The sequence below is a fragment of the Antechinus flavipes genome, chromosome 6 (genome assembly GCF_016432865.1).
Source record: "Antechinus flavipes isolate AdamAnt ecotype Samford, QLD, Australia chromosome 6, AdamAnt_v2, whole genome shotgun sequence".
Lineage (NCBI taxonomy): Eukaryota > Metazoa > Chordata > Mammalia > Dasyuromorphia > Dasyuridae > Antechinus > Antechinus flavipes.
In genome coordinates, this window is record NC_067403.1 from 52,212,986 (window position 1) to 52,322,961 (window position 109,976).

Sequence of the window (109,976 nt, forward strand, 5' to 3'; positions counted from 1 at the left end):
GATGCTATCTGACAAAAGTAAGTTTTGAGTGCATCATGTACCTACATGGAGATTCTGAATAGCTCTTTTAAAATATATTAAAAGTATCTAAAACATACTTGTTTTGAGTATTATGACATATGAATTGAAAAACAAATAAGATATACTTGTAAAACATATTTGAGACTCAGATTTTTTTTCTTTTTCAGAGGCAAAAATGTGATCATTGTCTTTTTAGGATTTAAGAAAGATAAGCTGTTCTTTCACAAGCTTATTTAAACAATCTGATTAGTTATGAGTCACCTGCATTCTTATATCACATAGTAAAGATCGAGAAAAATTGGTTTCATTCCACATATGGTTATGATGTGCTTTTTTAGTGCATTAAAGTTTATTCAATAAAGATTATATAGTACAATATAATGTAATGTAGGTTATTATAAGGATGATTAGGAATAACTAAAAGAAATTAAAAGAGAAAACATAGTATTAGGTAAATGTATTAAAATTATTGTTGAAAACTTTTGAGAAACTCAAATTTTTAATTCTGATCTGATTTAATCATAAGCTATTTAGATCAAGCTATTGTTTTGGTTATGGGGAGATATCAGAACAAGTATATTTGTTCAGACATTCAGAAGGAGTGGGTAGGAATGTTTTACTTCATTGGAGACAGAAATAAGCGGAGTAGGGGTTATTGTTTGTTTTTTGTTCCCAAAGAGGACCACGATATTAGGGAAGTCATGCTGTATCATACACATGAATAATGTTTAATTGAAGGAGGGCTATGCAAAGTCACCAGCCTCACTTTTTCCTGTGGAACCATCTGAATTCAATGGCAAGATAAAAATCAAGATGACTTGAGATGGCCCTGATTGCAGTGGGAGATATGGCCCTGTTAAGCGAAGATCTTTAACAGGTCACAGTTTGCCTGAGCAATGCCCATTCAGCAATTAAACTAGGAAAGAACTGAAGCAAAGAATGGCCTTTTACTTACTCAAAAAACCAGCAGAAATGAATTTGTTCAAAACTACATATGAAAGAATGAGTAGGAATATTTTGCTTTATTGGTATCAGAAATAGGCAGAATAGGGAACTGACACAGCAAAGGAAGAAAAGATATTGCTAAGGGGTAGAAGTTAGAAAAGGGAAATCAAGAAGCTTCATGTATAATCTATAAGACCTGATCACAGTAATTTCCTTTCCACAACTGTTAAGTCTGGCTAACTCCCTGGAGGCCTCAGGATCAGCCAGAGTCAGGATAAGTAAAAGTCCTTGATCTTTAGGGGGAGAAGCAGGCAAACTGTCAGTTTTGCGAAAGATCTCTTCTTGATTCTGGAGTCTATAATCTCCATCTTTCTCCTCCTCGTCCTGCCACTAAGTCACTCTGGCCTCTGTACCCTACCCTCTAATCCTTGCCTACGATTATCTTAACCCCAAACATTGAGCCAGCATCAAACAGTGAGAAGGGCCATTTTTCCAAACATATACTAATAGAGTCATTGGTGAATAGGTAATTAGCCCTTAAGTGCTTGGTTGTCTGATTCAAGTACACCTTTTTCATAGTTTCAGCCCTTTACACACAACACAACATACTTCGGAAATATTTTCTTTCTTATTAAACCAATATGCTTATGTTCTAGATAGCATCCAAATTGAATTTGAAGTTTTTTTTATTAGTCTAAAAATCATTAAAATAATTGTTTTTATTTTTAGTTTTTTGTAGTATAGTCTTATGCCTATTAAATATACCCACTCAGCTTCTTTCCATTTATTTTTTCAGCTGTGCATAATTTGTTCCTTTGTGTATATGATCTTTAATAAAAGAAGAGTTATCATAAATACACTGAAGTATAATAATTAAGGCAATACTCAGCAGACTATCAATTAAGAACTTAACTTCTTTACAAATCATAATGTCTCCTTTGACCTTTATAACCTACCCAGAGTATATTATTTCTGTCTCCTTGAAAATTTGTTTTGGAGTATCAAACCATCTTTTTGTCTTATAATTACTCTTTCTATTATAATGAGTTCTTTTAGATATTGGTGTGTAAATAATTGGCCATTGTGTTTCATAAATAGGTTTCTTTTTAATTTTATGAAGATGGTGAAGTTAAAACCACTAATCTTGGAAAGATATGGTTTAAGCAATGCATAAAATAAAAGCATCATATAAATGAGCTACTATTATTTGATCTTATTAATTATTATTGATAGCTCTAATGGATTATACAATCCAAGAAATGTTTATTTTTTACTTCTGATAAGTTCACAGCTCTTTAAGATGATTTTGTTATTCAATAACATATCATTGATGGAAATTAAGAGAACCTTTCATAGCTTTATTAAGCTGGGAAAGCATGGATATAAAGCAGTTTATTTTTTTGCCTAAAGATATATCTTGCACTCAAAGAGAAAAAATATAGATTTGTGATATTTATTGACATCATGTGGTATCTATTGATAAGTTTGATTTCACCAATAAAATTAGGGCATCTTAAAATTAGGATTAGGGTGTGAATGGATCCTTTTGATTCTATTACTGGCAAGATATTATCATCTTCCAGAAGGAGATAATACAGCCAAAAAATGATAATTCTTTGTCTCATTGTAATTAGAGAAACAAAATATTTCATGGAGGATCAAATGGGATAATATTTGTAAAATGCTCTTAAGGCACAGTGCCTGACACATGGTAGATTATATATATATGCTTATTTTTTTTCTCTTCCCTTCCTTCTTCTAACAGATCATTTCTACAGGTCTTCTAACAGGTATCCTAATTTTTTATTATAGCTTTTTATTGACAAAACACATGCATGGGTAATTTTTCAGTATTGACCCTTGCAAAAACTTCTGTTCCAACTTTTCCCCTCCTTCCCTCCACCCCCTTCCCTAGATGGCAGGGAGTCCCATACATGCTAAAATATGTTAAAGTATGTGTTAAATACAATAAATATATGCATATTTATACAGTTATCTTGCACAAGAAAAATCAGATTTAGAAAGAAGATAAAAATAACCTGAGAAGAAAAACAAAAATCGCACAGGTAATCTAACAGGATTTGCATTTCTGTGATATCCTATTGCCATTTATTTCTGCTGAAAATAGCTGGAAATAGTCATTCATTTTTCTTAAATGCAGCATTAAATATCAGAACTGAATCTTAGAAATTTGGCTATTTTTGTGGAACGACCATCCCATTTGGACTATGATGTTGCTGCTAAACTTTCAAAAAGATAAATCATTGGGAGAAGCTAAAAGAAACAAACCACACATAATTATTTGTTTATAACTCTCTAAAGTTTCATTTTACTTAAGCCTAAAATCAATTTTTGAACTGTTTCATAGACACATAACTAAGGTAGAAGACAAAACTTTAATGAGTTTTCCCTCTAGTATCTGTAAACCTATATTAGAAGAGAAAGAACATCAAACTAAAATATGTAGAACTGAGTATTTTTTCTAATTGGAATTTTGACAAAGCCTTCTAGAAAAAAAGGGAAAGATGGTTTGCAAAGGCCACTGTTAATATATGAACAGCTATATTCCTAAAATTTTTATTCTTATTTATCATGACTAATTGGTTCTCTTTTTTCTATATCTTCTTATGTAGATAAACAAAGTTAGAGAGAAAAATATCCATATATAAGTGGATCAAAGCATGGATTTAATAAACCAAAGAGAAAAAAGAAGTGACTTACTGGATCAGACACCCTGTTCAACATTTCTGAATCAAACCAATACCAGATTCCCAGAACATAATAAGGAGTCCAGCAGACGGTGAATAAAGTAGCAAAAGTTACAGTCATCTTTAGTGTCCTCAAACGTGCTCGTGGGATATTGTTCTTTGATCGATTCAGTTGCAGTTCTATTTTAAAAAGAGGGGGGAGGAGAAATGCATATTTCATTTTCGTTGATATTAAAAAAACTCAAAAAAGAAGTAAGATACAATCTAAAACAACACAGCTAATCCCCCCAAAAAACTCATCTTTCCCATTAGCTACCAGTCTATTTTAAATAATAACAATAACACTCCTTTTTTGGAAAGTATCTTTTTGTTTCAGTTTTCTTAATGTCATATAAAATGTAGAAAAGATTAAATTTCATAGCTCTTAAAATTTGTGATCCTGTCCAAATTTATTTTGTATTTGATTACACTGATTGGTCTCTTTACACTGAACACTTTCTATTTATCAGTAACATACCTTTTAAAGTCAGGATAACCTTAAATATTTAGTGTTTTTAAAAAGTCAGGCTAGTTAATTAAATTTAGGGCTTAATTTTTAAGGAATCAAACTATAGTTTTGAAATGCTCTTGAATTTCAGTTTTAAAGGACACATTTTCATTTTAGACATAATTTTATAATTTAAAAAATAACACTAGACTAAAAACTTCATAGCTTGAGTCTCTCAAGGAAAATCATTCCTGGACTCAAGAAAATACCTTTTTCACAATTTCTTATTCAATATTCTTAGTGAAAAGAAACCATAGGCAGAAAAGAATATATTTTTAATGACTCAGCATTTGATTCTTGTAAAACTAATTTCAAAATAGATCTATTAAGATGGGTCATTTTTTTTGTCAAGTATTAATCAGTTAACTAATTAATAATAAATTAATAATAAAAAGCACAATAACGCTTTCTGTCTGACTGGTCTAAGAAATAACATATGAAAAAAATACTTTCCCTCTCATTCTTTTCCTACTATTTGAGAGACAATTGGGGACTTCATCTTATTTCTAATTATCAGGATCTTTTAGGGATATTCTAACAGCCTTGAGTCCAGAAGTCATGGAAAAATCCCCACATGGCACTTTAAAGGAGAAGATATATTGTTTTTCACTTTATGGATGCTCCATATACACTTTTTGAAGAGATGAATGATAGCTGTGAGATAGCCTTTTTTTGTCTTGAGTTTACAATGTTATGAACTATAAACAAAACTATTTCTTTTTCCTGCAAGAAATAGAAAGATTTGTACAATATAAAGGACAAAAAGGGAAAAAGCATCTGTTTCAGCCCAGGGATCTAACTTGAGAACCAAAACACCAGATGAGGAAATTCAGGATCTATCTTGTTAATAGTTGTTTCATGTCCTGTATCCCTCTACTGACTTTTAACTTTCTCTGTAATGGTCCATCTTTTCATTTTCAATTCCTTTGTTCAACCAGGAAATAAACATTAGTTATTTCATTTCTTTATTTTTTAGCCTCTATGGTATAGAAACGATTCAAGGAAGAACTCTATTCTTATGAGGGAGTTATGATATGGTAAAAATGATTCTAGCATTGCAGACAAGTATAATGAAAAAGTAGGATAAAGTAGAGGGAAGAAGGCTTGATTAAAAACTGTTTTCACACTCACTGGCTGGAAAGATAAAAATTACATTTATATAGGGTGGGAGCAGAAAATATCTCATGACAGCAGCTTCAAATTACTGAAACAAAATACTTTCTAAAAATATTTTCTCTTAAGATTTGCACATGTTTAACCTATATGGGATTACTTGCTATTTATGGGAGGGAGAAGAAAAATTTGGAACACAAGATTTTACAAGGGTGAATGTTGAAAACTATCTTTGCATGTATTTTGAAAAATAAAAAAAACTATTATAAAAATGTTTTCTACTGAGAGTGAGTAGTCCAGCCCCTCTAGCTTATTTGTAATAAAATCTTCTGTTAAAGTATTACCAAAGATAATTATTATTTCATTGTTCAACAAAATGTCTTCTTGGTGTCATATAGTTATTCATAAATTAACAAATATTTTAACATTAGTTTTCAGAAGAATAATTATCATTGTGGTGTTTTTAGGGATAGCAAGCAAATTATATATTCAATAATATTTTCCTTTCATATAAAGGTCTACAAAACTTATATTGTTGAGTTATAGAATTTTGAATGTGAAGCAGAAGTTTTCCTTAAGTGATTTTATTATCTATAAGGCCATAGGCAATATTTTGATTATTTCCAGAAACATGTCTAATTTGTAAATTTTTACCAGAATGGAGACTTAACAGTCAAAGTAGAATACAAATCATCAGAAAGTAATTTTTAAGTAACTGAGTGCCTGGTGTTACATCTCAGTCTGAAAGAACAGCACTTTAAGCCAGGAAATGGGAGTTCTGAAGGAGTAAGTAATCATGGTTGGAAAGAAAAATCCTGGAAGAGCTGCCACACAGAGGTAAGGCAGGCTTTGTTCTTGTCTGTGATGGAGCTGGATGGGATTTAATTGGCCAATTCAACACTGATTGCACCTGTTCAACAACTGTGTGTTTAAGATATAGAAAAACTGTAAAGAGAACATACCCTGGGGATCCTGATGAAGAACCTGCGTCAAAGTGAAGATGATTTTCGTATTGCACACCAGCATGATGAGAAGAGGAATGATGAACAGGCAGCTAAAGGTCAAGAGGTTATAGAAAGCCTCCTGCCACCACTCTGGAAAACTGCAGTGTGTCACACATTGAGAAAAAAGTCCTGTCTGTCCGGAGTTATCCTTTACATAGATCATCCTGAAAATGTACAACTGTAGAAAAGAATTAAAAACAAAAGGTGGTCTGGCTTTCCCAGATTATATTTTCTTCCTGAAAGCTTTCTTTTAATGTCTTGTACCTCACCTTTAAAATGCACTTGCTAAAATTAACTCCACAGATGATTAGTTTTTATTTAAAACGATCACCTGTTGTCATTTTCAAAGAAGTTAAAGACTAATTGTGAATGAGAAGGAGCAGGTATTTATTGCGATTTGGAAGCAGAGACTGACTCAGATAATAATAATCAGGAAGGGTATTTAAAAATGAATTTTTTTTTTTTTTGCTCAGGCAAAATTCCTTGTGATTATGGAGAATAAGAGAAAAGATGCCTCAGGCTTGGTTGCAACTAGATCATATAGTATATATGCTTACACCAATGATTTGGTGCTATAAAGGAAATCCTGGGTCTGAAACCTCAAAGACCTGAGTATTGTTCTTGATATCGACAACTATTAACTTTATCACTATTTCAAAATGTGATCATTAGAAATTATAACACCTCTCTAGGGTTTACTTTTCTCATCTATAAAATGTAGACCACAATAGCAGCTATCTTATAGGATTCTTCCTTCAAATGAGATTATATCTATATCTATATCTTTATAAACTTTAATGTACTATCTAAATATCATTAAGGTATTATCTAAATACCCTTAATTAATTTTTGCAAAGGAAAACCCAATAAGTTGGAGAAATGTATGAACAAGTATAGCCAAGGTTATTTTCTAATTTGTCATTTTAAAAGATTTTGGAATGAATCAGCATAAGTTCGTTCAGTTTGCAAACAGTTTGAAAATATTAGGTGTATTAAATTTTATTTGTTCTCAATTTCTTCTGACCCCATTTACAGAGATGTCTGATCTTCCTACTCATATCCATAGCTGTTACTGTTGTTGTTTTTAATTCCAAATGCTCCATGTTATTAGACAGTAAGAATACGAGCATCCACGTGAAATCAAAATTCTCAGAGTACTCATTCTTATCATTTATTCTTTCCAACACCCAGATGCCTAGTAAATCCAAACAAAAAAAGGGAAGGAAAGTGGAATAAGTATTTACATAGACCCTACTATGTGCCAGGCATTGTGTTAAGTGTTTTAAAAAATACAAATATTGTCATTTGATCCTTACAACAACCTACAAAGTAGGTATTATTCATGTTTATATTTTACAATTGAGGAAACTGAGACAAACAGATTAAATGAATCAATCACCGAGGATCACACAGGTTATTGTGTGACACAGTCATTTATTTCCTGCGCTACCAGCTGCTTCTACTAAAATAAATTAACCTTTATTAAACAACTTATATGCCCGGCATTGTAATTAATGCTAGGAATACAAAAAGAGGCCAAAGAAAGACAAGGAGCTCACAATCTAATGGGGGACAACAATAAGCAAAGATATATATATATATATGCAGAATAAATAGAAAATAATCAATAGAAGGAAGGCACTGGAATTAAGAGTGGTTGAAAAAGGCTTTCTTTAGAAGGAGTAATTTTTATTTGAAACTTTGTTAGGAAGCCAGGGGGGGTTACTGTTTGGAGCAAAGGAAGGAAAATATTTTAAGCCTCGAAGATAGAGAAAATGCCCAGAGAAGAGAGAGGGGTTCATGGAACAGCCTCCTGGCCAGTTTCACTGGATCAAAGAGTATGTGTCAGAAAGTAAGGTATAAGAATATTGGAAAAATAAGAAGTGGGTAGGTTATATCTTTGAATGCCAAAGAATGCACTCTTTTTGTTCCATGGGGCAATAGGAAGCTACTGGAGTTTATTAAGTAGAAGGGATGACATGGTTGGACCAGTGCTTTAGGAAAATCACTTTGGTGGCTGAATGGAGGATAGATTAGCATGAGTTTAGACTTTGTAGGCAGAAGTGCAAAGGCTCACCAGAAATAGGAGGAGGAATATAAGAGGCAAGATATGTTAACTGATTTTATATAAGTACGTAGTGATTTTTTTTAAGCCTCTATATGTGTGGGAGTAGTAATTTAAAATTTTTTTGTGTGAATTTTGGATTTTTTTTCCCTCTTCTTTAAACATTTCTGTTTACATTACAATATATGTTAACATCTAATGGATAGAGAGCTGACCTCAAAGTTAAAGAGAGATCAAGTTTCAAGTCCCACTTCTGACCTACTGGCTGTGTGACCCTAGGCAAGCAAATTAACTTTTAAGTGATTTAGAGAACTTTTTAAAGCATTGGCTTTAGTAGAGGGAATTTCTTCACATGGAAATCCTTACATTAAGTGTGTAACAATTCCTGAACTTTTTTCTTTTTTCTTTATTTTGGTCAGTGCTTCTGTTTTGGTAAATATGGCAAGTAAATATATATTCGCATTTACCTTTCAACTCTTTTTAAGCTAACACCTAGTACCAATTTTTAAATGAATGCCAAAGTTTTGCATGTTTTAAGAATCAAAGACTTCTCAGCTGGAAGAGACCTTAGAGATCTGATCTTTTTATTTTATAGATGAGGAAGCAGGCCCTGAATTGGAAGAAGAATACAATTTTTTTTCCTGTCATTTAAGTTCTGATTTATGATGTTAAAATAAAAAACACAAGAGTTAAGAGGTATTTTTAACTAAAAACAAAACAAATCAATTACTAATATAACCCACTAGAGGGAGACCAGTGATCACAATATTAGTGTTAACATCAAGAATGAAAATGATACTTCATTTAGTTCACTTCCTTTCATCTTCCTTCCTTTCCTTCCTTATATTCTCCTTTCCTTCCTTTCTTTCTTTCCTCTTTTTCGTTCTTCCTCTTTCTTTCTCTTCCTTCCTTCCTTTTTTTTTTTTTTTGGTGTAGAGAAAGCTAACTGGATTTCCCTATAAATTGGAAGAGAAATTTTCATTTACATATATACATATATGTGCGTATATATATATATATATATATTCATTCATTCATTTATTTTTCTTCTCTTACAACATAGCTCAAAATTTTAGCTTCACTTTGACACCATTGGTGGTATAAATGGGTTATTACTTTGAAAAATAGAAAACATTTTTTTTTTGTCCATTTCCATTAGTTCTCAGATGTAAGTATGTTTACATACTCTAAAAGAGATTAACTTAATATCTTTGAACTGGAATTTTAAAAAATCATCTTGAACAACATTGAACTCTATTTTATAGCTACCAAAATCATAATGAAAATATACTAGAAGACAGTGACTTTGAAGAACAGTACCAATTTTGTAGCTCATTTATGAATTTTGATTACTTTTATTTAAGTTCTTAATTATTTATATACTAATATATTTTGAATCTAATACATTTTGTCTTTCAGGGAAACATTTACTTATTTGACAATTCAAGGTATCCCATGTTTTATTTTGTTAGGTGGCATTTTTAATTTTTTAAATTATTTTGAAATTTAGTCCTCTAGAATATTAACCATGAAGGCAAGGAGAAATAAGGAGATTATCTTACTATTACAGAATGGTAAGATAAAATAAGAGTTTTCTAAAGTTGGAGGTGACGTAGTAGAGTGCATATTTATAGACATAAGGGAAAGGGTCATTAATTCTCTGAGAGTTTGAAGGTAAGAAAGAGTGGGGATGATCATGTGGGCAATCTGCTAGAAAAGATGGGAGATGAATACTTGTAGAGAGGTTGACTTTGGCACAGAGAAAGACCACTTCTTCATCCAAGGCTGAAGTGAAGGAGGGAGTGGGGAAGATGTCTGAGTGAAACAAGGATGATAGGAGAAGAGGAAATGCTTATCATATGGTATCAATTTTTTATATATAAGAGGTCCTCAATGAGACCATATAGAAAGGGTGTGCTGTAGGTAGTTTGAAAGGAGGTAAGAAGGCTTTGATTTGCTATGTAACTATAGATATGTGGATGGACAGATAAATAAGCATTTTTCTTTATGATAAAACTTATCATATTACTGATAATAAGATTATTGGATTAATGGGTCTGATTTATTTTGTGATTCTTTTTGCCTCTTTCCAAAGATGTTACCAATTTTACCAACAAGGAGAGTGTAGTTGTTTCTCCATAATCCCACTGTCATTGAAATTTGTTATTTTTTAGTTATTTTTCTAATCTGATGGATGGGATGGGATCTCAAGGTTATTCTAATGTGCACTTCTCTTAATATTAGTGACATTGTACATTTTTTTAAATAACAATTTACGTTTCTTTTTTTTGGAGGGTGATGGTAAATGTTCTATTTATATTTGTTGACTAGTAGTGATTGCCCTTGAATATATGTGTTAGCATATTTTACATTTTAAATAAAATTTTATCTGATATGTTAATTACAAATATTTTCCTCAAGTGTTACTCCTCTAATCTAATTTACTATCACTGCTTTTGTGCAGAACTTTTTTCAGATTTTTATGTAATCAAGTCCTGTTTCTCTTGCTCTATTTGGATGGGAGGAATTGTGTAAAGCGGTGATAGTTATGGTCAGATACTGGAGGCCCATTTTCTATTGCTAGAGCTGTTACTTCCCATAGGGATGGGGATAGGAATTGGATTTCTGATTTTATTGGCATAAAAAACTACCTTACTCATGTAGTTTGGAATAATCTCTGAAATTTATAGTGTCTGCCAAGAACATGGAGAGTTTAAGAGACTTGCCCAGCGACATCTAGGGAGCATGTGTCAGAGATGAGACTTGAATGCAGGTCTTTTTGCCTCACTAGTCACTGTGCCAGATTACTCTCATTGCTATTCTATAGATTATTATTTTAGGGATCTTCATCCTTTGTGCTGTTTTAGAGATTCAGTCTTATTCCCCTTTCTTTTTATTCTCTGCCTTAATTTTTCTATGTGGAAGTAGTTATGTTTCCTACTCGTATTCCTCTTGCTATTTTTTCCAAGGGGGCAGGAAAACAAGAGAAAGAAAATGGTGGTGAGAAAAAGAATGAGGTGATCCAATAGTTAGCCTGGTGGCTTGCATAACTTGCATTGTCTTAAAGACAATGTTGCTGTGAAGTAGAGATGAAGAGAGAGTGCATTATAAAAATGGAGAATGGTGAAGGAGAACTGGATTAAGGGATAGACAGTCTAATTTCTCTAGAATATAAAGTTTTTGAAAAGTTGTATAAAATAAGGCTGAAATGGTAGGCTTCTCTTCACCATAATCTTGGAAGAGCATGTGTCATTAGCTTGACAAGTTCCATCTTGTTTCTGTTCAATTCAATAGTCATTTATTGAACACCTATGCTGTGCTAGCTATTTTACCTTCAAGGACATTTAATGGGGGGGGGGGGAGAAGGGCATGGAAGATAATGATATAAATGTATAAATATATATGTTGTAAATAACTTACATGAGGAAGGAGAGAGAGTACTTACAAATAGGAAGATCAGTGAGGAGGCATCTGAATTGAGCCTTGAAAGAAACTAAGGATTTTGAGAAGATGGTGTGAGGAAGGATAAAGGAGTCTGGGCAAAAGCACTGAGACAGGAGAAGAAAACTTTGAGTTTAGAAACTAACAGATATATCGGTTTATATCATGGGGCCAGAGATTTAGAACTGGAAGGAATTTTTGGTAGCTTATTAAAATTTTTTTTTCTTCTGTGTGTATGTGTGTGTATGTGTGGGGGAGGGATAAACCTTAAGTTTATAGGACTTATAGAGTCTGAAAGAGTAATTGGAGTTGTCTGGTCCAGTTCCCCCATTTAACAAATGAGAGAACTGAGATCCAGAGAATTTGGGTTATGCTTAAGATCACATAAGTAGTATATAGTTGAACTGTTATTTAACCCCTGGTCTTTTGACTTCAAATCTAATGTTCTTTTGTGAAAATTTCTATAGATTTTGTTAAGGGAAGTTAGGGAGTTAGTTTAGCTTGTGACTACTCTGGTATAGTAGCTTATTTTCTTTTTAAATTTCACTTATTTTTTTCATGTTTCTACTACCTTTATTCCCTGGGCCAACTCTATCAGAGTTGGTCCCTTTCTGTCATCCTTCCATGATTTAGAAATCTGTACTTTCATCTTTTTTACTTAGAAAAAAAGGAGCTGTATCTATGCATTTTCCCTCAACATATCATCTCTGAAAATTATACTTTTCAGAATCACAGTATGTCAGAGCTGTCAGGGCCTCAGAGAGGCTTTAGTGTAATCCATACCGACACAAGTTTCATCTATAAAATTCCCCCAAAGAGGTCATTCAGACTCCACTTGAGTCTAGTCTCAGTGTGGCCTTTTCTTCTGAACAGTTCTAATCATAAAGGAAAACTTTCCTTCTATATAGCCCCAATTTGCTTCTTTAAAACTTCCATCCATCATTCTTACTTCTTTTTTTGGGAGGGAGGAGGAGTAGAGCAAGTCAGATCCATCTTCCACATAATAACCTTTCATATACTTGAGAACAGATATCATGTAACATCACCAACCCCATCCTTTGCTTCTTCAAAATAGTTCTATTTAATTTAGCAATTTAACAAATTTTTATTTGTTGTCAATGTAAGGTGCTGTGAAATATGCTGGGGGAGTACAAAGACAAAAAGGAAATGATCTCTAGAGGCCCTCAAGGAGATCATATTCTATTGGGTAGGAAATGTGTGTTGGAATCTGTTTCAACATATGTGAAAATAAATACAATACAGAGGAAATTGAAAAGGTGGAAGACCCTAATGAAGATGGAGAAGGGGATAGGAGAAGGTGTGTGCTTAGGGAAGGCTTAAAAGTGGAAGTGGTACCAGAGCTGAGTCTTAAAGATAATGTTGCTGTGAAGTAGAGATGAGGAGAGAGTGCATTATAAAAATGGAGAATGGTGAAGGAGAATTGGATTAAGAGATAGATGGAGAGTCTAATTTCTCTATAATATAAACTTTTTGAAAAGTTGTATAAAATAAGGCTGAAATGGTAGGTGGGAATGAAAACCTATTATAGAGGGCCTAAAACGCCAGCTTAAGGAGTTTGTATTTGTGCGTGCTGAGGTGCCACCAAATTAAAAAAAAAATGATGCCTTTAAAAGTATCATTGCTATCCAATAATACCTATCGCATGAAAATTACTCTCCTTTGTCACAAAGCAAAACAGTCAAGCAAAACTGATTGCCAGCCATTGCATTTAGAGCAGGGTCATTCCATACTGATAGTCTCCCACCTCCCTTAAGAAAGGAGGAGAGTGTGTTTCATCACCTGGTCCGAATTCAACATCCTTTTAGTTTTATTTTCATTTGCATGGTAATTGTGTATTGTGTATATCGTTCTCATGATGCTCTGTTCACCTTCCCATGTTTCTACAAATTTCTTATTTAACAGTTCTTATGGTAAAGTAATATTCCATTGAATTCATATACCCCACTGGAGGATTAGTTTTTGTTTATTAGTTTTGTTTTATTTTTTTGAGGAAGTTGATATGTCAGAGTGTTGTAAAGAATATACAGTAGAGTTGAAGAGACAGACCAAGAGCAGGGAGACTGTTTAGGAAGTTTTTACAGGTTAGATATGATGACCTGAATTAGAAGAATATCTAGATAAGTAGAGAGGAACCAGATATAAGAGATGTTCTTTCAATTAATTCTTGTGTAATATTTTTAGTGTTCTTCTAACTGCTACCCTGATGTACTAAATTATAACCATGTAAACTCCATGAAAACATATTTTCACATATTTTTAGCTTAAATACTAATAGATGACTCACAAATTTTGCCTGTAGGCCCACATTACTCTGGATATTTAAAGCTGTCACTAGATAATACTTCACATCAACATAGATAAAGTAATGTCATTTTTTCCAAATAAAATTGTTTTTCTTATATCTCTTGTGGTTTTAAAATGCCTAAGTTTAAAGGATCTAATTTTGAATTAGATATGGACACACCTAGTTCAGAAAGTACTTCATTCTTCATCAGCCTAGTGACAGATTGTTTTAGATCAGATCCACACATAATTACATTCTCAAGAATTCAGTTGTTATCTTCATTTGTCCTAGTAAATATAGCTTTTCAGAGTGAATGAAACAGAGGCTACTTAGACAGGAAGTAAACTGTACTGGACTGGCCAAACTTCCTTGTCATTGATTATGAAGATCTTAGGAATTTTGAGATATATAACACTTATATTGATTTGATTTTTGGTCTCAGCTATTTATTCTCATACTCAATTCTGTTTGCCTTGGTTTCCTAAACCTACCAGCTACTGAGACTTCTGAATCCATCAGACCATTCAAAGTCACCACCAATATAAAGATGGGTTTTGGGAGTTATGGGTGGAAGAATCCAGACAAAATGGAAGGCAGGTGTCAGTTTTGTATTCCTGCGATTGTAATTTAGTAAAAGGGCAGCTAGATGGTGCAATGCCCAAGGTTCTGGATTTGGAGTCAGGAAGATAAGTCGTGTATTAAAATCTGGCATCAGATACTTACTAGCTGTGTGACCCTCACCAAGACACCTAGCCTTTGCCTCAATTTCCTCATCTGTAAAGTAAATTGGAAAAAAATGGCAAATCACCCCAGTATCTTTGCCAAGAAAACCCCAAATGGTGTCACAAAATGTCAAACACAACTGAAAATGGCTGAACAACAAGAAGTTTGGTGAAACCAAGACAAAAACAAAATGTAAACTCTTAATTCTTCGTCTGGTATGGCTAAAAATAAATAGTACACAAGGAATAGATAAAAAACCCAACATTAAAAGGGAAAAGTTTTAGTAGTTAAACCAGTTACAAATATATAAGAATGGATCATTCTCAGATAGTATAGTTATAGAATGTGGTGAGACATGAGGTATATTGGTAATATATCAAAGTTTATATATGATCTTTCTTAACTTCTGCCTCCTAAATTGAATCATTGAAAACTCTTCAGTAAAGGCAGATTTATCTTTTAATCAGAATATTTTTCTAATGCAATCAAGGATTATAATCCTTTAAAAATTCACATAGATTACCTAGGAAAGATTCTACGTGTTACTAAATTTTAAAAATCAGTTTATTTATTTCTTTTTTGCCATTCAGATTTATGAATATGTGTGTAATCTTTTCGACATGTAAAGATTTTGTGATTCATTTAAATTAATATTTGATATATATGCCCTTGGGAAAAAATCTTTAGAAAATAGAATGATGGTATTTTCTTTGTATTCAGTACCCAGCTCTGATCTTTTCCCTTCACACTGACCTTAGGCTAAAGCAATGATCATAAGATATGATAGTATATATTTTATAGTATATAGTTTACTATTAAAAAAAAAGAAAAATTAGAAGGGGGGTAATCATATAGACTGACAAACCCTCCAGATCTTTGTGTAGATATCTCAGTAGGTACACAGGTAATCACACAGGATCTCTTGAAAGAATCCCAAGATAGTGAGGATGTGGACAGATTGTTATCTATGCTGATGAATGGAGAATCTATCTTGATAAGAGCTTGGACACTGTATCATGTGTGATATTAAATTTTACCACATGTCTACAAAAGGATCATTTTTCCTATTTTCTCTATACAAACCTGATTGCCCTGATTACAGTTTCCTTCCTGTTAATCTATGTATTCATATATATATATATATATATATATATATATATATATATATATATGTATATACATATACAGAGAAAAAAGAGAAATTGGCCCTGTTGTGGATACAAGGCAAATCTTAGTAACACCTCATATAGCAATTGTATACTTTTATTCAGATTTGGAATTTCATTTGTACACTTAACTTGTACTTCCAACTGCCTACAGGATGTCTGTTCTTGAATGTTTAGCAGTCACAGCAAGATCAGTGTGTTTTCAAACAAACTCATCAATCTTTCTTTCTTAACCTTCAAATTAGCTTCTCAGTTCAACTTCCCCATTTCATGCAGAGATGTCATCATTTCCCCAGTTCTCTATTTTATTAACCTTGGAGTCATTTTTAATTTCCTTGTTTTTTACAAGTCAAGACATTTTACTGTTAAGACATCTTATTGTTCCTTTTTTCAGAATTTATATTTCTCTATAATTTCTATTCCAACTGTCATTAGTCAGACGCTTCATGATTTATAAAATTATTACATTTCCCTAAACAGTCTCTCTGATGTTCTCCCTCTCCATTTAATCCTGTATCTCAGTAGAATTTAAACTCATTGAGAAAAAGGATTGTTCTTTATCTTTGTCCTTGAATCCCTAAAGCAATGCTTTATATATTTATTGTTCAGTTATGTCTGACTCTTTTTGACCCCATTTGGGGTTTTCTTGGCAGAGATAGTGCAGTGATTTGCCATTTTTTTCCTCTAGCTCACTTTACAGATGAGGAAACTGAGGCAATCATATTTAAATGACTTGCTCAGGCTAATAAGGCTATGAGTCCAGATTTGAACTTAGAAAGATGATTCTTCTTGACTCCAGGCTCGGTGCTCTATCCATTGTGCCACCTAGCTGCTATTACTTTGTACATGGTGGGTATTTAAAAAATTCTTGCTTATTGATTATATTGCTGCTATCCTAATTTTTCTAAAGCATCACTCCATAAAATTAGAATAGCAGCAATATACTCAATTATCCTCTAATAACTCTATAGTGTGTGAGTTCTAGTTCCTCAATTGAATTGTAAACTTGAAGAACGGGATCTTTCCCTTAGTACTTAGCAGACTGTTGGGAATATGGGAACACAGACTTGGAGCAAGAAGGATACCATTAAGCTGGTGTCCAATAAATATTTCATTTTTTTTTTTTTTGCCTCAAGACCAAACAATTAACAAGTTACAAAAGCAAAGACTTAGAAATTTTCATGAACTGGTTTCAAATTAAAACTTTGAACTTTTCCATTGAATGAATGGAATTCATTCATATTCATGTATTTTATAAGACAATTTTACTTTTCCAAGGAAAAATAATTTTATTCTTTTTTATTTCATCATACTTACAATTGACCCCATGAAATATCTTATCCTTGCTCTCTTAGGGTGAAATTTAGAGACATAGTCATTAAATTTGACTAAGAGATTAAGTTCAAGAAATGATATGGAAACCTGGATTTCTACTTTACTGAGATATTTAAAGATCAAATTACCCCCCTCGTTTTTGTTTTTGCTGAGGCAATTGGGGTTAAGTGACTTGCTCAGGGTCATACAGCTAGGAAGTATAAAGTGTCTGAGACCAGATTTGAACTCGGGTCCTGCTGACTTCAGGGCTGGTACTCTATCCATTGTGTCATCTAGCTGCCCCTTGCATCCCTCTTTCTTAAGGAAAATTTTTTTTTCCATAGCCAAGGAAGTTCAAGATTTTCAGTGGGAGTGGGAGTATGTATAGAAAACATCCTGGTTAGCTCATTTGTGATCCATACCTTGAGTTCATTAGTGTACATAAGGGAGCAGACATAACTTGCCTGTGGTTAAGAATCTTTACTATTTGTGAGAATTTTTTTTCTACTTTCCAGAAGAAATCAGACTATTTGGCTTTGACTGCCTTCATTGAAAATCTTGTGTTAAAAATCAAATTCTTCAAGTTAATTAAATAGTTAGATACTCAGAACTTAACCTTAGTTCTCTGCAACAAGATCAGGCTATGCAAGTCATATATTATTGCTGTAGAACCTTTGCCTAGTGTCAATAAATCCCAAATTAAGAATGTGGTAAAAATGAAAAATTTCACAACTTGCCATTTTTATTTTTCCTTTTTAAGTTAACTCCTTTCCCTACCCCAACCCCAAAATATATAAGAATATACTTAAAGTACTCCATGTAATAAATTATATCATCTTCCTCTCTGTGAATCATAAATTTCCTATAGTATAGTATCCATTTTATCTATGTATCAACATATTTATCCAAGTAGCAATGTTTTGCTTCAAATACTATGTGTCATTTAACCTCACTTAGCCTTTCCTTATTCACGGATTGAGGATAACGATAGGACCAATCTCATAGAATTATTGTAAATATCAAGTGAAACATTAGAAGTAAAAGCAGTTTGTAAACTTTAAGGTGCTACCTGAATGATAACTATTATTATCAATTAATTGATTGGTCAATTGGTCTATTGATTAACACTTTAAGGGAATTTGAAGCTAACCCTAAAGATTGTAAAGGGCTTTCCTGAATGTTAGGTAAGAAATTTGTAATATATATTCTAATAAGTCCCATTACTCCAACAAGAAGAGATGTTTACCTGTGGCCCAGCAAAGACAATACTGAGAAACCAAGCTATGCCAATCATAGATTGTCCAAACTTTGTGTTGCTCTTCACAGTCAGGGGTCTGGTGATAGCCAAGAATCTGTCCAAGCTGATCACTACCATCATGAAGGCAGGGGCATACATGGAGAAAAGCTTTAGATAGCTGAGAGCTTTGCACAAGAACTCCCCAGCATACCACTGCACAGTCATATTCCATATTCCATCCAATGGCATAACTATCATGGTTTCCAGCAGGTTGGCTAGTGTCAAATGCTTAAGAAGTACCTTCATTCGTGGGAGCTTCTTCATTTCTTCTTTCTTCTGGGTCTGCCTCTGCAGCTTCATTAGAAAGGAGGCATTGAAAACTGTAGAGATCAGGAAAAGGAAGAAGGTGACCATTACCCGGATTTTGCCAGACAAAGTCAGGGTGGGGAGATCCCTGTGTGTCATTGGGAAGCTACTGTTAATGACTGAGCACTGAGTTTGCTCCTGTTCAGGGTAGGCTCTGTTTGCCATAGCTGTATATTCTCTTCTGCTTATGATTTGAGTTTTATTCTGCCTTACCTAAAGGGAAATGCCCTTGGAATAGATCTGTGTCAAATTATGTTCCCTAGAGACTTTGGACTTGATGTGAAAGATCAAGGTGAACTTGTTTAGTGAGCATATAATCTAAACAAGTGCCAAAGCAGATAATGCTGAACACTTTCTGAGGGTCACCTGTAACTGTAGTATTAGAACAGATGGCTTTGATAATCCCTTTTAAAGTCAGATTTACCTTTGTTTTTCTCTCTAGTAGGATAGGACATACTCAAGCTTTATTTTGACTTTAAAAGTTTACTGATTTCATCATATTAGTCTTTAAAATTGTTGAATATTAGTTGCATAAAGAATACATGAAGAATTAAATGGAAATGCTGAAAAAAAGTATATTTAAAACATGACAGTCCAATAGAGAAAAAGTTATACAAGGACACTCTCAAGGTCTCTCTTAAGAACTCTGGAATTGATTGTATGACATGGGAAACACTGGCACAGAATTGCCCAGCATGGCATACCCTGTCAGAGAAGGTTCTGTGCTCTATGAGCAAAGCAGAATTGAACTGGCCCAAATGTGAGATGCGCAAAATTGAGAAGCTACCCCAAATGTTCATAGGGATTAATTGTGTTTGACTTATGGCAGAGCATTCTGAGCTCATATTGATATGATCAGCCACAGTCAGACACACTGTGACTCGACTCTTACAAGTGATATTATTTTGCTTCTCTTCGAGTACGAAGGACAGCAACCAATCAATCAACCAATATATGCAAACTATTCAAATTACCTTTCCAAAAGTAAATGGCATAAACATAGGATGAGGAGAAATCCATTTCAGCAGCCATCATCTTAAAGATAGCTATAGTATTTAGTTGATCAGAAATTCAATGCAAGCTAATGAAGGTAATGGAGTGTATGGGTGTTCAGGATGAGCGTTTTTTGAATTCTTTTTAGGGCTGTTTATATACTTTTAAAGTTCACCTGATTCACCCAATTCTTACTTATGTCTCCAAAAAGCTATAGCATGTTCAGTAGCCATATCCTATTAAACTATATTAGTAGATGCGCTAAACCAGATTGAAGGTAACTGACAGGCCTCGGACTGTTGGTGAGTTAGGGGAATGTTTACCCAAAGTATATGAAAACTTTCTCTGGCGAAAGAGCTAGATGAGAACAATTAGTTCCAATGACTGTGAAGGTGACTGAAGCAGGTGCTGTGCAGTGCTTAAGAGCTTGGTCAGGTATCAAAACAGTAAGGTTATCCACTACATCCTGGGTCATAGCCAGTCATCTCGACTTTGGTCCTTCTCCTGGGCTTTGATGATTCAGGAAGAGAGAGCGACACTGATGACCTTGTGAAATTCTGTCTTTAATCCAATTCACTCACAAGTCAAGACTTCACTGGGATTTCATTGGTCCTCTTCAGAGATGAAGGAAAACAACAACACAAGCTAATGAAATGATGTGGGTACAAAAAACAAACAAAAACAAAAGATGGATGTAGTCCTAATAGCAGGGTAGCATCAAGAATGAGCAAACTGAAAATACAAACATGCTCTATAGTTGTGAGATCATATCTCTATTCTGGGTACCACACTTTAAGAGACATTAACAAATTACTATTTGTCAGAGGAGTGTGACCGGATGGTAAATAGTATGGAAACCAAATCATTCAAAGAACAATATAAGAAAGTGGCTAGATTTGTTTAGTCTGGAGAAGAAAAGTCTAAGAGAAGAAATCACTGTCTTTAGATATTTTAAAGGTTACCATGTGGAAAAAAGAATTAATTTATTTCTGTGGGCAAAAAAAGTAGAATTAAGATTAATGGTTGGGAATTATATAGAGAAAGCTTAGCACAGGGGAGAACTTTCTAAGAATTAAGCATCTCCCCCAAGTGGATTAGGCTGTCATGATAGAGGGAACTCCCCATATATATGCAAGAGCCCAAATAGAACCTCTATAACTCAGGACGTGGTAAATAGATTCCTGCATGGCATAGACTTTTAGACTAATGTAGTTCAAAGTTTCTTCCAACTCCAAAATTCTGTATTTTCTTGATTCTTAATCAATAGAAAATAATTTTGTTTTGGTACATGATTTGTTTAACTTAACCTTATGAGGAAATCTAATTGATCTAAGATTTAGGGAACATGGAAAGGAGAAGGGTTGTGGTCAGGGGTGGCTGTAGTATAAAGCCCAATCTGAATTAATTGTCTGAAGTTTAGAATACCTTTAGAGAAATAAAGTTTATTATCTTCCAAGCATAGTATGTGATATGAACAAATATACATATGTTAATAAATAAAATGAGGTGAAAGAGAGATTTCATAATAAGTTTTACAACATAAAATTGTTAAAATTTTAAATCTTTTAAAATTTAATAAGTTATGTTCAATCCCAAATTCAAAGTGTATTGAATCTTTTTTGAGAGCTGTACAAAATCATGGTTGGTTCTCAGGGTTGGTTTAGTCTTCCAACCCTTGATAGCCCAATCCTGTCTTTAAAAATTATTTTTTAAACTTTCTAGCTGTGTGACTCTGGGCAAGTCATTTAACCCCAATTGTCTCAGAAAGAAAAAGCTAAAATTATTTTTTAAACTAGAAAATTATCAACAAACATGAATATATGGATATGAAGAAATGGAGTTTATATGAAATCATGAGTCTACTACATACAACTTTTAATATGAAATAGAGATTGATTTATGATTTCATTTGGATAGGAAATTCCCCAAAAGGAAATTTTCTCTATCAGTATAGGCTGGCTTTTTTTCTGGAATTTATAATTTTAGTTGCTCAGGACACCAAGTTGGGTCATATAGCTAGTAGTGTGCCCAGGGTCAAATAGCTGGAATGTGTCACTATATATTAAATTTAATGTAGTAGAAACAATTTTGTCCTATTTATCTGTATTGTGCTCTGAACTCTTTTCCCTATCCTCACTCTGTCTCATTTATTTTAAAAATATTTCATTGTCATTTCTTTTTTTCATTCCCCATTTTTGTATCATTATTGTTAATTTCCCATTCCTGTCCTCAATTCTTTCTCCAAAATAAAAACCTATTCTTTTAATAAAAATGTATTTTATTGCAAAGGTAGTATTCGTAAATATATTTCTCACTCTGCTTTTACACTCCATCTCATCTATACCCAGAAGTAGGAAGCATGCGCTATCATTGGTGTTGTAGAGTTGAAATTTGTCATATCATTGATCAGAGATGAGAAAACTGAGGAAAAAAGTGATTTAAGGACTCACAGATAGTAAGTGACAGATTTGGGATCTGGGCCCAGGTTGGTTTAGTCTTTAACTATAAATACATTCTTTTTCAATTGCACTATGCTGTCTCCCAGAGCTATGTAGAATTTTAAAAAATCAGTCTAGAGAGGAAAATTATCTAAGCTACATAATGCTTATAAATCTTAATATGGTGGGAATCAAAGTAGAAAATTCACATGCCATTTTTTAAGTTATCATGCATTATTTGGAAAACATACTGTGAGGCTTTGTGAAAATACTTTTTCAAGAATTGATTTGTAAAAAGGACGATAACAAGCAAAGTAAAAGATAGGAAATTATAAATGAAAAGATACATATTTTAGCCTAACAGATGGAAAAATAGCATATAATAAAGATGGAGAAATAGCATAATAAGAGGATTATTTATTATTCAAAGTCATATCACATATATAAGGGAAAATATTTTGAATTATTTTAATTAAAATTAATTATTATATTAAAATCATAAGGAATATGAATACATAGGAATTGTTTTAAGGTAACAAAAGAAATCTAACAAAAATCCATTATACTTTATCGTTTCTAAAAACATTTTCCATTAAATTTGTGATAATATATCTTTCTTTTGGTTAAGTTTATTTAGGCTGCTGGTCCTGAAACAGTAAAAATTTTATTTCAGCTATCTGCTGATCATTGCCTAATATATTCAAGTACCATTATTTTTTAATTTATACATATATATTATATGTGAATAATGCTGAAATTAACAGTAAAACACAAAAGGAGAAGTTTGTTTTTGCTCTGTGCAATTCAACTCTGAAGTGTGGCAGATCTCAAGCTCCCCTGCTTCTAGATTAAATATCAGAGAAGGGTAGGCTACTCATACTTGTATTGAGTATAGATTTGTATGTTAATGTAGAGTAGTTCTTATTTTAAAAATAAAATTCAGAAAATTGTAATGGGCTGAGGCTCGAGTTGATGCACTGAGGTCCCAAGCACATGAGGCTAAATAGTAATTGGACCATACTCTTTTAATATATAAGCTTGGAGAAAGAAAGGCCCCCGCCTACTCTTTGTGCAAGTCCTGATGTGTTGTATAGGAAATGACGATTCTGGTGGGTGGAGGCAGGGGAGTGATATGTAATGGGCTGAGGCTTGAGTTACCCTTCCTTTTACAGAAAATTATTTATTGGTCTCATCAATTTAAATTGTCAGTAGGTCTGAATGGTTTAAATTTGTGTAATAACCACATCTGACTGCCTCAAATACTAACCTAATTCTTGTAAGCTATATTACCCCTTATTTCATTTTTGTTTCTTCTTTCTTGTTACTCTAATATAATGCAGTGATTCTTTTAAATGAATCATTCCACATGTGTATATTAAACTTTCTTTTTTCAACATACCAATCTAGGAACTGATTACTTTTTGAATATATGAAACTGAAATATGAAAATGAGAATAAATGAGCTCACCACGGTGATTTTCATAGTAATTAGCATTATAGGCAAAATCCCTTTAGTAATAGACTCCAAAAGGCATCTAACTTTATTTGTTGTAGCATAACAACTTTTAAAATAACTGTTAAATTGTTAAAATTACATTTGTAATCTCTTAGATTCAGAGATGTAATGGAGATGATAGACAGTTTGTAAATGCTTTAAACTCCATAGAAAATGTATGTGTGTGGGGGAGGGGCAGGGCAGAATAATTTACATAGGAAGGAAAATGTGTAAATATTCCTTTTCCCTCTGCCCACTTTCCTTTTTCTATTTTTGTTCTTTGTGTTGGTAGGTGAGTTGAGAAATTAGGTGGATTTTGCCTAGGAAATTTTTTTTTTAATTGGGAGTTGAAGAATAAACAGTTTAGCTATAGGTTAATTCTTACCCAGTCTACAATCTGAAAAAAACTATGACCTTCTTTGTTATAGAGCGTAACATAGGGAAAAGAGTCTGAAAAAATCTACAATAACATTTTTCCTATAGAATTTATTCTTATCATAGCACCCAAGAATTATTATTTTAGGCAATTAGAAACTTCAACCAGACTTTTTTATTTTTGTATTTACTTTTAGTAGAAAATAACAAATGATGAGAAAACAAAGTGATAGTAAGGTTTAGTAAAAATCACATGATTTTGTTCAAAATATATTCCGAGTCCAGAAAAGATTCAGCCCAATCTCTTACATCCTTTGCATCTTTATTAGAGGAATGCACAATGAAATTTCAAGTTTAGGCACTGCAAAGGATTCTGAGTCATCAAAGAAATAATGAGTTACATTCACTATGCTGTATTGAATAAAGTTGATCATTTTAGAAGAATTTCAACAAGGATTTCAATAAGCTGTCAGCTAAACAGAAGATTCAGTTAAAAACATTCTTGAGGTCTTCCAATATAAGGTTTTGCTCTATTTGCAACCATCATGACAGTATTTTGCCTGCATTGTTTTTATACAATATATGTAGTTCATTTTTTTAAAACCTAAAACAACCACTTCAACTATGATTTTTTTTTGAAATATGCATCCTCCCAAACTATCCAATAGTTTTTTTTTCCTGGCTGGATGAAAACCAAAACATAATAGTTTATGATTATATAGTTTTAAGTGAAATTGAGCTGACTTTATGATGAGAAAGGCCAACTACTTTGTTTCATAAAATGAATTCAATTTTGCAAATTATCATTGAAGGTAGTCTATTTAAATCATTTGTCAGGATATGGAATATATTCCAAGTGGACTACTCAATATTTAAGCAAAGTGTTAGAAGTAACATAACATAATAAAAAGAACACAAAATCTATAGCCAAAGGACCCACATTTGAAACTCAGATTTGCTTTTTACTACTTGGAAAATCACTTTATCTTTCTAGGCTTTATTTTATTCCTCTATAAAAATGAGGGGCAATTGGTATTAAAGCACTGGTAAAGTCCTTTCAAGTTCTAAATCCTGTGAGTTTCAAAATTATTTCAAAATTATTTTTAGATTTAGTTCTTTTATATGCAGCAAAAGTAGTCTATTTATTCAACAGATGAGAAAATCAATGTATAGAGAAGTAGAGGGACATATTAAAGTAATATATTAGGAATGTCAGAAATATGTCTCCAAAGTGTCTTAGTTAATTATGCTGCTTATTTCCATGTATTACAACATGAACAACTTGAATTTCTTTGTGAATAATATTGTTTTATAAACATACAGTAATGTAATATTGCTCTTAGTTCTATGGTTGTGCTTTTATATATTATTTGATTTTATCTGTTATTACATCTCAAAGTAGTCTATTAATAAATTGTTATATTGAATTTTTTATTTGTCTATCCGTTAGCCAAAGAAGTAAATAAGTAGAAATTTTAAAAATATTATATTTAAAATACAATTTTAACATTTAAATGTTCATTAAGTTCATGCTGTAAACTTATCCTAAGATATGGTTTATGAAAAAGATTATATTTTAAAATGACATTTTTGTCTCTTAAGAAACCCAAAGACATGTTGTTGGCATGGGTAAACAAGTTCAAGTCTTGAATTATATATGCTTAAATCTGTGTTTTTACCATGCACAAGGAACTTTATCTTTCATTAAATGTGGTTTAGCAGTTTAAAAGATTTTATATAACCTGTGTTAATCTATCGGTAATTGTTGACCTAGATTCCAGTTTTTGATGTAATCCAGTTTCGATAGTAAGTGACTCGAGTATAGACTCCAGGTTTATTTGGAAGAGCACATTCATCTCCCCAGCTCACGATTCCCACAAGGAACCAGATGCCTCTAGAATCTGAACTAACCAATGGTCCACCAGAGTCACCCTAGAAAGAAAAGTAACACACAAGTATTATCATTCATCATATTAGTTTTATTCCTTTTACTAAGACAATAGGAAATAGAATCATAAGAGTGAGGAAAATCAGATATATCCATAGCATGATGAATTCCTAAATTATGTGTTTTTCTATATCTTTGTAGAATTTTTTCAAAACAACTTCAAATTTAGTGGTTCCAAAATGTGTCTTAGAATAAAATAACAGAACTTAACATTTGAAGGGAACTTGGCTGCCATGGAGTGCAATTCATATACAAAAGCAACTCTTTTCCTCTTTCTCCCAGTATATCATTTAATAAAGCTAATATGTCATGTGAGTGTCCATGAAGCCAGCAAAGAATGTATGTGCAGGATTTCAACCTGCTAGAAATCTGCTAATTTGATTGTTAGATCTCAAAAGGCATAAGGTTTATTAACAAGAACTTATAATATCCCAAGTTAACATAATCATTTAAACAGTAGAGTCTAATGAGTCTTTAAAAAAAAAAGTTACACTAAGCTTCTGATATGGCCAGAGAAAATGATTGGTTTCCTTTAGCCTGTGGGTCCTGTAAGTTATCAGGAGCTGTACCTGAAAAACAATTTCATGGCTGCTCCATTGGAAATGCTTCTAATAATTCTGTTGTTGTCAAGTAATTATAAGACAAGCATTCTTAACCTTTTGAGGAAAAGAGACTCTGGATACTTTTGGCAGCTTGGCCTATGGATCTTTCTTAGCATAATTTTTAAGTGCATAAAAGAAATGTATAAAATTACAGAGAAATCAATTCTATTGAAATATAATTAACAAAGGTTTTTAAAAGTTTGTGGACCTCAGATTCAGAACCTCAGCTCTAGGAGTACCACTTTGAAATCAATTTACAGAAAGGCCACAAGAGTTTTCATTAGGCATGGTGTAATAATAATGAGTGGAAATGCATTAGAACTGCTCTTTGGGAGAGGAACTGCCTTGCTCTAGTTTGAAGCCATACTTATTCAATAGTTAAGTCTCCTTTTATCCTGATCAGATTCCCCATTCCATTTGAGTACACACAGGTGACACAGGCCAAGAGTTCATTTACTTCCTCAAAGGGATCTTTATTCTCCCAGAAATTATAAAGCATGATTTCTGGGATGTGGACCAGAAGAAGCAGATTCCAAAGGAATCAGGTTTATGCCATGAGACTGGTATTCTATCTGTGGCAAACCACAATGTTTGAGTCCTTAACCTACTTGTTCTGCTAAAGCAGGGATGAGTGGCCAGACCTGATTATCACTGTGAGGACTGCCCACACTGGTTTTTATAGAGGTGGGCAATAATAATGATTGACATTTATCCTAACTTTAAAGTTGCAGAATACTTAATACATGTGATCTTATTTAAAACTTGCAAAAACCATAGGTATTGCATAGATATTATCATACTCTTTTTTAACAGAAGAAGAAACAGTAGCTCAGAAAAGTTGTTGCTTGTAAGTGGTTGAGGAAGGATTGAAACTTTAATTTTTCTGATTCCACTCTATTTACTATGCCATGTTACTTCTCTTATTCTTATTCCATCTCATACCTGTAAATTTTACTATCTTAATGGGATTACTAGCCCTTTTTATTATATTTTTACTAAGTTCATTTGTTGCTTTTATTGCCAAATACCCATTCATCTGTCTCAGAGAATATGTATCATTAATAAAGATGCCAGGGATCTATCCATTTGTACTTAAGATCTTATATGAAGTTGACTTTTTGACTTGGGTAATACTATAGGAATTCATCTTAACTTGACTCCTTAGTTTTCAGCAAAGACTTTTTCCTTTTCCTTTCTTCCTTTCACTTTATATTTTCCTTTCTTTTTTCTTCTCCACCTTTCTTTTCTTCTCTACTTTTTACCTTTTCTGTTTCCTTTCATTGCTTTCTCTTCCCTTCCCTATTAATTTAAGTAAAAATAACAAAAATCAGCATCCAGATCAAACTTTTCATCTAAAAATTGATGAAGATAATTAATGAAAGTTTTAAGAAGACGCTTTAGTAATTCTTTAGAGTAAACATTTGTTTAGACACTCAATAATGTCAATTCAGATTATGTTCCATCCACAAATTAGCTAAATTAAACCAAAATAAGTGCCATCAACTATCTGAAATGATAGTGTGCAGCAATCAATGTTTTGTAAACGGCTGCCATTGGATTATGATTGTTATGGTACAGATATGAGGCAGCAAGAGCTTTGACTCATTTTGGGATGGAATCTACTACATTCAAGATATTTTTTCCTGGACTGAACCCCAAACCCAATTTGGAACCTTGACCAAGACCTAGACAATAATCATCTAAAATTATGTAACTGGCATCTTATGATAAGTAGCTTAGAAAATGTTATATGTTTATATAATTAAAATTACTTTATAAGTCATTTCAGGCTACAATATGTATTTTAAAGATTATTTTAATGTAAGCAGTTCTGTACGTGTCTAATGTAGTGTGGCCAGTATAATATAATGACCACCTCCTGAAATAACAAATGATTTTTTCATAGAGTGCATATTTTATGCATGTGATAATTCATGTTGAAGACTTGCCAATAAATCAACAGGCATTTATAAAGTTCCTGGTATTTGTACCATTTACATGATACAAATAAAACAGTCTCTGAACTTGAGAAATATTCTCTTCACTTGGGGAAGATAAATTTGACAGAAATCAAAGAATGGATTAGAACTTATGAAAAGATTGCATTCCTCATGGCCCTCTATTAGTATCCATTAACTGAAAAAAGACTTCATAGACCATCTAGTCCAACCCCTTTATTCTACAGATAAGAAACTGAGGGAAAAGGAGGTTAAGAATCTTTATAAGATCACACAAGTAAGTGGCAGAGGTTGGATTTTATCTCAGGTCCTTAACCTCTTTCCACTTTTTCCACTATACCATAATACTTCCCATAGTCATTTCAAAACACAAACTAAGCAGTATCCCTCACGCACTAGAAAGGGGGTATTGGTGAGAGAAGACCTTTATACTAAAACTTTCAGTAGTTGACAAATATAAACAGGGATTTGGTTGGTTCAGGGCAATACCTTCCATGTTCTTCTAGGCTTATAGACAAAAATATGTTGTCATGAACAGAGTACAAAAGATTTCATATTTTTATGCCCTGCATTTTTTATTTATAAATTTGCTATATCCTTATTCAGAAAAATGAACCCTATGAGAAGATTAAGATCAAAGATAAAAAGCATGATGGTATAAATGGACTTCTTGAAGCCCATCCCAGAAAAGATTTTTTTGTCAGAGTATGCAAAGTTCTTTTCTGTTGACATTCTTAATAACTAGAAAGCACTTTCCTCAATGTCATCTGTTACTTATGTGACCAAACATAGCTCTAAAACCAGGAGGTAGTGTATGTTAATTGGTAGCTTAGAGTCAATGAAATGCATTAACCCAAACTGAGAAGTTAGCTTGACATTCTGAAAAGCATCCTCATGCTGATGAATTCAGAGCTATGGAATGTGTTTCCTCCTCCTACCCTGTGCTGAAATGCCAACATAGTTATGGGTGGGCCCTACTATGACTACTCCTGAGAGAGCTGTGCCCATCAGGTTATGGACTTAAAACCTTTTCCTATCCCAGAATTCCTTCTGCGCTTCAACCTTATGGCACAATGGGATGATATCAAGACAATGTCTCTGCTGATTCCGGGATGTGGTGTAGTGAGTGCTGGATTTCATGTCCTTTTCTTGGGAACATATCCTTATAGGTCCAATAAATATTGGAGGTGCCTTCTTTGCCTCCTGAGTTAGAGATGTCCTGCACAAAATCTCCCCTGTCCATCTAGAATGAGAGCTGTCCATCTAGTCCAATCCCTTTATTCTAGAGATAAGGAAAGTGAGGGACAAGGAAGTTCAGTATCTTTATAAGGTCACACAAGTAACTGGCAGAGGTTGGATTTTATTTCTTAGTTTCTTTCCACTCTTTTGACTATACCATAGTACTTCCCATAGCCATTTCAAAACACAGGCTAAGCAGTATCCCTCATACACTACAAAGAGGGTGGTGGTGAGAGAAGTCCTTTATACTAATACTTTCAGCAGAGCTGACAACTATAAACTGAGATTTACTAAGATGCAGATGCTTTAGGTTACTTATTATTCCTAAAAAAAACCACTTAATCTGCCTACTCCAACCATTTTCTCTAAATGTCCCTCATGCATGGAATGCTCTCCTTCCTCATTTTTGCCTCTTGACTTCCATCAAATCTCATTTAAAATCCCAACTTCTACAGGAAGCCTTTCTCAACCCTTCTTAATTTTAGAGACTTCCTTATGTTCACCGTTTCCATTTTATTTTTGCACAAGGTTTTTTGTTTGCTTGTTTGTTTGATGTTCTGTCCTCTACTATATGGGGAGCTCCTTGTAGGTAGGCACAATCTTTTGCCCTTCTTTGTATCTGCAGTGCTTAGCACAATTCCTGGCACATAGAAGTTTTTTTTTATGATAACTTTATATTGACAGAATCCATGCCAGGGTAATTTTTTTTACAACATTATCCCTTGCACTCGCTTCTGTTCCGATTTTTCCCCTCCCTCCCTCCATCCCCTCCCCTAGATGGCAAACAGTCCTATATAGAACATAGAAGTTTTAAGAATGGTTATTGACTGGTTGACTATCAGTTGGGGTTGAATATAACAAAAACTTGTGGGACACAGGAAAGGTGTGATTCCAGCTGGTAAGCTATAGGACTGAATATCTGTGTAGGGCATCTGTGCCAATTTTAGGGAAGATCCTTTGGTGTGAATGTCAGGACAAAAGGTCCAGCCTTAATGTACTATAGTCAAATGTTCCTGACAATATGATGTTCATTGGCTTTCTATTTTTGCTACTGTAGATACTTATTGGGCAGATATATATATCACTCTAGGTAGCATTTAACTTTCCAAGATAGTCAGCAACCCTGCTATATCTCTTTCATCATTTGTTAAGCCAGGATAGTAGTCAGTTAAATTCAAATAGCATAGTTTATTCAGTCATTCCCAAATGGTTGCCTACCCCTTTAATTGAGTTGAAGACTACCATTTTTCACACAAAGAGGTAACCTGCTAGTTATATTCTGTTTGTTTGCAATACTCTCTATTTTTCTTCTGTCCCTTATGCATTTGGTTTTAGGGATATGGAACAGGAAGCAGACACTATTCAATTAAAGCAATGTTAAACTGGCTCTGAGTAAGACTCTCTATGAACTGATTGTCCTCATCCCCTTTGTTTGGAATTCTTTCCCTTCTCACCTCTGCTTCCTTACTCCCCTGGCTTTCTTCAAGTCTCAACTTCTGTAAGAAGCTTTTTCTGATCATCCTTAGAAGTAGTGCCTTTCCCCTATTGATTATCATTCTGTATTTATCTTATTTGTACATGTTGATTGCAGGGTGTCTTTTTCATTAGAATGTGAGATCCTTTAGAGTAGGGATTTTTTTGCCCTTTTTTGTGTATCTGCAGCCATTAGTTCAATGCCTCGAACATAGTAGGCACTTAATAAATGCTTGTTGACATGATTTGACTCAACACAGCTTTATTTACTTATTTCCCCATCCTAGTAATGCTATGTGGGGGTTCTACAGCAATCAACCCATGGCCACAAACTTAGACAGACACATTCATGAGCACCTCCTACATACCACTGTGACAGAGGAATGAAAATTGCCTCTAAAACCGCTATGATGCATCTGTCATTGGAGTCATGTGCCTTCCAGGGTCCACCAGTCCCCCCTCCACAAGCATTCCTCATTTACCACAACTTCCTTGCCACTTTATCTTGCTACTATTATTTTATTCTCCTTATATCAATCTCTTTTACAACCAAATAATAACTAGTTTCTGTCTCTGTTGCAATTTGCCTATCTGCCTTCTTTCTACTTTTTTTTTAGGACCTATTAATTCCTCATCAGCTTATGGGAAACAGAAGTCCAGAGAAGTTAAATGACTTACCTAATCACTCAGGTCTTAAATAGCAGAATCAATATTTGAATTCAACTTTATAGTTTAATAACCTAGAGCAAAGCTTCTTAACCTGTGGGTTGTGACCCCATAAACGAATATGGGCATTACAAAATTATAATTTATTATCAGTAAATGTTTTATCTGTATACCTTTATACAAGAGGTCATGTAAAAACTTCTTGAGCAAAAAGGGGTAGTGTGTAGAAAAACTTTAAGAAGTCCTAACCTAGAGGAAGGCCTCCAATAAAATAATTAGTTCCCTAAATAGAACTTCTTGGATAAGATGAATAGAAATGACATAGGATGAGTAAACTTGTCTGGGTTGTGGTCTGCACTGTTGTTTTTGTCAGTGAGATTAAGGATCCATTGAATTATTAAAGTATATTAAGGTGAGTAGGGATATTATGGCATAAATAGAGGAAGACTGAAGATAGAAGACCTGAATTTCCTCCTTTGAAATATAGAAGTTGAACTACTTCCACATTTAAATCTATGATTCTATGATCCTCATATATTAATACCCAAGACTAACCTAGTTTAAGGAAACTTAAATTTGGAAAATATATTTTGTCATCTATAAAATGATGTTGGGTGAAAGGATCTTTAAGGATCTTTCTAACACTATAAATCTGTGTTTCCATGGATCCTAGAAAAAAGAATATTCATGAAATATTGGAAAATTCTAGGGGCATCAGAAATTCTAAACTTGATGAAATAGACAGTAGCTTAATTAATCAGCATTGGCAAAGTGGGATCACTTGGGACCTTGCTAAAACCTTCCTCTTAAGAAGAAAAGTGAGTTGATTATATCCCATGGTATGGATGATACTAAAGCTTTCATTGATATAATTTAAACTTATTTTCTCTCAGAGCATATGGCATGTTTCTGCTTTTCAATTGAGTTGGTACAAAGTCAGGTCAAGAGAGAATGGCTTTCATTTCTCATTTTAATCTTAATTTAATTTTAATCGGAGAACACCCTACTAGGAGAGGCAGACCCATGTAACGGATATCCTGTAAGATCTGAGTCAGGAAGACAGGGATTCCCAACGTGCCCTAAACACTTACTAGCTGTGTGACCCAGTGCAAAGTCAACTAACTTTTCCGAACTTCAGTTTTCTCATCTGTAAAATGACCTCTAAGAGGTCTTCCAACTCTAAATCTATGATCCAATATTTCTAGTAAATTTATTGTTTTCAGAAAACACCACAATAAAATTTCTGATGTCAGATTATTCTGACAGTAGGACTCTCCAAGACACTGATTCCTACTGATATGAACCATTCCTTTCAGAAGACTTTATGCCACCCTTTCTTTGAGATGATAAGTAGGAATTTTTTTGTAAGTAGTATTCAGCAGTATTAAACAGGGCATCTCTGTTATATCGATGAAAAGTGACTTCAGAAGCTTTGGCAATAACTCTTGTGAGACAATATTAAAGTAAAATGTTTTATTGATACGACAACAGGAATTGGCTTTGACTGGGAAGATTTTTGGATGTGAATTCAACAGAAAACTATCTATGTAGGATACTATGTATCCTACCTCTGATGGTTACGAGCTATATGACCGTGATCATGGAGAAAGTGCTTGGCAATCCCTAAAATATTATATGTGCCAGTTATTGTTGATATCACAGTGTAGCATAGTGGATAGGAAGTTGATCCCCAAGCTAGGAAGACCTACCTAGTTTCAAGTCTTGCCCCTGATACATAATGGCTTTAAAAGAGTTGCTTAATGCTCAGTGCTCAATGAAACTATCTTAAGATTCCAAGTTTCAGAGAAGTTGCTCTCTTGCATTGTTAAGGGAGTTTTTTTAATTGGGAATTTCCTGTATGAATGAAGTCAAGTTCTAGTCCTTGTCTACCCTATTATTTTAACATAACATGTATGAATACTGTTTTAAATATTTACATTTCCTAAATATTTCCCATTATGATTGGATTCAAAGACTTTCTTGTATGTGATCCAAATGATATGGATTGTTGACATTTCCTGATCCCTTTTTAAGTGCAATTCCTTGTCTTGCCTATTGCTTATCTATGTTTGATAAACTGAGTTTAATTGAAAAAATTTTTTGAATAATATGTTCTTCTTGCGTGGCCCTTCTTTCAGAATATGAACTTCTCATCCGTCAAGGTATGAGCAGAACACTAGTGTAACTCTCTATAGCCTGAGTCGGGGTTGATATATTTGAACTCATATATAAGTTTTAAAATGTGTTTTCTTAGTTTCATTTCTTTCTTTCTCTTTCTTTCTTTCTTTCTTTCTTTCTTTCTTTCTTTCTTTCTTTCTTTCTTTCTTTCTTTCTTTCTATCTATCCATCTATCTATCTTTTTCTGTGTTTCACTGACTCTGTTGGCAAGAGTTTTCTCTGTCTCTGAGTATTGACATCCTTTACATTAGCAGTTACTTTTTCCACCTCCAAAAGCACCCAATTCATCCCATAGTTCTCCATATCATAGGGAGAAACAAATGTAGAGCTGGTAAGAATTATAGAGATCATTTAGGAAACAGCAATATTGGGATTGAACCCATGCCCTCTTATTCTAAGTCAGTACTCTGTACTATCTCAGTACTCGCCTTACTAACATGTAGCTTGGTATGAGTCTTAGTAAGTTATGTAACTTCTGCTAGTTTCAGCAACCTGCTAAAATAACACAGACAGACAAATAGTTTCCTTCAGACTCCACATTGAATCAGATCAATAATATGAGACTTTCCCAAAGATGCAGAAGAGGCAGAACTGTTGAAAAGCCAGGGTGGAACCCCATAACTCATTCAAAAGGACATATATCAAGGAGATGCAAATGGACATGTGACAGCAATAAGGAAGATGCCCAGAGATGTATGAATTCACAGGACATCATTCTGACAGGAATCTGTAGATTTAGTGCATAGTTACCAGAAGAATCCAGTAAGGCAAGAGTCAGACACTTCAAGTACAATAACTAATGCTGAGGAAGCCCTCAAATTTTTACTTATAGAACAGTTACTAAGTAATAGTTAATTATTTAATCGATATAACTGAATTATGGTGTTCTCTGAACATTTGCCATCTAAAGCTATTTTCGCTATACCAGTATTTCAGATATTGATAATTTCTGTCATTTTCTAATGTTTATTTATTTTAGAACATTTAAGTATTATATCTATGGTTAACATTTGGTTTAGTTAAGAAGTGGCCCTAGAGAGGTTACATCTTGAAATTTACATAGTAGGAAATTCTATATTCAAAACAGAATTTATTTCCGCAAAAACTTTTGCCTAATCTACCCTCTCTATTACCATAGAGAACAGTATTTATAGATGGCCCAATATGTCTTGGAAGGGAGTAACTAAACTTCACTATTAGACTTTCTTTTATACACTCTCACTCTTGCTCTCATTCTTGCTCTCTCTTTCTACTCTCTCCCTCCCTTCCTCCCCTTTTACCTCCTTCCCTCTTTCCTTCCTTCCCTTTTTCTCTCTCTTCCTCCCTTCCTCATTTCCTCCCTCCCTTCCTTCCTCCTTTCTTCCTTTTCTTCCTTCCTCCCTTCCTCCCTTCCTCTCTCCCTTCTTTCTTTCCTTCTTCACTCCCTCCCCATCCCTCTCTTCTTTCTTTCTTCAATATCACTTGAAGGAATAGAAAAACTTTCCTTGACCACTTTCACTTTTTTTCTATAAGAGACACCCAGTTATACTTTGTGAATATGTCTGTATGTTAATGCAGGCAAATTCTTATTGATGTGGCAACCATGTGCATACATAATTATTCTTATTTGTCACTAGAATATATACAAACATGATGCACTATCTGCAGGCCATTGAGAAATCCTCTGACCTATTAGGAGGCATCACTAGAAATTCCAGTAATTAAGTAAAGAACTCAAAACATTCCTGTGCAAATAGCATGGAAAGTACCTTCAAATATTTTTGAATATAAATTAAATCGGGGCTAGGCAATAACTGGGACTTTGGGCCATAAGACCTTTTTGTAGGATATCTATTCGAAATACTACCTCTTAGGAGGGGACAAAGATTGTGATATGTTTAGCTGCCACCAAGAGAAGGAGCAGGGTTAAGGTAAAGAAGAACTCATGTGAGCTGTGATTCTCACATACCACCAGTCTACTTCAGACCCTAATCCACTGTAGCCTGGACTATAACAATAGATGCTAACTTGACTTCTTTGCCTCCTATCTTTGCTTTCTCTGATAATTTCTTTACATAGTTGCCAAAAGGAGTTTTCTGAAGTGTAGGTCTGATCATGTTATTTTCCTGCTCAATAAACTTTAATCTCTTTTTTATTTTTAGGATCAAATGGAAACTTCTCTTTTTTTGGCTTTTATAGCCCTTGACAACTTAGCCTCAATTTATTTTTTTCAGTCTTATTACAAGTTATTCCTTTTTACACATTTTACAATCCACTTAAATAGGCCTTCTTGTTATTTTTTCACGCAAGACTGACTTTTCATCGGCCGTGCCTCCTAACCTCCCACACTCCCCTTCCTGTAATGTACTTTTCCCTTACCTCTACTACTTTCAGTCCCTCTTTTCTTTAAAGATTTAGCTCAAGCACTACTTTCTCTTAGAAATAATTTTGTACTTATTTTGTATGTACATAAGCATATGCATGTGTGTATATATTCACATATATGTTATCTGCCTAGATTGAATGTAAATTCCTTGAGTGGATTATTTTTCTTTTGTCTTTCTATCTCCAATGCCTTTCACAGTTCTGAGCATATAGTAGATGCTTAATGAATGCCTATTGAGTAATTGATGATTGCAACATATTTTATACACCCTTCTTTAGAATCTTTTCTTTCATTTCCTTTCACTTACAAGTTGTCTTTCTACTTGTGAATCTCATAAAGTTAGTTTGTCATAAAATTTGATTATACCCTTGACTAAAGCTATAACTTATTTTGCTAGGAAGGTGAGCTCAAATAATAAAGATTTTTTCCAGCTAAGTATAAATTTTAAAAAACATTGCATATGGGATTGATAAGAGTCTCATATTTATTTTTTAAAGACTAATCTATCAAAGTTGGGAGAAGCTTATCTCTGGACAGTTGGCAACTAGTAGATACTTTTTATTTTATTTTATTTTTTGGTCACAACTCACAAAGATCATATATCAAAGTCAAGAGTGGTTATTATTTTTGACAGTTGAATGAGTACCAATACTGGTGAAATCTTGCATCTTTGAAATATGAAATAGTTTTACTTCAATTTGAATGGGATCCAAGATGGAATCCAAATTCAATTAAGGGTAATTCATGGCAAATGAATTAATATTATATTATGTCCAGATTCATGGATTCTTTTTTTGCTGTCATTGTTAAGAATTAATGGGATCCCATTTAATAGCCAGAAAGTGTATTTTGTGGGTATCAGTAAAATAAGAACAGTATAATTAGATTTTTTTAGTACAGCAGCAAACCTTACTTTGGAAATCACTGTGCCATAAAGCTCCAGAAAGCACAAAAGAGCAAAACTCAAAGAGCAACTTATAAAGAACTTATTCACTAATATAATATGATGGAATTCTTTGGCAGATATTGAAAGTATCCTTTTTCTTTGAATTTTCTATACGAGGTCATCATGACTGGAAAATTTCAGTTGTAACTGCTTAAGTAAGCAGAGTTTGAAGGAAAAACTGGTGTGTACATAACCCCATGAGCTGTTAACAGATAATGATTTGGAAGAAATTTTCAAGTCCCATCAAGAGGAAAGAAGCAGAGAAATTCTGACTTATAGGGATTTAGAGAGAGATCCTAAAAGAGAAGGACTAGTACATCTCCTGGTACTGTAAGTCATGTGTTCTGTGCAGAGAAGGCAGGATCTGAAGGAAGGACTGTTATGCAGGGACCTCAACTCCAGGGTTGCACTGTAAGTCAAGTGATTGCACAGATCCTGCTGGAGGGCATCCTACTGGTTTGTAATCTCAAGTATGTGGATTAAAAAACCTGTTATATATGATGTATTATTACCCTAAGGGCTTATGAAGTGGTGAATGTTGGGGCAGTAAAGACAAAGGCATTATCCAGGTTTGATGTTATCCTCATACACACAATTTTACTATGTCTCTCTAGGCTTGCATATGGCTTGATGCATTTACTCATCTCCAAGACATACTTCTAAAAAGCCCCTCTACACTTTACCTCTCTGAGCCTTGGTCTTATGAGAGCCTTACCTGAATGCTGCAAACAAAAACTCTGAAACAAAAATCAGTGTTCCTGGAGGGTTACTTGTTATAAATTTTGCAGACCTCTCTTAACTTTTGTACTGCTAGTACAGGTACTCTAGATTAAAAATAAAATGAAGCATCTTGCATAAATCTAAAAATATGATGTGTATAAATTTCATCCTGCCCTATAATATTATGGTTCATATGTTGATATCAGCATATAACAATTACTATGATTACGGTTGATTGTTTTTTGATTAATTTGATGTTAAATATTACTCAAGATGTATTTTATCATAAGCAAAATATTAATTTTCTTACTATCTAATTTTACTAATACATTTACCTACCTGACAGGCATCTATTTTTCCTTTTAAGAATCCAGCACACAGCATCCCATTTGTTATGGCTCCATCATATACCTCCTTTTCATTACATGTGGCATTATCTATAATTTTCATTATTCCTTTTTGGAGAATATTAGGACTTGATCCTAAAGGAAGAAAATGATACATGTTTTGTTCAAATCAATGCCAACCTCTGGTGTTTCAATATACTTATGTACATATTCACAATTTATGGACTCTTTAATTTTATTATTATATTTATATTATATATTATATTATATTTTAATACTTTTTTGTTCCACTTTTTAGTGATGAAGAAAGACTTACTTCTGAACAAATTGAGGCAGTGCCGAGAAATAATCAGTGTCTAAAGTATTATGTTATTTTCATTTCTTAAAATTTTGGTACTTTTTTCCTTACTGTATTTTTATTTATGTCTTAGCAATTCTTATCCAATATGTTAATCATCCTTGATTTCAACTCACATTTCTATTCCCAGGATTTAAGACAGGTTCTAGCATTGTGATAAGCGTTTCAATGATCATTTGATGACCTTTTAATTTTTGTATGGATTCCTAGTTCTCTGAGAAGGTCCTGTAGTGTCCAACCAGCACAATATTGCTTTCAAACAAATATCTGGTTGATTTTGCCATCTGTGGGCAATACCTTTTTTTACTTGGGACTTTGCACAGTCATCCTTTTATTATCAAGGTAAATGCCTGTCTCCTTTTATTTGGTACTAATTGATACTCAAGAGAAATGCTAAACAATGTTATTTTTGTGTTTGTGTCTATCAAATCATTTTATATTCGTAATGTATGAGATTAGTCTTGCTGATAGACAGTTTTTAAGAATATTTATTCTATTGAGTCTAATTCTTTATTTGGGATATTTAACATGGTAAGATTTGGTGTCTTTCACAGCTCTCAATTGTACAATGACAATGTAATGTATTAGAAAATTATATATATTTATTTACATGCTACTATTATAGACTTATATATGCTAGATTTAATAGATGAAACAAATGGACATATTTGGTTTTCAATTCAATAGATAAATAAATATTTTAAAGTACATAATATGGCTAAGGCACTATACTAGCTGTTGAGAATACAGAGATGAGCTATTGATCAGAGAAATGCAAATTAAGACAACTCTGAGATATCACTACACACCTGTCAGATTGGCTAAGATGACAGGAAAAAATAATGATGAATGTTGGAGGGGATGCGGGAAAATGGGGACACTGATGCATTGTTGGTGGAGTTGTGAACGAATCCAGCCATTCTGGAGAGCAATCTGGAATTATGCCCAAAAAGTTATCAAACTGTGCATACCCTTTGATCTAGCAGTGTTTCTATTGGGCTTATACCCCAAAGAGATACTAAAAAAGGGAAAGGGACCTGTATGTGCCAAAATGTTTGTAGCAGCCCTGTTTGTAGTGGCTAGAAACTGGAAAATGAATGGATGCCCATCAATTGGAGAATGGCTGGGTAAATTGTGGTATATGAATGTTATGGAATATTATTGCTCTGTAAGGAATGACCAGCAGGATGAATACAGAGAGGCTTGGAGAGACCTACATGGACTGATGCTAAGTGAGATGAGCAGAACCAGGAGATCATTATACACTTCGACAACGATATTGTATGAGGATGTATTCTGATGGAAGTGGATTTCTATGACAAAGAGACTTAACTGAGTTTCAATGGATAAATTATGGACAGAAACAGCTACACCCAAAGAAGGAATACTGGGAAATGAATGTGAACTATTTGCATTTTTGATTTTCTTCCCGAGTTATTTTTACCTTCTGAATCCAATTCTACCTGTGCAGCGGGAGAACTGTTCGGTTCTGCAAATATGTATTGTATCTAGGATATACTGCAACATATTTAACATATATAGGACTGCTTGCCATCTTGGAGGGGGGGTGGAGGGAGGGAGGGGAAAAAATGAAACATAAGCGATTGCAAGGGATAATGTTGTATAAAAATTATCCTGGCATGGATTCTGTCAATACAAAGTTATTATTAAATAAAATAAAATTTAAAAAAAAAAAGAGAATACAGAGATGAAGAGGAGAACAGTATCTTCTCCCAAGAGGCTTATAATCAATTAGCTTTTCCCTCAAAGGTCACTAATAATCTCTTTTAAAATATTTTCACTATTTTTATTGATATCTTTTGTTTTTATATAATCTTTTCTCAATATACCTATTTCACTACCCTATTCATCCAGAGATTCCTCATGACAATGACTAATGAACTCTTGATTTTTAAGTTTGGTGACCTGTCAGTCCTTTTTATTTTTTTGACCTGTTCAGCATTTACTACTTCTGACTATCTCCTCTTCCTGTATTATTATATTTTATTTTAGCTTCTGTGATGCAACTATCTCATAATTCTCTAATGCTTACTGCTGTTTCTCAATCCCTATTAATGATTTATCATTGTCTTTCTGTCCCACACATATAGGTCCTCCAAGGCTCCATCTTTGGTCTTCTCTATATAGTTTTTTCTTAGTGATTTCAAAGGTTTAGCCAATATTTTTGATACATCCTGTCTGTGTCTGTGTCTGTGTCTGTGTCTGTCTCTCTGGGTCTGTCTCTGGGTCTTTTTCTCTCTGTCTCTGTCTCTCTCTAGCTCTCTCCTTCCTTCCTTCCCTCCTCCCCCTTCCCTCCATTCTCCCCTTCTCTTTCTCTCTCTTTCTCCCCTCCTTCCCTCCTCCCCCTTCCCTCCATTCCCCCCTTCTCTCCTTCTCTCTCTCTCTCTCTCTCTCTCTCTCTCTCTCTCTCTCTCTCTCTCTCTTTCTCTCTCTCTCTTCCCCCCTCCCCCCTTCCTCCTTCCCTCCGCTCCCTCTCTCTTTTATAGGTAAGTCACAAACTAGTAAATGTTTCAGGCTGGATTTGAACTCAGTTATCTTTGTCTCTGTCTCTCTTTTTTCCATTTTCTCTTAGCTCAAATCCCTACTTCCAATTGCTTGCTGGACATCTCTATCTTGGTGTCCTACTAGAATGCCAAATTCACCTTAAGACTAAAGTCATCATCTTCTTAAATTTAGTGCCCCAAAACTTTTTTTAAAATTTTATTTAATAATTACTTTATATTGACAGAATCCATGCCAGGGTAATCTTTTTACAACATTATCCCTTGCATTCGTTTCTGTTCCGATTTTTCCCCTCCCTCCCTCCACCCCCTCCCCTAGATGGCAAGTAGTTTTATATATCTTGGATATGTTGCAGTATATCCTAGATACAATATATGTTTGCAGAACCGAACAGTTCTCTTGTTGCACAGGGAGAATTGGATTCAGAAGGTAAAATAACCTGGGAAGAAAAACAAAAATGCAGATAGTTCACATTCGTTTCCCAGTGTTCTTTCTTTGGGTGTAGCTGCTTCTGTCCATCATTTATCAATTGAAACTCAGTTAGGTCTCTTTGTCAAAGAAATCCACTTCCATCAAAATATGTCCTCATACAATATCGTTGTCGAAGTGTATAATGATCTCCTGGTTCTGCTCATTTCACTCAGCATCAGTTCATGTAAGTCTTGCCAGTCCTCTCTGTATTCATCCTGCTGGTCATTCCTTACAGAGCAATAATATTCCATAACATTCATATACCACAGTTTACCCAGCCATTCTCCAATTGATGGGCATCCATTCATTTTCCAGTTTCTAGCCACTACAAACAGGGCTGCTATAAACATTTTTAGTGCCCCAAAACTTACCACACTCCCTAAATTCATCATTTCTGTTGATGTCACCATTACCTTCAGAATCTCAGTCAGCTTTGACTTCTCTTTTTTAGATCCCTATTCAATCAATTGTCAAGCCTATGTTGATTCTACCCTTATCATTTCTTTAATATTTGTCCCCTATTTTCCATTCCTAGTTTCATAAAGCTAGATAATTTCCTCTGCCTTGGACTATTGTAATCATCTTCTAAAGGGTCTTCTCTCTAATCTATCCTTCATAAAGCTGTCTTTCCTAAGGCACAAGTTTGTTCATATTTAGTGATTCTCAGTTGTCCTGGCATTTAAACTTTTCATGATGGAGCTCCACACTTCTTTTCAGCAGTATTTAAATTTACTATCTTTCATATTTTTAGGTTTTAGCTAAATCAAATGATTAATTATTCCTTACTCTTTATTTTCTATTTCCTATCGACATAGATTAGACAACAAAACAAAACAAGATGGTTCATTGATGCCTTTTGTTTTGATATTAGTCATTTCTGGATTAAAAACAAAAAAACAAAAGAGAAAAAAAAAACTCTCCCCCCACAACATTGGCCCTTCCCTTTGGAGAAAGACAAATAAGCAAACAAAAGTAGGCTGTCCCTTGTGTATTTGTTTGTGTATTTGTTTTGTATTTAATTATCTGTGTAATTGGTTTTTTAATTTAGTAGAATATATGCTCCTTAAAGTCATATAGTGTTTTAATTTTGCTTTTGCATTCTTGGAACCTAGTGTAGTACTTGACACATCCTATATATGTCCAACATTTATTTGTTGAATGAATAATTTTTAAGTGTCAACTATGTGCTATGTAGCAAACTAGTTGCTGAAGATACAAAGACAAAAATTAAACATCATTCCTTAAGGTGCTCATATTTTATCTGGAGAAAAAACACATGCACACATGTGACTCTAAAGTATACATATATATTAAATACAAAGGAATTTTACTGGGGGAGGGACTAGTCTTAGGGACTTTAACACAAGTTTCCAGAAGGAAGAGATGGTCCTTAACAGGTTTTCCTGACTCCAAGTTCTAGTGCCTAAATCTTAGAAAATCGATCAGGGTACGGAACAATTAAGTGACTCGCCTAGACCATGTCCAAAGCAAGATTTGAACTATAATTTTCCTGACTCCAAGTCCAATGCTTATACTTAAAGACAATCGTAGGGTACCGAGTAGTTAAGTGGTTTGCCACTGAGTAGTTAAGTGGTTCAGGATCATCCTTCCTCCAAATCATTGAATCAAATAATTATGTGCATGTGCATGTGTGTGTGCATGTGTGCATGTATGTGTCTATTGCTGTTTGATATTCCTTATGTCCAGCATATTACAATTATCTTCTTCAAGAAAGTATTCATAAAATATAAGTGTTAGATTTCTAAACAACCTAAAATCTTTGGTTTCTTTTATTTCTTAATCCTGAATCATATTTTTAAACATATTTTTGAGAGACCACTCTTTGACTTCTTTCACATTAAAGTGATAAAGTTTCAATGTATGTGCTCTTTTGAGGATTTTGTCAAGCCCTGTCTTCATAGACTTTCTCTAATTTATCATTTACAACACATTTGGGGACATATAATTTGACTGTCTTCATATATTCTGTTTGGAATATGAGTCAGTATCCAACAAATTATTTTTGCTTGTTGCTTTTTGGGTCATTTGTTTCATGATCACCAAATTTAGCCCCCTTTGGCCAACCTTCTGGTTATGAGTCTTTTTGTCTTTATTCTCTCAAACAAATTGGTCAGCAGCACCATACTCAAAGGCTTTTTAGTTTAAACTTGCCCGAATCTATGCTGTGCTGGAGTAGCCTTTGAAAATCTATTGTCATCCACACATGCTTCAATGAAACCTCGGAGTAGAAATTTGTGAAGATTTATGCATAATTAAATGAATTATGGCAGTAATATGATTGAATATATGGCAATATTATGGATTATAAGGTTGAGAGTATGGAAAGACTTGCTAGGAATCTGATAATAGGTCAGGTACCCAGGAATAAGGATATACACACTAGGGTGCTTGTGCTAAGAGGAGAGAAAAGAGGATAGATGCCAGAAATTTTCCAGTGGTATGAGTCACAAGGACTTAGTAAATGATCAAATACAAATGAGAGGGAAGACTTTCATTTAACACCAAGTCCGAAAATGGAATACTGGAAGAACAGTAGAACCACTGGCAGAAATATTTCTGTAGCCAAGTCTAGATTTCAAGTGTCTTGACTCCTCATACAGGGCCCTTTCTACTATACATGGAATCTTTTTTTCTGTTAGTTCCTTGTCTTAGAGCTTTTGAGTAAAGATAGAACATTTAAAGGCTAGCTTCACATGTAGGTAATTCAAGTATCCTGTAATTTGAGAAAAACTATTTAGAGGGAACTTTGCCAAAAAATAGTTTTCCTACTAGTCAAGATGCCTGATGTTCCAATCCTTACACTCATTCTTTCAGGTGAGACATGATCCAGGGAGGGGTAATGCTCTAAAACACTATTTTTTATCAAGAATTATTATTATTATTAATATATATTATATATGTTATTATTAGCAACAAGATTATCAGATTTTATTTTAAGTTATGAAAAAAGGAAGTATAGTATGGATAAGTATTTTCTCCTACATAGTACTTGCTCTAGAATAGGTTGGAATAGTAGCTGTTCCAAAAGTAGCCCCAAGGTGGCCCTTGGAAGAAAGAAAAAGAAATTCAGGGAAAGGGCAGTAGATTAAAACACTAACTTTCCCAATTCAAAGCATTTTTCTTAGGAAAAGCAGCTATAGAAACAGTTTCTTTGTTATAGAGATCTAGTTAAAATGTAAGGTCAGCTATACTCTTTATGCAATCTTTAAAATCTGTGAAAATCTGACTTACTGGACTCTTAGCTTTTTGGAAACTTTTTTTTTTTTCAAGCACAGAAGCCTGGAAATAGAAGTAAAGCATAAAGAGAAAAGTGGACAAAATGCAGGGAAAGGTCAGAGGTAGAAATTCCACAGGTTCAATCAGAACTCAGCAGATACCTGGCAGCAAAGGCACATTCAAATTTTTTTTTGGCTTTGTCTGAGGCATGGACAAAATTTATAGAGGGTATAAAATGTGGATATGTTGTAATCATCTTCAGTTTAGGCAACACCCATGTTGATGGAATCACATTAAATCTATTCAGGGGATGTGTAAGGTGGTATCATTTGGCTCAAGGTGCTGTGAACTCATAAACATCATTTAAAAATCTTGTTTATAGCTACTATGAAATAGAAGGAGCACTAAAGAACTTACCATCAGTTTTTAATGATCCCCATCCTGTGACTACCACATCAGAATTTGGAGGAAAATTGTAATTTTCTTCTGGAAGACAAATTTTTCGAATATTGGTTGCATACAGTACTGGTTGGGATAGATTTATAATGGCGATGTCATAGTCGTGACCTGGATAGTGATAATTTTCATGAACTATAATGTTTTTCACACTTCGCTTCTGTTTTGGCTCACTTAAAAGGAATCCAAAGGTCACACTCCATTCTTGAGGATCTTTGGCACTAAAACAACAATAAAAATGCCAAAAAGATGGACTACTTTTAAAAGTTATAAACTCAGAAGTATAAACTATATTGAACAGTAAGTAGTTTTTTATAAATTCAAAGGCCGTAGTTACTGGGGTAAGAACTCACAAGGTGGCATAGTGAACAGAATGCCAAGCCTGGAGTCAGGAGGACTCATCTTTCTGAGTTCAATTCTGACTTCAGATAGATATTAGCTGTGTGAGCTTGGGCCTTTCTTGTCTCAGTACCCCATATGTAAGATGAGCAGGAGAAGGAAATGGCAAGTCATTCCAGTATCTTTGTCATGAAAATCCCAAATGGGGCCATAAAGAGTTGGACACCACTGAAATGATGAATAACAACAACAAAACTAAAAATATTTTGTACAAACTAAACCAGTGTAGCTAAGTTAAGAAGGGAAACAAATAACTGGGAAAAGTCTTGTTTTTCTCAGATAAGAGTGCCATTTCCAAGGTTTATGAGCAATTGATTCAAATTTATAAAACTAGTCATTCTCCAAACTGATAAATGGTCAAAGGATATGAAGAGGCAGTATTCTAAAGAAGTAATCCAAACTATCAATAGCTACACAATAAATTACACAAATCAAAAATAATTAGAAAAATACAAATTAAATAAATTCTGAGGTACCATCTCATACTCTTCGGATTGGCAAGTTTACAAAAAACGAAAATGACAAATGTTGGAAACTGACAAATTATATGGGGAAAATAGGCATGTTAATGTATTTGATTGATAGATTGGTGAATTGGTCCAGTAATTCTGGAAAGCAATTTGGAACTATGCCCAGCACAGCCATACTTCTGTCTCTGAACTTCACTGTCATTTTGCCAAGAGGGCATATTTTCCCCTTCTTCTGTTAGCTCTCTTTCATGTGTCTTCCATCATCAGAATGTAAGCTTCTTGATGGATATAACTTTTTAAAAATTTATTTGTTTCCCCAGTATAGTGTCTGGTACAAGGTAAGTATTTAATATATGATTATTGACTTGAATCTGATTTGGTAATGTCACTCCTGGTTCTATACTCTGAAAAGATCAAAAAAAGAAGGCAAGCAGCCCTTTTGCATTGGCAAAGAACTGAAAACTAAGGGGATGCTCAATAATTGGAGATTAAGTAAATTGTCTGAATAAATGAAATACTATTATGCTATAAAAATGATGAAAGGAAAGATTCAGTGAAACCTGAGAATTCTTGTATAGACTGATTTAGAATGAAGTGAGCAAAACCAGGAGAACAATTTACAAAAACATTGTCAAGACAAAGAATTTCAAAAGCTTAAAAACTCTGTTCAATAAAATAACCAACCATGATTCCAGAGGAACAATGATATAACACACTATATAATTCTTGACAGATGATGGACTTAATTGAAAATTAATAGTTTTGGATGCAGCCAGAATTGAAATTGGTTTTCTTGACTATACATATTTCTTACAAGGTTTTTGTTTTTATTTGTATTTTTTTTCAATGAGGGAAAGTGAGGTGTGAAGGAGATAATGCTCTATATTGATCAATGTTAAGTGAAAAACTGATAAATTTATAATTTGCCTTAAAAATAATCTACAGTTAAAATTCTTAAATTTCTCTAGTGATCACAGGGAATAGAAAAGAACAATTATGCATAAAATTTAGTAAGAAAGGGCTAAATGTGTGATATAATTGAGAGAACACTAGATTTGACCTCATATCTTAGTTCTCTTACTAGAAAAGTGACTTTGGCAAGTCACTTAATCTCTTTGATTCCTCATCTAAAAAAATTATGTGGTTGGACTAAAGATCTGTTCTACTCTACCATTTTATAATTCTATTTTCTAAGGAGATTTTTTATTTAACTTATGAATGAAAGCTCAAAGCTATAAAAATCATCATAGAACAATTAAATGCAAAACTTAAAAAAATAAAAATTGTTGTAAAAGTTTAAAAAGCAACACTACAGCATAACTTCTTACCCTATTTAAAAAATAGTTACTCAACTCTTGAGCAAATAAGCTCAGTATACAGAATTTAGTGTGGAGTTGTGGAAAGAAATACTCAGTTTCAAGTTGGAGTTAGGAGAAGGAATACCTGTCCTTGACATCTGAAAACCTGGATTTGAATCCAGGTTTGGCCACTTATTACTTGAGTGATCTTACTTAAATCATTACTTCTCTAAGCCCTAGTTTTCTCAAGTGTAAAATGAAGGACCTAGGGTAGATGACTTTTGAGCTTTCTTTCAGCTCTAAATTCTTTTTTTTAAGACCACATAAGCTACAAAAAGGCAAAAGTATTCTAAGGTGTGTGTGTGTATGTATGTCTCTATGTGTGTGTATATATGTATATAAACACACATACATATTTATGTATATATAATACAGCTTGGTCTTTTTCATATCTCCTTCAGAAGTGAGTCAGGCTTTTCCCCATTTTCCTTTAGAAGTATGTGCTGATCTTCCGATGCTACTTTAGATAAGTTGCTAGACCTGCTTCACCTGTTCCTCTCTAGTTCCACATCATTAATCGCCTATTGTCCAACTGAATGTCTTGTAGTCATCTCAGATTCAACATATCCAAGAGAGAACATTATTATCTTCCCAAATCACTCCCTCTTCCTAATTTTCTTTTTTCTGTGGAGGGCACTACCATCTTTTCAGTCTCCAAGGTTAATCATCTTAACTTACCTTTGGCTCTTCCTTTCTGCTCATTTGTATCTATCTAACCAGTTGCTAAATCTTCTTAATTCTCACTCCTCACTACTTTTCAAATCCATTTCTTTTTCTCTACTCATAATCACTACCCTAGGTCAGGCCCTTATTCCTCTTTTTTGGATTGTTGTAATAACCTCCTGATTTTTTTACCTTATGAGTTTTTCCCTTCCAAATGATCCTCTTTACAGACATCTTTTTATGTCAATCCCCTGACCAACAAGTTCTAGTATCTCTTAATTATATCAATAATAATATAAAAATTCCTCTGTTGGCATCTACCTTTCAGAGCTTCCAAACTTCTTTTCCTTCAGTTACTCTGTTTCAGCTAAACTGTCTACTTGCTATTCTCCATTCTTGCCATCCCATTTTCTGTCTCTGTGTCTGAATACAGGCTATTTATTCTCTGCCTAGAAAGGAATCCCTGCTCATGTCTGCCCTAAGAATCCCTAGCTTTCTTCAAAGTTCTGCTTCAGTGCTGCTTCTAACATGGACCCTATTCTGATCTCCTCCCCATCCCCAGGAGTTAATACTCTCCCTTCTGGAAATCACAGCTCTTAGTACTTAATAGTTACTGAGTAAGTGCTTGTGAGATGAATGAATAGACCCATGGAGACTAGACCTATCTGTAGTATAATACTATACTTGAACTTATGTACCATCATGGCTTGTGTACCTTGAATGGTTTTAGAGTCTTTATAGCAGCTCATACTTACTTTACAAAGCAGTGTGCAGCAGTGAGAAGCCAGTTGTTACTAATTAGAGTGGCCCCACATCTGTGAATATTATTCTGTTGCAGGCTGGCTTGCCAGGGCCATTCCCCTTCCACACTATCCAAGCCTCCAGCTACTTTGTTGCCGGAAGACTTCATTTTTCGTCTTCCACAACCTGTTCAAATGAGGTTAATAATCTTGTTTACATTTGAAGACAGAAGCAAATTTCTCCCAATAGATATAATGTATTGGTATACGCTTGTGTTATTATATTAAACCATTTACAATGAAATCTGTTCCTTAAATGGCTGATGAAACATCAAAATCTTACAGAGGTGGGATTTTCCAATAATTCAAGTTCATTAATTTTTATTTAAAAAAAAACAATATTTGTTTCTATTTTGGGAATGTAGCTTCACAGAAAATCAGGGTTAAGGGGTGGATAAGATATGGGATGATATAATCAGAAGTAATTTCACATAAATGAAGTTTTACTTCTATGGATTCCTTTTACTTATATGAGTCATAAAACATCTGACTCTTTTTGACTGGTCAGCAATAGGTCTAAGTCAAGCCCCAACTTGGTCATTGAGTCCTGATTGACTCAGAGTGAATGTAAATAGCAATCATTTCTCTTTTGGTCAGGAATACTCCCCAGATTTATTATTATTATTTTTTGGATTAGATGAAAGAAGCCATTTTTTGCCTCAGTTCCTACCTAGCCTTAATCACTGAAAAGGTTCTGTCTTAGTTAACCTGAAACCATAGCTTAAAAAGGCTCAGGTCTCCTGCTGCATCCAGGGTCCACTCCAGTTGTCCTGATTGGATCCAGCTGGTTTTAGTGGAGAATGTGAGGCTGGTGCCCTTGCCCAGCCCTCCCTCACTTAAATCCACTTTCCTCGTGTGTTATGGCATCCCTCCCCTGATGTCCTTGAACTCTTTGAAAATGAAGTGCGAACAACATAAGAAAAAACGATTAAGAGGGCAGCAATGTTTAGTTGCTTAGATACTCACTTTACAATACAGAATTTAAGAAAATTTAAATCAGCTTTAAAAGATATAACTATGAAAATGCTTTCAGAAACCCCATTTTCAAAATTGAATTTATATTTGCATCAAGGTTGGGCTTGATTGGCTTAATTCAGTCCCAAGAAGTATGATTTCAAGTTTGACAGCATTAAGCTCCTTCTGCAGTAATGGGAAAGACAAAATAGTTCTCCTTTTCTTTTAATCTATTTAATTACCTCCTCTATATAACCTAATCTTTTTTGGATACTATTAAGCTATCATTTATTGGTGATAGTCATCAGTAACATGAGGTAACCAGGTAGCCAAGGAATGACTAGATAGAGTAGTGGAGTAGTGCAATGCTAGATTTAGATACAAGAAGATCTGAATTTGAATTCTGAATCAGATAATTATTAGTTGTGTGAACCTGGGCAAGTCATTTATCTTCCTTTAGTCTCAGTTTCTTTATCTGTAAAGTGGGGATAATGAGAAAACAGCCTCAAAGGGTGGTCATGATGATAAAATAAAATTTATTTAATGATATTTAATTTATCATATAAATTTAATTTATTTAAGATATTTAATGTGCTCTATAAATACTAGCTATTATTAATAATTGAATTTATAGTACAATGTAAAAGCCATCTCTAGTTAAAAGAGTCTGGGATTACTGGTTTCAATCTATGTAAGGAAGGTAAATCAGATCTAAAATAAAAATGTAGGAAATGGCATTTATGTCTCTAGGGATGTGTTTTTGGGCTAACCTTGAGGTGATGGCTTCTTTTGGGGGCAATATTTTCTGAATACTTTTATAATGCATCCACAGGTATGCTTCTTTAGGTTGGACTGGGCAAGAGTAATATGCTACAGAATATAACATATTTCTTCAAGGTTTTCATCCAGAACTCTTGTTTTACTTTACTATAATTAGATTTCTATCTTTCTCCTTTTGATTACATTATAGTATAACCTACATCTGAGGTTTGGAAGATGTCTTGTATGTTGGAATTCTATAAGTGAAGCCTAGTTTAGTTGCTCATTTTGAGGGACAAGATTTTCTCCTTTGACTCAATGATTAGAATTCCTTTCTCCCCCTCTTCCACTCCTTTATCACTGATGCTTACAAAACCTAATACCAAGCTCCATGGTTTAATGATGGTTCCTCCCTATCTCCTCCCTTCTTTGTTTGGACAATCCCTACAGGAAGTTGGCTTTTGCTCAACTTTTTGTAGGGAGACCATAAAAATAAAGCTACTTCTCTGCTAAGAGGAACAACCTTAGGCAACCCCACTTCCTGGTTTCTCCCTTGCTCAAGAGTTCTGTGGTGATTAATTTCCTTGGATCAGCCTTGAACTGCATTCTTTCTTTACTCATCTCTGTTCTGTCTATTAATTTTTTTGTTATTGTCAATGCATTTCTTCTGAATCTTCTTTTATTACATTTATTTCTTAAGGTGAATTGCTATCAGGAACTGAGTAGAGATGGCACCTGTAATTGCCTTTAGCATATTTTCTAAGTCTCCCCTGATTTAGATGCTTTAGAGGCATGTTTACTTGTCACGACATTATTTTTTGAAAGGACATATATGAGGGGAAGATGGTGGATTACAGGCAACTTTCTCAATATTCTCCAAGCAACTTTAAAATAATGCTTCAAATAAAATTTTTGAATGGCAGAGCCAGCAAAAGGTCAGCATGAGGAATTTTGCTAGCTTTAAGGAGACTTAGGAGGTTGGCAGGAAAAGTTTGAGACACTGGGGTGGAAACCTATCTGAATCTCGCACATGTGAATGTGCAGGTAGAAATAGAAAGGAAGTCAGACAACTGATCAGAATGAGATTATAAGGAACCCTTTGTTGGCACTGGATGGCAACTCTATTGCCCATATGCAGTTGGGCGCATATATATATATATATATATATATATATATATATATATATACATATATATATATATATATATATATATATATATATATATATATTTTTTTTTTTTAGGAGAAGAGTGTTAAAGGCTAATCACAAGAGAACAGAGGTTTGTTCACAGTTCTAAGGCACAGAGAGTGCTAGAGCTGCTAGCTGTAAGGAATCCTTTCTGATTAAAGACCAGAATGAAGGCCAAGAGGGCAGTGACTATATCTCTGCCAGAATCACACCACCTTAGGAGCACCAAAAACTTGCAGACCCCCAGAACTAGCTCTGAAAACAGTAGCACAAAAAAAAAAAAAAAACCCCAACAAAAAAAAAGAACTTGAGCTTGGGATATTGCCTTCCCAATTCCAGGTGAACAGAGCCCAAATTTAACACAAAGTTCAAAATCAAAACATAGGTTGAAAAAGTGAGTAATCCATAACAACAAAACATAATATGACTATAATTTGACAGTGGCAGAGAAGACAAAGACATATACTCACAAGATAACTATGTGAAAACAACTATAAGCAAAGCCTGAAAGAGAAATTCTAATTGGACACAAGCCCAACAAGAATTCCTAGAAGAATTAAAGAATGATATGAGTGCTAGAAGAAATATTAGGGAAAAATGAGACAGATGCAAGAAAGTTATGAAAAAGAGAATTAATAGTTTGATAAAAGAGGCACAAAAATCCTGAAGAAAATAATACCTTAAAAACATTGACTTAATGGTAAAAGAGGCACAAAAATTCATTGAAAAAAAAAATTCCTTAAGAAACAAAATTGGCCAAATGGAAAAAGAGGTACAAAATCTCATATTGAAATAATTATTTAAAAGATAGACGTAGACATATTGGGAGGAAATGACTTCATAAGACATCAATAAAGGATTAAAAAAAAACCAAAAGAATGAAAAATATAGAAGAGAATGTGACATCCCATCAGAAAATCAGATTATCTGAAAAATAGATTAAGGATAGATAGTTTAAGAATTATTGGACTACCTGAGAGCCATGAAAGCATATATCTTAATTATCTCAAGAAATTATCAAGGAAAAGTGATGTGACATACTCTCTTTCTCTGTCAGGAATAAACCCAAATGGCTATTATTAAATATAACAAATTCCCAGCTTATCCTGTTTGAGGATGGGAAGTTAGAGTCCATTATTAATTCATCCATCCTATCTTCAATCTAGTTAGCATCTTTAAAGACAATCACAACAACCTTTGAGACAGCCTTGATGGTAACTTAGCTTTCCCAGAGTGTCTTATTACCATAAGTTAAGACAATCATAATGTAAACTCTATCAACCGCATTGCATACAAAAAAGTTAGCTTTCTTAGACTATCTTGATTGACATATTTTTAGACAAGTCTGGGACCTGGGTTGCCAGGTGCATTCCATCTAGCTCTTTGACCCTCTTGAGTTCAAGCCTTTATGCCTGGGAAACCCCCAAGGATATATTTCCCCTATAAAAGATCTGGTTATGATGAAAATCTTTGCTAAGTTCTTTTCAGGATTATCCCCACTATGAGGTTACTTTCTCTCCCTTCTCAGTGCCTTCTTTCTCTCTAATGGAGTCTTTCTCCTCACTATAAGCTAACTCTGTTTAATCCATGTCTCCCAAATCTAGTTCATATTTGCCATTCCTGGTGTCTCTTATATCCCTTCATTTTATCTGTAACCTATTCCCCTAAATAAATTTACCTTTTGCCAAAGAGATTGGCTATTGTGAATTTGTCACTTATTTAATTTGAACTAGGAATTGCTACCCTGACCCCATTAAAAGTACCTTGATTTATTGAGGTCAGAAGATAAAAATCAAAAGAATATACCATTTCCATCTTGAAAGAGCTCTCCAAATGAAAACTCCCAAGAATATTATAATCAAATTTCAGAGTTTCCATGACAAAGAGAAAAATACTTCAAGCAGTCTTAAAGAAGCAATTCAAATATTGTGGAGCCACCATTAGGATCACACAGGATTCAGTTACTTCCACATTAAAGGCATGGAGTACTTGAAATATGATATTCCAGAAGGCAAATGAGCTATGATTACAATAAAGAATCACCTTCAACAAAAATGAATATAATTCTTCAGGAAAAAATGGATATTTAATGATATAGAGGCTTTCAGCATTCCTGATGAAAAGATAAAACTGAATAGAAAAATTTGACATTCAAATAGCAAATTTAAGAGAAGAATTAAAAGATAAACTGCAAAAGGTAAAATAAAAGAGTAATCTTAAAAATCTCAATAAAGTTAAACTATTTACATTCAATTATGGGGAAATGATAGTTTCCAAATATTATCATTATTAGGACAGTTAAAGAAGTTTATATATATAGAGAGAGCTTGGGGATAAGTTGATTATGTTAAAATGATCTCCTCTCCACTCCCCAAAAGAAAAATGAAATGGTATTAAAGGAGGATTGACTGGGAGATGGGGGAAGGAAGAGGTAGAATGGAGATTTTTTTTTTGTATAAAAAAGAGGCAAACAAGAAATAGTGTCTACATTGGAGATGGAAAAATATGGTGGTGGTGGTAAATTCCTCTCAATAGAATTGGTTCAAAGAGGGAAGATCATGTCTAAATGCTTAATTGTTTATTGAAATACTATTTATTTAATAAGGGAATAGGAGGGGAATGGGATAAGAGAGAAGGAGAGGATAATAAAAGGAAAGGATAGATTAAAGGAAGCAATGGTCAGAAGCAAAACAGATTTTTGAGGGACAGGATAAAAAGAAAGAGAGAAGGATAAACAGAGGTAAATGGGATGATTGGAAATACACAATTATTATCATAATTGTGAATGTAAATGGAATGAACTGACCCACAAAACAGAAGCAGATAGAAGAATAGATTAAAAAACAGAATCCAACAATATGTTGTTGTAAGAGATACACTTGGAAGAGAAAGACATATACATGGAGTTAAAATAATTGGAGCAGCATCTATATACTTCAGCTGAACTAAAAAAAAATCATAGGAGTGGTAATCATGATCTCAGACAAAACAAAAGTGAAAATAGACTTAATTAAAAAAGATAACCAGGGAAACAGCATTTTGCTAAAAGGTACTATAGACAATGAAGTAATAGCAAAAAAATTTACAGCAAGATTCTCTGATAAAAACCTCATTCTCAAATATGTACTGAATGTAGAACTGAGTTTAAAAAATAAGAGCCATTTGCCAATTCATAAATGGTCTTAGGACATAGTCTTCAGAAAAAAAATCAAAGCTATTTATAGTCTTATAAAATCATCAATAACTCTGAGGTGCCATTTTATATCTATCAAAAATGACAAATGTTGGGGAACATTAGGGAAAAATAAATACACTAATGAGTTGGTGGTGGTGTAAACTGGTCCAACCATTGTAGAAACCAGAACTAGGGCCAGAGACTATGAAACTATGAATATCCTTTCTCAGTGATACTACCAGTGTGTCTGTATCTGAAAGATATCGAAGAAATTAAAAAGGGACCTATATGTACAAAATATTTATAGCAATTATTTTTGTGATAGCAAAGGATTGGTCATCGAGGGGATGCTCATCAATTGGGAAATGGCTGAACTCAAGATGTCATGTAAAATTGTGATAGAATACTATTGTGTTGTGAGAAATGATTAGGTAGGTAGTTTCAGAAAAACATGCTAAAACCTATATGAACTGATTTAGCAAAGTGAAGTGAGAAAAACTAGGATATTACTGGGCACAATAATAACAATGTTGTAATGATGATCAGCAGTGAAAGACTTGATTACTCTGATAAATAAAACGATCCAATTCCAAAGCATTCATGATGAAAAAATGCTATATTATATACCTTTAGAGAGAGAAAACTGATGAACTCAGTGTAAATTAAAGTATATTTTTCTCACTTGATCATTTTTTCTTACTTTTAAAAATATGGCTAATATGGAAATGTGTTTTGCATGATTTCACATGTATAATTGCCTTCTCATTGGGCGGAGAAAGATATGGGAGGGAGGAAGAGAATTTGAAGTTCAAAATGTTAGATTATAACAATAAATTTTAAAAAACAAGTGAAGATGTAGTTCAGGAGGTGAAATAAATCCTAAGTGCATTATATAATTACTGTATATTTTTGCAGGAATAATAAAAATTACAGGTACTTCAATTTTTAAAAAGGTCACATATATATGTATATACACATACATGTAATATCCATATACATGTATAGTATATATGTATATATGTGCATGTGTGTATATATGTCTATAAATTTATCTATGATGGATCACTTTCCTACCAGGATATAGTGTACAAAATATGTTTTTGAGGAAGTTTTGAGCTGCTCTCTTTTTTTTCTTGATCTCTCTGTATAGATGTTGAGATAGATATGACAGATATATTTTCCTTTTCTCATTTAGTCTTTTTTTGATTTTCTGATTAATTTAGTCATATCCTATTCATAATTTACTTTATTTTAAAATTAAAGCATTATATACTTGATAGAGATCTGAACATGTAACCAGGAAGACCTGTGTCAAATCTGTCCACAGACACCTATTGATTGCTCTGGTAAACATTTTATTTCTCTATGCTTTAGTTCTTTATCTATTAAATGAGGGGCTTCAACTTAATGATCATTAAGGTTCATTCTAAGCAAGAATCTATGGTTCTTTGGAGTTTGTCCTATCATGCCTAAATTTACTTCTTTATGGTTTCTACACTTTGCTTCTGCTTCTGTTCTTGTGGATCAATCAGAACAAAACTGATTTTCCAGATAGCTCTTTGAGTCCTTATACCCAGATATTGTATCCTGATTCTCTTACTGACTTCACTTTACTCTTCTGTAAGCTAAATATCCCCTGTTCCTTCTGCTGATCCATTTCTGATTTTAACTCAAGGCATTAATATTCTTATTGTCCTCATCTGGCTGATTTTAACTTAAGGCACATTACTATTCTTATTGCCCTCAACTGGAATCTCTCAAGTTTATAGATATTAATAGCCTGCTTAAATGATAAGGCTCAGAACTGAGTATAATTATTTAGATACTGTCTGAGTATCTGAGTACTGCCAGAGCACAATATTTTTCTTGTTACCCTCTAAGGTCAGAATTGCTTTTTTTTTGGTTGCTATATAACAATTTCGACTCATACTGAATATGCAGTTGCCTAAAACCTTCGGATCTTTTTCAGAAAAAAAGAACCCTATTGTTTTTAATCATGCCTTTCCCATCTTATATTTGTGAAGTTAATTTTTTGGACTCAGGTGTGAAACTTTACATTTATTCCTATTAAATTAAATTTACTACATACAACTCTGATTTCTGACCTGCCAAGGTATTTTTGCTTCCTGACTATGTTAACCAGTGTATTAACTACCTACCTCACCTTTGTCATCTGCAAATCTGATGAGCATGTCATTTATGCCATTATCCAAATCAGTGATAAAATATTAAAAGCCCAGGACCAAACATAGATTTCTAGGGTACTCCATTGGAGACTTGCTACAAAGTTGGTCCTAGATAACCCTGATTCTTCTGATCTTCCTTAGTAATTCTGTCAAAAAAACAGAAATAAGGTTGTTCTGCTATGAATTGTTCTTGCAAAAGCGATGCTAACTCAAATTACTGCTTCTTTTTCTAAATGTTTGTTAACTATCTTTTTAGTGTCTCGGAATCTTGTTAGGCATTGAAACCAAGCTCCCCAATCTGCAGTTAACTCCATTCTCTTCCCTTTTTAATAAATTATGTTTTTAGTCTTGGAATACTTCTGCCTTTCAGATTTGCCTGACAGGGATTCAGTAACCCATACTATGCACTAGTTCTTCCAAAGACTAAAGAAATACAAAGCTAGTATCTTCTCTGGCTCTGAATTGGATGTTTTAGTGGTGGTAGCTGCATTTATTTTAAAGTCTAAGCTTTTGGGTCTATGTCTCCTGGCTTTGAGGGTTGACTATCCTCAACAAGTAGCATTGTCTAGTCAGTTTTCTAAGGATTGAAGATTTTTTTCCTCTTGGTGGCTTACTCCTCCCAAAGTGGGAACTCTGTGGAAAAGATTTCCCAAGAAAAGATCACTGGTGGAAGAATAAGGATGATATTTTAGCTACTTTCCTAAATGCCTGCCTGTGTGTGTGTTTGTGTGTGTGTATGTGTGTGTGTGTGTGTGTGTGTGTGTGTGTGTTTATGTTTGTTTCTCCACTTTTTAAATATTTAGGACTCGAATATTATCAGGAGAAGTAGTAGTGATGTATTGATACCTTCCTATAATCTTACCCTCCAAATTATTGCACCTAGTTTTGCCTTCTTAAATGCCAATTTCTCATCTTAAAATTATCCAAATGCAAAAATACTCTGCCTTTAGATAGTTTTACACTAAAGATAGGATAAAATTCCACTTCCTGTACTGACTTAAAAACAAATCTATCAATATAACACCTGTGGGATATAGCACTTAAGTCTCAGATTATAGATCCTTTGGTCTCCAGGAAATTAAGTTTTATATTACATTATCCATTTATTATCAAACTTACACATATTGAGAAGATTTTCTGCTGGCTCCATATCAAGATCTAAAAAAAAAAAAAAAAGAAAAAATATTAGTAAAGTATGACAAAATTTAGTTGCATGGGTTTCTCTCATATATAGGAAATACTATGTCAAAATATTCATTATCCTATCTAATCTCCCCAAATTCCCAAATTTCTTCTTTTATCCCTGAAAGACTGCCATTCCAAGACATTCTTTTTGTGCTACTGGTGGGATGCTCACTTGCTGCAAATTGTTGCTTGCTACTACGATTATTGAAGTCTGAGCTAAGATATCTCTTCCAGACCCTGTTTGCTCAGTGTTACTAACCTTGATGGGAAAAAAGATTTTAAAATCATCATTTAAAAGTTTTCAGGTCATTTACAAACATTAATTTTTTTCTCTAAATATAAGATCCTAGCCAAAGTGACTAAAGAGATAATGTTACTCCTTTGGAATCTAGTCCTCCACATAATTACTCCTGCTTTTTTTCCCAGTATTTATTATTTAATACTTTCCTTCACATGCTCTTTATTTCATATTCAGGTATAGCATCCTTCTTGTTATTCCCCATATGCAACATTAAATATCATTTTTGTAACTCTTTAAAAATAAGATATCCCTTGAGTTTTCTTCCAGACTTAGTAATACCTCTTATTGTATGGCTGCTGTGATGTGAATGGATATGAAATAGAACAGATTAGTCAACATTTTAATGTAATTTGCTTTCATCACGATTGATGGTGGCAAAATCAAAGGGAAGAGAACTTGGGAGTCAGGGAAACTTGATTTCAAATACCACCTCAAATGCTTACTGCTTATGTGACCTTGGACATGTCATTTAAAATCTCAGTACTACCTCAGTTTCATTATCTGAAAAAAGAGGGGTTAATAATTTTGAAAGTTCCTTCCATTTCTAAATCTAGGATTCTATTGTCCTGGGATATTCTAGCTCTATTATTTCAATCTCTGCTATGTTTTATGAGGAAAGTGGAACTAGTACTTAAGAAAAGTTGGGAAAAACATCTTTAACATAGAAAAGAAATCTGTTCTTGAAGAAATACAAATTTAATTGTAATTAACACTGGATTTACAAGAGATACAAATTTAATTATAATTAACAGTGGAATTAATTTTAAGCTATCTCAAAAAATCCTAAAATTCCAAAAGAATAGAAAAGGGCACAGGCGTAATTACAAATAAATGGTGGCTAAGAAGACATCATTATTTATTTGCCCTTTGTGTTCTATAAAATATTGAGATGGTTTAGGCATGTATTGATGCCATCTCTAAAGCAGAGAACAGCAGGCAGGCTTTGCAAACAGTTCTCTACTGTAGATCACATTTTCACAATCTCACAATTATCTGAAAAGTGTTGTAAATTCAATATCTTGATGTGTTTATACTTTGTATTTTTTTTAAAAGGCTCTTCTCAAAAAAGATGTCTCCTATGCATTAGTCAAAATCGCTCACATAGGAATCCTTTACAGATTAAATTGCAGAGATATTTTCATATGTATATATGTATGTATATAGATCTGTATCTAAAAAAACCTATAATTAGCTTCCTTCCTTCCTTCCTTCCTTCTTCCTTCCTTTCTTTCTTTCTTCTTTCTTTCTTTCTTCCCTTCTTTCCTTCCTTTCTTCTTTCTTTCTTCCTTCCTTCTTCCTTCCTTTCTTCTTTCTTTCTTTCCATCTTTCCTTCCTTCCTTTCTTTCTTTCCATCTTTCCTTCTTCCTTCCTTCCTTCCTTCCTTCCTTCCTTCCTTCCTTCCTTCCTTCCTTCCTTCCTTCCTTCCTTCCTTCCTTCCTTCCTTCTTCTTTCTTTCTTTCCATCTTTCCTTCCTTCCTTTCTTTCTTTCCATCTTTCCTTCTTCCTTCCTTCCTTCCTTCCTTCCTTCCTTCCTTCCTTCCTTCCTTCCTTCCTTCCTTCCTCCTTCCTTCCTTCCTTCCTTCCTTCCTTTCTTCTTTCTTTCTTCTTCCTTCCTTCCTTCCTTCCTTCCTTCCTTCCTTCCTTCCTTCCTTCCTTCCTTCCTTCCTTCCTTCCTTCCTTCCTTCCTTTTGGAAAACCAAGAGATTAAAAAGCAACTTGGTCAGGGAAGTAGAAACAAAATACAATATGTAACAGGAGAAATGTGAGTGATAATGAAAGACATCATAGCTTTGAACCACAATATCATCTATTTAGAAATGGATGAAAACTTAAGGATCATCATAGTTCAATCCCCTCCATGAATGGATGAAGAAACTGACATCTGCAAAAGGGAAGTTATTTGTCTGTGTTTTAATGATGAGATTATTGGACAACTTCCTTTAGAAGTCATTTATGTTGTAATATTCAAGAGTAGGCACTATTTTCATTATTGCTATCATGTACCTAGATCTGACTATAATAACTAGCATATAGGAGTTGCCTAAAAAATCAACTTGGTCTGGACATAATTGCACATGCCTGTAATCTTAACCACTAGGGTGGCTAAGACAAGGAAATATCTTGAGTTTTAAAGTTCTGAACTACAGAAGGATGTGTCAACTAAGTATCTCTGCTAAAGTGAATTAATATGATAATCCTTGTGAGAGTGAGGAGCTACTAGGTTGCCTAAGAAAAGGGGTAACTGCTCTAGGTCAAAAATAGAGCCTGAGTGAGGTAAGAGGACTAATCTTTAAAAAAATACTATCTTGTCCAGATTATGACTATAATTTGGTTGGGTAGCCCATTGAATTACTTTGTTAATATGTATATTTGGGACAATTATGATAGATGAACAACAAACAGTTTCCAAAACTTAATAGGAAGAGAAATGAATGGATCACATTTTGCACATTACATGGTATTTTTAATAGTCCCAGTCTCCTCCTTTAAGCAAGAACACATCATTTTAATATTAATATTCTCCCTGTGATTCTGTATGCAGCAAATCAGAGAATACCACAGTCTCTTCAGAGTTAAATTAGAGAGTGCAATAGAGCTGTAAGTAGGCTATAGTTTCTTATTAGTAATGTACATTTAAAATAATAAAAATAATTTAAAAAATCAATCATATTTAAATGGAGATGTTGAGAGAAAGAAATACCAAACTAACAATCTATATGTTGCATTGGTACACCTGAAAAAATACGGTACCTTCCAGAAATGCCAGTTCATTAGATATATCTCTACATACTACTTAAAAAAAGATGTGAGAAAGTATCACAGATGATGAAAGAGGATGAATGACTGGTGTCAGAAGTACTGATCTCTGCTAATGAGATCTTAAATCTATATTCATTCTTCAGAATCTAATAACATCTCAAGCATGTGATAGTGGGCTTTTAAGAACATTGTATATGTTGAAGTATATTCTAGTAAGTTCTTTTTTTAATTGATATAAATTTTGTAATTTTATTGCAAAGATAGACAATAAAGAAGATGACAAGATATGTTTGTTTAATTTTGTTCAAAAATGAGAAAGGAAAAAATCTAAAGATTTTATAGATCATAAAAGTTTCATGACTATATGTTACAAGGTTTTCTTTGAGAAGAGCATTGGGAGGTATAGAACATTTTAAGCTATGAATAAAATTACAAAAAAATAGATTAAAAAACATGTGATTTTGCAGTAATACTTTTCCTGAATCAAATATCTATGTAGAGTCAGATTATCTGGTTGTTAGAGCAAAGCTCAAAATCAATAGACAACATTACACTCTGTCTATTGAACATGTCTGGATGAATATCCAGCACACTTCACATACTCTCTCAAAACAGAATGAGCTCCATTTCCCTTCAAATTTACCACTTTTTCAAACTTTTCAAAATCTATTAAAAGCATAATCATTGAATCAAAGTTAAAAACCTTATTGTTGTCCTTAACTGTTTTTACTCTCACTCATCCCACATATCTAATTAATTGCCTAATATTGTTGTTTCATCTAAAAAGTTCTAAACATTATCTAGTTTATACACACACATATATAACTATAATTAATACTTTATTAATCAACAATCCAAAAAATGAGGACATTCAAAGAAATTAATTTTTTCAATACCAAAGGAGAATGATATGTTTCATAATAATTAAAACATATAATAGGTGGTAGCTTTAGTATTTTAAGATCATTTGAATGTTTCTAATTTTATTAACATCTTGGTAGTAGTCCTTATGTTACCTTTCTCTAAGATAAGTCTTTAAAGTAAATTAGACTGAACAAGTTCTTCATCTTTAAAATAAGAGGGATGTGCTACATAATCTTTAAGATATATTCCATGATTCCATAAAAACTGATAACCTGTAAATGGTGTATTAATCTTCAGTTAATCAAAATATTTGATTAACTCAACTAGCACTTATTAAAAATAACTGATATGTGAAAGGAACTGTGCAAAATGCTAAGGATGCAAAACCAAATGAAGCAAATCTTGTTTTCAGGGAACTTTCTTGTTAATAAGGGAATTCAATTATCAAAACATTCAGGATTAATGGAAATTTATTGAGATACAATCAGAAGACCTGAGTTCAAGACTTGGCTCTACCATAAATACTAACTACAGACAAGTTATGTGTCATCTATGATTTTCATTTCCCTCATCTGCATAATGGGCTAATAAGATCTATCCTATCTGCTTCAGCGAATTAGTATATCAAATGTGATAATTATTTTCAATGCTTTGTAGCCATAAAAGTAAATAAATTATTGCTATTATTGTTACTATTACTAGTACTACTACTAAAGAATGTGTTTAGTAACAATAATAATAATAATAACATACTCAGACAATCAAATTTGCAAAATATTTTATATATAATGTCTGGTCTGACATTGTCTAGGAATTCCTAGAGAGAGAAGTCATTCCAGGGAATATCACCAAGTGAAATTACAGTTATTTGACATGACTGCTTTAGGGTGATAGTCTTAGAGTTGCTCTATATAAATGGAAAGAGTGTGAGTAGATGAGCAAATGAATCATCCTTATTGTCTCTAGCTGAGATTTAGAAATTCATAACTCCAATAGCATTGTACTTAATAGATGTTCTACAACAAAGGAATCACAAGTTGCCCTATAAATTAAACACTGTAAAAGTCATTGTGGGTTCATTTTTTATTGTTATCCTTGGTATAATAAAATCAGATGAAATAAATCTTGGAGGGAGTAACCAGTTCTACATGCTAATTACAGTATAAAGATTTTAATCAATTACTCACTCCTACATTAGATTGCAAAACTAAACAAGAAGACAAAAGAACTCTCCACCAAAAAACTCTACAGCCTGTCCGAACAGAGAGGCAAAAACAACTCAGGCAGCTGAGTTGACATGACTCAGATATACAGCAAGCTAGTATATTTCCATGTTTGATCTTTCATAGTTGCCTTCCAGAAGATTTTTTTTTGTTATACATGGCATTTTGCATTTTGTTTTGGTATTAGCAGGAAAGGTATACTAAATTATTTTAAGATGATGCTGAAACAAATCATCTTTCTGTTATATTTTGGTGAAAAGTTAATAATGCTCCACCTTAACCACTACTCCTACAGAAATATCACTCCATCAATCTAATTTCACTTTGCTATATAATGGTATGATATGATATATAGTAAGGTCAAGAGAAGAAACGTTTTTATTTGGCATTTAAATTGACTTTATACTATTTCTGCTTAGCTCAAGACTTTGTCAGACAGCCTTTACAACGTTGAAGACAATTAAGTAAAAGGAGAAAAAAAATGAGGGAAGGGTTTCAATATTACTGTTTGTCTTGGCTCAATAGCCTGTCTCTGCCTTCTAATCCAGGTGTAGATGCAAAAGCTTGGACCTTTATGAATTTCCCTCCAAATTGGTTTGCTGTATTTTACTGAGCACCTTATGTGTGTAGAATCTTCTAAACAGAAAGCTAAAATGAAATAGCATTTATACTATGTTTTAGAGTTTGCAAACCACTTTATGTATTTGATCAGGATCAAATATGGGTGTTTTTATTATTCCCCTCTTGCAGATGAGGAAACTGAGGCTGAGAGAGGTTAAGTGACTTACCCAGAATAATATAGCTAGTAAGTGATTGAGATAGGATTCAAATTCAGGTCTTGCTGACTTCAAGCTTAATTTTCTCTCTACATCACTTAAGTCCATTCATCTTGTCTCCAAGGAGATTATATCAAAGGATAAGAGAAAAAAATAATTTTGAACCTTTCCTTCTTTTTTACTGACTTGTGAATTTATTAGAGAGTCCATAAGCATTTATTAAGAAAATACTATATCACAATCTCTGTCCTAAGTATTATGGATACAAAGGAAAACAAATCTCTGTTCTCAAGTACCTTGAATTCTGGTGAGGAAGATAAATGTATCTGAGCAAAGTACAGTTTAAAGTCACTAAAGCTAAACTACACTAATAGTTTTGGGATACCTTGTACCTTGTTATTTTGTACTGAAATAGAATTTTTCAGATATATATGTCATATATTAATGTTTATTATATGCACAATTATACATACGATATATATACACACACACATATATATATATATATATATACACACACACACACACACATACAGTATATGTATATATATACATATGGAAGAGAGAAAGAGAAGACTAGGTCATTCCATGGAATATCCAGGGGATATATATTCATATATATATATATATGAATATATACACATATATGTATATATGTGTGTGTATCTTCCAATTATATTTCTTTTTGAAATCATTTTGTTTTTTGTCATTTTGTATGGAAAAAATATGATTTTAAAAAGAAATGATTGGGAGGTAAATGAGATGAAATGCTTAACCACAGCAATTATTATAATCCTAATTAGTAACAGGGGAAGAGCTTTTATTGAGGTTTAACATAATCAAATGACTAATAAGAGACCACAATGACTTAAGGATAGGGGCTTAACTCAACCACAATCCTATTCCACCCAAATGTAATTTTGCTCTCAAAAATAGTTTCTAGTTATTAAAGACTAGGGGACTAAGGATTTTTCGAATGAATAAGTAAAACTATTCCATCTGGCAAATCCTGATTCAAATCTTGAATCTGTCATTCAATAGTTGTCACTATGGATAGGGGATAAACTCTGTAGGCTTCAGTTTTCTTATATGTAAAATGAGAAGATAAAAGGTTACCTCTAAACAATAACAGGAACCGTGTGTGATGATCAGCTATGACAGACTTACCTCTTCTCAGCAACACAATACAGATTCATGGTACATCTAAATTGTTTTCTAACCAAACATCTTTCAGAGTTTCATTGCTAGTGATTTCTAGTTCTGTTTTGATAAGATGTACTTAAGAGGTAGTCTGAAGTAGCCAGCTTCTGATTCAGAAAGGCCTGGATTCAAAGCCTGCCTCGTCACATGCTGGCTATTTCCTTCTGGACAATTCACTTTTTTCAAATTGTTCTCAGGTAATTCTTATCAGAATTGCAGTAGATTTGCATTAATAATGGGAATTTTTTTTACAAGAAGCTTCCTATATATATATATCTATCTCTATATATAACATAAATAAATATAAAATAACATAAATAAAATACATATAATATAAAAGTATAAAATACTTTTAACAAAGTATTTTAAGTACTGTGTATGATGCTCAATCCTTACTTAGTTTTTTTTTGGAAGTTGCATACAATTAAAAACACATAAATAATGAAGGAAGAATAAAATATTGAAACTATATTTAACAGACTAGATTAAAACAGTATCAGAATATAGACCTATTCTCTTCTTTCTAAATAAATACGATTTTGTTACTAACTTTTTTTTTGGTATGACACAATTTTGTTATCATTAATCACTAATGCCTATTAATGCGGGGAAAGAAATACTAGCAGTTGGAGAAAAGATTTGATGGTGAAAGACCGTATTAGTCTGATGCTGTCAAATGACTAGTCATGAGTATGAAGGGATAAAGTAATAAATCAGTACAAATGTATCTCTGTTACTGGAAAAAATTAAAACTTTGACACTGATTCAATCAAGTTCTTATATATTTTATCCATTTAATAAACATTCAGTACTAACTATATTCAGCACAAAGTACTAGTTGTTGAGGGGAAAGAAAAAATTAAGATGTGGGCTCTTTTCTCATAAAACTCACCAGCTCTTAAGGGAATATAACAAATAGAAAGAAAGCTATGATATAAAATAATATGTGATAAACACACAAAAGATTCAAATGCAATACTCTATGAGATTCAAGAGGAAAGTTCATTTCCAAATGGGAATGAGGGTAAATTTCATGGAGGAAATTATATTTATACTAGTCTCCAAAGGATGCTTAGGACTTCAACAGACAAAGAGATAAGAGTGATAGTTGGATAGAGGGAAAAGTTTATTAGGCATTAGAGATGAGCAGAGCATGGGGTAAGTAAAGTAAGTAAAGAGTAAGGAGATAATGAGTAGGACATTAGGATTTTAATGTAGACTTCCTAGAGGGGAAGAATATGAGAATGCTGAAAAGACAGTGTAGCAAAAAATTCTTGGGGTCTTCAAATACTATACAAACAAGTTGAAATTTTTCAGTTGGCACTTGAGAGCCAGATTTTGACCAGAGAAATAACATAAATAGTAATATAAACGGATATATGAATCAATTAGACTAATTTGACAAGGATGTGAAGGGTGGAATGAATTGGAATGAGGAAAAACTAGTTAGGAGGCTTTTGCAATTGTTCTAATGTTGGTAATAAGGGCCTGTGACAGGGTGGAGGCAAGAGACTAGAAAGGAGAAAAGTGAAATCAAGGATGTCTTAATGCTTGATTGGATGTAGGAATTGGGAGAGAAAGAGAAAGAGGGAAGAGATGAAGATACATCAAAATTTTTTATTATTGGCAGAAGTTAGGAAGACAGAAGATTGAGCCAGATTTTGTTTCTGGGTGTTTTTTTTTTTTGTGAGAAGTAATAAACCTGGTTTTGGACATAGGAGATGTGGTATATTTATATTTGAAACATAGCATTAGTATTAACTATAACATCTCCTTTATAATGTAAATATTGAGCTTAACCCAGAGAAGGTTAGGTGAAGTAACCTTTTTAAAGTTACATATTATTCAAACTGCTTTCTACATACTTTCAAGTCCTTGGTATATCTTTTCTACATAGAAAGTGATCCTTAAAGGAATAACTGCATTAATTATTGACATTTTTCTAGATGATATGGCAAATATAACACAATAATCATCATTATCATCACTAAGACTTTTATAGCAAAGTGAAGTTGGTATCTTCATCTTTGGAGCAGTTTTGTGAGATGGAGATGTATTACAGATATCATCTCTTTAATATATGAGGAACTATTTCATAGTTTTAATGACCTGGTTAATTTTTTCCAGTTCAGCTACATTTTATTTTTATTGTGTTTATAGTTAATTTTATTTTTTAAATTATTATTTTATTTTCCCCCAGTTACATGTAAAAACATTTTTTGAACATTTCTTTTTAAAACTTTGAGTTCCAGATTCTTTCCCTTCCTTTCTCTCCAATCTTGCCTTACTGAGAATGCAAACAATTCTATAGAGGTTATACATATGTAGTCAGGCAAACCATTTCTATAATAGTCATATTGTGAAAGAAAACAGGCAAAAAAAAAAAACCCAAACAAACCAAAAAACCCTCAAGAAAAATGAAGAAAGCAAAAAAAAAAAAAAAGATGCTTCAACCTGCATTCAGATTATCGTCAGTTCTTTCTCTGGGTACATTTTTCAATGTAAATCCTTCAGAGTTGTTTTGGATCATTGTATTTCTGAGAATAGTTATGTTGACCATTCACAGCTGACCATTTTACAATGTTGTTGTTACGCTGTACATAGTGCATTTCACTTTGCATTAGCTTATGGAAATGCTTCCAGGTTTTTCTCAGAGCATCCTGCTCTTTATTTCTTATTTATATGATGAAATACAATATACATATTACATATAACATTTGATTCAGCCATTATCCAATTGATGGGCATCCCTTCAATTTCTAAAAGAGTTTCTATAAATACTTTTTGTACATATAGATCCTTTTTCTTTCTTTCTGTTTTTTTAAAAATCTCTTCTGAGGCATAGAACTAGTAATGGTATTGCTGGATTAAAGGGTATGCGAGGTTTTATAGCCCTTGGACGTACTGATTTGCTTTACAGATTGGCTGAATCAGTTCACAGCTCCATCAACAGTGTGCTAATATCTCATTTTTCCCATATCTCCTTCAAATTTGTCATTTCTTTTACTGTTCTATTAGCCAATCCAATAATTATGTGATAATATTTCAGGATTGTTTTAATTTGCATTTTCTTAATAGTGTTTGAAGATTTTTCTCATATGGCTATAGATGGCTATGATTATTTCATCTGAAAACTGTTCTTATCTTTTGATAGCTTATAAGTTGGGGAATGGCTCTTGTTTTCATTCATTTGACACAGTTCTCTTTTTTATGTTTGAGAAATGAAGCTTTTATCAGAGAAACTTGCTTCAATTTTTTCACAATTACTTTTGCTAACTGTATTTCCCCCTGCTTTTTCTATTATGTCTTTTCTTTCATTCTGTCCCTTCTCAAAAGTGTTTTTGCTTCTGACTACCCTCCTCTACTCTGCCTTTTCTTCTATCATAACCCTTCCTTTCTTCCTTTCTTTTTTTTTTTTAGACAGAATTGTCATTTTTATTATATTATCTTGGCCTAACCATATTTTTCCAATTGTTTTTTTTAATAACTTTTTATTGACAGAACCCATGCCAGGGTAATTTTTTACAGCATTATCCCTTGCACTCACTTCTGTTCCGATTTTTCCTCTCCCTCCTTCCACCCCCTCCCCCAGATGGCAAGCAGTCCTTTACATGTTAAATAGGTTACAATATATCCTAGATACAATATATGTGTGTGTGCAGAACCGAACAGTTTTCTTGTTGCACAGGGAGAATTGGATTCAGAAGGTATAAATAACCCAGGAAGAAAAACAAAAATGCAAGCAGTTTATATTCATTTCCCAGTGTTCTTTCTTTGATAATCCTTCCTTTCATCCCTTCCTCTTCCCTTTTTTCTGTAGAGTAAAATAGATTTCTATACCCAATTGAGTGTGTATGGTATTCCCTTTTAAAGTCAATTTACATGAGAGCAAAGTTCACTCATTCCCCTTTACCTCTTCCCCTCCACTGAAAAAGCTTTTTCTTCACTCTTTTATGAATAATAATTTACCCCATTCTACCTCTCCCTTTCCCTTTTTCCCAGTACACTTCTCTCTCACCTCTTAATTTTATTTTTTAGCTATCATTCTTTTACATTCAACTAGCACCTGTGCCTATATATATTCCTTCTAATTGCCCTAATGTATAAATTCTTATGAGTTTCAAGTATCTTCTTTCCATGTAGGAATGCCAATAGTTAAAACTCACTTAAATTCCTTATGATTTTCCTTTCCTTTTTCCCTTTTTATGCTTTTCTAGAGTCTTATATTTGAAAGCCAAATTTTCTATCACTCTGGTCTTTTCATCAAGAATGCCTGAAAATCCTTTATTTCATTGAATGTTCGTTTGCCCTGAAGGATTATACTCAGTTTTGCTGGTGAGGTAATTTTTGATTGCAATCCTAGCTTCTTTGCCCTCTGGAATATCCTATTCCAAGCCCCTCGATTCTATTAATATAAAAGCTACGAAATCTTGCATTATCCAGACTGTGGTTCTAGAATACTTGAATTGCCTCTTTTTGGCTGCTTACAATATTTTCTCCTTGGCCTTGGGGCTCTGAAATTTGATTATAACATTCCTGGAAGTTTTTATTGGGATCTTTTTTGAGAGGTTATTGGTGGATTCTTTCAATTTCTACTTTATCCTCTGCTTCCAGAATATCAGGACAATTTTCTTTGACAATTTTTTGAGAGATGATGTCTAGATCTTTTTGTTTGTAGGTCATGACTTTCAGGTAAATGATAATTTTAAAAATTATCTCTTCTGGATCTATTTTCCAGATCCATTTTTTCCCAGTGAGATATTTCACATTGTCTTCTATGTTTCATTCTTTTGTTTTTGTTTTATTGTTTCTTGATTTTTCATGTCATTAATTTCATTTGCTTAATTCTAATTTTTAAGGGATTATTTTCTTCATTGAGCTTTTGTACCTCTTTTCCATTTGGAGTTGTTTTCTTCAGATACATTTTTTTTCTTATTTGGCCAACTGTGCTTTTTAAGGTATTATTCTTCTCATTTTTTTTTTTTTTTGGTACTTCTTGACCACTTGGCCTAAACTGTTTTTTAAGGTGTGCTCTGGTCTGTGAGTAATTGCAAACATTTTTTTCTGCTCTGGAACTGTTAGATGGATACCCACTCCACTGTGGCTACAACATCTAATTTTCTGGTGCTCTTCCTTGTCCTGAGACTGCTACCCTGGACTGTGACCCAGATCAGAATATGGCAAAGTGTCAATGTCCTGCCTCCTTGCTAGCTATATAAGGACCCTTATAATTTCCTTTTATGGGCTGAGAGTTCTGGAAGTCATGCTGCTGCTGCCGATTCAGTATCTCCCAGTGACTTTTCCTGGTTTGCTGTGGCTGGGTAATGCTTGCCCAGATTCTGGACAATGGGCGAGGCTCTTGAACTTTCCAGTCACCAGTTGAGTGAAACAAGGCTGCGTGTTTGCACCTATACTTTGTAGCATGATTGTCAAACGTCTTCAAGAGGACAAACATGGAATAAAAAGTGAGCTACAGCTCTGATGGTAAATTCTTTAATTTGAAAAGGCTACAAGTTTGCAGATAATTGTGCATGCAATGCAGCCTCTGAAACTGAGATGCAACAAAGTATGATACACTGAGATCTTTTCTCTAACTAAACTTCCAAGCGTTCCAATCTTACTGCAGAGAGCACAGCTCTGATGAATTGGCCACATTGTTTGAATGCCAAATGTATGCTTGCCAAAAGAATTATTTATGGAGGACTCATACACAAGTGCTCACAGGATGGTCAGTAAAAGCAATATAGGGACACTATCAAGGTCTCTCTTAAGAACTTTAGACTAGATTGGATGACATGGGAGAAACTGGCACCACTCAGCATGGCGTGCCCTCATCAGATGAGCAAAGCAGAATTGAATTAGACCAAAAGAAACACAAGATGCCCAAAATTAAAGAAGCACCTGAAATGTTCATATGGTTCACAAGATGCATATAATCTACCCTTGGGTATCAATTTTTATGCTTTTCCTAAAAGTATCACCAGAGAAAATATTCTGCACATTAAGAACTAAGCATATTCTAACTAAATTTAAGCTTCTTATTGGTTATTAAGAAAAAACTAAAAGTTATTCTATGACTACTAATTCTACCTATATTAATTAGACAAACTTTCATTTACTCTTTAATCATTTCTCCTGGTTGACTTCCATATAATAAAAATGGTCCTACATGAGCATGCTTTATTTAACATTCCAGGTTTGAAATTTTGCATTACTTTAACTCAGGATTTTTTAAAAACAAATTTCTTTCTGCTTGTAATTTCTAGAGCACATGGCTGATCATGTCAGTCCCTTGCTCAAAAATTATCATTTGCTTTTCTTTTGCCTCTAGGATAGAATTCAAAGTTTTTTAACTTATGTTTTACAATCTGACCTAAGATGTTTTAAAAAAAAAAAAAACTCATTTTCTATTACTCTTCTGAGCATTCAAATAGTTCCATTGCCTTTACTTGATCTCAGAATTGTTTCTGGACTTCAGGTTTCTGTATAGATTGCCCCCATTCCTACAACAAAGTCTTTGTTTGCTTCCAATTCTTATACTCCTTAGCTTCCTCTGAAGTTCAGATCAATTACAACCTTTTATGCAAAGTCTTTCTTGATCTCCCGATTTTCTAAAATTGTTCTCTCCCTATGTGACTTATCCTGCCTTTTGTTATTCAGTCGTTTCAATGATGTCCATCTTCTTGTGACCCCATTTGTGGTTTTCTTGGCGAAAATATTGAAGTGGTTTGACATTGTCTTTTTTTTTTATCATTTTACAGATGAGGAAACTGAGGCAAACATGGTTAATGCCTCACCTAGGGTGATATAACTAATAAGTGTCTGAAGCTGAGTCTTTCTAATTTCAGATCCAGCACTCTGTCCATTGTATCAGCTAGCTTCCCATATCCTGACTTTCTGTATCTCTTTCCATGTTATAGCTCCATATAGGATGTAAATTCCTCAAGGGCAAGAACTTTTCCTTTTGTGTCTTCATATATGCACTGTGCCTTGCATATAGTGGACTCTTAATAAATGCTTATTAAACTGAATTTGGAATGTGAGACTTATAAGACTATATAGGAAAGTCTATTTGATTCCTTCATGGAATCTTCTCCACTAGGCAGGATTAGATACAGTAGATATATAAAACAGGTGCATGTTTACTTACTCTTTTAATTTGCTGTTATATTCAATGGAAAAGGCAGTATGGCAGAATGGATAGACCAGAACAAATTTGGCCAGGAAGACCAATTCCCAAATCATTCATTGCTCAGAGCTCTAGACAATTCTCAACAGATTCTAAGTTGCAGGAAAAATGCTAGTCTTCATTGATAGAAGTTATTTCCTCACGTGCAAGCTTCCTTTAACAATGAAGTTACAGGTACATTTTCTATTCCAACTTTTAGTTGAATTTAGCATGGAGAATTTAAGAGGTCTCCTGATAGAGTGAATAGTGGATGGAGAGTTGTCCTGAGAGCCAGAAAGACATGGATTCAAGTCGTGTGTTTGATAGTCTCTTACCCGCTCAGTACCCTGCAATTTTTACGTTAGCTGTGTTGGCAGAAGGAGTTTCCTACAGCAAAGAAATCATGAGTCTGGTAAAAAGAATTGTAGGTTGTAAATTTTTCTAGCATGGAAACCTTTTTTTTTTTTTTCCTCTTTGTTTTATAACCCATACTCCTTCTTGTCCTGAACATAACATTTGTCCTATAGTTACGACTATTGAGTGCTGATGGTATCTTGGACAGCTATTGCCCAGGCTTGCAAACACTCCCGGGGATATAATAAAACTTTTTTGTCACTTAATTTCCTATCTCTAGTTCCATGTCTAGTTGTGACAATCACTTTTTTTTAATGTTCATTTGCATGCTAAAACAATAATAATAATCAGTAACTAAAACCATAATTGCTTCTTGTGTTTAAACCACACCTTAATAGTGGGTTAGGCACCCACTTATGCATCAAGAGAATCAGGTTTTGTTAATGTTCTGTATATTCTCTGACTTCCAGTGCTAAAGATAAGGAGAAAACAGTCTGGAATCAATTCAAATTTTAAATGAGTGTCAATAATATCTCTTGATACACATAAATTGTAAAGGCAAAAAGAATTATAGTGGTAAGGGAGAATCTATATCAGATTGGTGAGGTGTGTATTTAAATGGCATTTAAAATATTTCTGGGGACAGCTAGGTGTCTCAGTGGGTAGAGCATCAGCCCTGAAGTCAGGAGGACCTGAGTTCAAATGTGACCTCAGACACTTAATTCTTCCTAGCTGTGTGATCCTAGGCAAGTCATTCAACTCCAATTGCCTCAGGGGGAAATATGTGTGTATGTGTGTGTGTGTGTGTGTGTGTGTGTGTGTATGTGTGTGTGTGTGTGTGTTTCTGAGTATTGGTTGCATCTTAGTGGCAAAAGGTTTTTTGCTGAACAAGTCTAATAAACTCAAAATATACAGTGTTGACAAAATCAGTTTAATCAAAACTTCTTAAATTGTGGATTGTGACCCCATATGGGGCCATATAACTAAATGTAGCGGGCATAAAAAAATTGAAAAAAATATTCTGACAAGATTTAATTTTTTATGTAAAAATAAGCAAGCATATCTATCTCAATAATATGCGAATTTGCTTTTGACTTTAATAAATGGTAAAATTATATGTTTATCAAAGAATTGTTTTAAAATAAATTTCTTTATGATGTATTATCATTAAATGTTTGATTTGCATACCTATTTTATATATCTTCATATCCAGGCTTATGTGAAAACTTTTTGGCTGAAAAGGATCACAAATGGAAAAGGAGTTTAAGAAATCCTGGTCTTTGCTGTTTAATTTCAATTATTCAATTCATGAAGTATTTACTAAGTATCTAATATGTGCCAAACCCAGACCCTAGCCACTAGAAATACAAAGACACAATGAAATAGTCCCTACAGTCAAGTAGCTTTTATTTATTTATTTTTGTGGAGGCAATTGGGGTTAAGTGACTTGCCCAGGCTCACAGCCAGAAAGTGTTAAGTGTCTGAGTCAGATTTGAACTCGGTCCTCCTGACTTCAGGGCTGGTGCTCTATCCACTGCACCACCTAGCTGCGCCCAAGTAACTTTTTTTGGGAGAAAGTAATATCTATTTTAATAAGTGTATGCAAAGAACATACAAACAAATTCAAAATAATTTTAGGGGGTAGTCATCAGTTATACTGAACAAAAAGGGTCTTTTCAAGGAGGTAGATTTGAGTTTGAGGGAAGCCAGGGAATAACTGACTGGAAAAATAGTTTGTAGACAAATCTGACAGAATTGTAACTCCTAAACTGAGGAATTTGTATTTGATCTAATAAGAAAACTTTAGATTTTTATTCTGTAAATTATCCACTTTGTGGATTATTTTTGAAAATTTATTCATCTTTAGTCAGCTCTCTTTTCTTATAACTCCCAGCAATCAATTACTACGTTCTTAAGGAGATAAACTATATATAACTATAGATATAAATTATACACACATACACACACACACACATATACATATACATATTCCCTCTAGTAATACAAATATATGACTCTTCTACAGTTATTTTGCCTGGAACACCAAGATATTAAGTGATTTTGCTCAGGATCTCACAGCTAATACAGTCTAGAGGCAAGATTTAATCGAAGGTTGCTTTGACTCTGAGAGTGACTGGACCTCTCAAAATTAAAATTAGTTTAAGCAAAATATAGTTCAAGCTGCAAGTCTATGGTTAAAAAAACACAGACTCTTCTAACTTCCTAGTTGGCTTTCTATCCATTTTAGTGCATTCCATAAGCAAGGGTTGATTTTAATATGAAACCATTTTATAATTTTTGCTATATAAAATAATTCATCCTCTCTTCTTCTATGATATCCCCTAAAGCCATAGTAATAGAAACAAGAGTAGTAATAATATTCTTTTGTTTGTATGTGATATTGTTAACCACCAGTAAATAATGCACTTTGAGTTTTTTCTTTTTCTAATAGTAGTGAGAAGTTTACATCTTCATACTCTACTGTCCATGAATTTGTCAGAATTAGTGTTATACATTATCCCCCAAAGTCTATAAAGGAATGAGACCCACTGCTTTATCGTATGAATCCAGGCACTAATTCTATCCAGTCAATCTGAAAAGCATTTTTAAGTACTTACTACATACACAGGACTTGGCTAGGTGCTGGGAATAGAAAAAATAAGATGATAAACAATCTTGCCCTCAAAGAGCTTACACTGTGTTAGGGGAGATATAACATGTAAACAGGTAAATCACAAATATGATAATTTGAGGAGGAAGAAGGCACTAGAAACTAGGGAGTTCAAGAAAGGCTTCTAATCAATGCTGGCAGATTGGACAAACTTTGAAGGGAGCTAATTCTGAGAAGAGAAGCTTCATGGGCACATGACCTGAAATGGAATGCTGAGTTTGGAGTTCAGTGGCCAGTTAAATTGAAGTATAGAGCATATGAAGAGGAATAATGTTTGATGTCCTTGGAAACTTTAGCTGGAATCAGCTTATAAAGTACATTAAATACTAACTTGAGAAGTTCAGAATTCATCCTGCAGGCAAAAAGAAATGATGAACATTTAAGCCAGTTTTGTTCTTAAAGAAGGGAGGATACTTTCTTTCCTTGGACAAATTTTTCTGAGAGCTTAATTTACCCATCTGTTTAAGATGGACTCTTTTCTTAGAATATAATAAAGGATTCTTTCAATTGAGAAATAGAAATGACAGCAAATAATTTTAATATGATTAAGAAATTGGGGGTGGGTGAGCAATATAATTGGGAGCATTGACATACACATATATTTATATATAAATAATATGATTTTATAACAGCTTCATTTTTTGTTAGTGGTATTTTTTGAGGGGGATATACAACATTATTCTAATAGTAGTTGGATAGGGAGAGGAACTAGATATGTGATTTCAATGGTTTTGGGACTTTCAGTAAGAAAGTTCCCTCTACCAATGTAAGTGAAAATTTCTACAATTTCTATTTTTAATTTTTTTTTTTTAGAGAATGGCTTAGAGGATAAAGCCTTGCCTTTGGACACATAGCCAACAAGTCTTAAACTTTCTGATAGAGACTGGACTGGAACCCAGGGCTTACTGGCCCTCTTTCATATCATCTTTCTATATATATTAAACTGCTTCTGAGCTAAAGATAATCCCCATTAACTAAGCCAATATACCCAATGAGAAAATTGCTGCTCCCATATACAAAGCAAAGCTAAATATATTCTAACTAAATAATAGAACTTTAAAAATCTTACCTGAAAGTTTAAATGAGGAAGTGTCTATGCACAATGACCCAGTATCACCTGTCAGTTTCTGAAGTAAAATATCTCTTGCCCTGTCTCGAAATTTTGCTGCGTTATTATTGTAACAGGATTTAAACTTCAGTACCACATCCACCATTGTTTTACCATTGGATTCTCTGCAGGAATTAAATAGAAAAATGAATCATATTGTTGCTATGGTCTTACCATTGTTATTAGGGAATAACAGTGCAATAGTCATGGCCGTCAATGTTCACTTCACCAAAGGAAGAGTTAATATAAAGAAGCTAATCAATTAATATTTACTAAAGACCTACTATATGTCAGACATTGTGCCAGGCACTAGATATAAAAATAGTCCTTATTCTCAAGAATATCTTTTAGCTTCTTGTTACTAATTCTTCATGGATTCCTAGGAAAGGCCAGTAGAAGAGCACTATTTTGATTTATTTTTATTAGTTGACATGTAATTTCCTTCCCTAGGGTCCTATTTTGATCCCTCAACATGATATAGATGTAACTCTAGATTATTGGATATCTCACTAAAAGAATCCAAGTTCTAGTAGGTACTAGCCTGAGATATGTTTCTACAGTGAAGAAAGAGAACTGAGTTTGGAACCAGAAGAGCCAGATTCAGATCTTACCTCCGACATGGTACCTGGGTCATATTAGGCAATTCACTTCACTTCTCTGAGTGTTGAGTTTTGCCATGGATTTAAACTTGTTGGTCTTTGAAATCTGGACTTAAGTATCATTTGAAATTCTACGAATACTTATTTGGTGATTTTTGTTGTATAAGCCTCAACTTTACTGAATATGGAGAGAATCAGAAAGTTGGTCACTAAATGATGATTTTTAAGCAATTATGCTCATATCTTGGTAGAGTCAGAATATAGGAAGTTTCTTCTAATATATTGGAGGTCACCCTTCTTGTCCTATGTACTGTAGTTAAAGGAACAAAAAGTGATTATTCTCACAATATTTAGAACATTTTGAAATTTGTACTTGGGCCTAGAGATAATTTAACCAGAAAGCATTCTCAAATAGGGAAATGGATTCTCAGTACTAATCAATTTGGAAATTCCCTCAAACAATGCAGATTGAAACCTACCTGTTCCTGCTTGTTTTATGTGATTTGTCCATATTATCTTACAAGTCCATCACAGAAAGTCACCCAAATGTTGAGAAAGTTAGGTTACCCCAAATGCGGGGCTTTCTTGATTTGTTCTGATAAAACAAGGGTCCAATGACTATTTACTTGTCATCTATAACCCTTTCCATCTGTCCATTTCATCATTTCTTCCTGTACTACATTTCCTTGAAGACACCTTTCACACATATTCTAAATACTTCAATATTTATAAGTTGCAACCTGATCACGCTCACTCCCTACTTACTTCACTCTGTATCAGTTCATAGAGTATTTTCTAGTTTCCTCTGAAAATGTCCATTTTGTTATTTCATATGGCACAATAACTGTTGTTACGTCTTCATTTTTGAAAAGGACTAATGATATCCCAGGTCATGACTTGCGGGTGAATTCAATTTAAATCAGGCAGAGTTTTACAGAGATCAGCTTCTCTCTTCCTGAATTATCAAAGTCCAGTGGCAGGACAAAGGTCAAGCAGGTCTAGGGATGGCCTGGGATGCAGTGGAAGATCCTCCTGTCTTCAATGTTTGATTAAGCTCTGAATATTCTATAGCACCTACTTCAGCTACCTTCATAGTTGTTGGAACAAGTAGTTCTCTTTGTCCATTATACCAGGAAAAGTCTTCACATACTTGCGATAGACATCTCCTAATTGACCAATAGATTTAAGATCTATCAGTTCCCTTCCACTTGGTTTAGCTCATCTTCTGAGATGGTTTTTCCATGGTATGGCCCTTCGGTATCCATTAACTTTCTTGGTCCATTAACAAATATTACTGTGAAAGGCCCTTCATTCTCTACTCAGTCTTTTGGTAATGTCCTGCATTCAAGCATAGATGACCCAAAAGATTTTAGGAGAATAGACCTATTGCTTTAAGAGTTGTTGATATTTTCTCAATCACCTTTTAGGAGTGGGGAGGATTTTAAAAAGATCTGAGATTTTTCCCATCTCTTTGCTATCCTTTTAGTAAATATAGATTCATTTTTCCATGCCCATACCATTGTGTATCCTCCAGTATGAATCTTTTCTATATACATGTGGTCCAAATTATGTTCATTTCCCATTTTTCTTTCTTATTTTCCATTTTTACTTCCTCCACAAACAATTCTGGTACTGTGATAATTAGGTTTTAAATGTGGTAACCCCACTATTCTGTGATTGGTAAAAGTAGTTATAACAACTTTACAGATCTTTTGCATTAAAAAAAATATTTTGTTCATTTCCTTCCATTTTTTTGTTCTCTTATGTCTGTAGTATGACTTTGCTTAGTTAGATCTCTTGCCAAGATTTCTTTAAACTGCTTTGATCCTCCACTACTTATGTCTGATTTAAGAGATAATACTGCTCACAATCATCCATCATTCCTCATAAGGTTTATAAAACAAATTTTTATTTTAAACTGCTATTTACTTTTTCCTCCATGTCTTTCCACTTGGTTGTATGATAAAACGCAACAAATATTTGCTGATTTTTCTCATTTTTTGATATTCTTGTTATGATAATATATTTATAACCTTTAAAATCCACATAAAATTATTATAATGGATATCCTATATTTCTGCCATCCATCTCCCATTTTTCATTGCTACTGAAAGTACTTGTTTTAGTAATTTAGGATTAAATTGCTTTAGTTGAATACTGTCTTTTTTCGCCCTTAAGATTGGGTCTTTCTTGCCCAGACTGGATGTAAAGCTATAATCAACAGACTTGCAGAGACAATTTACAGGCTTGATTTCACTATTAATCCCATGAAAGAACCTGACCTGTTCTATTACTAACCTAATCAGATTCCAGCAATCTAATGGACCTCTACCTCCTGAGGATTTACCATGTTGTTGTTAGACTCAGTGTGAGTAACTGATCAGCTTAGCTCACTGTAACTCAGAATTCTCAAACTCAAGTGATCTACCAGCTTCAATCTTACTGATAGCAGAGGCTATAGGGGCATACTACCATACTGGATATATTTTTCTCATTATTATTTTTCCTACTTGCTTTCCTTTTTTTTTTTTTAACTAATTTTGATATTTTCCCCTGACAAGACAGAACTCTGTACATAAAGAAATTATTTAGTTAACTCTTACAATAGAAGTCTTTTCCTGTTTGTTAAGATATAATCTATTTCATTTTCTGTCATATTATTTGGTAGTTGACATACCTAGGACCTAACAGTTCTCTTCTTCAAACAACTGTGCTATATAAAGACATGAAATTTTTGGCCTCTCTCATTCCTTTTTCTTGAATCATGATTTTCTATGTACTCACTTTCCTCCCACTTTTTCATTGAATTCACTAAATATCACACTATATACTGATTTAAAATGGAGGCATTTATCAAGTTTTTCAAAGTACTCTTGATCCTCAGTGACCAGTGTTTGTACATAAACTGAAATTACCTTTTTTTTTTTTTTTTTTTTTTTTTGATACAATGAGGATTAAATGACTTGCTCAGGATTACACAGTGTCTGAGGTCCTATTTGAACTCAGGTCCTCCCAATTTCAGGGCCAGTGCTCCACTTACCGTGCAATTATTTTTAAGGTTGTCTTTTTGGAAATATTTATCTGTATTATAATGTGAAATAAACAAATATCCCATGAAATAATGCAATGTCAATTTTTTTCTTTTCTCTCAGGAATATAAATATTTTCTCTCTTTCTTATACCTTGGTATAGTGTTAGACCATCAGCAATTGCATTTAATTCAGGGGTTCTTTCCTATCTCTTTGTCTTTTGTTTCCTAGGTTGTTACTTCAGAGGTAATAGCTACTTCTTTTCATATCTGAATAGATAAATCTTATGTACTTCATAGAGTGTTTCTGCCAAACACTGATCATATTACTCTAGTCATTAAGGGATTTTGTCAGATATGAAGTGTGTCACTCTGACCTTTTCTCCTAGATCACATATTTTAGATACACATTGAAGAAACAAAAATGGATCTTTATTATTCAATTATAAAATGCCTTCTCACTTCCTGAAAGATATGACCTGAAGTAGGGGTCCTTAAACTGAGAGTATGGTAAAAATAAAGCCTATGGATCTTTATGTTTTTAAAGGCATAAAATAAAATACAGAGACTTATAAAAATTGAAATATAATTACAAAAATATTTAATATATAAATACATTGACTCCTTGACTTAAAGGAATTTTTAATTACTTGTAATTCTCATCCCCCCCTTTTCTTTCCTTCTCTATTCCTTTGCCAGTTTTGGCTGGCAAAAAAGTTACAATTTAGGGATTAATGGATTCTTTTTTTTACACAATCTTTATCATTCTGACATTTCCTGCTCTCTAGACATAGATCTTTAAAAACATTCCCATCACTCCCATCATTGATCCCTTTCCTGGATAGATTACTGCCCCTTGTAGCTCAGGTCTATGAATCCTATCCTGAATTCTTCCTGTTGGACTATTCTCTCACACTGATCACTTATATTTGCTTGTTTGATGAAAGGTAATAAAAACTACAGGGAAACTAACTGATGTAAAAGAAAGTCAATAGAATGAAAGACTCAAACTTCCTGGCAAGTAAAAGCTGCTAAATATGTAATTGTTTTTCACCATTTGGTTTTTTTAAATATCAATATAATGCTTAGTCTATGAAGTTAGATAATAAATCATCAAGCATAGGAGAACTTTTGCATAATTGATTAAAAATAAAAATAAAGGATGAAAGAAGGGAAGGAAGAAAAGAAAAAAAGCACAAAAATACTGAAGAAATCATACTTAAAAAAAGGATTGGCCTAATAGTTAAAAAAAAAAAAAGGCATGAAGAAAAAACTCCTTAAAATGCAGATTAGACCAAATAAAATAGAAGGTATAAAAATTTACTGAAGAATTAATTTAAAAGCAGAATTGCCCAAATGGAAAAAGAAATACAAAGATCACTGAAGGAAATGATTCCTTAAAAATAAGAATTGGGCAACTGGAAACTATTAATTTTGAGACATCAAGAAACAATAAAATTAAGTAAAAACAAGAAAATATGGAATATCTCATCAGGAAAAATGGTCCTTGAAAATTGATCAAGGATGAATAATTTGAGAATTATTGGACTACCCAAAAATCATTACCAAAAAGGGCCTAGACATTGTATTTCAAGGAAAACTGCTCAACATCTTAGATTCAGAAGTTTTACATAGAAATTGAAAGAATTAACTGATCACCTTTTGAAAGATATCCCAAAATGAAAACTCTCAGGAATATTATAGCCAAATTCCAGAACTTCCATGTCAAAGAGAAAATATTTCATAGCCTTAAATAAATAGTTCAAATATTGTGGAGTCACAATCAGAGTCACCAAAGATTTAGCATCTTTCACATGAGAGGAACAGAGAGCTTGAAAGACAGAAAAGCTAAGATTACAAGCAAAACCTACATAACAAAACTGAGGTAATTCATCAGGGGAAAAATAGATATTTAATGAAATAGAGGACTTTCAAGTATTTCTAATGAAAGGACAAGAGCTGAATAGAAAGTCTGACATTCAAACACTAGATTCAAGTGAACCATGAAAAGGTAAGCATGAAAGGGAAATAATAAGAGACAAAGTCAAACAAATTACATTCCTATATGGGGAAGATGTTACATGTAATTCCTAAGATCTTTATCATTGTTAGGGAAGTTATAGACAGAGCACAAAAGTGAATTGATTATGTTGGGATGACCTCAAAAATAAAAATGAGGAAGGGATGTCTTGGGAGAAGGGGAAAGGAAAAGGTAGAATGGAGAAAATAATATCATATAAAAGAGGAACATAAGGGCTAGCTTTTACACTGCAGGGGAAAATAAGACCAGCAATGGCTGAACCTCACCTTCATCAGAATTGATTTTAAAATGGGAGACTATATAAACATATACATATACATATATAGAAATCTATCTTGCCCAACAGGGAAACTGGAAAGGAAGGGAATAAGTTAAGAGGGGATGATAAAAGAGAGAACAGATTGAGGGAAGCAGTGGTCAGAAATAAAACTTTTGAGGAGGGATGGGATATAAAGAAGAAAGAATAAACAGGAGAAAATGAGATGGAGAGAAATACACAGTAATTAAAACTGTGAATACTAGTGAGATGAACTCACCTATAAAATGAAAGTGGATAGCAGAATGGATTAAAAATATGGATCCAACAATATTTTGTTTACGGGAGACATACTTGCAACATAGACACATAGACACACAGAGTTAAAACAAGGAGATGCAACAGAATTGATTCTCCTTCAGCTGAAATAAAAAAGGCAAGGTAGTAATCAGGATCTCAGAAAAAGCAAAAGCAAAAATAGACCTAATTAAAACAGATAATCATAGAAACTACATTTTAATAAAAGGCACCATTAGACAATGAAGTAATATTAACAAAATTTACAGTGTTTCTTTGATAAAGCTCTTTTTTCTCAAATATATGGGAAAATGAGTCAGATAAAAATAAGAACCATTCTCCAATTACTAAATTGTCAAAAGATATGAACAGATAGTTTTCAGAAGAAGAAATCAAAGCTATTTATAATCACAAGAAAAATGCTTTAAATCATTATTAATTAGAAAAATGCAAATTAAAGCAACTCTGAGGTACCAACTCATACTTATTTGAAATTACAAATGCTGGAAGGGATGAGGGGAAAATAGGTACACTACTGAACTATTGGAAATGTGAACTCATTCTACCATTCTGGAGAACTATTAGAAACTATGTCCAAAGAACCATAAAACTGTTCATACTCTTTGATTCAAAAATAACACTATTAGGTCTATACCTCAAGAGATGAAAGGAAAAGGAAAAGAAGCTATATCTGCAAAAATATATCAATTTTTTTTTGTGGTGACAAAGAAGTGGAAATAAAAGAGATGGCCATCAATTAGGGAATGATTGAACAAGTTGTGGCATATGATTGTTATGGAGTACTAATGTGCTATTAGAAATGTCAAGGAGGGTTGTTTCAAAACATGTGAAGATCTATATGAACTGATGCAAAGTTTATGAGTAGAACTGAGATCATTGTACATATAATAGCAATATTGTAATGATGATCAAGTGTGAAACACTTTGCTACTCTTAAAAATGTTCCAAGACAATTCCAAAAGACTTACAATGAAAAATGCTATCTACTTCCAGAAAAAGAACTGATGAATTCTGAATTCAAATTGAAATATATATTTTTCATTTTCTTTATTTTTCTTTGTTATGTGACTAATATGAAAATATGTTTTACATTATTTCATATGCATAATTTGTAACATAGCATTTGCTTTTCCAGTGAGTGGGGAAGGGATAGGAGAGAATTTAGAAATCAAATATATTTTTAAATGCTTAAGAATAAATAAATAAATGACAACAATAAATTATAAAAATTTCTCTTTATTCTCTACAAAGTTCTGGATTTGCTGCATTTCCAAAATGAATTTCCTTGAATTCCTTTCTTATTTAGCAACAGCAGCAATAATCAGTTTAATAAACTCAAATCTAATTTTTCATTCTCAGGGAAATTCTTTTTTATTTCTTTCTATTTGTGGAGCTCATTGGCATAGAGAATACAGTGAAACCACCTAACACATTTACCTTAACATCTCTGCACTCAAATTGCCATGGGAGTGCGGTATCACTAGGTACCAAGTTCAAATGTATGTATCCAGAAGGATTTGCTATTTGATACCTTGTGAAACACCAGGCTTAATAAATTTTTATGGAGAGTGATGCTGATGACCAATTGCAAATGGTAAAATAAGTGTGTGTAAGCACCCATTTAGAGAACTGGAATCTATTCAGTAAAAGTAGAATAAGAGGTCAGTATTCAAAGTATGCTGCATGAGACAGGTATTTATAAGGGCTGGCTGGATTCTGGAAGCAACATGACTCAGTGGAAAGAGGAATTCATTTGGAGTCATGGGATCTGAGTTTGAATTCTGACTTGAACACTCTGGATGGAGTGGTGAGCAATAATAGCTAGCATTTATATAATACTTTAATGTTTTCCAAGGATCTTACATATTTGTTTAATCTTTCTGCAGATTAGATTCTTCATCTGTACAATGAAGGGGTTAGACCAGGTGGGCTTGTAAAATCCTTTCCCATTCTAAATCAATGATCCAATCATTTCTACCCTTGCAATCTGTTAAATGGCAGATGAACTGAATTTATTTAATTTCTATTTGTAGACTCAGTCCAGACCTAAGTTTTGGGACCAGTCAGTCCAAGACAAGGTGTGTGTGTGTATGTGTGTGTGTCTGTATTTGCATATGTATCATTCACCAGTTCAGTACAAAATGAGTCCCAAAGCCAGTTCTGCTCTGATCTGGGTACCCCAATGACTAAACTTTCTTTTGAACCCCTATTTTCAAGACACTTGTGCTCTTTTTATGAATGCCTTTTATCAGATCTTTCTTTCTACTGTTAACTTACTGATGATTGCCTTCTCTGAAGGAAAATCTTTGATTTTCTTTGAAAAGCATCTGCCCTATTTGGGTCATTTATTCAGGCATTCTTAACTTGGTACTGTGAAATTAAATTTTTAAAATAATTCTATTTTAATGCAATTTATTTTCTTTGTAATTCTATTTTATTTTTTGCATTTAAAAATTTTATTTTATGCATTTAAAAATATTTTTATGGAAAGTTGCCTAACGGCTTCACCAGACTGCCAAAGGGAAAGTATGAACTCAGATCTTTTTGACTCTGAAGGCCAGTGCTCAATCTACTACAACATCTAGATATCTCAGAAACTCTATAGTTTGGGGCTAAGTAAGCAGGGATCTTAGAGGCTTGTTTTACTCTAAAATTTGCAGCCTTTTGTTTGAAGCAAAGGGGAAGCAAAGTTAGCCCAGAGAGAGGAGAAATCAATGGTCCTATTAGTTCTGGCCTTTATCACAGCTGCTTTCCAGGAAATGTGGTATAAACTTCTGTAAAATTACTCTGGGTGATGGCTCCAATCTAATTGCCTCATTTGGGTTAATTTCAAGCCTCATAGAACTGATTGAGCTCCCTCTTGCACAATTGAAGAAGTGAAGGATTTAAGACTCACATTTTAGATTGGTTTCAATTCTTTAACAACACTATGTTCATCACATTAGAGAGAAAGAACACTGGGAAAAAAACCCACGTTTATTTGTAGATGATACTAGTACACGGATACATTTGACTATGTTACATACATACCTGACTTTGGCAGTGTGGGACATGACATACTGCCTTCTCAGTTTGGATGCTTGAAATGTTTTATTCATCTATTGAAAGAAAACAAAATGACTATTATGACATTACATGACAATGTGTTAAATATTAAATAATTAAATACCTAGAAAAACTAGCTTTAAACTTTTACATCCATTGTTAAATGTCCTTCACAAAAATGCATACTGATATGTTGCAGAAGGGAGGAAAAAAATCCAACTTTTGTCTGTCATGTCACACAAAGACTTATCAGGGAGGTGTGAGATTTTACTTTTTGTTTCAGTTACATTTTCTCTCCTTTGTTCTCACATACACAGTGACTTTAGGAACCATCATATTCTATGTAACTCTTAGATGCACTTGTCATCTTGGAATACAGGAACCCTGTGACAATCAGTCCTGATTTCTGCTTAGATTCTCTTTAATCCAGAAATGATAGTTCTGGAATATTGAAATTGTGACTGTAGGTATTCAATAATATTTCAGAATTATCATTCCATTTTCAATGGGTTGCTAAGTCAACCTGTTAATCATTGAACATCAACTGAAAATTATAAATTGAACAAAAGTAATATCAAATATAAATCCTTGAATTTATGCAATCTGTAACAGTTGACATTTCAGTGAAACCTCTTTTTTTCAGTTGAATCAATAGTTAATTAGAGTAAACTAAAAGGGAAATTAAAATATAGCTTCATGTTTCCCAAATTTTTTTCTTGGTTGCCTCTAATTTTAATGATTATACATAAAACATCGGTATATATAGTAGATGTTGTTACGAAAAGCATAATTTGGCTGAGGAGGATTTTCCCTTTCTGGCAGAGAAGGATAAGTCTGCCTTTACCTAATAGGCCTTGGCTTTGGGTCTTTTATTAGCCCATTAGTCACAACCCTTTTCCTCTATCCTTTCTCTCTTTGGAGATTAGAGTACAGTGCATGGAGATCACTCAAACTGCCATTTTCCCCAAAGTACAGGAGATACAAAGAAAATCACAGTGTTACTCTTGGACAAGTTTGTGTCTTCAGTCTTTATTCCTGATCATTTCCAAAGTTTATTAATGCTGGTTATTAATAAAATACTGATAAAACTTTAGAACACTGAAACTAAATTTACCTCTAGCTATTAGGCTAGAGAAGAGAATGCCTGACTTCTAAAACTTTTTTTTTTTTGCATTAAAATGACTGCCATTTCACTGATTCATACTCTTTTTGAACATAAAAACAACAGCAACAAAATCTAATTCAGAATAATTGTGTCTTTGATTAAGGAAATTATATTTGAAGTTCTTATAAGTGAATAAGAAATAAGTTAATCAAAAAGAAAAAAGGATTTAGAATTTCACCCTTTTAGATGGAAAAGGGAGAGGAAAGAAAAGTGATAATGCATCAGCTCCCTGGTTTTCTTTAGCAAAGCACTCTTTCCCCTTCAGAAATAAGTGGACCTGAAAACTTCTAGCAGCGAGTTGCTTGTTTTGGTTTCAAAATTCAAAAAATTTCAATTGTTTTGCTGCTGTGGTCAAATCTCCTCTCCATTCCCATCATTCCTCACTCCAACTTTCCATATCAATATAATCTGACTGGTTCAGTCCAAATGATGATATATTCTATCTCTTTCCTAGCTGAGAAGTTGTTGTTTTTTAAAACACTGAACTATGCTTCCCAGGTCAGTCCTTTGAGGGTTTTTTTTATCTTACTCAGTAATTTGCTTAGACAGAGATAGGGTTCTTGAGGTTATTTCCTAAAACTTGGCTTTAAAGCAAGTTCAATGAGCAATCTGATATTTGATCAATAACCTGAGTAATAATTTTTCAGTAGTTGTGTAAGTAACAGTAGTGATTTGTGGGTCCTGAAAATGCATCTTCCTGGGATCTCTTAAGCAGATAAGATGTGCAACAGTGAAAAGAATACTTGATTTAAAGTTCACGGACTCGAATTCCTGCTGTCGTCTGTGTAATGCTGGACAAGTTGCATAACTTTATGGAGCTTTAAAACCTCATTTGTAAAATAACAATCACATACATCTATTCTCCTTGATATTCTTGCTTCAGTGGTTCAAAATGTTGTCTTCAGTGAAATAATAATTCTTTTTACTCAGTTTCTTCATATTTCTTTTTTTTTTTCAGGGGAAAGCATAAAATAATTTTGTTGTATTTCACTTGCATCCAACTCTTTATGACTCCATATGCGGTTTTCTTGGCAAAGATATTGGACTGCTTTGCTATTTCCTTCTATAGCTTATTTTACAAATGAGGAAACTGAGGCAAACTAGGTAAGTGCAGGATCACATAGCTAGCAAGAGTCTGAGACCAGATTTGAACTCAGGAAGATGAGTCTTCTTTACTCCAGACCCAGCACTTTATCCATTGCACCACCAACCTGTGCTTTCCAAAATAATCATTTTGGAAGAAATGAGATGAAATGGAGATAGAGTAGTGGATAGAGATCTGACTTTACAGCCAGAAAGCCAAGGTTTCAGATCTCACATATGACAATTTGGCCATGTGACTCTATACAAGTCATCTTACTTGTCAGTGCTCCAGGCAGCTTTCTAACACCATAAGTGCAGAGAAAGTGTGGTATCTTGTGTGGCAAAGGGAGTTTCTTCACCCAGGAATTTCTTCTACCAATGAAATCACAGGAGCAATTCCTCTTCTTCCCTCATTGTGACTGTTTGGTACATTTATCTGGTGCAATTTATTGTTAATGATATATACCCCACTCTGTGTATATTATTATATTTCACTAGTGTTACTTAGGAATGAAGTATACTTGGTAATAACTATAATACATGGAGCATCATTATGCTTAATGAAAATGGAAAGAAAGGCGTGCAAGTTCAGTTACTCAGACAAATGTAAAAGTGGCCTAAAGATGAGTATGAGTAATACCTGGCAACTCCCTTTTGCTAGAATTGAGTCCTGAACTGGAATGAGAAAACTCAAGCTCCTTAGAGAAGAATACCAGGATCATTTGAATATTTTTATGAAGTTCTAGATTAAACGAATATTTTAGAAGATTGCTAATTCTCTTAAATGAATTGGTCTGAATATAGCATAGGATGATGTCTATATGCATAGAATAGTTCTTAAACAATATTAACAATATTCTGTTTCTTGTCATCATATTATAATCTGTATTTTACAGAAGTATGGTACAGTGAAAAGTGGCCAGAAGATCTAGGTTTTAATCTTAGCACTGTCTTTTAATTCCCTGACCTTCAACAAGTCACTTTATTTCTCAGACTTTCAATTTCCTTATCTGTAAAGGTCATTTCCAGCTATAAATCTCATGATCAAGAGAACAGCTAATACTCCTGTTTAGTATGAACTCTTCTATCATTAAAAAAGCTTCAATTGATTTGTGTTAACTTCTAATCATCAATTTAATTTAAGTCTCTGTAAAATTCAAGAAAACTCATGATTTTCATTGATCCTAAAAGAATCACCTCATCCTTTTATGCCTTAATGCCTTAATGGTTTCTACTGTGTTCATTGAATTGTCAAGATAATGTGATATAGAGCCATCATCAGTGAATCCACCACCCACTTGAGTGAGTGCCAGTGAGGGATACAAATACAGTCCTTTCCTATCCTAGATTTTACTCCTATGGTGTCTAAGGTTAAAGAGAGGGAATATGTATCTAGGGGAATTTTGCTGGGGTTTATGACTTTTTTTGCTTCCTTTTTTGTGTTTTCTTTTCTGTCAGTGCTGGCAGTAGTGGAACAAGAAGGCTGATGCAGTGTGAGAGAAAAAGAAGCCATTGTAAAAATGATATTTTTTGTTGCTTGCCCAAATTGTGCTCAATAAAAGTAAAATGTAAAGTGGTTAATTGCAAAGACTACTAAAAATTTGCAAAAAAACCTGCTCAAAGTTTAAATATTAGGCTTCTACTAATAGTGATGAGATACTAGATTCTGTTCCAATCAGTCTATGATTCTTTATTTCTTAGTATTTCCTTTTCTGAATGGAATAAACTATTTGCTCCTAACCTGATTTGTGTTTGTACATTGAGTACCTTTTATTTTTACTTGTAGCTCTTTCTTTGGGGGAACGCTAGACTAGAACACTACACACTATTATTGTAGTTAATAATCTTTTAATTATTGGATGAGGGTAAGAAACCAATGAATATATGAATTGGAACTCTAAAATTTCGTGTTGAGAAGTAAAGCTTTGCCTAGAATTTAACACTGCACATCATAGTAGCAAGTAAAAATCAGAGAATGGTGCACATAGCCATCATCAGTCGAGTAGCACCTAGCTAGACCACTGTGCTAGATTGTTATGTTATACTTTAGCTTATAGACTCTATCTAAATTATGTCTTAATTAAACCTTGTGTTTTTCTATATAGTATTTTACACAGGATTAAGAAATATGTTACATTGAATTAAAATATATATATATATGAATATTTTGTTCCTTCATTGTCATTATTTTAAGTTTATTAGATACAGAAATTGTTATGAGCATATACACCAGGGAGACAAAAATAGAAAAGTTCCATATACACCAAAATATTTACAGCACCTTCAATTCAGAGGTAGAAAAAAGAGAATAAAGAAAAATATATGGCAAAGTATGGTTTAGGAGAAAAAAAGTAGAGAAGCCAAAGATTAGTAAAATAGATAGAAAATTCACACATGTATATCATGAATACTTAAAAAAGAATCATAGGTAGTAAACATGATGAGTGGCAAAAATTATCAAGAATAAAACTGATGGATAATTAATGATACAGTTATACTAGAGTTGGCTGTGCACTGGCAAAATATCAACTTGCACAAGCTATAAACATAACTTATAATAAAGATAAGAGAGAATAGCAATGAGAAAAGATATTTGGAATTCATTTGAAATTATTTGAATAGACTATTGAAAACTAAAATACCTGGGAAAGAACTAAAGAAAAATAGAACTCCAATCACAACAATTTCATGTAGAAGTTAACCCATGTAAATTTAATTTTTACAACAAAAAAACTAAGAGTCCAAAAATGTTTTGATTAACAAACATTTGATTGATTAATAAATAAAATATTGTTACCACAGATAACTCCTTTGTAAAATCTTAAGAAGTAACATGATGAATATTTATGAGCAGTATCATCTCATAAAGAAGCGATAGAAGATAAAACCAGTTTAAAGAAAGCTCAGCAAAAGATCCAACTAATAATCATCCCAATGGCATTCAAGGATGAAAGAAGAATACAAGCATGTGATAATTTATTTTAATAAAAAAATTGTGGACACCATTTTTACAAACTTAAAATAAATCATGATAATGTAACTACCTAACATTACAATCCCTGAGGTGCCTAGAGAAGATGTTGAGATGGTACTAAAGAGAATAAAGATCAATAAGGCAGCCAGATTGAATCAAGTTTATTATCATGGAGGTGACACACATATATTTGAAAGAAACAGAGATACCCAAGGCACTGGAAAAAATCATACCTTATTAACATCCAAAATAAAAAAGCCAATTATTACTGGCCTATACATCTACTCTTCCATTTATAAAAAATTTTTATGAGGGTCAATTTTACATAAATTGAGGGTATCTTTGATGAGAATATTACTAGGAAATAAGCAGATTTTCTTAAGTGGTATAAAAATGGACTACTTTTTTGGTATCTCATAATTGACTGAAAAATGTAGAGAATATAAAAAAGTCCACTGTGATTACAGTGGACTATTGTGGGTTGATTATGGAAAGAAAAGAAAGCATTTGATTCAATAAAACAAGTAGCACCTTGTAAGATCTTTTACATCAAGGTGTCTCCCATCCATATATTAAGATTCCTTAGAAGATGAAATAACAAAATACCCCTATTTCATTATCTTCTGATAATGAACATCAAGGAGGGCAGAAGACAGGGAGATGTTTGTTCATTAAATGTATTTGGCTCTATGACAGAATAGATTCAGTAAAGTTTGGGTAAGAAGGGGTTCTCCATGGAGGGTGATGTCCTTCAGATACTCCTATTTTCAGATGACATATGATTTCCAGCAATCCTCAAGACATCACAGAGTCTCTTGGAAAATATCTGTAGTCACTCAAAGAAGTTTGCTCATCCACAGAGCAAAGTCTAAATGGAAAAGTGATTCAATTACTCAGATTTCATCACTTATCTGAAAAAGGACCCTATAGAGCTTGTCCAAAAGTATGTATATTTTGATAGTTAATATAGGTAGAAAATCATCTGGTCCTAAATTTGAGCACCAGAAGAGTAGTCTGCATACCTTTGGAAAACTGCAAAACACTTTTACTAAATTCAAGCTTCCCATAACCAGAAAAGACCCAACTTTCATTTATAAACATTTTATTGGTGCTACTGAATGAAATACCAGTGTCTCAGAAAAACTAAAGATGACCATAACATAAAGGGTAAAGGAAAGGTTCATATTAGATAGGAACAATATATAACCTATAACCAATGAATAACTCCAAAGAATAAGAGTAAAGGATATCATCAAGGAATTATCTGATAAGATGAGAATGTGAGCTGGTTATATGATAAAAGTGAGATATGACTCCCAGCACTCACAGTAAGCTCTCTGTGGAGGATATAGAAGGATACAGTTAGGAGTCTCACAAGATGAGAAGGAATATATATGTCATAAGTTGTATTGTAGTTTCATGCTTGTAATTTCTGAGATAAAAATCCTTTAATGTGTTTAAGAATTAACATTTCCAAAGCATTATATTTATATAGGATCAGCATTTTAAAAATATCTTAATGATTTAGATTCACAAATCTTTACCAGATCAAATTCAGCTGGAAATATAAAAGGAAAGACTGAGGATACTAAATTGGATTATTTTACATAGAGAAGCAACATGGTATAATGAAAGATGAGAAGATAAGGACTCAAATCCTGGCATTGACAATTACTAGTTGTGTAATTGAACTCAGTTAACTTCTTTGAACCTTAGTTTAATCATCTGGGAAATGAGGATACTTGTACAAGCTACCAACTTTGTATTAGGTTGTCATAAGGAAAGCCCTTTGTAAAACTAAAAGTATTGTATTAATATGTTGTTATTATTCATAGAATTTACTTCTATCACTTCCACAAGGATCATATAGAAAAAGCAAAAAGGCAAAATAAAACCCAAACTTACCAAAGACACTACCTTTTCATTTAGGTTTATGTATTCTTGAGAATATGGCTTGCCAAATTCACTGTTATAGTCAATATTAGTAAGTTTAAAGCTGATGTGGTAATAGAAAGGTGTTTTACCTGTAAAGTAGAAAGGGAAACATTAGTATTTATTTTGCTCATTTTGTATTTAATTACTATTCCCATAGAAGAAGCAGCATATGAAAAAGAAGGTGGATGTTCAGAAAATGTTACTATAACTTTGGCAGAGAAGTGATTTTTCTTTAAAAACTGTGATCTATTTAGTAAAAAGTTCAAGATATTTTAAAAGTTTTTAAATTAAATATAGCAGGATTCAATTTTATTATATTAGAATGCAATGCCACCTCAATTATGTTTCTGTAACAAACAAATACTTATTAACCACTTTCTCTACTCTGGGCAGTGGCTAGATCCTAGGGATTTAAGAAAAAGAATGAAATGATCCATACTTGCAAGGAGTTTATAGTATAACAAGATACAACAAAGAAATATATATAAACACATAAAATAAATGTAAAGAGAATAAATACAAATAAATAGGGAGCTGTTATATTATGTTAGCTCGAAAGCGAGGACTCTAGCAGTGGAGGAGCTCAGGGAATGTTTCATGTAGAAATACTTGACGTATCTTGAAAGAAGGAGAGATTCTCGGAGGCAAAAAGAAGTAGGGGATACCTTACAGGGTTGGATGACAACCAGTGAAAAAGCACACACAGACAGAAAATAGTGTTGAGTGTGAGGAACAGTCAGTCAGTCAACAATCATTTATTAAGTGCCCATCAGGAACTGTGTTAAGCACAGATGATAGAAAGAAAGGCAAAAATCTTTTGTCTAATCAGAAAACAACTATATACAAATGCAACATATAAAGGAATATGATCTGTAAAGAAGGCTCAGCAGTAAAATTATATATATATATATATACACACAGAAGGCCTGTTTGGCTGGATTGCAGAGTATGTGGAAAAGTAATGTATAATGAGGTGATAAAGCTAGAGTTGGGGAAAGTTTGTGAAGAGCTTTAAAAGTTCAACTGAGATTTTTAATTTGATATTAGTGTCACTAGGGATCCCATTAGATTGTAAGCTCCTTCAGAGCTTAGTTGACTTTTATATTTCTTTTTGTCCTCAGTGCTTAGCACAATGCCTAGCACATAATAAACACTTAATAAATGCTTATTGATTTATTCATCGATTACTGGAGTCGATTGGGTACATGAGTGAAATGACCAAATTTTTGTTTAAGGAAAATCAATTTGGAAGTAAGGATAGACTAGCAGGAAGGAGATCAAGCATGAAATCATTACAATCATCTATGTCAGAGAAGATGAGGGCTTGAACTTAGGTGGTAGCTGTGTGAATAGAGATAATAGGTAGAACATGGAAGATATTGTGGAATATTTACTAGTTGTGTGACTCTGAGAAGGTCACTCAAATGCTGTCTGTCTCAGTTTCCTCATTTGTAAAATGGGGATAATAATAACCTATTTCCCAGGATTGTTCTGATGATAAAACAATATTTACAAGGCATGTTGCAAATTTTAAAACACTACATGAATATTAGATATTGTTATTATTAATTATTGTTTTCACTGTGGAGGTTAACAATTGATTAAATATTTAGCATGAGGGAAAGTGAGTATTGAAGATAATACCAATGTTATATACCTGGGAAATTGGGAGAGTTCCTTTAATAAAAATAAGAAAGTTAAGAAAATAACTAGATTTGGGTCTAAAGATAATCGTTTTTTTTTAGACATAGTTTAATTTAGATATTTCTGGTACAGAAGATTGAAATGTCTCATAGGAGATTGGTAATAGGAGGACTAAAATTGAGAGGAGAGACTGGGGCAAGATACAGCGATAAGGAAATCTTTTATATAAAGATGCTGATTAATTCTTGGGAGCAGATATGGTCACCAGAAGAGAGAGAGTTGTCCTTTGCTTTGAAAAAGGACCACTAACATCTTGAATGATTTAAATGAGGCAGAGTTGCACAAAAACATCAGTCTCGCACTCAGTTGAATGAAGATGTCAAGAGCCAAATTATATTTAAAAAAGAAATATTTGCTCTTGAAAAATTTACATTCTATCATGGGTAACAGCAGATTCACCTATAAATATAATATAAAATTCTAATTCTAAGATTATAGTTGGTAATGGGGAACCAGAAAACCCTGTTTTTTTAAAAGGTCATAAAACCCCAAATAATGGTGCTGAGTTTGTGTCATCCAAAAGAGGAGTGTCCCAATTAAGAATGCCTTTCTGTGATGTCAAAGCATCTTGATGGAAAATATAAAATTCAGTTACTCATATAGATATTTTGTCTAACCGATGCCAAATATTTAAATGGGTGCAGATTTTAGATGATTGCTTGGACTTTTTTTTTACTGTTCCACAGATGTTTTAACCCTGCATAGACAATCTCAGGTGAATTCCCATTAGGAATCTCCAGACACTTTTTAAAAAAGATGGATTAGGAAGCTAGCAATTAGGAATATACATAAATATATATGTATATGTAAATATACATAAATAAATAAAGCAAGGATTTTAAGTACAAGGTAGTTAGGGAAGATGGAAGGAAAACTCAGTTATTCTAAACATTTTTAGGATTATTTGTACAAGTCTGTGGTGACTTAAGGAATTATACAAATGATCTAATGATGTAGTTAAAACCAGGAGTATTCCTTTTTTTTTTTTAAGATAAAGATTTACATGTAGCTTAATTGCTAAAGTTAACAATTTTCTATGGAGTATAACTGCCACTATAAATTAGCTAATCTCCAGGTTAGATTTTGATAAAATATAGTTTTACCAAAGAAATTCCTTCTATGATCTGTAGCACAAATTTGCATATAAAGCATTATTATAGTTTAAATTAAATATAGTATCTATAATTTTTAATGTATCTTTATTCTTTCTACTGCCTTGGACTATAAGATGCTTGGAGTCATAATCTTTATCTTATTCTAGAATCCCAGAAAGACAAAAGTGAAAGAGACACCATCAGAAATCATCTAGGCTAACTTTTCCATTTTATAAATGACAGAAAATGTACAAGAGGAGTTAAATAATCCCAACAAGCTCATGAAGTTAGTAGGAATAAAATGTGTGTCCTATTTCCTAGTTTAGTGTTCTTTTCAGTTATCCCCACTCTGCTCCATTCTCCTTTATTATTATTATTATTAATTTTTTGGTACAATAAATCAGAATGATTATCTTTGACCAGAGCTTTAAGAGATTATTCCGTTTTTAGCAATTTGGGGAGATATGGAGAAGACAGTTACTTTAGTTAATTGATATCAAAAATACTTGACATAATTTATAATGCATGTTTGTATATACATATGTATAGTACACATAAATATGTATGTGTGTTTTTTAGTAACTTCTACTCCCATCCAATACAAATTGGGTGGAACTGTCCTTGCCTTGTTCCATTTATTTTATCCTTCAAAAATAACCTTGATGTTCACTGTAACATGATTTCTTTTGTATAAAATGTGGAGGTGGAGAGCAAGTACATCTTGTGATTTACCCTATTCACTTCCACCTGCCTCCTCCAAAAAACAAATGTTCCAATTGCCTAATTGGCTGAAACGAATTTGGGTGGAAAAAAAATCATATACGTGAAAAGTTTTATCTTACTAAGAGCTAGCCTGTAAAGTATGTGTGTGTAAGAGGGGGTTAGTCTATTGGTTATATTTAATAACTCATTGGCGATGGCACTGATAATTTATAAATTTCATTTTTAAAGAAAATTATTTTAGCGTTGTTTGTTTATTTCTGCTTGATTAAAATTACTTTTCTGGCTTCCACCAGTTAACAAGCATTTATTAAGCATCTGGTATGACAGGTGCTACATTCAGCACTTGGTAAGAACAAAAAATGGAAACAATCCCTATATTAAGGAGTTCATATTCTATGGTAGTTATTGTCATAGTGGTTAGACTGGATTGGAAACCTGAGTCCACATTTGGTCTTAGACCCTCACTAGCTGTGTGACTTTGGACAAAGCACTTACTCTCTCTATGTCTCACTTTTCTGATCTGTAAAATGGGGATAATAATAGGATCTATCTTATAGGATTGTTGTGAGAATTAAATGAGGTAATAACTGTAAAAAGTACTTAGCACCTGGAACATTGTGGATGCTATATAAATGTATATTCCTTTCTATTCTTTGGGATGTAGAGAAGTCTATATATAAATATATGTCGTATCTGACTTTGTGACCTTATTTGGGTTGGCAAAGATGTTGGAATGTTTCCCCATTTCCCTTCTCCGACATATTTTACAGATGAGAAAACTGAGGCAAACAGAATTAAGTGACTTGCCCAGGGTCACATAGCTAGTAAGTCTGAGGCCAGATTTGAACTCTATATACTTTTCTACCTAGCTGTCCCATATATATTATATGATATATATATATATATATATATACACACACATATATATACATACATACATAAATAAATAAAGCAAGGATTTTAAGTACAAGCTAGTTAAGGAAGATGGAAGGAAAACTAATAATTAGAGGTTTTGTAAAACATTTTATAAATTATATCTTATTTGACTCTTTGACAAAAACCCTGTGAAATGGTTACTATTATTTTGGTTTTAAGGATGAGAAAGCTCAGGGTCAAAGAAAGTAAATGATTTGCTTTTTATTATAGCTAGATAAAAAAAAAAATCTGAGTCTCATATATCTCTTCTAATTCCAATCTGTAATACTTTGTACTACACTAAAATCTATACATTTTAAAAAATTGAGAAGTATAATAGAATGAATTCAAGACATGAAGAGTAAGGAATCGGGGTTTGAAGTCCTTGGATAATGTTTAGGCAAATCACTTACCCTCTCAGATTGTTTCTCAATGTTTCTTATCTACTAAAAAAGGTTAATATGATGTTCAAATGAGATTATATATCTATATCTATCTATCTATCTATCTATCTATCTATCTATCTATCCCTTTGCAAACATTAAATGATATTGAACTATGAGGTGGTTTTAGGAGTGTGCTGGAGCTAGTTCTAACCAGAGCAAGGGAGATGATTGAGCTTTTACTTGGTGGAAATCAGCAAAACTACAAATCAGGCCTTGATTGAATGTTTTGTTGATTATTGACTTTGGAAAGTGTTAATTATGAAGATTAAGCTTAAAAATGTGTCACTGAGTAATCTTCCCCTCCCCATTATCAAACCATTTAGTAGTATGGCCCTGACTTTTATAACTAAAAAGTCAACTTCAATATTTGTCCCATTTCCTCAATTTGGGAAGATCCATAAAACAGAATATTGAATATTTATTTTTTCTATATCAAGAGATTTTTTTACTATCCCATTTTCTGCTTCTCTCTAGAGGAACATTCACAAAGTTCTTAAAGAAGCACTGGGACATATTTATTTTTAAAAAGTATATATATAAACAAGACAGAAAAAGAAGTAAATCCTTGAAGTTTGTTTCTGAGAGGGAAACAAAAACAATTCAAGTCTCTGGCCTTCATGGGTGTGTGTGTGTGTGTGTGTGTGTGTGTGTGTGTGTGTGTTTTGAATCCATTAAAACTGTAAGTTACTTGAGGACATGGCACTGTTTTTACTTTTTCTTTGTACCTTCAATGCTAAGCATAATGCCTGGCACATAGTAAGTGATTAATAATTGCTTATTGATTAAACTGGTATGCTTGCTCTGAGTTCATTTAGCAGTGATTTAATCTCTTGAATTACAGAGCCACTGAGATCTCTTCTAAATCAAATTCTGTGATTTTGTGAAGTCTTCCCTATTATTTCCAGCTAGAAATAATCTTGTTCATCTCTGAGTTCCTACTGAATTTTATATTGTATTTTTACTCCTAATTGTATTTTTACTTTCTTCCTTTCAACATAGTTGTTTTTATATGTATGTTCTCTTCCTATTAGAATATAAATTCTATAAATGTAGGTGATAATTTATTTTTTTAATCTTAGTGGTGTCTTGAATAGATTAAATTGTTAAACATATGCTAAATTAACAGAAGGCTTCTAGAGGAAAAAACTTAAAAAAAAAAAAAGCCTTAGCTCTATTCAAATTTATTTTGTCAACTTCCTTTCTTTCCTACATTTTCTAACGCTCCTAGCTTCTCTAATGGCCTATGATAAAAGCTTAAAATTGTCAAATACAGAAAGAAAAATATCTATGAAGTATCTTTAACATGATATCCTTCCAAAACTTTATATAGTGTAGGCTTTGGGAATAATATGGTAGAAATTCCAATAGTTATAGAGACCCCAATACTTCATAAGAAACCCCAGGGTACCAGGCCTTGGGAATGGTGTAATCATTGAGATTGATGTGGCAGAGTTTTGGAGAGTGTGTGTGAAAGAAAAGATCTTTATTCCACTAATCTCTCAAGGATGTCTGGTCTGTCATCCAATTATCTCACACTTAGACTCAAATAACGGGCACTTGTTTTATGTGAGAAGGAAGAAGGTCTTATTAGCCCCATTGCCAAAAAACTTACCAACTTTGTGAACCCCAATCCCATATGTCATTTTTCCCACTTTGTTCTTCATTCTGTAGCTCTCAACTCCAACTCTAGCAGTTTTCCCTCTAATTTTACCTGTTTGTTCCTTGCTCAGTTATCTTTCAGTTTTTAGCCTGCTTTAATTGGCATTAAAATTATAATAAAACTTTGCTTCTTGACTTAGAAATTAACTTAATTTCTAAGGTTTCTTTTGGGACATCCACAATACCAGCCTAGAACCCCACTGTGTTTTGGGGATACTCAACAATCTTAGAATCAGAGTAAACTCACGGGAGTATGAAGGCTGAAGAAACAGATACTCACCAAAGACCACAAAGTAAATAATGACTCCAATGATTGCTGCCACAATTATGACCACCAAGATAATCAGAGCGATTTTCCCAGATCTGGTGAGTTTCATGCTTGTGTCTGACTCTGTCCTGTGCAAAAGGGATTAAAAACACACACACAAGTGTAAGCAAAGGAGCTCCAATGGTAAAGGCTGACTTGGGCATTTAGAATAAAGACTTATTCCACATCACATATTACTTTAACTGTGGAGTCAGTAAATGAGTGTACTTGAAAACCAGAGTACATTTACCCAAGAAGTGAAGTAAGATACATACTTATATGTGGTATATTATATTATATAATAATATCATATATTATTATATGTATGTATAATACTATATAATGGATCAGCAGTCCTGAATATTATGTTGGTATCTATATTTTTAAAACACTCAAAGGAAGGTCTTTAGCAAGCAGGGTTTGTTTGTTTTTTTTATGTTTTGTCCTTGACAAGAGTTCCACCCTAAGGATATCATAGATGGATTATGGTATGAACTGATAGAGGGGAATGTTAGAAGAACTCAGCTAAGTCATCTTGGTTCCACCCCCAGAAATTGGGATTTCTATGTCAATAGGAAGCTTAAAGTTTTAGAAATTTTAATTATTATTCATTATTGAATGGGAAATTTCAAGGAAATCTATTAATATTGATAAGAAAGATATAAAAGAGTATCATAGCCCAGTACATTCTCAGTGTGACATTATCTTGGGGTCATTGTGATGATCAATTCAATTCAACAAACATTTTAGGAACTATAAATATAATGTTAGATGCTGAGGATATGAGAACAAAACCAAAACAATGTCTTCTCTAATGGACTTTATTTACAAAATGGTGAATAATAACCTTGAGACCTTCTAAGTCTTATCTATTAATGTTTTATTTTTCTTCCAATTTTCCTAGATCCTTTTGTCTATATTTCTCTTTTACCTCTTTATCTCCTTGCATAATATTTATTTCTTTACATACCTAACATATCTCCAGTATCCCATCCCTTCCATTACACTAGAAGCATGAAATATGTATTTTTCTGAGATAGATTTTATTGATATAATTTTTATATTACCTACATTTCCCCTTTATTCTCTCTTTCCTCAGTCATCGCTACCAACAAAGAAAAAAACACTATCTTTTAAAATCTTTGTATTAGAGTGTCTAGAAAGACACCTTGTAAATGGTAGGCACTTAATATATTAAAGGAGATAAAGTCATACCCTTCATGCTTAGTACAAGTACAGTACAAGAATATATCCAATGATATAATTGCTTTTTCTGTTTCAGAAAGATCCATTCATTGATAGTGGGAAGGAGAGTTATTAAAGTGAAAGTAAACTTCTTAACTCAAAATAAAAAGTCAACTTGTTAAAAACCAGAAAAAACCAAAACAAAACAACTAAAGGATCCTTTAAATAGTTGATAACATTTTTGCAATTTCTAAAGTATGAGGAAGTATAAAGGCAAGAAGGTTTGTCCTATCCCATCTAGAACACTAGTCTAGAATTTTACATGAGGAGCAAAATAATCTGTTTCAAATTGTTAATTTTGCAGTGTATTTTAGCAGGAAAAAACCCACACATTTTGGAATTATGCATTCAAATATCGCCTATTATGATTACCACCTAGATGGATTATAGCAAATCATTTTCTCTCCTGTTTTCTCATCTGTGAAATGACTATGGTTTTTGATGTCATTTCTAGCTTTAGATCTAGGAATGGGAGGTCACAATATGATTTGGTTTTTGTTTTCTGATTTGTCATTTACAATTGATGCAGTTAGGCTATAATAACATAACACTAGAGACTTATTTTCAAATTGGTCAGAAACAAAATCTCAATATTGACTTGTATTTAAAAGCCAAATTAATTTTATGGAGTGGCCTGTCTTGGCCTTTGGCAATTTTCTGATGAGCTATTTAGAATAATGGAGTGACTGAAAGAATAATTTAAATAAATAGCTCAGATTTTTATAATTTATAATTTAAATTTTCTCTTTAAAATTTACTCTAATCAGAACTGAAATTAATAAAATAGAAATATCATTTGTTTGTAAGGATTCAACTGACTTAAATAACTCCTAAAAAGACCCTTGTAGATAATTAATACTTTCCTTCAAGAGATACTCTCTTCTCAACCTCATACTTTTTCATTTTTCTAAAACAAGCTATTAAACCAGAAAAAGCACTAGTTTAAACTATTTGTTTTCTTGAAGTGGGGGAGAGAGCTTCTGAGCTCTCTCTTCTGACAAACCAGGTGCCCAGCTTTCCAGCATTGTTCTTTGTTATGTAAAATGTTCTTACTCTTCACTTTTATAAGTGTAAAATTGCCTAGCTTAGAAGTCATAATCTTATCTATTTGTGTTACCATAGAAACCCTTATCATATCATCTTGATTCTCAGACAAAAATACTATTTCAACAACACAGCACTCTAGTCTTTGTTGCATTTCTGATGCAAATTAAACCTCTTATCAACATTTTTAAAAAGTAGACCAATCTAAGGTCTTGTTTTTATTTTATTTTATTTTATTTTTTGTGTGAAACAATTAAGGTTAAGTAACTTGTCCAGACTTTTTCTTTTAAGTAATTCACATATAGAATCCAGGAATTTATTTGTCTGTCTGCCTGTATATCTTCTTACTTTACTCATTTATAGCAAGATCTTCTGTATTCTTATGCAACAGTGTTTTAATCTAAATGCATAAACAGAGATTTCCATTTGAATCATCATTCTTAAATGATAGGAATATTTTTTGTTCATTAAGCAATTACTATATACTAAGTGCTAATGATATTAAAAATGTAAACAGTTCTGGAGGAGAAAATAAGCAAACAAATAGATACCCATCAAGCTATATATTCAGGATAAATAGGAAATAATTAACAGAAGGAAGGCACTGGAAATAAGAAGGATTAGGGAAGGCTTTCTAAAGAAGGGGAAATTTCAGGTGGGACTTAAAGGAAGCCAAAGTGATCGTAGTAGAAACAGAGGAGGGATTACATTCCAAGCATTGGGGATAGTCGGAGAAAATGGCTGAAATATAAATGCAAAATTTTTAAAAGTCCTTGAAGATGTTCCCAATTATACATTTATGATTTTTCATAAATTTCCCTTCTCTGCTATCACTGTTAATAAAAGCAAAGTAAATCAGTTCCATCAATCCTCCTGTTGTAATTCTCATTACAACCCACCTGTTTTGCAAAATGGTCCATGAATGCTCTCCCTGCTGAAGTTGTCTCCTTGCCATCATCCTCTCCTATGCTTTACCATACTGTCATCTTTGTCCTTTTAGCTTGCAAAGTCCTGTGTCTTTTATGTTTTATGGTAATGATAATAATACTTCTGCTCAGCATTTATATAACTTTTCATCTTCAAAGTCCATTCCTAACATTAACTAATTAATTTTATATTAGTAAAATACCAAGTACATTTATGTCACTCCATAAATAATAAATTATTATATATAAAAAATAAACTGGAGGCAAAATTTGAAATTCTGAGTCTTTATGTGGAATGACCATCAGCTTTGAGAACCACAGTCAACTTATCCCTGTTTCCATAACGAAGGAAGCTTCTTCTAAGGTATAGATGAATTTGAAGAGCTTATTTCTTGATATTTCCTTTCTTCACCTTTTCCACTCCATTTCTTTGCCATTCCTCAGAATGTTAATCTTTTTCATTATTGATCTCCCATTAGAATTTGAGCATTTCTCAAATCTCCTTCCTCTTTCTTCACTTTACTTGTCCCTCTGTGCCTTCTTCAGTATGTTGCTTTTGTCCTGATTCTAGTGCCTAGTAAAGATTTTAATTTGCTGAAATTTAGTAGCTTTAGTTTATCAGTAATTTTCTGTTTTGTTCAATGTCCTGGTTCTTAGTGTTCAGTTCATTTAGGATGAATAGGGGGTTACATATATGTGTGCTTAGGGACTTAGAACTGGGAGAATTTACGAGGAGCTAGAATATAGTGCTCAGTAAGAATTTAGTTGGTCTTCTTAAGGAAAGGACTTTCTGGACATGGGGGAAATCTGCACTCATTGTTTTAAACATTGAGACGCTGCTGTAAACTACTAATAGAAGTACTATTCCACTCCTTCCATAGTGTGTGGATGGGAAGGGAAACACATTTAAAAAAAATGCTAAGTTTAGGGAAAGGATAATTACACCTTTTATTTTCCAAATGCAAGACTGTAAACCCTTACAGATCTTCATTTAACCTCTTTTGAAATTATATTTCCAGGTTCACTTCAGATTCCAAGTCTTTATTTTTGCTTCTTTCCATTTATGCAAATCCACCTATCCAAGGACCATTTCGAATTCCACTTCTTTATGAGATTTTTCCCACCCCCTAGGTCCACATTTATTTTTTATTTCTATGAATTCCTCTAGTATTTACTGATTACATTTACTCATTTTGTCCCTTAAATCATCTACAGCCTTATGTTGCTATTTAATTATTTTGTGTGAATAGGTTTTATCTTTGATTATAAATTCTGTTTTTTTTGTATGTTCCTCAGGACCTAGCATAGTATTCAGACTTAAAATTTCATTAGTGCAAGGAAATTTTGGTATAACACCAATCTACACATATATAACATGCACTAACTACATTCATATAGAATAAAATTATCTTCAGAGTGATTCTTGTTTTAGTTATGGTATTTCAATTCAACTCAGAAATAATCCCACTTGTTATTATAATTCTTGTATTTCATTCATCCCATTATAAAGCCCATACACTCTGAGCTTTGTGCCCTTGGAGGGAGCTCAAGTTAGCCTTTTGGTAGCTCTAGGATGTAAAGTGGCTGTACTCAGGAAGTAGCAAAAATATCTGAATAGCCAGATTCCAGAGGTGCCATGTTGTCGTTCGTTCAGTCAATTAACACGCATTTATTAAATACCTAGCAAATACATCAATGTCCACATAGGTCACAAAGTGATTTAAGGCACAGGCCTATGTTGTTCCTATGCTCAACAATTTTTATGCATTTGTTATTTTTTATGCATCTAGTTCTATTTTCTTTCCTGATCTACATTTCTGAATCACCAACTGCTTTTTGAACTTCTCAAACTTGATGTCCTTCAGGTATCTCAGATTCAACATGTCCCAAACAGAACTCCACCCAAACTCTCCCCTTTTCTAAATTATTCTGTTACTATTGAGGAGATCCCTATCTTCCTCTCACCCAGTCTCACAACCTTGGTATTATCTTTAACTTCCCACTTGCACATATTATTTATCTAGTCTATTGCCAGATCTTTTCATTTCTACCTTGTCATTTCATGAATTTTTTTTTTAAAATATGTATATATCTTTCTCTACTAAACCATCACTCTAGAATAGGCCCATATTATCTCTTACCGTGAGTACTGAAATAGCCTTCTAATTGGGGTCCTTGATTCATCTCTCCTTACTCTAATCCATCCTTGACTCAGTTGCCTTAAGTGCACATCTGTTTATATATCTCCCTGACCCTTTTGCTCTGCCCCCACTCAATATAATTCAGTGGCATCTCTTCAGAAATAAATATAAAATGTAAAAACCATAAAATTTAAATATAAAAAGCCTGATTTGGAATTTAAAGCCTTTACAACCTAACCACTTCCCACTTTTCCCAAGTTCTTATACTTTTTTCTTCCTAGACAGATCCTCCTGTCTGATATAATTAGTTTCTGATACATGACATTATGCTGCACACTAGCTAAACACCTTTTTTCGCCTTTTCTTAGATTTCTTGGTTTCCTTTGGGACTTGGCTCAAATCTTATCTAGAAGGCTTTTCTTATTCTCCAACCATCTTCACCAGTTCGTTCCCTTTGTGATCTGCATATGTCTTTTAGATATAAGAAACCATTTCCTGAAGTTATACAGCCCCTTGTCAGTAAGGCAACTGGTGGGAAATATAGTTTTTTCCTACTTCAAAGAATTACAGGAGGCAAAAGGCAGGGAACATTTGTGCTTTATAAAATAGTGGGGTTTGGGACAGATGTTTACTGATAGTAAACTGATAATAACGAAGGATGCTGCTACCCAAATTCAGTATAATTATGAAAGTTTGGAGCCTTGTCCATTTAACTTGTCTGTTTAATTATTTAAGGAGTGCTCTGCTCTGCTTGTATAACATTTGCTGTTTGCCTGGATGTACCTACTTGTCAATTATAAAACATGGTGAATTTATCCTCTCTTTCCCCTCCCTCATCACTATCTGGCCAATCAGTAGCTTTTGTTTTCCCCATGCAAGACTCCATTAACACTTATTTATATTCAATTAAACTTCTCCTGAAATTATATTTCCAGACTCACTTCAGATTCCAAGTCTATTTTTGCCCCTTTCCATTTATCCAAATATACCTATCCTTCAAGGACCATTTCAAACATCCTTTTAAAGATTTTAGGAGTGTCCTGTTCTTTTTAAATGTTGCTTATTCAGTGATAAAATAAGGTCTTGTTTCCAAATAAAGATGATTTTTGTTGCATTTTGATTGAATGTTTGCTATAAAAGTATGGATAGCACAAGGGAGAGAATGTCAAAAGGGAAGGAATTTGGAACCAGTTGCCTTAAACTAAATTATATGGCTTTGTCAAGCAGCCTCAACGACTGCACAAAGAGAGACTCTCATGTTGTTTCATCCATCAGAATGTGAGGTCCTAAAAATCAAGGAGAGTTTTGTGGCTTTTTTTATTTTGGATCTTTAGTGCTTTACACAGTGCCCGGCACATAGTAAGTGGTTAATAAATGTTTATTGACTGTTTGACTAGTGACAGTATTGACAGACTGGTTTTTAAGACTTTCTAGCCTTATTTCACATTACTCTTCTTTATATGATCTAATCTCCAGCTGCCACTAGCTATTCCAAAAACTTGAAACCCCATCCCAAATCTCCATGCATCTGCACAAGCCATTCCTTATACCTCCATATTAATATTTTATTTTAAATTCTTTATTTCTCATTTCCATCTTCTGGATTCCTCTCTTTTTTCAAGGCTTAGCTTTGGTGTTGCCTCTTCTATGAGCCTTTTCCTCATTTCTCCTTTTTAAATATTCTCTTCCTTTTAAAGTTATCTTATATTTATTCTTCTGTATGTATGTATATATATGTATATATACATATATATACATATATATATATATATGCATTCTGGTCTAATACTCTCCCATGTTCCAGTTAATTTAAGGGATTATTATACTTTTGTCTTTATATCACAAGTACTTAAGTACAGTGTCTAGAATATTTAAAAATATTAGCTGAAGATCAAATTTAAAAACAATTAATTAAATTTAAAATAGCTGAAAACCCTGAAATGGATTTTAATAAATCACTTGTAATGTAATGCAAAGAGATTTACTGATTAAGAGCTTTAAGCTTAGTAGAAATTTATGTATACAAGATCTTGGGGCTTTTAGTTGACCATGACTTTAAAATAAGCCATTAATACAATAAGAGCACCAAAAAAGCAAATATAAACTTAGGCTGAGTTCGTAGAAGTCTAGGGATCAGACTGTTAGGCCTATATTGCCTCTGTATCATGGTACTAAAAGAATATAGATAATGGTGGTTCCATGTATTCTCTTATGGTCAGGGAACTTCTGCAAGTCTGTTTAATTTTTAGCAGGATTTTAAGAGGAATAGTAATGAACTAGAGGGTGACTGGTGAAGGGTAACCAAGATGAAGGTGGAATGAACATTCAGAAAGCATTATAGGGAGCAAGCAAAAGAATGGGGATTCAGTTCATCAAGGCTAAGAGCAGACTAGAAGAAAAGTGTAAGTATTGCAGATTATACAGTCATGGATTTGAAGCTGGAAAGAATCATAAAGGTTATCTAGTTTAACTCCTACATTTTATAGATGAAGAAACAGTTCCTTATGAACAAGGAATCTCATGTGAGGTTGTGTGTCTAAAAGGACACAATCAGTTAGCAGGATTTATTCTCAGAGCTTTTGAGTCCAGATTCACACTGAGATGGAATAACCAATCACATTATCAAAGCCCCTAAAATTAGTAGGATTCAGTGGAACATTACAGGAATCAAATTTTAGCTCAATGTAAGAAATAACTTCTTAACAACTAAATTTTCCTAGAACACAGTCAACTTCTCTGATTCAATAAAAAGGCATTTATTAAGCACTTACACTATGCTAAGTAATATATAAGGCATGGGAAAAAATGCAAAAGCTAATTCCTTGCTCTTATAGAGCTCACATTCTAAATGAGACTGTGATATGTTTGTGATAGTGAATGTTTAACAAAAGACTTAAAAAAAACCCTATATTGGTGATACACTGTTAACTTTTATCTGTGTTACTAAAATTTTCTCCATCACTTTCTTAAGTCTAGACAAAGCAACCAACAATAAGTCAAATCTTAGTTTTTAATATTTGATAATTTCTGAGGTATAAATGCTCATCCTGAAAATTTTATAAATGGCTGGTTAGGAGTGGTTCCAGCATAGCACTGGAGGAATAAACAGAAAGGGGAATGGAAGCCAGGGAGGGCTATTTTGTTTTGGAAAGTTACAGAGACAATTAGTGGAGCTGTAGGAGAGTAGACTGAAATAGCCTTTTTCACAAGTAATGACATATTCTGACTTAATTATGGATCTAGAACTGAAAAATGGTGGAAGTGATTAGGAGCAGGTGGTAATGAAATGTGGCTAGAAAATCCTGGTAATTGAAAGTGAAGTATTACCTATAGGAAAGTTATTCGAGACAACTACTAATGGGGAATCAAAGACTTTTTATTAAAGCTTTTTATTTTCAAAACATATGATTTAGAGCATTTTTTATATAACTATAAATGGTGTTAATCTCTTCATATGAAAATTTTCTTTTCATATCCTTTGACCATTTATCAATTGAAGAATGGCTTGAATTCTTATACATTTGCGTCGATTCTCTATATATTTTAGAAGTAAGGCTTTTATCAGAAACTTTGGATTTTTTTCCCAGTTTATTGCTTCCCTTCTAATCTTGTCTACATTGATTTTGTTTGTACAAAAAGTTTTAAATTTAATATTATCAAAATTATCCATTGTGTGTATTCAATAATGTACTTCAGTTCTTTGGCCATAAATTCCTTCCTTTTCCACAGATCTGAGAGGTAAACTATCCTTTGCTCTCATTTACTTGTAATATCATTCTTTTGGTCTAAATCATGAATACATTTCAACCCTATCTGGGTATACAGTGTTAGGTGTAGGTCAATGCCTAATTTCTGCCATACTAATTTCTAATTTCTCCAACAATTTTTGAGTTTATCAAATACTAGATTACTATAGGTATTGATTATTGTGTCTTGTGAACCTAAACTATTCCACTGATCGACCATTCTATTTCTTAGCTTGTACCAAATGATATTGATGACTGCCATTTTATAATATAGTT

General features: G+C 33.2%; 2 protein-coding genes across 3 annotated transcripts; both read right to left on the reverse strand.

Moving 5' to 3' along the window:
• Positions 1–3,609: 3,609 nt before the first annotated feature.
• GNRHR (gonadotropin releasing hormone receptor) lies at positions 3,610–19,120 on the reverse strand. Of its 2 annotated transcripts, none has more exons than XM_051965955.1 (3): positions 18,599–19,120; positions 6,297–6,516; positions 3,610–3,854 (listed from the first exon to the last, which is right to left on the reverse strand). In XM_051965955.1, exons 1-3 carry the CDS (start codon positions 19,118–19,120, stop codon positions 3,610–3,612), a joined length of 987 nt encoding a protein of 328 aa, XP_051821915.1. The 2 variants fall into 2 exon arrangements, with proteins under 2 accessions (XP_051821915.1, XP_051821916.1); XM_051965956.1 differs by having other exon boundaries at positions 3,645–3,854; positions 6,297–6,388.
• Positions 19,121–26,026: 6,906 nt separating this feature from the next.
• LOC127539980 (transmembrane protease serine 11C-like) lies at positions 26,027–103,842 on the reverse strand. The gene is made up of 10 exons (XM_051964455.1): positions 103,787–103,842; positions 100,572–100,687; positions 93,721–93,839; positions 86,579–86,646; positions 77,268–77,431; positions 58,816–58,854; positions 49,389–49,560; positions 45,705–45,964; positions 38,691–38,833; positions 26,027–26,188 (listed from the first exon to the last, which is right to left on the reverse strand). The coding sequence occupies exons 1-10, from the start codon at positions 103,840–103,842 to the stop codon at positions 26,027–26,029; spliced, it is 1,299 nt and encodes a 432-aa protein (XP_051820415.1).
• Between the last annotated feature and the right edge of the window lie 6,134 nt (positions 103,843–109,976).

What these genes read in the sequence shown, in the direction of transcription:
- GNRHR (XM_051965955.1), bottom strand. Translation starts at nt 19,120, where the DNA reads ATGGCAAACAGAGCCTACCCTGAACAGGAGCAAACTCAGTGCTCAGTC. An exon ending in TTGTCTTTGCTGGGCCACAG is followed by an intron (nt 6,517 to 18,598) that starts GTAAACATCTCT and finishes TCTTTTCTACAG; the next exon opens with TTGTACATTTTCAGGATGAT. An exon ending in TCTTCATCAGGATCCCCAGG is followed by an intron (nt 3,855 to 6,296) that starts GTATGTTCTCTT and finishes TTTTTAAAATAG; the next exon opens with AACTGCAACTGAATCGATCA.
- LOC127539980 (XM_051964455.1), bottom strand. Translation starts at nt 103,842, where the DNA reads ATGGCAAGGAGACAACTTCAGCAGGGAGAGCATTCATGGACCATTTTG. An exon ending in TATTTACTTTGTGGTCTTTG is followed by an intron (nt 93,840 to 100,571) that starts GTGAGTATCTGT and finishes TCTACTTTACAG; the next exon opens with GTAAAACACCTTTCTATTAC. An exon ending in ATGAAAAGGTAGTGTCTTTG is followed by an intron (nt 86,647 to 93,720) that starts GTAAGTTTGGGT and finishes TTCTTTCAATAG; the next exon opens with ATGAATAAAACATTTCAAGC.